Source organism: Hyperoodon ampullatus (assembly GCF_949752795.1).
Source record: "Hyperoodon ampullatus genome assembly, chromosome: 3".
Classification (NCBI taxonomy): Eukaryota; Metazoa; Chordata; class Mammalia; order Artiodactyla; family Ziphiidae; genus Hyperoodon; species Hyperoodon ampullatus.
The window spans coordinates 4,691,803-4,823,190 of NC_136916.1; the positions used below are offsets into that span (position 1 = coordinate 4,691,803).

The window sequence follows — 131,388 nt, forward strand, 5'->3', positions numbered from 1 at the left end:
CGTAAGTGGGAAACTTTAAGTAGCTGTATATATTCTGATCCCAGAGCCTGTGGCAGAGGTCATTGCATAAGGCCCTCGGGTCCTGTGAAAAGAGCTCTCACTCAGTTATTGGGGAATAAAGGACTGAAAGAACAAATGAAGTGGTGAATTTTATAGGAGGTAAGAGACGTCAAGACCCAAGATTTCGAAGTGGACAGTGTACGTGGAAACAGCACACAGGCTATAGTGAATCTGAAGAGTGTAGGAAATGGGGAGAGGCTTGAGTCTGCTGCTAAGGTGCTAGCTGGGTGAGGAGGGAAAGGAAATACAGAGAGAAGGAAGGCGACATCATGAGTCTCCTCAGCTGCTCATTGGATATGAAAATTGGGAACAACAGGGTGAGATAATCCTAGGACCACGCTGATAACCCTGTCAGAAATACGGAAGGCTGACACTCCCAGAAAATGCCCGGCTGCTCTGAATTACACAGCATGGAGCACTCGGGTTTAGCTCAACTGTCCAGGGAAGGGCCTCGGCCTGTTTCTCACGAGCTCTGTGGGGAGATTACCTGGAGTTAGAGTCCAGAACCAGCGGTCCAGCAGAAGAGCGAGGAGGCGGTCAAGCCCTTCCAGCCGTGGATCTGGGGGACGCAGAGAAGCAAACGGACTGAGGACCAGAGTTGGGGCACTGCGAAGCTCGCTGCAGGCTCCCGCCCCTGGCCTGTTGCCACGCCCCCAGCGGGGACCACCTGAGCATCATTCCTACGCTCCACCCTAGCTCAGTATCGGGCACTTGGTTAGGAGGCAGCTAAGGGAAAGCAGCCCAAAACCCACTGAGCAAATTATCCAGTCCTGCCATCACCTGCTACTATGAAGAGCCTCCGCTTTGCCTTACTTCTGGAACGAAGCCCTTGCTTCCTGGCCTACCTCCAATTAGCAGGTCCCCAAACGGGCCCTCCCTGCCTAAGTCCCACTACATAACCTTCTCGGTTTCCGCAGAACTGGATCTTGATTGGCTGTGACCAGTGGTCCCAGGACAGTGTCCTGTGCTGGGACTTTGGTACCCTTTTCCTGATTCCCTGATGGATGTCCAGGCTGGAAGTCCCGTATTTCCTAGTCTGAGACGCCCTGTGCCTAGAGAGCCCCTCCTCATGGGACCCCAGCAAGTTATCTCCTGCATTAATTCTTAAACACCCACCACTAGTCTCAGCTGATCCCGGCACCTCCACCAGCCCAGCCACAAGCCAGGAGGCTCCCAACCACGCGAACTTCTCCCCCAGGTCACAGCCTGTATCATTTGCCCCCCAAGGCTTGCTCCCTCTCACAGTCATACCTACGTCAGCTAACAACCAGGTTCCTCATCCTATCCCAGGGTGAGACAGCCACTGAGGTGGGTTGGGCGGGGGTGGTGGTGGTAAGGAGACGCCTGGAAGGCAGGCTGGAAGGCAGGCAGATCCCGGGGAAGGAGGAAGCACTTGGCTGAACACGGGGGTGTGGCTTCCTTAGCCTGGTGTGGGTGGTAGCCGAAACTCTGCATCCCCAGCCTGCCTGCTTCCCCAGCAAGCCTGAAATCAACCTTCCTTAAACACCCTTAAGCAAGCCTGAAATCAATCTTCCTTAAACACCGTTCTACTTGCAATCCAAACCGACCTCTAGGGGTAATGAGTTTCAGGTGTGAACTAACCCACTGTACAAAGAAGGAGCTCATTGACTCCTGATTGACATTTACAAGGATTTAACCCGCATTTGGGACCAGTCTCATCTGATGCAGTATCTCCTGATATACAGATCCTTTTTCTGTGCTAACGCAGGAAGATGTAGTGGATGGGAGGTGGGAGGGAAGCAGGAAGATGGATTAATCCATCCTTCCTTCAGCTCCAATTCTTTGCCTTTTGGGTGGCCTGAGTTTCAAACTTCTACCTCATGTCAATATAATGTATTTACATGTGTACTCTGCCTTGACCTGGAAAGAATTTAAAGGGGCCCACCAGGTAAACAGAAATACAAGATGGCAACTGCTTAAGAAGAGACTGAAACAAGAGTAGAATCATCTTGTATCGTTCAGGGCCGCCATGTACAGTTTTGCAGGTCACGTACTGTACGACCCTAGGGCTCACCATTCACTTCTGTAATCACCACAGATTTATAGATTTATTACAACACTTTTCCAGCACATGTTCTGAGGAAAGGAGGCTCTGAGCTTGTGGTAGGACTGCATGTGTTCCTCTTCCTCCGCATCCAGCCTACCCTTGGTGGGGCCATCTTTGGCTGTAAGACGAGGTCCTACAATCCGAGCTACCTCTGGGCCTCACTTCTCCCCAAGTCCTCCCTTTATGCTGACTTCTTCCCTCTTTTCCAAGACTCTAACCTCTCTAAATCATAATGATAATAATGTGTATTAACATTTTTGGAGTGTCTTTAATGCCTAGGCACTGGGCTAAGTAACCTTACATGTATTTTCTCATGTAATTTCAACTGAGCCTAATGAATTTCTCACTGTACATTTCAGAAATCCCCGGGGTCACACAGCTAGTAGATGCCACCAGAAATCCAGGCCTGTCCACATCAAACTTGGTGCTTATACCACCAGGCAACTGTCTGTTGCGATGTGATCCCATGTTTTTATTTGTAAGTCCAAGCTTCTTTTTACAATGAAACCTGGGAAACACAAAAGAAGCAGGCAAGAGTTCATCATAAAGAAAAGAATCCTTTTCCATATACGTCATTACATAGTATCGAGTAGAGTTTAAAAAATTTTTTTAATTAAAAAAAATTTTAATAAAACATTCATGTGATAGAGATTGATTAGAAAAAAAATAATAATCTGCTACATTGTGATTTTTGCATGCTCCCCAAACCACCTTCAGCCCAAAAGTTCTCAGGAAAAAACTTTTTCAGAAAAAAAGTATAACTTTAAAATAAATAGATCCTCAGGCTCTCCTTTTCTGTAATACTTAACAGCACTACCCACTAGGCATTTGAAACAATGCTACTCCTTCTTAAACTGTTTCCTCAGAAGAAAAACAGAATATTCAATTAACAAGGCAGCATCTACAGAGTAAACACTAGTTTTATTCATCTCCTGATTCTACGACATCACTGTATTTCCAACAATTAGAAAATGTCAACTGTTTTAAATGTAGACATTTAGGTTATCTTTGACTTGGAAACTGAGAGTAAACATGATTTTTTACAAAACACACATTTCATGTGCAACTTTCAAACAACATTTTTTTCTCCTTATGAAAACCATGTATGATTTCTAATAGAAAAAAAAACTGTAGAAAATACCTAAGAGCATAAAAAAAAAGAAGGTGGCCTCTCCACCAGAGATAACAGATGGATTCTGTTATATGAATGATTTTAAAGCTCACTGTTTGTACTCATTATACAGTGTCGGTCCTGCTAGAAATGGATTTATTTTATTAGTCATTTCAAAAATTCACCTTTCAGTTTGGTTTTGATGATCCTCATTATAGCTGGCTTTCCACATCATTAATTTCCACTCTTTTTATTTCCTCTCTTTTTTCCTGTTCTTTCTGGGGGAAAGGAGCTTTGAGTGCAGACGTTGCTAGAGGTCTACCCGATATCCATTCCTCCTGCTTTCATTTGTTGGGCAGCAAAGTGCCCAACTAAAAACTCTTGCTTCTGCAGACTCTTTAGAAGAAGACACATGACACAGCTTGGAGATGATGAGTGGCAGGCTGCTGGGGCATCAGAGAGGGCCTCCTGCCTGAGATGCAGAAGTGACATCACATGTGGCCCCGGGTGAGGTAAAGAGCGAGAGAACAAGAGCCTCCCCCTTCAAGTTGAAGCAGGAAGACAGAAGAAGGGGAGCCTGGGCCCCAGAAGTATCATCCAGGTCACCCCAGGAGCCCTGGTTGCCTATCCTTGGAGCGTTGGTTGAGTGAAATCCATAAACCCCTATCTATGAAATCCTTTTTGTCAAATTCTCTGTTGATTTGCACCAAATGCAAACACTGGTACCCCTTGAGACAACAATGATATGTCTTGCCATCTTTTTCTGCCTCTTGAAATGACATTTGCAGACATGGAGAAAGCTCATGGAAATGGAGAGTTGTAGTGAGGAGGTCTGGTGGCCAATTAATTTCCCAGCTACTTCCTGAGCCACTCTGGGTGGATCACTGTGTAAACAGGTATATGAGTCATCGATTTCTGTACCGCAGGTTGCCACTATGCTTGGGCTATGAACAGGATACGTTTATTACCCCACAGTTTCTGTGGGTCAGGAGTCCAGGCGTGGTTCACGTGGGTCATCCACTCCCAGCCTGGTTTCATCAGGCTGCAATCCAGGTGACAACCAGGGCTGGGGTTTCTTTTGAAGGCTGGACTGCAGAGGATCCCCTTTCAAGCTCACGTGGTCCTTGGCAATCTAATGAATTCTCATCACAGGGTGACACCCCCCACTGAACTGGTCAGAAGTAAATTACAGGTTCAGCCCACACTGGAGGGGAGGGGATACCCTAAGGGTGTGAATACCAAGAGGTGGGGATGACTGGGAGCTATAAGGGAGCACAGTAGAATCACTGTGCTGCACACCTGAAACAAACACAACATTGTCAATCAACTCGACTTCCATTTACAAAGCGGGAAGCGTGGGAAGTGATGTGGGTGATAATGAACATTCCAGAGGCTGTGGTTTGCATCCGTATTCTTTTCTGAGGAGGTAGGGAAGAGGGAACTTCTGACATCTTTCTTCATCTCCTAATCACTCTCCAACTGGTTTCAAAGTCCTCCTGGAGTTAGCTACAGATATTACCAATCAAAGGCTGTATTTAACATTTCATATTTACTCAGAATCTGGAGTACCAGTCTAAATCACTGGGAATTGTGTTGGTTTTTTAAAAAATTTTTCACATTTGTTTGATCCTAAAATTGAGAACTTATCCTTTGTCATTTGAGAAAGGATATTCGATAAAGTATATAACCATCAAACATATTTTTTTACTCCACACACTAAAAACATTGCAGTTTCTAGAATATTTTTAGGAAAAACAGCAGAATCTTTATTGAACACTTTATTCTGCTTTTAAGATTGAGACTTTGGCATTCGTTGTTAAATATGTCAAATTATGTGACTTGGGCTGAAATTTCTATCTTTTGGATATCCTTTAACATGATGACTTCTTAAAAAAATTTCAACTCAAATATTGCCAAGAAAAAATGATTCAACATTTATGTTGATTAAACTAATGCCATTCAAGAGCATTTTGTAAACTAAATTGTTCAGTGCTTATTACTCAATGGATTTTAGTCTCAGCATGAAAAATATCTCATATTTCTAATATTTGTGCAATTTTAGGCACATGATATAATTTTAAGTTATTATTTAAGCATTTATGTACAATGTTATATAGATCATAACTATGTCAAATATATTCATGGCAAAAATATTGACTATAAAGTATTAATAGTAGTTCCCCACTGGTGGTAGGAATATAGGTGATTTTTCTTTCCATTTTCAATATTTTCCAAAGTTTCTATAATAAACATGTATAATTTTGCACAACAGGGAAAAAAAGCATCATTTTTAAAAGAGAGGATTTGACTAAATCCATGGTTTTCCTTTTTATTTGTTTTAGCAGCAAAACTCTTCTTTTAAAAGAAATTCTTAGAAGTAACCACATATGTAAATCTGAGAAGAGTGATGATTGTGTTTTGGAGGTGTTCTTTCTTGTTTCTGGAACTCCACAACATCCAAGGGTTCTTCAGAACACATTTTTAAAACCACTAGACCAGACAGTTTCTAGAATTCCTTAGAGCGGGCTGCAGTGGTAAGAGGAGCCTGACAGACCTGGGGGAAAGGAGACTGGCCCCAAGTAGGACTTCTTATGGGATCTCTGAGCCGTTTTCTCTTCACTTTTAAGATGGATATATCATCTGCCCTCAGGGCATTGGGTACAGGGCACATGTATGAGCTCAGTAAATGGACTATCGTCACACTGCAACCATTATCTAAGCCCTATGGTGTAATTCCATGAAAAGTCACTCTCCGGTCCCTCTCTCTTCAGCTCCTTCTCCAGGCCACTGAATTTCCCCAGGTTCTAGTATTCATGATATTCTCTCAGGCTGAAATGGTCCTTTCTCCCCTCAACTGATTAGCCTATAGTTAGTTTTAAGACCCAACTCAAATACCACTGCTTTTGAAAAGCCTTCCATGAGTCTCATGTGTGGTAGAATCCACATCATATGTGCCTTGTGATACTCTTTTATCCTACTTGTCCCATGGTGTGTTAATTCACATGTTTATATCTTGTTTATGCCTTAGCTCACCCATTAATGGGGCACGGGTCTTAATCATTTTTATATTGCTAGCATTACACACTGCATTTGATAAGTAGTGAGGACCCATCAATAGAAAATAGTGGCCACAAGCAGTGAACAGTAATACAGCCATTTTACTCCACTAGATATAAGATTATTAGCAGTTGAAAACAAAGAGAGGAATCTACTGATCAATGTAGTATCAGAGTATGCCTATGATTGAATGGACTTCCTACTGTTATGGACACAGGGCAGGAACTGGCAGTGGAAGATGCCAGCATAGGCAAGATACAAAAGTACAGAAGTGCACTTGAGTCCTGAAGGTGGGCAAAAGTCCCACCCTTTGGAAATACACCTGAAATCAATCCAGCGAGCAATTTTCCCCACAAGGTGTTAAAATGTAAGTCATCGGGGAATGAGAACAGACTGTCCAGTTAATTTGTTAAGCTTACTTATCCAATATTGAGGAAAACCATTACTTTTCCAAATGGTTTAAATTGTTCAGTCGCTAATTACTCACAAAGCTACTGAAAGTCCGAGTAGCATACATGTGTGTGAGAAATATGGCTTTTCTTTATCTTCTTATGTCAACTTCAGTCTGACTCTGAGCCTCCACGTCGACTGGCTGCAGAGAAATTCTATCCTAAGCTGGATAAGTCCCAGGTCAGACACCCGGGAAACCCTCTAATCAGTGGTACACTCTGGTGATTGTTAAGAATCTTCTCATCCCAATCCCTGTGGTCTGCTTTTGTTTACTGCCTTTCCTGTTTCCATTCTGCATCTGGGGCTCAGAATTTTTGCTGAGACTGAAGCCTCTCTGTCTCTGTTCGAGGCACTCCTCTGATGTCTTGTCACCCCAAGAGAGCAAATTCTCCCTTCCTTTGCCTTTTTGTCAACAGATTGACATTAAGGAGGGCAACCTGCTTAACTCAGCCTACTGATTCAAATGCTGATCTCATCCAGAAACAGCTTCACAGACACACCCAGAATAACGTTGAACTGATTATCTGGGTACCCCGCGGCCCTGTCAAGTTGAGGCCTAATATAATAGTAACTACCATATCGACATCTGATAGTTTATTATTGAAACCCAGCTTCCTATTACGTTAGAACTTCTGGAAACTCAGCTTCTCTTGGGGGCTATGTAGCATTTCCCATGTGAACTTCTTTATACTTTAGAGTTTAAGAGAGTGTAAATCTCAATCTGTTGAGGGCCTGAATAAAACAAAAAGGCAAAGGAAGGGAGAATTTGCTCTCTGTGTGTGACAATCTCTGAGCTGGGCCATTGGTTCTTTGATATCCTGAGGCTTGGCACTGTGGAATACGCTTGGTTGAAGACAGTCCAAAAGAACACAGTGGCTTGGATTCTCTGAAGATCAGCTTCAGGAAAGGCTACCTGATACTCTCTGGCCTCCCCAGACTTGTATTCCTTGCTTCTCTCTGCCTGCATGGAAACCCCAGGGGATCGAGATTTTGCTGCTTGTCAAGGAAGAGACGTGGCTTTGAAACATGAGCCAGGAGGAAGAGAAACAAGCCCAGTGACTCTACACATCTTGAAGATGAGCTCCGAGGAAAACAGCAGCTTCACAGGTTCCAGTTGGCCAAGGCTTCTCGGAGGCTGTCCCAGATTCTCTGTCGCTTGGCAGTGGAGTCCGCATCAGCTGCTCAGGCTGAGGTCCCAAACTGGGTCTGCTTCCTTCATGCTCTGCAAGTTTGGCTTGGGTGTCCTCATCGGGTGCGGAGTGGCCCTGTGGATAGTCAAAGCAGGAGTCCCAGTTCCTGCTTTGTGATACACCCACCGTAGGTGCTTGAGACCAGCACAGGTGTATCTGGCCGGGCTGCAGTCCATATGGGGAGGTGGCTCACAGCACAGGTAGGGGGCTGGCGGGGTACGCAGGATATGGAAAAAGACTCCCAACAAAAGCAATTCTTATGTAATCCATCTCTAGTTACAGCCTACCGACACATGGCAGCAAAGGCCCAGACAGAAGCCTGGACATGCCCAGAGAAAACTGCAACTTTTTATTATAAGACCCAAGATCAATAACACAAACACAGAGAGGCTGTAGAGGTTTAGCCCATCTGGCAAGCTGGTGTTTCCTGGATGGAGTCAAACCTTGCCAGGTAAAGGGAACGTCATAGGCAGAGAAGTAGGTCCCTGGAGACTATCAATCCCACACCCTCCTTTCTTCTTCATTGGATACTTCAAATTCCCCTCCTGTGTCCCCACCAGTTCAAGAGCCAGGGCCTTTGAGCTTTGGAATTAAGCCCCAGGGTGGCACATGGCAGTCAGCAGAACACATTCCAGGACAAGCTGGAATTCATTTGATAACCTGTCTCTGTGCCTGGCATTTGATAGGTACTTAATCAGTTTCCCTATTAGAGCCTTATTATTATTATTATTATTTCCTTTAGAGCCAAGTGTTACTCTGATTTCCAGAAACCTTGGGCAAAATTAGAGACAAAATCCTCTTTGAAAGATTTATGGCAATTTTTCTCAAAGAAGCAGATGAAGTTTCTTTCGCTCTTTCACTTCTCAAGAGAACAAAGCTGGATTACAGAGTTAAGATGGTCATGAGCATGAGAAGGTTTCCATTTACTTCCTTTTATAAGATGAGCAAACTCTGACCCAAGGAAACTGACATTTCCATGAGGTGAGAGTCTCTATGGTGATAAACAATTTTCTGTTATCGCCAACAGTGTAGAGAAATGGTTCTTTCCACAAAGATTTAGGGTTCTGCCCAGGACAACATAATGTCTGGCTTTTCCCCTTGAGTTTATGTTCTAAGACTGGATAAGAGGGACAACTTGTCAACTCACACATAGTCATTCATGGTGATTGTGAAGGGAATGTATAAACACTACAGCATTGGGAGAATGTCTTAATCCATTGGGGCTTCTATACAAGATATATGGTGGTTTATAAACAACAGAAATTTATTTCTCACCATTCTGGAGGCTGCGAAGTCCAAGATCAAGGCACCAGCAGATTCAGTGTCTGCTGACAACCTGCTTCCTGGTTCATAGATGGCCATCTTCTCTCTGTGTCCTCACGTGATGGAAGGGGCAGGAAGCTCTGTGGGGTCTCCTTTATTTTATTTTTTAATATTTATTTATTTATTTATTTTGGCTGCTTTGGGTCTTTGTTGCTGCACGCAGGCTTTCTCTAGTTGAGGCAAGCAGGGGCTACTCTTCCTTGCCGTGCGCAGGCTTCTCCTTCTGGTGGCCTCTCTTGTTGCGGAGCACGGGCTCTAGGTGCACAGGCTTCAGTAGTTGCAGCACACAGGCTCAGTAGTTGTGGCACACAGGCCCTAGAGCACACGGGCTTCAGTAGTTGTGGCTCGCAGGCTTAGTTGCTCCATGGCATGTGGGATCTTCCTGCACCAGGGATCAAACCTGTGCCCCCTGCACTGGCAGGCGGATTCTTAACCACTGCACTACCAGGGAAGTCCCTGTGGGGTCTCTTTTACAAGGGCACTAATCCCATTCATGGGGGTTCCACTCTCATGACCTAATCACCTCCCAAAGACCTCACCAATACCATCACCTTGGGGGTTAGGTCTCACGTATGGATTTTGGGGGACACAAACATTCAGACAATAGCAGAGGATATAAGGGAGTTCAGAAAAGAAGTGAAGAAGTGGATTTTAGCACCTACAGTTCCTGATTAAGTAACAGAAAGAATAGAAAAACTGCAGCTTTCGTTAACTCCCATGGTGTTTGGCTATAAGGCTTTGACCTCACGGATTAGGTGAGATTTCTAATAGCTTTGGGGAAAATGAAACCTCAATGTAAAGTGATTCCAGAATAGAATGCTCATCAAAATCACAGCCTGAGGGCATCAGAATCCCTTGGGATGCTTGTTGAAATGCAGATTCCAGGATTGGACCCAGGTCTACTAAATCAGAATTGCAAGCATGAGCCCAGAGGAATTGGTATTTTGAATAAGCTCTCCATGTGACTCTTATCCCCATCAAAGTTTGAGAACCCCTGCCAAAACCCCAAATCAGGACCAAGCCCAGGCAGTCTTGAACTTTCTTGCCCTTAAAGAAAACAAATTAAGTCAACAGAAAAGAGAACATGGTAGCTTCGTAGGTTTCTTGAAAATGAGGGAACTGTATGTACATGAGCTGTAACCAGACCCATAAGGAGAAAGGTTTTCTCAACCCGCAGAGCGAGTTGAATGAGATCAGTAGTTTTTGCCAAAACCTAATCCTGCAGCCCTGCCATGAATAACTTTAATATTTTAAAGCCCTCACAGCATAGCCAGGATTCCCCACCAATTCAGAAAACCTTTCCAATGTTAGTGTCACCTTTTGCTGAAAGAAGTTGCCTGTCAGGGGTCCCTTCTAAATGAAAAACATCATTTACAGAATGCTAAAGAAATCCTAATACCAAAATATGTGCTCCTGGTATGTTGTTGAGAGGTTTGGGCAAAGTTTCCAGTAGAAGAAGTCTTAAAGAAGGAGGGAAGAGACTCATAGGTTTTATGGCAACTTAGTTAATGAAGGGAATGAAGAAAAGTGAATCATATGAACATATTAGAAAAAGATTTCAATTTTTACTGATTTGACACAAAATACCAACCTCACCAAAACAATCAAAATATGCCATTAGAAAAACAATATCAACAAACTTATTATTGAGTATCATCAAATTCAAAGGTATTTGAGATTACTCATCGCACAAAAAAGAAAAAAAAAAACTCAAAATGAGTGCCCTGAAATTTAGCGTATGAATATTTAGAAATATTAGAATATGAATATGTATATGAATGAAATTTAATAGAAATGTTCCCATATTTGACCATAATCCTAAAATTTTATATCATGTTATTAATAGCAAGTTGTATGGTTAAAAGAACCTTTTCTAAACTATCAAAGATTTTTAAAAATTCTGATCAATTGTACTAAAGACTGCATCATCTTTCTTTTCCCTTTATAAAAATAAATTACAGGGCTTCCCTGGTGGCGCAGTGGTTGCGAGTCCGCCTGCCGATGCAGGGGACGCGGGTTCGTGCCCCGGTCTGGGAAGATCCCACGTGCCGCGGAGCGGCTGGGCCCGTGAGCCATGGCCGCTGAGCCTGCACGTCCGGAGCCTGTGCTCCGCAACGGGAGAGGCCACAGCAGTGAGAAGCCCGCGTACCGCAAAAAAAAAAAAAATAAAAAAATAAAATAAAAATAAATTACAAAACCATTGCCATATAAAGTGGTGTGATGGTTAATTTTATGTGTCACCTTGGCTGGGCCCTGGTGCCCAGATATTTGGTCGAGCATTATTCTGGATGTTTCTGTGAGGGTGTGTGTTTGGATGAGGTTAACATTTAAATAGGTGGACTTTTAGTAAAGCAGATTACCCTCCATAGTGTGGATGAGCCTCATCTAATCAGCTGAAGGCCTGAAGAGAACAGAGAGCCAGAAGAATTCTGCTACCAGACTGCCTTTGGACTCAAACTGTAACTCTTCCCTGGGTCTTCAGCCTGCTGGCCTCTCCTGTATATTTGGGACTTACCAAGCTCCACAGTTGCATGAGCCAATTCTTTAAATAAATCTATAGAGTATATAGGTAAGTAGATAAAAAGATGATAGATGATAGATAGATAGATAGATAGATGATAGATAGATGACAGATAGACACAGATAATTGATGGATAGATGTATAGATAGACCCTTTGGTTCCACTTTTCTGGAGAACCCTACAAACACAAGGGACAATCAAAAAAAGCATTATAGAAGTATGATATGGCCTGAATTGTGTCCCCCCCAAAATTCATATGTTGAAGCCCTAACACATAGAACCTCAGAATGTGACTGTATTCAGAGATAGTGTCTTTAAAGACTACGTTACGTTAAAAATGAGGTTTTGGAAGCTCATATAACTCAACATCAAAAAAACAAACGACCTGATTAAAAAAATGGGCAACAGGCCTGAATAGACATTTTTCCAAAGAGGAAATACAGATGGCCAACAGGCATATGAAAAGATGTTCAATGTTGCTAATCATCAGGGAAATGCAAATCAAAACCACAATGAGCTACCACCTCACACCTGTCAGAATGGCCATGATCAAAAAGAACACAAATAGCAAACGTTGGTGAGGATGTGGAGAAAAGGGAATCCTTATACACTGTTGTTGGGAATGTAAACTGGTGAAGCCAGTGTGGAAAACAGTATGGAGGTTTCTCAAAAAACTGAAATAGAACTACCATATGACCCAGCAATTCCACTCCTGGGTATATATCCCAAAAAAGAGAGAAAACACTAATTCTAAAAGATACCTGCACCCCAATGTTCAAACCAGCATTATTTACAATTGCCAAGATACAGAAGCAACCTAAGTGCCTGTCAACAGATGAATTCATAAAGAAGATGTGGTATATATACACAATGGAATATTATTCAGCCATAAAAAAGAATGAAATTTTGCCAACTGCAACAACACAGATCGACTTGGAGGGCATTATTCTAAATAATAAGTCAGATAGAGAAAGAAAAATACTGTATGTTATTACCAGTGGAATCTAAAATATACAAAAAACTAGTGAACATAACAAAAAAGAAGCAGACTCACAGATATCAAGAACAAACTAGTGGTTACAGGCTGGGGGGTAATATAACGGTAGGGGATTAAGAAGTACAAACAATTAGGTATAAAATAAGCTACAGGGATATACTGTACAACATTGGGAATATATCCAACATTTTTTTTTTTTTTGCAGTACGAGGGCCTCTCACTGTTGTGGCCTCTCCCGTTGCGGAGCACAGGCTCCGGACACGCAGGCGCAGCGGCCATGGCTCACGGGCCCAGCCGCTCCGCGGCATGTGGGATCCTCCCGGACCAGGGCACGAACCCGTGTCCCCTGCATCGGCAGGCGGACTCTCAACCACTGCGCCACCAGGGAAGCCCTATCCAACATTTTATAATAACTATAAATGGAGTATAATTTTTAAAAATTGTGAATCACTATATTGAACACCTGTAATTTATATAATAGTGTACATCAAGTATACATCAATAAAAAATCCCCCCAAAATGATCTTTTGTGTCTGGACCTCCACTAGACTGTGCAGTTCTTGTGGACAAGCACTGCTTCTCACCCATATTTGAATCTCCAGGACCTAGCTCAATGCCTGGCATATGTATTAGTTGCTCATGGAATACTTGATGAACTAATGGGTAAATGTACAAACAGATGACTGAGTGAACACTGAAAATGGATGAAGCAAGATATTACCAGTCTCTCAAGATATCATCTTTAATTTTAGAGTTCAAGTTACAGACTATTCACATTGTTTTGAGTTCACCTGGGAAAAAAATATCCTTAAGAATCTTCTGGCTGTGGAATTCTGATGAAAACAAGTGCAAAACCACTGAGGAGAGCACTTAAACATTTAATCCCCAGAAAGAATTTCCAGTTAAAAAACAAAAACAGGGGCTTCCCTGGTGGCACAGTGGTTAAGAATCCACCTGCCAATGCAGGGGACAAGGGTTCAAGCCCTGGTCTGGGAAGATCCCACATGCTGCGAAGCAACTAAGCTCGTGCACCACAACTACTGAGCCTGCGCGCTAGAGCCCGTGAGCCACAACTACTGAGCCCATGTGCCACAACTACTGAAGCCTGCGCACCTAGAGCCTGTGCTCCACAACAAGAGAAGCCACTGCAAGGAGAAGTCCACGCACCATAATGAAAGAGTTGCCCCTGCTCGCCACAACTAGAGAAAGCCTGTGTGCAGCAATGAAGACCCAACGCAGCCAAAAATAAATAAATAAAATAAATAAATTTATTTAAACAGAAACAAAAACAAATCAACTACAACAACCAAAACCAAAAAGAAATGCAAAAAAGCAAACAAAACAAAAACTGCTCTTCTCTGCTTTATAAAACTTCCCCCCCTCCAAAAAAACATGCTTATTAATATGTTACTACTTAATTTGGGTACATATATAGATACAGATGACTTATCTATTTGATTGTATGTTTGAGTGGATAATGTGAGGGTGTGAAGCATAGAACTCAGCACCCTGCCGAATACTGTTTCTTTAAAGGATAAGACATTTTATCTGAGATACATGTTGTTTGAAGTCCAAAATATTTTCTGCAAAAACGCAGCTGAGTTATGACGAAAATGACTTGTGTAAAGAATTTGTAAATCATGCCCACTCATACACTCCTCTTTCACAGTTCTAATTCTCTTCTGTATCTTTCTATTGTATCTTAAAAGAAAAAAATATGTATATATGAAGATTTTTTTCAGTATAATTAACCACATGCTCCTTTGACACCATAGCCATTGTTTCCACTGGAACTTCCTCTAATGGAATATGTTGTGTTCTTACCAGGAAAATAAAAGCAATTGGTTTTCTATTGTCTGAGGCATGAGAGTTGTTTGTTCTCAGCAAACTTTCCCACAATTGCCCACCTCTCTCATCCTGTTTCTTTCTACCTGTCACCTATCTAAGGTGGGGCGTTGCAAACCTCACCTTACCTCCTACACAGTACACTACTTCTTAGTCCTTTTTAAATTACAGACTCTCTTGAAAATCTAACTATTTTCTTCCCAGAAAAAAAAAAGGCATAAACACAAATAGAGACATTTGGCATACAATTTGGGGGGCCTTCATAGACCCCTTAATGCCATCTAAGGAGTCCTGTTTAGGGACCTCAGGTAAGGAATTTCTGCCCGTGAGCAACCCCTTGGGAAAGGCAAGAATGAGTTGGGAGCACGGTACCTGTGCAAGATGTGACACCTCCAACGTATTTCACAATGTACATAAAGCTTTATCTAAGGCAAAACTTTTTAAGCAAAAAGGAATTGTTGGGCTTCCCTGGTGGCGCAGTGGTTGAGAGTCCGACTGCCGATGCAGGGGACGCGGGTTCGTGTCCTGGTCCTGGAAGATCCCACATGCCACGGAGCAGCTGGGTCCGTGAGCCATGGCCACTGAGCCTGCGCTTCCGGAGCCTGCGCGTCCGGAGCCTGCGCTCCGCAACGGGAGAGGCCACAACAGTGAGAGGCCCGCGTACCGCAAAAAAAAAAAAAAAAAAAAAAGGAATTGTTAAAGTGAGAAAATGATATTAGAGACCTAATTCCCAATAACAGTGCCTTTGATTGTTGAATTCTGAAATAAGTTAGTGTTACAGGGAAAAGATCCAGGGAAATTGGCCAAGTCATTATGGTAAAAAATTCATTTTATGCACAGTATTTTAACAATCTTTTTTTTTTCCAAACAGATGAAGAGTTTAAAGAATTCCTCTACTAATAATATCATTTATTTTCAGAGTACAGTGAAGTGTAAAGTAAATGGATAAATAAATCTCAGTTAAAAGAAAATTTACACTTACCAAGATCACCAAAATACAAATCCATTAAAAATAGACCTTGTTTTTGATGTCTATTTCACATTATCTAAATACATCCAGTTATGCAAATTTACATTTTTATTTCACATCTTTGCATTCTTGATATACATAAAACAGGACAAAGAACACATTTGCAATATTCAGCCTGGAAAATCCTGCTTGGGGCAAACAAGATTCTCAGCTGCTTTATTCTTTCCGCACATGTAAAAATATAATTCTAAATCATTGGGGTAAAAATCAAGATGGGTATAAGAAAAAAAGTGACTAAATTTTTGTGTCACCTGAGGTTATTTGTACTTCGCTTTTCAAATGGGCATCTAATTACTGAATAACTATTCAATGGGTAACAATTCTTTGGGAGCTCCTTAAATGATTTCAAGAAGCTTAGCTGGTTGTTTCTGGGGTTCTTGTAATCTGTATGCAGTTGACACTAGCTACACACCAATGCTGTATATTCATCTAAGAACTTTTTAAACATAGTAGTCAATGTTACTATCCCTCTTCTGTGAAAATATCTTGCCAGGCTAGAAAATAAACAATTATTTTTTCCATGAGGCAAAGGAAAAGGACAGACCAGTGTAATACAGTACTAATTTGAAAGGAAATAATCACATTGAATGAAAGGCTTTACCATTTTAGTTATAATCTTATGCAATTCAAATATACCTAAATCACACCATGATTCTAGATGACTGCATGTTCATTCTGTTCAATGTTGCCCATGAGATCTTTTGTATCACTAGTTCCTGGACTTGATCCACTATTAAAATAGAGAGTGTTCTCAAAAGTGTCCTCTCGAGGGAAATGCACATGTCTTTTCTTATAAAAGAAATACGCAGCGAAGCCAGCACCCGTTATAATCAGGAGGACCACGATGACTACCACTCCTGCCACATTGGAAGATGGTTTGGAAAGGCCCATCTTCCTTGGGTCAGCTATAAATAAATAAACATATTAGGAAACGAGTTAAGGGGAGGCAGAGAGTAGAATGCTATGGAAACAATACAACTTTCTTCTTAGGAAAACTAAAATTCATAAATTTTCTTTCCAGTGACATTTGCCAAACAGAATGCAGGACATGAAAACAGAAGTCCATGTGACACAGAAGATTATTTTACATGTTAAGATGATTATGCAGTTGTAAGAATATTTCATGTATCTATGTAGCCCTGAACTAGTATAATATTTTATTTATTTTGTGTGTGTGTGTTCATGTGACACTTATTTTATTTAATAATGGCCTCAAAGCCCAAGTGTAGTGATGCTGGCAACTCCAATATGCCTAAGAGAAGCCATAAAGTGCTTCCTTTAAGTGAAAAGGTAAAAGTCCTCAACTTAATAAGGAAAGAAAAAAAGTTTGCTGAGGTTGCTGAGATCTACAGTGGGAATCAATGTTCCATCTACGGAATTCTGAACCAGTAAGAAAGTTGTGTTAGTTTTACAGTTGCGCCTCAAACTGCAAAAGTTACGACTACGGTGCAATATTTTAAAATTTTAAAATATTTACACCTGTTTCAAAATAATTCGGGGAAAAAAGAAAGTGAGTGGTGGAAATTTGAACACATGAGTATTAGTTCACAAACAGCACTTATGAAGTTAATAAGGGAGCTTTAGGCAAGCCATAAATCTCACTTTGAGTCTTTTTAGCAGCAAACAACATGAGTGAAAGAGGATCAGTTCCTTATTCAAGCTGTCCATAAAATTAAAATTTAAAACATTGCTTAAAAAGAAAAGAGAAAAATCACAGGGATTCCTAAGAGAAATTTCCTCGGTGGGTTCTCATAGGGCAACCCTTTGTAACAGAGCAATCAATGTCCTCAGTAAGATCTATGATAAAAACACCCACCTGACTCCAAGGCCTGCTTTTCTAGGGCATCATTTAAGGAAAGTCGATGTCATAATGACAAAGGCTAGTATAGCTCAAGAAATTCGACTGAGAGTGCAGGGCAGATAGGAAGAGATTATTGTGGTTTTTAAAACAAACAAATTTGATTGATATATTACTAATATGGAAATTAAAATTTCAAAATGGTCTTACCTTTTGTTGTAATTAATGTATGAGTAGGTTCAGCATCAACAACTGTTTGTAAAATAAGAAAATAATTAAATAATACTTATTAAAAACCCATAATAATTGCACGTAGATAGTGAGCATTATTTGGTTTACAAATACATCAATCATCCATGTTGGATTTATGGTGATATATGATATAGATAGACAATAAATAGATGATAGATAGAGAGATAGATAGATAGATAGATGATGGATGATTGATTGATAGATAAAATCTGCATATTTATACAGATTGATCTATCTATCTATCCTATAACAGCATCCTATAGCTGCATGATGAGTTTGAATACATTGGAAGATTTGAAAGTATGATCTCCCCAGTTGCATTTGAGCCACTGATACTCACCCTCAAAATCTACCCAATCTACCCATAAATAATGTATCCTAGGCTAGCAGTTTTGAAAATGGCTCACTGAAGCATAAGGTATTACAAGGCATTTGAATGAAAAATAAAATAAGATTCCAACATTGCACCAAAGGGTGTGGTATCTTAGAACAGAGCTTTCAAAGAATGAAGAACTATGCAATTCTAAAATAAAATAAAATCTACTGGGGATGGAGTGTTAATTTATCCAACTCATTTATTTAAATCTCTTATCTAATTTATAATTTTGTCTCTTGGGAAACATATTACATGAAGTAGAATGGCATAAAACATTATGGAAGTCCAGAGAGTATCACAGCATGGGCATTTAATATTATTCATTCCCCCAACCCCTGTCCTGACATGGTCTGTCATTCAATCTCAGAAGGAAACTTCATTGGTGTTACATGATCTATTCCTTAATAAATTCTCATTCCTCCCCACCGTCCACTTTGGTTTGGCCAGGGTAAGTATTTCACCCCTTTTTCTCTCACGCCATAGGCCTGGCTCTCCAAACTGCTCACAGCTTCGCAAATCCATATGCATGGATATCCCATTATAAATGTATTGATATACCAAAATCATTATGTCAGTTAAGCAGAAAGAGAGTGTTTTGTGCTCACTCAAAACTGCAGACAGCAACTGATCACCACGGCAGATTGGAGTTCTCATTTATAAAGAGGGAGAGGTTGCAAGGAACCCGTAATCGCATTATATTGATAATTACACACCTGATATCTTAATATTTGAAAGAGGTGGGAGCCTGGAAACACACATACCACAGGACAAATTCTAACTTACATTTTGGTCTTTTACAAATGTATCCTTTGTAGGAAGAACAGTGAATATTACTCCAAAATCCAGAAGATGCATATAAAGCGACACAATCATTTCTTTCACCAGAGGGGTCTCCTGTTTTCCAGTTGACAAAGGAGACTGGGTTGTTGTTTATCCATAGCCACATTCCTGATTATCAGAGAAAGCCAATAAAAATAGAAGTTAAAAATAACTTGCCTTAAAATAAATTCGACTTATTCATGTAAAATTTCTAAGCATGTTATTTTATACTGTAATCAACAGTTGTTTACAACCAAACTTTTCACAGGCAAGATAACAGTAACTAGTTGTTACAGGGAAACTGAGAATGTGTTTCTCATGTAGTTTTAGTTGAAAATTTATTCCTAATTAGTATAAATATGTAAACGTATCCTCCCCTAATTGTTTTTTTTCCTGGCAAAAGACAGAAAATATTTTTTTAAACTTCTTTAACTCAGCTACAGTAGATATTCTTTAATTAGCAACTTTCAAGATAGCCTAATATGTGAGTCATTTAAATTTTCACTTCTTACCTCAAATGAAAATATGAGTTTGAATTTTCAAACTCTTCACAAATTAATCATTAGTTAAGGCAAGACTTTCTAGGACTGAAAACTTGTTTTATCTACAACATTTTGAAATGTTTGTGATTCAATAAACATGCTGCAAAAATTACCTTCAACATTTCTATACAATCCTATCCAAAAGTTGGCTTTGCTTTGAAGTGGTTCAACTCGATATGACAGGAAACTCGATTCAGCAGCACTTTCAATGGTAACCAGAGAGGAACCTGCAGAGTACAAAAGAATAAATATGACGGGAGTATATTTAAGTAGTTGAAAATATTTTTATAATGATAGTATTGATATTAAGAGCAATAAAAATCATCCCACTATCTCCACTTAAGGAGAAGAATTTCAAAGAGTGGCCATTTGGCTTCTAAGAATTTGTTTCCATTCTGAAAATATTATTTTTTTAAGCATCATTTGTGTACAAGCACTTAACGACTCATTGCAGGATATACAAAGATGAGTAGGACAAAGAATGTTTAAGAAGGTTATGGTTCAGTGGGTAGTAATGAGTTGAGAGTATAAAGAAATGTATTAGGAGAATATTTGTTTTAGGGGAAGCAACTAAAAGGGAGCATGGAGGAGACAGAATTTAAGATACTAGGGAGCATAATATTTCAAGTAGAAAGGATAGAAAATAATTCGAGGAAGAGGAAGAATAAGAGAAAAGATGAAGAGAAAGGGAAGCATAGAGCTTCTTCATGAACAGAGGTAGCTCACAGATGCATGGAATTCTCCATATTTGGTTTTTAGTAACAGGATCTGAAATAGGTAGGTAGGTAGGTAGGTAGATAGATAGATAGATAGATAGATACATAGATAGATAGATAGATAGATAAGGCAATTATTGGGGTAAATGAATAGTGTTAATAGATAGTTCAGCTTGGCTGGATGAATCTGGTCAATGGGTGAAAAAAGACTTGGGTTAGGTCTCACTGCAGATGGTAGGAGACTGGTATTTAGGGTAATGTGGTGATTAAAAAACACAGTTTTTTTCAGGCAGCAGAATGATGCAATGCACTCTAGGAGTATTAATCCAGCTGTTATGTATAGGACTGCACAAAAAGGAGAGAGGAAACAGAAAGACTGCTTAGATGACTATGGCATTGACAACCCAGTCAAAGATTGATTCAGTGCCAGTACTGTATTTTATAGTTAAATTACAGAATTTTAAATAATAACAACTTAAAATATAATTTAAGCAGTTTATGCCAGACATTTTGCTTTGGGCTTTATAAGCATGATGTCACTAAAATTTTTCAACAATCTTATTAAATTAGTACTACTGTTGCTCCATTTTACAGATAAGGAATCTAAAGTCCAGAAGGCAAGTAATTTACCAAGATCCTAATGATAGAGGAGGGCAAAGTCATGGCATGATCCAGGCATCTGGATCTTGAGGACCTATACTTAACCATATGCTTGCACCCCATGTTACTGGGTCCTGGATTATTCTCTTGATGACCGTTTTCATTGCATAATTTCATAATCCATTATTAAACATATTTCATAGACAATAGCTATTTCAATATATTTGTGACATATTTTGATGAATGCGAATCATTCATTAACAGGAAAATATAGTTATCTAAAGTTGAAAACAAAGTTTCTACACATTCACTGCAAGATTTTTTTTAAAAAATACTCAGCAACATGAAAGAAAAACATTTTTTAATTAAGAAAAAGCAGGTTTCAAGTGACATCATAAGGAATGGCAGAGTAAGTACCCCTGAAATTCCTCTCCTCTACAAAAGCAATAAGAACACTAACAAAATTTTCAAAATCAACTTTTTCAGAACCCTGAAAGTTAACCAACAGCTTGTAACAATCCAGGAAGCATTTATTCAAGAAAATGCTTGACTCTCAGTAAGAAAAGTAAGCTACATGGTGCTTTAACTTGTCCTAATCCCATAGCTTTATCCCTAGCTCTGTGACTGCCTTAAAAAACCAACGGCCTCAAAAATCACAGTGAAAACCAGAAGCCAGGAAGACACTGGGAAAGTCAGAATGGGATTGGGCTTCTTTCTAAGTCACATTCTCAAAGAATTTCCATTATTTGATCTCTCTGACATTTCCCTGGAAAACCTCACTTGGCAAAGCTTGCCTTGATTTGACCTGACTCAGAGCTCATCCAATGTAAACAGCCTTTTCCTTGGGGGTATTTGTCAAAAACTAACAGTGGCAAGTACCTAATATCACAGCTGCCTGAAGCAGTGATAACATTTTAGGGAAACAACAAGGTAACCAAAAAACTAAAAGGAAAAACTATGGAGTAAAATGTCCATAGGGAGCTTTAAGAAGCATTGACCTATTCCTGGGAGTCTAGAAGGCCACAGACACACATTGGGGTGTGTACATGCCCAGGACTATGTGCATGCCCATGAAAGATCTGAAAAGTCCCTACACTCTCACCTCTGGCTGACCCTGAAGGTCTGCACAAGCAGGAAGTGAAGGGTAAGGCAGAGTTTTTAACTGCCTATATGAGTGTTGAAGGCACGTCTTCAGACCGAGCCCTTCAGTAAAACCTGGGGAACTTTCTGGTTCTAGGCACTAAGGAAATACGTTCCCAATCATCAGCTGACCACTAAACTAAGCAGGCAAGAGACTTCAGTAACCGCACTGGAAAAAGAATACAAACTTTACAGAATTCATGAGGGAAAGTTACTAAACAAACAGCAACAAAAACAAACCTTGTGGAGTGGAAATAAACTTATTTCCAGAGTTAAATATTCATTTTTCAACAAAAAATTATAAGAAATGCAAAGAAACACGGAAGTATGACCCATACCAGCAAAAGCAGCAGTCAATACAAACTGTTCCTGAAACAGCCACACCTCTGACTTACTGGACAAAGACTTTTTAAATCAGCTATGTTAAAGATGTTTAAAGAACTAGAGGAAAAAATGTCTAAAGAACTAAAAGAAAGTATGAGACAATTGCTCACCAAATAGAGACTATTAATAAAAAGGTAGAAATTGTTTTTTAAGAAATAAAATTCTGGAGTTAAAAAGTATAATAATTGAAAGGAAAACTTCACTGGAGAGGCCTAACAGTGAGTTTGACTAAGCAAAAGAAATAATCAACAAATTTGAGATTATCCAGTCTGAATAACGAGGGAAAAAAAGAAGAAAAATTTACAGAGTCTCAAAGATATTTGGAACATCACCAATCAAATCAAGATACACATAATGGGAGTCCTAGGAGAGGAATGAGATAAAGAGGCAGAAAGAATACTTGAAGAAATAAAGGCCAATAGCTTCCCAATGTTGATGAAAAACATTAATGTAAACATGCGGGAAGCTCAACAACATCCAAGTAAGATAATCTCAAGAAGCTCCACATCATAATCAAACTATCCAAAGATAGAGAATCTTAAAAGTAATAAGAGAGAAGTGATTCATCATGTCCAAGATTTTCTCAATATAATTAACACTGCTTTCTCATCAGAAACCCCAGAGACCAGAAGGCAGTAGGATGACATACTCAAAAGGCTGAAAGAAGATGACTGTTGACCAACAATTTTCTATCCAGCAAAACTGTCCTTCAAAAATAAAGGAAGAGTTAAGACACTCTTTTTTATTTTTAACATCTTTATTGGAGTATAAACGCTTTACAATGTTGTATTAGTTTCTGCTGTACAACAAAGTGAATCAGCCATATGTATACATATGTCCCCATATCCCCTCCCTCTTGAGCCTCCCTCCCACCTTCCCTATCCCACTCCTCTAGGTTGTCACAAAGCACCGAGCTGATCATCCTGTGCTATGCAGCAGCTTCCCACTAGCCTTCCATTTTACATTTGGTGTGTATATATGTCAATGCTACTCTCTCACTTCATTCCTGCTTCCCCTCCCCTCATCCCCTCAAGTCTGTTCTCTACATCTGCATCTTTATTCCTGCCCTGCCACTAGGTTCATCAGCACTGCTTTTTAAAATTCCATATATATGCGTTAGCATACGGTATTTGTTTTTCTCTTTCTGACTTACTTCACTCTGTAGGACAGATTCTAGGTCCATCCAACTCACTACAAATAACTCAATTTCATTCCTTTTTATGGCTGAGTAATATTTCATTGTATATATGTGTCACATCTTCTTTAAAGACATTCTTAGATAAACAAAAATGGAGAGAATTTGTCACTAGCATATCTACTCTACAAGAAATACTAAAGAAAATCCTTCAGGCCAAAATAAAAAGATACTTGAAAACAACTTAAATCCACATGAAGAAATAAAGGAAACTACATAGGTAAAAACAAAAGACAGTACGAATTTATTTTTTGTTTATACTTTTGTTTAATCTTATATTATTTAAGGACAACTGCATAAAACAATAATTATAAATCTGTGCTGATGGGCGTACAATGTATAAAGATGTATTTATATGATAATAATAACACAAAGGACTGTAGAGGGAAAGGGGCTATATAAGAGCAAAATTTTGTACTCTACTGAAATTAAATTTATATTGATTTGAACTAGATTGTTGCATATTAAGATGTTATTTATGGGCTTCCCTGGTGGCACAGTGGTTGAGAGTCCGCCTGCCGATGCAGGGAACACGGGCTTGTGCCCCGCTCCGGGAGGATCCCACATGCCGCGTAGCGGCTGGGCCCGTGAGCCATGGCCGCGGAGCCTGTGCTCCACAAAGGGAGACGCTGCAGCGGTGAGAGGCCCACGTACCGAAAAAAAAATTTTAAAATAAATAAATAAATAAATAAAAAGATGTTATTTATCATCCCCAGGGCAACCACTAAGAAAATAACTAAACAACACATAGTAAAAAATATAACAAGGAAATTAAAGTGGTACACTAGAGATTATCTATTTAATGTTAAAGAGGGTAGAAATGGATAAATAGAGGAACCAAAATACATAAGACAAATATAAAATAAATTAAATGGCAGATATAAATCCTACCTTATCAGTAATTACATTAAATGTAAATGGATTAAGTACTCCAATCAAAAGACAGAGATTGGCAAAATGAATACAAAATAAAAATAAATTTTTAAATAATACAACTATATTTTATCTACAAAACACATATTTGAGATTCAAAAATATAAACATGTTAAAAGTAAAAGCATGGAAAAAGATATTCCATGCAAATAGTAAATAAAGAAGAGCTGGAGTGGCTATACTGATACTAGACAGAAGACTTTTAGACAAAAATTGTTACTAGAGACAAATAAGGATGTTTTATAATGATTAAAGTTTTTATTCATCAAGAAGATACGACAAATATAGACATATATGCACTGAACAATAAAGCCTCGAAATACATGAAGCAAAAACTGACAAAGTAGACTTCTCCTGACTCAGAGTTTAAAGTAAAAACTCATAGGGAGTTTTTAAACTCCCTGTGGCAACACAGAGGGCTCCTGAAGTTCCCTTCTCCCACATACACACCAGTGAACACCTACACATGGAGCAATTCTATCAGTAAAATCCAGAAACTCAGTGACTCCTACATATAGAGCAACTGAGAAAACACAAACATCTAAATGAGTAGGAAAGGCTGAGACACACTCTCTTCATAAACCCCACCCATGGCACAGTGCCGTATAATCAGGAGGGAGCCCCTAATTGCCAGCTTCTCCCTGAATAGAGAAGGGTTTCAACCATACATCTAGCACCCCAAATTTTTAGGCTCCTGTTCCTCTATTTGAAGGAATAGGCCCCCCAAATGCCTAACTCTGGAAGCTAATGGGGTTTGCAGCCACGAGACCCATAGGACCACAGAAAATAAAGCAGCAGTTGTTAATGGGCACCAAACACTTGCCATGGCTATTCTCCCAGGGCTCAGCTAAGAGGGAACAGATAAAAATGCCCATCTCTCAGTCTTTCCCTAGAAGGGGACTGACTGCATACTTTACAACCTGCTGCCTGGGGGGGTCCAGCTGCTAATTTGCATGCAGCGAGGGGCTAGCTGTGATCCTCCTGGGGGAGCTGGTGGGCCCTTCTGCCACCTTCTTTCTCCGACTTGCTGCAATGATAAAATCAGGTCACCAACAGGTCTCTGGAAGGAGCTTAGACACACACACCTGGCTTATATACTTTCCCAGGTGCTGCCTGAGGGTCCAGCTTCTAATCAGTCTGCTTTTATGTGCTAACTGTGATCCTCTCGTTTGGGATATCATCAGGTATTGGCACACCCTCAACCACTGGGAGCCACTAAAAACAAAGACAACAGCTTGTATAACCACAAAGTTTTGAGTGACAAACAGGAACTTGGGCTGGATTGACTGATGAGGTTCATCTCCCACACAAGACCACTCTCAAGACTGGGAGAGGTGTCTCTTTTATCTAATGTGCAGAAACCAACACAGAGAGTCAAGGAAAATAAAGAAAAAGCAAAATATTTTCCAAGCAAAAGAACAAGATACATCTCTGTACTGATATTAATAAAACAGAGACAAGTAATTTACCCAATAGAGAGTTCAGAATAACAGCTATAAAGATACTCAGTGAGGTCAGGAAAGTAATGCATGAACAAAGTAAGAATTTCAACAAAGAGAGAGAAAATATTAAAAAGTACCAAAGAGAAATCACAAAGCTGAAGAACACAATAACTTAAATGAAAAGTTCAGTAGAGGTGTTCAACAGCAGACTAGAAAACTGGAAGAAAGAAACAGTAAACTCAAACAAAGGGCAGTCAAATATATCCTGAAGCAAAAAGAAAAAAAGAATCAAAAAGAGTCAAGCTAGCTTAAAGGACTTATGAGACAACAGCAAGAGGATCAATCTACACATTACAGGAATTCAAGGAGAAGAGAGAGATGGGGGCAGAAAGCTTATTCAAAGAACTAATGGCTGATAATTTCCCTAACCTTGGGAAAAGAAACAGACATCTAGATCCAGGAAGCATACATAAGGAGTACCAAATATAATGAATATAAAGAGACAAACACTGAGACATTATATTAAATTGTCAAAAATTAAAGACAAAGAGAGATTCTTAAAAACAGCAAAAGAAAAGCAACGTGTTACATAAAAGGGAACCCTTGTAAGACAAAACAAATTTTTCAGGAGAAACTTTGCAGGCTGGAAGGGAGTGAGAAGATATATTTAAAGTGCTTAGAGATAAAAGCTTCCAGCCAAGAATACTCTACCTAGCAGAGCTGTCATTCAGAATTAAATGAGAGATAAAGAGTTTTCAAGACAAACAAAAGCTGGAAGAGTTCATCACCAATAGACCAGCCTTATAAGAAATGTCAAGGGGAAAAAATTCTTCAAGCTAAAATGAAAGGACACTAATTAGTAATATGAAAATATTTGAAAATATAAAACTCAACAGTAAAGGTAAGTGTATAGGAAAATCCAGCATATTCTGATATTATAATGGCGGTAAGTAAATCACCTGTAACTAATTGTATAAAGGTTAAAAGACAAAAGTATGAAAAATAACTATAAATACAATAATTTGTTAATGTATACACAATATAAAAAGATGTAAATTGTGACATCAAAAATATAAAAGGTCAGGGGAATGTAAAAATACAGACTGTTTGCATACATTCAAAGTTAAGTTGTTATCAGCTTTTAAATACACTGTTATAACTATAAGATGTTTCATGTAATCTTCACAATAACCACACAACAAAACCTATAGTAGATACACAAAATAAAAGGAAAACAATCTAAGTAATACTACTGAGAAATCACAAAGGAAGTGAGCAGAGAGGAAGAAAGGAACAAAGGAAGGTCAAGACAGACAGAAAACAATTAACAAAATGGCAATATTAAGTGCATACCTACCAATAATTACTATAAATGTAAATGAACTAAATTCTCCAATCAAAAAGCATAGAGTGGCTTAATAGATTAAAAAAGAAAAAAAAAACAAAAAACAAGACAACTATATGCTACAAGAGACTCATTCCAACTTTAGGACATACATAGGCTTAAAGTGAAGGGGTTAAAAAAAATTATTCCATGCAAATGGTGTTGAGAAAACTAGACAGCCACATGCAATAGAATACAACTGGTCCACTATCTAACACTATACAGAAAAACCAACTCAACATGATTATAGACTTGAATGTAAAACCTGAAATCATAAAAATCGTAAAAGAAAACACGGGCAATAAACTCCTTGACATTAATCTTTTTGTATTTGACACTAACAGCAAAGGGAAAAAAAGCAAAAATAAACAAATGGGAATACATCAACCTAAAAAGGTTCTGCATAGCAAAGGAAACCATCAGCAAAATGAAAATGCAACCTCCTGAATGGGAGAAAATTTCTGCAAACAACATGTTTTAATAGAGGTTTAATATCTAAAATACACAAGGAACTTATACAACTCAATAGCAAAAAAATAACCCAATTCAAAAAATGAGCAAAGGACCTGAACAGATTTTTTTTTCCAACGAAGACTTACAAATGGCTAAGAAGTACATGAAAAGGTGCTCAACATCACTAATCATCAGGGAAATGCAAATCAAAACCGCAATGAGATATCACCTCACACTTGTTTAGGCTAGCTATTATTAAAAAGATAAGAGATAACAAATGATGCAGAGGATGAAGAGAAAAGGGAACCCTGCTAGTGTGAATGTAAATTGGTACAGTCCTTTTGGAAAACAGTGTGGAGGTTCCTCAAAAAATTAAAAATAGGACTACCATATGATCCAGCAATCCCACTTCTTGGTATATATCCAAAGGAAATGAAATCACTATCTCGAAAAGATAGCTGCACTTCATGTTCATTGCAGCATTATTTATTATAGCCAAGACATGGAAACAACCTAAGTGTCCATCAACAGATGAATGATTAAGAAAATGTAGTATGTATATACAATGGAATATTATTCAGCCTTTAAAAAGAGGGAAATTCTGCCATTTGCAACAGTATTGATTAACCTGGAGGGCATTATTCTAAGGAAATAAGCCAGACAGAGACAGACAAGTACTACATGATATTACTTATAGGTGGAATTTAAAAGTCAAACTCACAGAAACAGAGGGTAGAATGGTGGTTGTCAGGGGGTTGGGGGGTGGGAGGAATAGAGAGATGCTGGTAAAAGGGTACAAACTTTCAGTTATATGATAAATAAGGTCTTAGGATCTAATGTATAATATAGTGACTACAGTTGATAATACTATATGGTATCACTGAAATTTGCTAAGAGATTAGAACTTAAGTGTTCCCACCATAAAAAAAAAAAAAGGTAAATATGTGACGTGATGGTCATGTTAACTTGACGGTTAGGAATCCTTTCCCAACAAATATGTGTATCAAATCATCATCTCTTACACTTTAAATGTATTACAATTTTATGTCAGCTATACCTCAATAAAACTGAAGAAAAAAACTAAACATAAAAGTAAAAAGAAGTGAAAACTCCAGACTGACTTTTGAATGAACCTGAAGGAAATGAGCATGTAGCCCTTGCTCGCCAAGGTTGAATGAAGAGCCCTGACTTAGGGCATAATCAAAATTTAGCCACAAAGTAATTCAGTGAAGTATTCAGTGGGATTTAATTAAGTAGATTTTTTAATGCACCCTGAAAAGTTCACTTTATTTGACATTTTTATTTCAGGAGGGAAATTGTTCATCTATGTCATGTCACTTGAGTTTTGTTTTGTATTTATTCACAAAGATAATCAGATCTAAATGCTTTTCTATTCATGGGAAAGCAAAATGGTTCCTGGGCACTTGTGAAGCCTGAGCCGACCAGTGATAAAAGACGAACACAACACTCTGAATAATAATCCTAACAATTTAGAATATTAGGGCAGAAAGACTTGTTCAGCGAGTCACTGCTTTCTGCCAGAATTCTTTCACCTTTTGAGGCTACAATGTTAGAAATTATATTTGGGGGGCATGATGTTGACCTTTCTGTTACAATATAAATTATTAAGACAAAGAAACAGGTATTTTTACTTTCCTTAGGTTTTTAATATACAGTGTTACTAGTATCCTGGTAATCTAAATAGACGATTGTGGGATTTTCTGACGGTAAATGGCACTTACCCATTCGAAGACATTCCAGAGAAGCTTGGCCCCAGTTCCTTGTATATGAAGACTCAATATAGTAGCAGTGACCATGGAAAGGAATCCACGCTGTGTGTTCTGACTCGGGGCATCTACCAGGCAGCTGTGGGGGTTCAGTGGCAGGGATTTCTGTTAATAAAAAGACATTTCAAATAAAGTAAGACCTGAAGTTTCTTTAGTACATAGAATAATATATCAGCCATTAAGGAAATTTTCATTGCCTATCATTATTTTTTTTAAACTCTAATGGTAATCATTTGGATATGCCATTTCTATTATTGAGTATTCTTTTTACTTTATCATTTTTTTTCATTTAAAATGTATTTCCATAGAAGGTACTATGGTATAACGGCAGTCAATCACATTCATAATTAAGCATGTAGATCTATAGATACCTACAAAGACGTTAATAAGTTCCCCTAAAAGGTCAACCAGAAATAATTTGCAAAGGCAGTCTTCCTTCTAGACATTTTTCCTTTTCTAGGATCCTAGCCCTTATAAAACCTTCTTAGCTATGACTGACATTGATGTTATAACTAAATGGTATAGGTAGAATTCTAGGACTTTACCACTGTCTGACTCTATAACTGTATTCTAGGACTGTATCACTGTAATATCACTGACTCTGATGAACCTACACATATTCTGATAAAATTATTTTGATATAGCTGTGCTGTCAACATCAAAAGTAATCATCATTTCCTGAGGACTCTGACATCATAGATTCAGAGGCCTATCCCAATAATAAAAATTCAGAAATCTATAAAGAGGAAATAAACTCTAGCAATGAAGAAAAATTTCTCTCTCTGTTATTTTGATCTATGTATATTGTTTATTGCCAGGTCAGTCTTTGGTTAGGTGAAGGAATATGTTTTATCTTATCCTTAAGCTACCCCAAAACATGTGACTGTTTAAGAATATCAACGGTGGTTTGTATTAGCTTATTGAGAAAATTTCAAATTCCTTGATTGTTTTTGTGGATTCAATTACCGTCTGATCTTTTGCAGAGAAAATAAAAACTTTCATTGCAATGTGCTGTCTTCCAATAGCCGTCAAGATCCATATAAACACACGCTGACTTCAGTCTGGGCTCATCAGTGGCCCAATTAGTGTATCTCACCCTCCATTTATCGGTCCAAATATATTCATTATTGGTCTGCAAGAACAAAAACAACCATTAACATGGAGCCTGGCTTCGTTTAGAAAATACCAAAAGAACCCAGCAAGGAGTAAAAAGTATATTTAAGACTGTGATTTGACAAAGAATCTTCAACATTTGGGAATAAAAAGAACATTATAAATTATTTCTACTAACTCAAATTCAGGAAATGCAGCCTTTTTTAAGAAAACACTACTTCTTAAAGCTCCCCATGAAGACATCATTGGAAGCTATTCTGAAAAACACAGACTTAAAAACCTATGTCTTATTCTAGAAAACTCTCTTTATTTGCAGGCCCTCAGTGCAAAAGAGGGGTTTTACCTTTGGAACAAATAAAACATGTATTATATTATCATTGAAATGATAATAAAAACTAAGTCACTTTCATTGAACTCATGGACCCCTGAGAGAAACACTTATCTCTTCTAATCTTCTTACTGTTTGTCTGTTGAAACAGGGCCAACGACAAATGACTTATGCAAGGTGACATGGGTGGATAAGAGAGGAGCCTAGGTCTCTTACCTTCCAGTTAGGTGGTCTTTCAACCAAAATGAATCTGATGGCATCTTTTAAAGATAATTATTTTATTCAATTTGCATACATCTTATTAAATTTATTTGGGCAGATTTATGGTCACATACAAATTAATTGACAACATCAAAAAGATTACTTATCAATAATGTTCTTGTGACAGTCTAAAAGAAATTTTACAGGTAAAGCCTCACAACAGATGCTGTATAACTTTAATCAGAGATAAGTGAATTTTTAAACCATTCAAACAGCTGTCCCCTTTTTAACTGCATTATTTAATTTACCAAAGCAATTACCCAAGATTTAATGACAAAATCAAAAGCATGCATTATCTCAAGTTAGAATTTTGTAGTATTCTACCATATTTAATCAAATAATGCTGGCATAATCATTAACTCCATAGATGTAATCAATATAACAGTATCGTTTTAGTTATAAATGTTGTGATAATGGAAAGCTATTTAATCTTTCTAACAATAAATAAAAGCCTATTTTAAACTCGTAAGAGAATTGGGACCATCTTTGTGAGAAGAAAATATATGAATTATCAAGAGAATTAGTTACTACAAATAGATTCAACATAGAAGTAAAAATGCCGTGCTTAAGTTTAAACACAGAAATCATTGTGTAACTACTTACTTTTAAATGTTTACTAACCTACTTAGGAAATACTCGTTGCAAGAAGTGTAAATGTTGATCTCTGCATCATGGTAGAAGAAGTTCTACAAAGTCTGGCGCCAGTCTACTTCCCAGTTATACCCCCTTATCTCCTTTTATTTCTTCTTGGTACTCCTTCCTTATGAGCCACCATCCTAGACCACATCTGTAAAGTTTGACTTTCTCCGAGAAGCCCTGTAGGTCCTCTCCCCTTGCACAAATGATCGCTTTTCTCTCCTCTCCCAGCATTTTGTATATACCTCTCTTTGACACTGTATTATCTCTTAATTACTTGTTGACATCTCTATTTATTGTACTAGGAAGTTTGCTGATTGACTAGTTAGACGGATGTATGGATGGATGGAGGAGAGATGGATCCCCTGGCATCAGAGAAGACTCATTTTAGGAAAATTCTGGCAACTCCCACACCGCTCTTACTTCTGTGCCTCAACCTTCACTCTACACCATCTTTTGCCAACCTTCCTTCTCTGTTATGGAATACAGGGAATTGACCGCAATGAAATCTGTCATACACGGATGGAAGCTGCACAGCTTCAGAACAGATAGCAACTCTAGAATGACTTTTCACCAAAAAATAAGGAATATCCTCATCGCCCAGGAACTATGCCCCTGACGCTTTCTTAATTCCTATGGCATAGTTGTAATCATGACACTAGAAAGAAATAATAAATAAAACTGTTTAGATGCAGAACTTAATTTTCATACTCAAAATATACAGTAACGCTGTATATTAAAAACCTAAGGAAAGTAAAAATAATAATATCAGTTAGGTAAGTCTTAGTTTGATTTCTGACATAACATCACTAACTTGCTAGATCCTTGCACTGGGTCCTAGAGAGACTGGGCCTTGTACATGTCACTATCATTTCCAAAGCCCAGCAGGTTTTTACACACAACAAGTATTCAACAGAATGAACAGAAGAGAATCATATTCAATTTATCAATCATGTCAAGTCGCACATGTTTCCAGCATCTTACCAAGTTACTGTTCAGGGCGATCCACACAGGTTCATTCAGTGTTTGCATCTGCATCCATGCAAATGCATTACTATAGGGATCTAGAATGCTAGCAATCAGGGAAGTGTGAAGCTTGCAATAATCATCTGCTTCGTGCCACTGCAGCTTTAATTTCATGAGTGAATAGCTACTTTCACCATATTTAATAAAGCCATCTGTTGGAATTGCTGTTGGAGAACTAGGCAAGGAAGGGTCTGGAATAAAAAATTATTTCCATTAATATTAAACATTACCTGAGTGCCATCAGTACATGACTTCTATACCTCACACATCCTAAAAAGAATCTGAATAGCACAATTCAAACCGTCAGGTGTTAAACATATTTTCATGAGCCATTTCACACCAGAACACAAAGTTCTGTTTTTCAATCAGTACGCCTGATTGAATTAAGTCATTTCCAAACTCTATTTAGAATATTAAGGTAAATACACGATCAAGTTTCTAAACTATAAAACCAAAAAGACTTGCAAATACTATGAGATCTAGTATCTGGATGAAAGACACACCACAGTTTAATCTCATAAATTAAAGAACATCTATCATCCTGTCAACACGAATCTTTTTATTTTTTTCCATCTTGGTCGAATTTTAAGGTCAAGAACAGTCTTCCTCTCCTTCCCTTCCCCCACCCGACTCTGTTCCATTCCACCCATGAATTTGCATCTATTTGTATCTATTTGACTTCACCTGTGAATCATGTACCTTCAAGAAATTGGTTTATGCTCTGGAATGAAGCCATATAACAGTTTCCACTTCATTTAACCTTGATCCCAGAATCAAGCTTTAATCTTATGATGATTTCCCACGTGAACCCCATATCTTATCCAAACTGAAGCCGTTGCAAGCTGGCGTCACTCTGGCTTTCTGATCTTTCCTCCTCAATCTCTCAGCGTGCATTTCTAATAACTACTCTAGACCCACCCATACTTTGGGCCACTTACTGTCAAGACCCAAAAAAATCTTGTTTCTGGGCGCCTTAGCTGATACCTTAGGGCAGAACAGAGGCCAGCGGATGACAGCCAGAGGGTGAAATCTGGCCTGTTGTCTGTTTTCGTAGCCCATGAGTTTTTAAATGGTTGGGGGAAAAAAAACAATGAAAAATATTTTGTGACATGTAAACAATACATGAAATTCAAATTTGTGTTCATAAATAAAGTTTCATTGGAACTCGGCCACGCTCATTTGTTTACGTACTGTCTATGATTGTCTGCGATCACAGCAGAGTTGAGTCATTGCAACAAAAACGTTATGGTCTATAAAGCCTGCAATATTTATAATCTGTCTCTTACAGAAAAAGGTTGCCAACCCCTGGTCTAGGGTTCCAGATGTCCCTGCCTACTGATGTTGTCTTGGCCAATTCTCCAACCTGTTCCACTGCATATACCAACGCAACCCACCATGTGCCTTGTTCTGTCACTCCAAGAACGCCAAACTTTCTTTTGAAGACTCTGGTGAGGCAACAATTTTAATTCAGCAAGGAGGGCAGCCTCCCCTTTCTTCTGCTGTTGCTGCCACCGTGTGTTGATAGAATAGCATTAAACCAAGAGACCCAGCCCCGGATCCTTACATGTTACAGCCAGTAGGAAGTAAACAGTCTCATCATTTCCCAGCTTGGAGAGAGCTGGGTTTGTCTTAACAACATGGGAAAAGTTTTGGACTGCTAAAAGTGCCCAATGAAGCTTGAGATAAAGCTTCACCAAAGGCTATATGCAGCCAGGAAATTAGCTCATTTATCCAATTAGCTTGTTTATTAAAACACTCATAGAAAAAATTATACAGAAAAAACTAAATTACTGAGAGGTTATTTTCAGGTGGTTAGATTATGGGTAATTTTTTCTCTTTATGCTTTTCTGTATTTTCTAAAATTTCATCAAGGGACATGTGTTTCATCAAGGGATTGTTTTTAAGTGTTTTATATTCATATGTATTCATTCATGTTTTTATTTATGTATCTTTATATATTTACATGAATTCATATATATTCATTCACACATACTCATATATATGAATAAAAACAACAGTGTTTTACTTTTTATTTATTTAATTTTATTCTTTTGGCCACGCCGCACAGATTGCGGGATCTTAGTTCCCCAACCAGGGATCAAACCCAGGCCCCAGCAGTGAAAGCCCTGAGTCCTAACCACTGGACCACCAGGGACTTTCTGAAAACAACACTTTTAAAAAATACTGAACACACATTCTTTGCTGAAATTTTAGAAAATATAGAAAAGCATAAAAATGAGAAAAAAATTACTTAGAATCTAACCACCTCAATATTTTAGTGTTTCCTCATAATTGTTATATATAGAGATATATATATAGATGTACAGACATATTATATATAATATAAATGCAAATATATATACATAGAGAGAGAGCATTAGAAAGAGACAGTTTTTGATAAATGAAGAAAAATACAATAGTACAATGAAGGAACTAAAGGTCTTAATCCCACGATGCAAACATATCCACTATTCCTATTTTGAGGCATTTCCATCACCTTCTTGTTCTTTTTTTTTAAGGGGGTTCAAAGTGTTTTTTGCATCATCAGTAGTCTATAAAATTTCATATTCTGCCTTTTTCACGTTAACACTGTCGACCTTTCCCGAAACCTAAGTCATTAAAAATTGTCAAAATATCTTTTGTCGGCAGCAAATATTCTATCCCTTGTGTTTACAGGAAGAAGAGAAAGATTTTAAACAAGTTTAGGAATCATCATTCCCTCCTGGAAGGGGACTCCCTTCTTTCCCCAAAGATTGGAAGCACAGATGCATTACCAGTGGCCTAAGATTCTGGTGCTCGAAGGGTGTAGCAGAGAGAGAAAAGCGGCCTGGCCTGGGCCTTCTTTTGGATCAATAGGAGGTTAGAATTCCTGCAGGACTTTGCAATCATCTGAAAATATCTTCAGTGATTTTCAGTCATTGTCATGATTGATATCAGTTCCCTGATTCCCCAGAAAGTATAGAAAAATTTGTTAGATCCGGGAGATCAAGTAGCTTCTAATTCAAGCTCCTCTGAGGGCTCAGCTCAGGGTGACAGCAACCCACCTCATCTTCAACCCTCATCTCTAATCTATCTTTTATTTTCTGAACCTCTTCTTATGTAGCCAAACGTTTCTATTCTAACTTCACTTGAAACTAAAATGCACACAACCATAATCTTGATTCTTGGTCGATATCCACACATCTGTTTTATTTTCCTTGCACCATAGTTAGGCTTCCTAAGATGAAAAAAGGACCACAAATAAGACATCTACATTTTTAGAGACACAGAATATATAACAAATGGTGAGGCATATAGGGTGTTTGGGGGCAATGGTTCTCAAATTATACAAATTGAAGTGAGGTATCCCTACTCTGACATTTTTTTCTTTTAAGGTAGAGGTAAGCAAACATTCCAAATTTCTAACAAAATTAGAAAAAGTTTCAACCTCTAGTTTAATCTGTGCAGACTTTCTGGTAATGGATGAGGGGGCACATTCATGAATAAATTACGGAAAATATCCTTTTTGTCTGTCACAGCCATCCATGGATGAAAGGGAGAATCAAATAAACATGTTGATGGGGACTTCCCTGGCGGTCCAGTGATTAAGACTCCGTGCTTCCACTGCAGGGGGCGCAGGTTCGATCCTTCGTCGGGGAACTAATATTCCACATGCCACATGGCACGGCCAAAAAATAAATTTAATTATTTAGTTTAAAAAAAATTTTAAAACCAACGTGTTGATGTGCAAGGGAAGGGTCACTTTTTTAAAACAAAACTTCATTTTTTTAGAGCAGTTTAAGGCTCACAGCAAAATTGAGAAGAATGTCACTTTTTAAAAAGTATGGAAAAACCCCACCTCTTACAGCCCAGCGAGGTCTGGTAGGACTTACCGGGAAGTGTCTGGCATACATAACCTCGCTTACTGTCACAGGTGTCATCCATCCATTTTCCTGCATCCCTTGACTTCCCTCCGATAATAAGAACACAGTCAGCCTGTATATTCATGGAGAAGAAAAAAAAAGCCAAATGTGGATGGATAATTATTTAAACCAATTCATTAATAAGCAACAACAACAAAAAATCCTTTATCCCTAACCTCCAACTTTTAGGATAGTCCTAATTCATTTACAGCACGTTCAATTCATCCTTACTTTCCACGCAACTGGCCAACTTCCATGCAGATCCCTCACTGAACCCTTGCTATTTTAATTGAAAATTAAGCAGAGTTGGATAAATTTTGGAGCTGGTTCTGAGAAATGCTGCTGTCAGAAATCTCATTAATTCCCTGAAAGCTACCACAGCTTTCACCAGGGCCAGAGCCGCCTTCTCAGCCTCCAGCCTCATTATCCCATGAGCCTCAACTATCAGGAACCCCTAACTGTACATTTCAAAGATTCTCTGCGCATCCCCATCTCCCTTCTTAGCTATTCTTATCTTTCATTATCCTGGCCCAGCATCTCTGCTCTAAACCAGGAAACCTACACAGAACAAGCATGTTTCCACTACACAATGCATGTGAACGTTTCTCTCCCACTCTCTTTATCAAACTACATTTAATCCTCTTCATTTTACAAGTCCTGAAATTGTAACAACACAATATATGTGTTTTGATTCCAGTTTTGTGGAATACAAACTTTATATTTTTACACACGCTAAGAAAAAAACCTAGGAAGAAAACCAACAAAACAGTGGGGTTTTTTTCCTGGAAGGTGAGTTTACAGATTTTGTTTGTTTCTCCTTTTCATTATGTTCTAAAAACAAAAAACTTGTGCAACAATGGATTTTTTTGTTTTAACTGAAATTTACCACTCATCCACGAAATCTTTCTAAGCAAACCCTATCTCACTCCAGTCTACTTTTCAGCCCTCATTTATGTAATAAGGATTGAAAGAATTTCTCCCCAGAAAGTCACTTACCCACAACCAGAATATATCTAAACTACACATAGCTACCAAATTAATTATCATAAAGGTACCATCTTGATGAGATTGTTTTTCTGCTCAGACCTTTTTTTTTTTTTTTTTTTTTTTTCTGCCTATCTGACAAAGTCCAAACTCTTTCTTAGGGCATCTAAATTTCTCTGAATTCTGCTTTCCATGTTCTAAAGTTCACGCCTACTTCTTTTCTGCATGAAACTTCTACTATATCTAGTTATTTATTTCCGCCCAAACCCATCTTGTGCCTTTTTCTTAAAGACTTTATTCACCTTTCCCACTTAACACGACCTTCCCCATCCTCTTGCCATGATCCCCTAATCATGATTTAAACTTCTTGGGAAGAAGACCCACATTCTTCTTCACATGCCTCCTTTCCATCAAATGAAGAGCTCCACAGATATGTGCTGCCTGATTAGATCACTACATCCCACAGGAAGTTTCTTTCCTCCTAACTACTATCATGCTTTATAGCTGATCTTCTCATTACACACTTTCATTTTGTTCCTGTCGTCTTTCTTGTAGAAGACTTGGGGTCTAACTTAGGTGTAAGCTTCTTCAAGGTAGAATAAAATCTTATGTGCCTTCATGATTTCCACAATGCCTAGTATGGTGTTTAACACTGATTAGTCGGCTTTAATGATATAAGATTAAAAATAGTGAAATAAAGAAGCAATTTTCATGTATCACAATGTTCATTGAAGCTCTATTTACAATAGCCAGGACACGGAAGCAACCTAAGTGTCCACCGACAGATGAATGGATAAAGAAGATGTGGCACATATACACAATGGAATATTACTCAGCCATAAAAAGAAACGAAATTGAGCTATTTGTAGTGAGGTGGATGGACCTAGAGTCTGTCATACAGAGTGAAGTAAAAGTCAGAAAGAGAAAAACAAATACTGTATGCTAACACATATATATGGAATCTAAAAAAAAAAAAAAAGGTCATGAAGAACCTAGGGGCAGGACGGGAATAAAGACACAGACCTACTAGAGAATGGACTTGAGGATATGGGGAGGGGGAAGGGTAAGCTGTGACAAAGCGAGAGAGACGCATGGACATATATACACTACCAAACATAAGGTAGATAGCTAGTGGGAAGAAGCCGCATAGCACAGGGAGATCAGCTCGGCGCTTTGTGACCACCTAGAGGGGTGGGATAGGGAGGGTGGGAGGGAGACGCAAGGGGGAGGAGATATGGGGATATATGTGTACGTATAGCTGATTCACTTTGTTATAAAGCAGAAACTAACACAACAATGTAAAGCAATTATACTCCAATAAAGATGTTAAAAATAAATAATTAAAAAATGTTTTTAAATTTTTTTAAAAAGAAGCAATTGTCTGTCTTTTAGGTTAATGCACTTAGCACTTAGCAGTGTTTGACACATAGTAAGCACTCTGCAAACAGTAGCTCATGATGATGATGATGATAACTTTAGAAGCAGTAGGAGCTTGCAGAACTACACCCCAAAGACTACAACAGTTTCAAGAGTTTAGGGGTAGCTGATGCAAAGAACATCGCTAACTCTGGGTTCAAGTGCACATGCTGACTACAACCTGGGCCCATACTGGAGCTGGCTTTCCCTGTTCCTCACTACCATCACCATCTATGTCCTCCCACCCCCAACCCAAAGATGAAGAGTTCTTAACTGAATGTATACCCCTTCCTTCAAGGGCTGGCTCAGTCTGAAACAGTTAAAATGCGCAAGAATGAATCGGATCAAGGAGTACTCTGGCAGAATTTTTCACAGAAGATTAACCACTAATATGGCGACCTGAAGCAAATGGACAGAGTACGGAGAGGTGACCAGAAAGCGATATTTACATCTTCATAAGAAAGACTGCTCCTTCTCCCACCAGGGTAACCTTTCCCCCAGTTTGTGTAATGAACTCCTCGGCCATCCGTCCAAAGGAAGGTGTGCTCTGAATTGACATCATTCAGCCCAGTCCAGGTGTGAAAAGTGGAGTTCTTCATATGATATGTAAGGAATGCTGAAAGAAAGTTTCACAAGATAATTGTGAACTTTGAGGGGAAAGACTCCGATATCAAAAACACTCAGAAGACATTAATTTACAAATACCGAGCATGTGATCAATGCCTTTATTATCATTTAAAAGCACTTACCGTGAAAACAAACACAGTCTAACCTGAGCAGCATGTTAGCACTTCAGGTTTGGACTTTGAAAATTTTCTCATAATAAAAGTCTAGGTTTTACCTGGGTCACTGCAGATAGTTGTATAGGTTGTGCCCTACCCAAGGACACTGGGGCGCTGGGGCCGGCAGGGCTGAAGTCCACCCTATGCCCCACCCTCCATTTTGTACACCCAGATCTGGGTTGTGGCTGCCTACCATTCTGCAGGAAGAGGAACATTTTTCTAATTCACGCACGGTCATCCTGTACTAGTTAGCAGGTGTCCTGTTTCTATAAATAAGATAAACTGATTATACTGGGTTGGCCAAAAAGTTCGTTCGGGTTCTTCCAAAATGGATAAAGGCCTAAATGTAAGGCCAGGCACTATCAAACTCTTAGAGGAAAACATAGGCAGAACACTCTATGACATCAATCACAGCAAGATCCTTTTTGACCCACCTCCTAGAGAAATGGAAATAAAACCAAAAATAAACAAATGGGACCTAATGAAACTTAAAAGCTTTTGCACAGCAAAGGCAACCATAAACAAGACCAAAAGACAACCCTTAGAATGGGAGAAAATATTTGCAAATGAAACAACTGACAAAGGATTAATCTCCAAGATTTACAAGCAGCTCATGCAGCTCAATAACAACAAAAAAAACAACCCAATCCAAAAATGGGCAGAAGACCTAAATAGACATTTCTCCAAAGAAGATATACAGATAGCCAACAAACACATGAAAGAATGCTCAATATCATTAATCATTAGAGAAATGCAAATCAAAATTACAATGAGATATAATCTCACACCGGTCAGAATGGCCATCATCAAAAAATCTAGAAACAATAAATGCTGGAGAGGGTGTGGAGAAAAGGGAACCCTCTTGCACTGTTGGTGGGAATGTAAATTGGTGCAGCCACTATGGAGAACAGTATGGAGGTTCCTTAAAAAACTAAAAATAGAACTACCATATGACCCAGCAATCCCACTACTGGGCATATACCCTGAGAAAACCATAATTCAAAAAGAGTCATGTACCAAAATGTTCATTGCAGCACTATTTACAATAGCCAGGTCATGGAAGCAACCTAAGTGTCCATCATCGGATGAATGGATAAAGAAGATGTGGCACATATATACAATGGAATATTACTCAGCCGTAAAAAGAAACAAAATTGAGATATTTGTAATGAGGTGGATGGACCTAGAGTCTGTCATACAGAGTGAAGTAAGTCAGAAAGAGAAAAACAAATACCATATGCTAACACATATATATGGAATCTAAGGGGAAAAAAAAGGTCATGAAGAACCTAGGGTAAGACAGGAATAAAGACACAGACCTACTAGAGCATGGACTTGAGGATATGGGGAGGGGGAAGGGTAAGCTGTGACAAAGTGAGAGAGTGGCATGGACATATATACACTACCAAACGTAAAATAGATAGCTAGTGGGAAGCAGCCGCATAGCACAGGGAGATCAGCTCGGTGCTTTGTGACCACCTAGAGGGGTGGGATAGGGAGGGTGGGAAGGAGGGAGATGCAAGAGGGAAGAGATATGGGAACGTATGTGTATGTATAACTGATTCACTTTGTTATAAAGCAGAAACTAACACACCATTGTAAAGCAATTATACTGCAATAAAGATGTTAATAAAAAAAGGCATGGAGAGTAAAAAAAAAAGATGTTATGGAAAAACCTGAACGAACTTTTTGGCCAACATAATAATAACTAGGGGCCAAAGAGAGCTCTTAATCTAAAAAAGTTCTGAAAATAAAAACTATTTGTCAAAATGAAAAAACATTAGGCTGTCAAATGATCACCACCTTGGACTTCCAAACCAAAAGAGCTACCCAAATGGAACTCCTCCAGGGCAGTCAGTTCCTAGGGGTCAGCAGCCAACCACGTCCACTGCGCATGCTTGGAACCAGGGGGCATCTTGGTGCTAAGTGCTCACATCATTGGGAGAGAAAATCAGAGAAAGCAGGACAAATATGGCCTCTTGCTTCTTTATCAATTCTGTGGCAGACAGGATGTTGGCAAATATCCAGAAACTGTAAAAGGCTTAAACGTACTTGTTCCCCATCCCTTCTCCAGCAGCCCATCCCCATGCCTGCCACACCATGGCAGCTGCCTTCTGAGGCCAGCAACCTCACCTGCCAGGAGTTGTGGACACCAAGGACACTAGATAGACACCGAGTGAATGAGCACGGACTCTACAGGACAATTTCCAAACTCTGCTTAAACACGACTCCTGAATGCAAATAGGAAACCAAATGACTAAGCACTTGGGTTACTAACAAAAAATGTAAAATAGAAAGAAGGCCACAGAGATTATCTGTTTATTCATGAACAAACAGTTCCACAGAAGGGTCATTTTTACGTGCTTACTCTTCGGCAGAGTAATAGACGCCACTACACTGCTCAGAGATTTGCTTATTTCTCAATTAACTCAAAGGAAAAAAAAAAAAGAAATTTCTTATAATATTTTTCAGAAAGAAAAGAGCATGGGTACATATTTACTTTGTTTTCTTTTTTATTTCCTAAATAAGATCATAACTCTTGCCTTATCCCCAACTTGAAATGAAATGTGGAAAAGCTCTACCTGCCAATATTTCAACACTGACTTGTTTTCTGCCAAGAACCACAAAAAGAATTCAACAGCGTGTGCCTGTGTTGCCAGGAATAATGTTAGTTTATCTGAAAATTGTTCCCTTCTGCACATCTCTATGACCCAGGTTCTAATTTTGTTATGGCAAGAATTAGCTCTTTGTGGTTAAGAGAGGGAATCAATTACTGTGTTTCTCTGCTGGGTAGCTAAGCCCAGAATGTGGTAGACCAGTTAGAGAAATGTGAGTATTATATTCCTGAATTTTTTTTGTGTGCTATGGTTTGACACTTTTCTTCCAGAGTCTGGCAAGCTGCTGAACTTGTCAAAGGTTCTCAGTGCAAGCCTGGTTGATTTACTGTAGAATGTGTTCCAAGAAAGCACATGGTAGCATTTATGGAGTGAAATTAACATTTAGGAGAGTGCCACACAGCGTTCCAAGGTCTCTCTTCTTTCTTATCTTTTTTGAGGTATATCATTTTTTTCCAATAAATGATTTTGGAAGTCAAAGAACCTCAGAACCAAAAGGGAACTTAGAAATCATCCAGTCTACATCTTTCCCCAACGACATCGCATAAATTCCTACACACAACAAATATGCATTGAGCATCTTCCACGCTACATACCAGTCAACATATGTGACTCTGCAGCACCCATTTCAGTACCTTCCAACAAAAGCATTTTCACAGCCCTTTAAAAAAACTCACGAAGCATCCCATCCAATTAGTTCTAATTGTTAGAATAACCTCCTAATTTTGAGCCTACATTTGTTTCCCTGTAACTGCCACTCATGGGTTCTAAGTCTTCCTTCTTTAGTGGGACGATCCTTCAAAGTTCACATCCTCTTTTCCAGGCTGTGAAACCTAGGGTCTTTCAAACCATGCTCACTCGCTGCTGGCTGTGGTTTCCAAACCTTCATCAGTTTAGCTGCTGTCATCTGAAAGGCCCGCAGTTGGTCAACATCATTTTTAAAGTAACTAACTTAACCTAATATCTACTTCAGGTAAGGTGGCCCCAAAAAGACCATGCAAAAGGGATCAAGTACCTTTCTCTTGACCACAATATAATGAATTTTACAATCTGCTATATGTAAGTGGTGTGTTTCTTCATCCCGTTCTTCAAAGCTCTGGCTTATCCTTATGTTTTATCCAATTTTTTTTTCTCAATTTGTTCAAAGTTCATATTGAAAAAAGTTTTATTGCGTTATAAATTCTATATCAAGTGACTAGAAGGGCGGTAAATGGAAAATGAGCAATTTTTAATTTTATTCCTGGAACTACTCTTCTTCTTTGACTCTTTGGTGAAAAAACCGGTTTGGCAGAAACAGATGGAATTGAAGCTGGAAGACCCAGTTTGATTCCCAGTCCTACACCTTACCCTCTAAGCTCCCTGATCTAACTCTCCCTGAGCACATTTCCTCATTCACAAGGGACTAATGATTCCTGCTTCATAGACTTGTTATGAAAATGGAAAGGCAATTTACATGTAAAATGCTCAGCATAAGGCCTACAACTAATAAAATAGCTCCCAGTATGTGCTTGTTTTCCCCTCCTAGTCTTTACTCTGGAACACCAAAAAATCATTTACTATAAGCAACATTCTACCATTTTAGGGAAAAAAGTTACGTATTTATGTGCATCACTGACTGTAAAACGGCCCACACACCTTGCTCTTTTTCATTGTGTATGGACGCCAGATTTCCTCCAAATCCTATGCAAGCTTTTCGTGCCTCTTGCCAATTTTTTCTTTCTTCTTCAACAAATCCAAAGATTTTGAAACACTCGGATGGAAGGAGAAAAAAATCATAGGGATTACATAAAGATAACAGTATTTGCTCTAAAGAAATCAAAATGATCCATGAAGATTAGAGCTAAATATACATTTGCTCACAACCAAATAGAAATGCAAAAAATTGTTAGTTTTATTACCCATCAGCTTTCTTTGCAAAGTTTTTTCTCCCTTGGGACAAAGGGCACAACTATTTGGGTAATACCGTCAACTCTACTATCAATTCCCACAGAGAATTTAACATGGAATTTCCACATATTCTTGCCTAAAATTTTTTAAAGTGATGAGGCAAGCAAACATTAACTTGAAGCTGAAAGATTTGCATTGCCACTCTCCACACTAGTCAGTGATGTGACTACAACTAAGTTTTCTTAGTACCTTGTAATTATAAAAATTCCAACCTTCCTTACAACCTCCTGGGACCGAGGGTGTGGTAGGGAGAGCCGTGGCATTGATACTACTGTTATGGCGTTGACAAATGAAGGCATTTGGAGAACCACAGTTAATGTCATTCCAGAACCCTGATAAAGAACAGAATAGTTCAATTAGATTTACATGCTTAAAAACAGTTTTTTTAAAAAACATTTTTAAAAACACTTTTTTAAAAAAAAACACCTTTGTATTGAAGTACAGTTGATTTACAATGTTGTGTTAGCTTTGGGTGTAAAGCACAGTGACTCAGTTATATATATCGAATTCTTTTCCATTATACATTATTACAAGATATTGAATACAGTTTTCTGTGCCATACAGTAGGTCCTTGTGGTTTATCTATTTTATATATAGGAGTTAAAAACACTTTTTAAAATGTGTTTAGTTTATAATAGCCAAGACAGGGAAGCAACCTAAATGTCCATCAACAGAGGAATGGATAAAGGAGTTGTGGTACATATACACAATGGAATATTGCTCAGCCACGAAAAAGAATAAAATAATGCCATTTGCAGCAACCTGGATGGACCTAGAGACCGTCATACTGAGTACAATAAGTCGGGCAGAGAAAGAGAAATATCATATGATACTGCTTATATGCAGAATTAAAAAAAAAATGATACAAACGAACTTATTTACAAAGCAGAAACAGGCTCACAGACTTAGAAAATGAACTTATGGTCACCAGGGTGGGGAAGAGGGAGGGGGATAGTTAGGGAGTTTGGTATTGACATGTATACACTGCTATATGTAAAATAAATGACCAACAAGGAAAAAAGATAATAAAAAGCTTACCCTCCCAAAAATAAATAAAGTTTTTTTTTTTTTTTTTTTTTTTTTTTTTTTTTTTTTGTGGTACGCGGGCCTCTCACTGTTGTGGCCTCTCCCGTTGCGGAGCACAGGCTCCGGATGCACAGGCTCAGCAGCCATGGCTCACGGGCCCAGCCGCTCCGCGGTATATGGGATCCTCCCAGACCGGGGCACGAACCCGTATCCCCTGCATCGGCAGGCGGACTCTCAACCACTGCGCCACCAGGGAGGCCCAATAAAGTTTTAAAATGTGTTTATGGTTCATAAGGATTCTCAAAAATGGTTTATACTACAAACATCATTTGTACACAAGAGACAAGAAAGATCTGTGTGATAGATACCCTTTTGCGCTTTCACTTAAACCAATAATAGTTCAACTTTACAGAGAGTTTACTATGAGCAAAGCACATACTAATGTTGCAGGTTATTATCTAAATAGCCAGTAATTGCTAATAATAATAATCTAATAAACTTTATATATGAAGCATTTGCTTAGTGTTTTAGATGAATTATCTCAATCTGCTCGACAATTGATACATTCCGTTATTATTCCCAGTTTACAGATAAAGACATAAAGGAGATAGATAAACATTCTGGATATTTTCAGAACATGAAAAAATGTTTCAGAAAATGAGAAGAAGTGAGAAGACTGTGTCATTTAATTGGAGTAAATGTTAAGCATCCATTCTCCTTACAAATTGAACAGTTATGTTGCTAAAATTAGAATTCTCCTTCATTCTCTCTCCTTTTCTTGTCTGATTTAAGCACACAACTTGCTACTTTTAGCCTAAGGATGTAGCAAATGACACATCACACCACAAGGCAGATTCAAGAAGATTGTGATCTTGTCTACCTGAATTTGAATACATGGTTACACAGTTTTCATCATCATTTGCAAAATTGGGTTCACCTGTGGCCCAAGCCACATAATCCACTTTGCTTCCGTCCATCCAACTGGAAAAGAAAATTCAGCCGGTTAGCAAAAATCCAATCAGAAGAGTTGGCTACAGCCTAGTGGTGGGAACAGGCAAGTCAATCAAGATGAAGACAGCACAGCATCCGAAGCAAAGAGAAGAGAGGTTTCTAGAGAGAGCAGCAGGAAACCCCCAAAGGTCATCGGTGCTCCCCCGGGGAACTGAGATCTCCTGTAGTAACTGGATGCCTGGCTCGTCTGTCTTCTTTTCCCTCCCTGGAAGAAGCACTTCTAGTCTTGATGTGAGAGAATAAATGGAGATCCCAGTTACCCTGGAAGTGGACCAGAAGTAAACATCCTCCGATAGGACTTCTTAGGCATGAGTCCCACAAAACAAAACCACCCACAGAGAGATGGAGAATACAGAGTTTCTCACTGGGCCTCTTCTCTGATTTTCATGTTTACTCTGGTTTCCCCTAAGGTAGGTGAGCCGATACTCATTTTCATAAATTACGGAAATTCGGGGGCCGTTCGTTAGCTGCAAGGAGACCAGGAGATCACCGAATTCGACCCTCTCATTTGGAGGATGGTTAAAATGGATGCTTGTCCAAAGGAGCATCAGACATTTCTGATCTTTAAAAATAATGAGTGACTTTGGGTCTTTCTTGCCAAAAATGGCAATGGCGGTCACATGGAACGTATGTGGTTAATACATCTACGCAGGAGCCAGGAAGACATACTTGCTCTTCAAACTTAGAAGAACGTGGGTACTAATGAACAAGGAAAGAAACCCCCCAAAATGTACTAATTTCCTCCCTCCTGCAGCTTTTGCTGGCCCCTGAACCTAATGAAAAACAGTATAGTCATTCCTTTGAAGGGAAAGCATTTCAGGCAGTTGAAAGAATACTTCAAAGCAGGGCTCCGAAAGCAGCAAGAGGGGCAACACGAAAGGCCCCTTTGGTTCTAGGCACCAAGGACAGTCCAAATGGGAATAATTTTTCAAATAAGTTCAATATTCATATCTGTATAATACATCTTCCCAGCAGATGATTTACTAACAGTTGATGACCTCCTGAAACAAAGAGAGGTGACATTTTGCAAGATTCAATCAGAGTCTGAGTTGTTTGAGATTTATAATGTTGAAATATTTAACAGGATTTTTAAAAATTGGTTTTTGTTTTTAAGACGCTTTGTAGATTGAGAGCCCAGCAGGATTTTTTTTACATTCATTCAGCAGAACCAAAGTCTGAAAATCACTTTTTGGTGCTCATCAGAGCACTGTCCTAAGCAAAGTTGTTTTATTTTGATTTACTTACGTAAACTTTTTATCCAAGCTGATCAATAAACCAATAAAATATGCTGGCTGTGCATCATTCCTGTTTACCTAGAACATGGAAGTTTACATATAGTTCAATCTGTACTTATATGATAAGCAAATTCTTAAATAAAACCTACAGATTAATGAAGCAGGCTATTTGGGGACTTTTCTAAGGAGGCATTCAGACAGAAACTTTGTTGCATATTCAATGGTTTTCATAGAAATAAAAGGAAAAATATGTACATTATATAACAACCTGCATTTATATAGCAAATACCTTAAGACATTCTCTGTAACATCAGATGCCATTAGTAATTAGACACTATTAAAGACGTTCTTTAAAACAAAGTAGCCATTTGGGATTATGTGTCTAAGGAAAGACTTCTCCGCCCACATATATACTGGTGCAATATTAGGAAATATACTGAGAATTTCAAACCATGGTATATCTACGAAGATGGAGATAAGTCATGCTACACTCCAATACCTTTGTGGTCAAATGAATTTTTATTCTTTCATTACTGTTGAACTTATTTTTTTCCTTCTCTCTCTCTTACCTCCTTTCTGGAAAACAATAAAGATGCCATGAAGATTTTCAAGGAGAAAGATCAAGCTAAGGACGCTTGGAAAAAAATCAATTATACCTTCACTGTTAGCTGACAATTTGGGCACAACCAAAAAAGAGTTTTATATGAATAATCAAGCTATACTATCTATTAACCAAGAATCTGGCTAAGATTAAGACATAAATTATAATCAACTTGCACTAAACACAAAGGGCCCAGGATTGATATATAACAACTAGTTAAGAATGATAATCTTTGAAAATCAAATGAGTGAACTCAAAGCCATCAAGTCTGGATTCTCCCAAAGCCCAGGCTAAACACTGTTTCTGGGTTCTCTGATTCTCCACTGAATCCTCCAGCAATCAGGTCATTCACTTCTGCGATGGCCAATACCCAGCACCCCTGCCCTGACACTCACATCTTGACCCCTGACCTTAGGAGGTTCAAATTCAGCACATAATTGGAAATTGCACCATGGGGTAGCAATCGTAGACATTGTCTTTGCTTAGCACATGTCACTGTTCCATTCTTAAATTAATCATATTCTTACATATTTCCATAGAAACTTCTTTTCACTTTCACTTCGGATAGAAACAAGATCACCAAAATTCCTCTTGCAAAATTCTCGTGCCTTGTCCATGGTTTCCTTCTCTTTGCTAAAATAATACTGGTAGTCTTTGTAAATAGCCCACCCATCGTCAGTGACTGGTGGATCTGAAAAATTAGTGAAAAAAAGGTGATGAATTTTATTTAGACAAATTCAAGAATCTGGTATGTATGCTACACCAAAGTGAAAAGAGCAGAGTGACCCTATCAGAGGTATCTGCAACGCTGAGAGCTCAGAAGGAGAAGGAAGTTGATGCCAGTACAGTCTGAATCACCTAAATCCAAATATCTACTTTCCACTAACTCTGTAAAAACTAGTTACTTTTCTTCTCAGCTAAGTTCCATAGATCATTATTGGGTCAAAGAACTCCCAATGTTACATTCATCAATAGGACATACACGCACCCATGATGTTTTAGGTTCAAAGAGTGGAAACTGTGAGAAAGCAGCTTTCATCTTAATCTAACAAAGAACTTGTAAAAGATGGACTTGGGTGCTTCAGTGTGTAATTGAAGAACCAAGGAATTCAGGTACCAGGTGGACTCCGAAGGCTTTTTCCCAACTATGGAATTCTATGGTTCTGTGCTATAGTAGGCTGAGTAAAAGCCCCAAAGATGCCCAGGTCTTAATCTCTGGAATCTGTGACTGTTATACAGAAAAACGTACTTTGTAGACATGATTAAGTTAAGAACCTTCAGATGGAGAGATTACCCTAAATTATCTGGGTGGGCCCTAAATGTAAATCATAAGTATCCTTACAGAGGGAGATGTGAGTACAGAAGAAGGTGGTGATGTGACAAACGAAGGAAGATGCTACACTGCTGGTTTTGAAGACAAAGGGAGGGGCCGTGAACCAACAAATGCAAGGAATGCAGCTCTAGAAGCTTGTGACAAGGAAGTAGATTCACCCTTAGAGGCTCTGGAGGGAGCATGGTCCTGCCTATCCCTTGATTTCAGCCCAGGGAAACTGAGTTCACACCTCTGACCTCCAGAATTGTAAGGGAATAAATGTGTATAGCTTTAAGTCACCAAGTTTGTGGTAATTTGTTACAGCAGCCATAGGAAACTAATACATGAGGGCCTTGGATTTGATTCATGAAAGCTGAGAAGTGATATTAACATGCCTTATGTCTGTGCATGGAAGTATCTGTCTGGAGGAGTAAATCCAAACTTTCATGACATTCTCAAAGATACTAAGAACCTCTTCTCTCCACCTTCCTAGGGTAAGGTTTTTTGTTTGTTTGTTTTTCCATTGAGAAAGGAAAGAGGAAAAAAAGGAATCTATTTCTATCAATATAGAAATCAGGAAAAAAAGGAAACACCTACTGTCTTGAGGAGCTGGGGTTGGCTCAGGCTTTGGTGTTTGTCCTGGAAAACAAAAGAAAATTAGGTATAAACAGTGCTTGAACTTGTGCTATTACATATCCTTCTTGTTTCACTATTTTCACGGGTCAATATAGCTAAAAACTTAACTGTTCTCTCTTTCTCTTCCTCCCTCCCAATCTTCAATTCTCCTATCAGTTGTAGGGAAGAAGAATAAACAGAAACAGAATTAGGAGTTAAGAGTTAATCAGATCAGGTCCAGCAATACCACCAGAAATTGGAAGACAGTTTTTTAGGCCCAAAAAGTAATGTCATAAAAAAGAAAGGAAAGAACATGAGTTTTGGAATCAGAAAGTCTAAGTTCAAATCCCAGTTTGGGGTTTAAATGTCTTACCCTTAACTTTCTCAACTGCAAAAAGGAGTTAGTCACATACGTAAAGAGATGGGGTAAAATATGAGAGTTACTTGTATTTAGAAAGTGCTCAATAGATGTTAGTTTTACAGTGGTGCATCTTATAATGAGCTGTGAAAGTACCTAAATTTTCATTATTTGAAACCATTAAATACGAACTATTTATTTACAAAATATAGTTTCTTCAAAAAACTTATTCTTGGGGCTTCCCTGGTGGCACAGTGGTTAAGAATCCACCTGCCAATGCAGGTGACATGGGTTCGAGCCCTGGTCCGGAAAGATCCCACATGCCACGGAGCAACTAAGCCCGTGCGCCACAACTACTGAGTCTGCGCTCTAGAGCCCGCGAGCCACAACTACTGAGCCTGCGAGCCAGAACTACTGAGGCCACACACCACAACTACTGAAGCCTGTGCACCTAGAGCCCGTGCTCCGCAACAAGAGAAGCCACCGCAATGAGAAGCCCACACACCGCAACGAAGAGTAGCCCCCACTCGCTGCAGCTAGAGAAAGCCCACCTGCAGCAACGAAGACCCAACGCAGCCAAAAATAAATTAAAAAGAAAAAAAAACTTATTCTTACTAAATGTTTGTTTTATGAAACATTACATAAAATATTTTTCTTTCCAAGTAGTTACTAATACTTGGACTTTGCTGGAATCAGATAAAAGGACTCAAGTTACTTAGCTTTTGGTTTAATGAATTTACCATCTGTAAGAACAGAGCTACTAATAATACAAAAGGAAATTAGTCTTTGGTAGCTAAGAGACTTTTAAAGAAAAACTGGCCACTATTTATTCCTCCATTCTGAAAACATTGTAAACACTCCTCTAAGCAAGAGTAAGGAAAATAAGCAGACAGACAGTAGGAGAGTGACACAGTATCTTTAGCGATGGACCTGGAACAGTAGCCAAGGATCCCCGACAGCAGGGGGCGACGTGGTTCCATTTATCTGTCCACAGAGGAGGAAGTGATACATATTTTGGTTCAAGGGTGGACCTGTTTATCTGTAAAGAATCTGACTTGGACATGTGGAACTTTCTGAGTCACAAATCATGACGGATAAGTATGCATTGATCATCTGAGGCCATCAACAACAGGGTGGGTCTTACAGCATCAGGGGCCTCAAAATGGTGCCAGTTCTTTGATTGAACATTTCCTTGAGAAATCCATAAACAGCATATTCAGACTGAGGGAAACTTTCACCTATTGGATGACTAACGTGGGTAAAGAGGGTGGAAATGCCCAAACAGAAACTGCACCCTCATTACTCTGCTTACAGGGTAGAACACCTACCCACTCCCGTGCCTATAGGACCTGAGCAAGACCCGCAGCTCGTGGGAATTATTTTGGAGGACGTGACTCCGGTCCAGGATTCCCGGGTGGCCTTTTGATCTTCCGTGCCTTTGGAACATTTATCTGTGCTCAGCGACTTCATTCTTATCCTGTGAAATGATGGCCCCTGCCAATTCCCTTATTTTGTTATTTTGTTTGTTTGGTTCCACAGATAAAGGGAAGATATGGGGATCACTGGAGGTTAGTTCTCCAATCTGAGATAAAGGAGAGGACAGATCATCATACCTTTTCGTATGTGGCAAATCCAGTTGTTAAGATGTTCACAGTTAATATCGTTCCAGGACATACCAGGGTCACCTTTCAACTCACCACAGTACTCAACATTTTGATAATTATTAGGTTCTCCATAAGCCCAATTTTCATATGAAACCTATGTTAGAAACATTACATTACAACCATTAGCCATTTTTATCAGGCCAATGCCAATCAACCATCCAAACACAAAAGGAAAGATGTTTACATTTTTTAATCGCTTCAGTTTTTTTCCACAATAGGTTTGCTTTGCAAACAAGTTTTATGAGCACAGCTGGGAAAGAAATAGCTGTCATTACATGGAAACTTCTGAAGTCAAATAGAGTATGCTATTAAGTATTATAAAATTTTCTTTCCCCCTTATTAAATAGAATGGATCCAGGGCCATGAAAGTGGGATTTGTATACAGGAAAAACCTGGCAAAAAGTTCCACTTCTCAGTATTGGGAGTTCCTCAATTTATAACTCATTCTTAAGGGATAATATTTCATTGTGATACTGGAAACTTTCTTTTTACTAGAGGGATAGGAGAGAGAAATATAATTAGTTCTCCTTACAGAAGAAAAGACTTATGAAATATTACTAAGGAAGCTACCAAACGTTGCCAAAGTGCCAAAGAAATAAATGGAAGGCTGGGATTAGGTCCTCTACGGAGTTCTCAGAGTGGAATCATAGCCCACACACAAGGTTTTAGAATAAGCATCATGATCTACTTTCCAGAGATCTAAATATAAAATCCATGTTAACAATGGAGCCATCAAAGAATCCACCCTACGGAGCACCTTGAAAAGCTGCTGATGGGTTGGGACAGGAGGTAGAACTGATAGTACACAAGATCACTTCCTGTGATGACGGCCAGCACGTGCCACAGCCTCTCACTTCCCCGTTCCTGAGAATGGAGAAGTCTGACAAAGCCTAATGGTTTCTAATGGAGTATCCAAAGTTGTTTCCATACCTCCTAGTCTATAAGAGGTCATAAAACACTCAATTTTTAAGAAGTTTAGCCACTTGCATACCAATGTGGCATGAGAGAATGAAGACATTATTTTATATCAATTAGAGGAATGAGTTTCCTAATTTTTTTTCATCCAGTCCACCATGTTCCACCTTGGGTGAACAGGAGAAATGTACTAGGACAAGGGGCAAAATAATGGTTCTAAAATAGCATTCGTTTTGCGTAGAAAAAGGTCTCTAGCTCTCATCATAACCCATCTTACCAAACATCTGGAGTAAGCCAGAAGGTTAATATCAAAATAAATGCATGATAAAGTAAGAAAATGATCTGTTAAGTCAAATTACTCACAGGAGATCCATCACTCCAAGTAAAGCCCTCAGAAGGACTTCCATATGTCAGTCCCAACCAAAACAGTTCGTGGTAGCTTCCACTAGCTCTGCAACATACAAGACATAAAGGTAGCTTATGAACCAAGTTTGGTTACCTCTGCGTCCTAATCAAATTTGAAAATGACCCCCAAAGCATAAATTAGTTAGTACACAGGTAAAGGGATTCAATGACTAAATGTAAGCTTTATGCAACAGTTGTGCATTTTGGTACAACCTGTAAATATCCTGAAAACAAGCTGCTGTTTGAAAGAACTGTAAAGCACTGGAAGGTACTCATTCATTTATTCATTTAATAATATGTACTGAGTGTCTTATACGTTTATAGAGCAATTCATCACAGGATTTATATCTATAAAATTAAAGCATTTAGAAGTGAAACGAAATCAAAAAGTGCCCACGGATTCAGGATATGATATATGTATCCAAAGCAGCATAAGGAGCCAACAATTTTGGAAATATGAGAATTTTCTCAACATCATTAACACCCAACGGGTCAAAGGAAGGAGTATTGTATAGAAAAGCTACTTACGTTATTAATCGCCATATTGTTTGCTGTTCTTCCTTATTATTGATACTAGCTAGATCTCCACCCAGAGCTCTACAAAAATCTCGAGATTCAAACCATGTTTTCTTCTCATGTTTTCCTTTTGTAAACAGCTAAAGGTGATACAGATTCAGAATTTATTTTACACTTCATAGCTTATCAAACCAAGAGAAATAATCTACTTTTGATGAGATTTCATTTATAGAAAAGCAAGACATTACAATGGCCCCAAACAATGTAATTCTCTTGGCTGAAAATCAATTTGTGAGTGAATATTTGGGTAACAAAATTTGGGGGATGATTTTGTTGAGAAAACCTTAGAAAATGAACTTCTTTTATAGCACCTGGAGAAGTCAGATTAAAAGCTTTAGGCGTATGGGTTTGGCATACAGCTTCTTGTAGAAGGTAGGATTAATTTGGTTAAGTGTAAAAAGTGGCATTGAGATGGAAGAGAATGAAAAGAAACTTGATATAGAGAAAGTAAACATGAATTTAAAAAATTTAAGGGTAATAACCTCTCTAAGATTGAACCACAGTTTGTTATCCTGTTTAGCTTAAACAGTGAATAACCCGGCAGCCTTCCAACACTTTGTTGTTATGTTCTTAAAACTGCCTTTTCCTTTTTCCTTATGGATGTATATTTTAACAACGATTGGAGAACGTGTCATGACTGACACTTATCGGGGAGAGCATCTAAAAAGATGGGATATAAGTGAACCTAAAGCTAAGATTTATAGAATTTAGAGAATATGTCATATTATCCACAGTGATAGTATGGGAAATATCCATCAGGATGCAAACAGTAAAGGAGTTCATTGTATCCACCAACTTTTATAATTTTCATTCATTATTTCTCATGAGACGTGGCCCCCACCATTGCAGGCTTGTAGAAAAAGGGATTTGCTTCCAGTGGACTATGGTTGCCCAGTTGTCATAGAGCAACACAAGGCAATCTTCACCTTGACCTTACTTGAGTTATCTGGATACAGGTAACTTGAGCAACTTTCCACTGCAGTAATTCTCAAGACTCCTGTGAATATCTCAACTTGTTAGATGGTGATATAAGATTTTATTTTCTTCAATCCATTTACTAACAGCTGAATTTTATTACTAATTCTCACATCTTAATATGTACAAAGATGGTCTATATGTTTTCAAACAAACCCTACCCCAAGCACCTCTAAAACCATAATTTCTAGGGAAGCACATATTTGAATTCGTTGAACATCCACCTGGATAACATCTTCTGGAACCCCTGGTTCACTTCCCAGCTCTGGAGAATTCTGCTCCTTCTCTCAAAAATTCTGCAGCTAATCTCCATAGCCTGCCACCCTCAGGTGGATGGCTGTGCATAGGCCGAACCTGGCCTTTGTGCAATAACTCAAAAGTTTCCAGAGGCAGCAATCAAATACCTGATTGGCTTTGTATTAGTCCTCAATCCATTTGTAAAATCCTCTCCTGTCTTGGCTCAATATGTTCCCTTCTATGTAAATTATGCTTTCAGCTTTGACTGGCTAATCTGGATCGAACAGCTAATGAGTCTCTGTTGCTGCTAAGTAGAAGTTACCAGCTCAACTAGCCCTTGAGTGAGAGGAGACTAAACAACCTCATTCTGACACATGTTAGTAACTCAGGTTCTTCATCAGCTTTGCCTAACTGTCTTACAAAACATGCCAGGGCCATATGCCTCAAAGGACTGAACAAAAGAAGTCCAGAGAACTGGCCTCTAGAGAATATGTCATTAAGTGGTAGATAAGTACATTGCTATATTTGGCTAAACCCAACCTTCTCTAGAAAGAATATGATTTACAAGAGAGAAAAAAAACCCAAATGCTTAATTCACTGGGGTATGGGGTATGTTTTTTGTTTGGGTGAGCTTGATTGCATAAGGAGAAAATGGGTGGTCCAGTCTAGGAATGTACTGGTTGACAGCAGGATATCTAATTGTCATTTATAGGTCACTGAACGGCCATGTGCCCCTACGGGAAGTCTTTCATCTCCCATCAGGCACAATAACCAGGGGTTAAATCAGAACAAGGGAGTATTCTCTCTAGAATCCCAGTGTGACATGATCGCAGATTCGTTTATCAGTTCACTTAGCCTAAAGCTGGGGCTCCAAGGACACAGCCAAAATGGGAGGCAACAGGCTAGCATGCGGGGGAGAAGAAATTTTCATTAAGATAAAAAGAAGTGCGAGCTCATACTAGAGCAAGCAAGCATGGGAGAGAGGAAAGACGCCAAAAGTGGGAGGTGAGGAAGGCAAAGCAGGCGAAGAAAGGCTGCTGCGAGTTGTGTTTGTGGTATGGGTTGTGTTTGCTGGTCTCAAAGCAACTGGTCCTTAGCAATCCACCCAAGGAGAGCTCTTTAAAAACAGTGGATGCCCAAGCCCCCTGCCAGATCAATAAAATCAGAATTTCTACAGGTGGAGCCTGGGCATTGGTTTTGTTTCCATTACTTAGGTGATTCTTTAGGCTGAAGCATATCCCAAATTCTTTAAGAGCTTAGCAATTGAGACTTACCTTGAAACACAAGCTTGTTTTACTGGAGGTGCCCCAATCCTCTGGACATTTGGGTTCCGGGGTGGTTGTAGGCTCTGGTGGGCGAGTTACTCCTTCTGCCCAGTGTTTGCACACAAATTTTGCCTTTTCTTCACATCTCAAGACATCCCACAAGCCCCCTGCAACCCCAGTTCTCATGGCAACACACCCGGCTTTCCGTCCTGCAGGTAACAAAGCAGAATTCACTCAACAAGGGATTGTGAAGGCCAGCTGTGTTCACAGAAGACAGTTCAAACCTGAGCCTCAAGCTGTGGGATCGAATCTACATGTGACGAGAAAATGTAGAGGAGAGATCCTGCAGCATTTGGCAATTGATTTGTGCTATTTTTGAACCATTATTTACCTTTTATTTGTGTGGCCTGTATCCCCAACTGAATTATAATCTCAAATGTCAGAGTTTTGGTAACATTTTATATTTCTAATATCTGGCAGGGTGCCCCCCTCAACACAGACATTTAACAGTACGATAGTTTTAGTATGCTAAAATTTACCATAATGACAAAAATAATATTTTGTGTTTTTTTCCCAAGGAAGTTGATTTTTTTGAATTTATTTTTTATTTTATATCGCTGTCTAGTTGATTTACAATGTTGTGTTAGTTTCAGGTGTACAGCAAAGTGATTCAGTTATACACATACATATACCCAAAAATAATGGGGTTTTGATGTTTCTTTCTTTTTAAAAAAAATTATTTAAGATCTGTTATTTTTCCCCCTGGGGTCCATGTAGATATCTGAGTACAGAAGTTCTTTGGACTTCAAAATGAGACACGCCTGAGCTAGAGATTTTAGATCAATTACTCAACTACTATGAACCCATTTCCTCGTCTTAAAATGCAAATACTGCTACCTACCTTACAGAGTTGTGATGCATGCCAGCTTTAATGGATAGAAAAGTACATAAAAGACAGTGTGGACTATACTAAGCTTCATGGTTTGAAGCTTTCTGTTTTACCGTCATCATTATTTCAAAATAGTAATTAAGATAGAGCTTTGGAAACATTAGGATTCCTTGCTGCTAAGATGAGATGGTCTTTGATTGCTGTCCTTTTAAAGGCAGTAAATGTTTAGAAGTAACTCTCAAAGTTCTGGGGAGGTATATTTTTCCCAAAATATTTTCTGTAAGATTGCTAATTCCCTATGACTGTGGTTTGATCCATTTTTATTCCCTAAGGATGTTACAGGATTAATCTCTCAGAATCCTACTGCTAAATGATCAACACCAGTGAAATTAAGGAGTTTTGCCTGGAGAGTAAGAATTACCACCCTTCAAAAAAACAAAAATGGGCACAGAGCTCTTAATATACTGCCCTGTTCTTTCAAAATAAACTGAAGTCTTACTATTTTTCAGAATGTTCAATAATTAAACAAAAATCACACTATCCAAATTACTGATCTCTTTTCCTTATTGACAGCTGAGGATACAAATTTTTAAAACTTCTGAAGATTAGGACTTATTAGGCCAAGTAGTTAATTTGTGCCCTTAAGCTATATTATTCCTTCTTTAGCTTTTTATCTAGGCACAATGAAACACTTGCTATAAGGATGTTGAATTTCCTAAATGCAGTCATACTGAATTACGTCATAGGCTAGACACCAGTGCATAAAGAAAGCAAAGAATCTTTCAGAGTCTACTTCAGAAACTTCTCATTAAAAAAGGCAAATCAAAATTTATAGGGAGGGAGGGTGATCTTAGTGCAAACAGCCTGGATTTGGAAATTACAAAGATTAGTCTAAATCCATGCTTATAAATTTTTCAAGTTCCAGTTTCCACCTCTTTACAATGAGGATACTTAAACTTACCTTGCAGGTTTCCTATAAGGATAAAATTAAATCCAAGGCATATAAAGGGCTAAACGGGGTAGCCCATTCAAGATATTAAAATAATGAGTTCCACATAAGCACTAAATCTTGTTCCAGATTTAGCGCAGTCATAATTCTATTCATAGTTACATTGAAAAGCTTTATATCCCTTGAGGACAATTTTAAGTTCTCAGAAGTAAGTTAACCATTTGGAATCTTTATGACCATTCAGGATTTCATCACTGTTTCATAAATACTTCAAACAGAGCGGTACTGGATAACCTAGCAGTTTTCTCTCCCCCCCCCCTTTTTTTTTTCTTTTTAGACCACTGCAAACTAATGGGAACATTTTTAAAAGAAAAAGCAAAAAGAGAATGAAATATAAGATAATAAAATCTAAAGAGCACAATTAATTTACATAAGTCTGTTTGGAAAGGTGCCGTGAAGGAATTACAGGCTTGGCCCGATAGACGACGTGTAGGGTAAATGGAAACCCAAGACCAAAGTGCTGGGACTTCCCTGGTGGCCCAGCGGTTAAGAATCCACGCTTCCACTGCAGAGGGCAGGGGTTCCATCCCTGCTCGGGGAACTAAGATCCCTCATGCCACATGGTGCGGCCAAAAAAGAAGAAAAAAGAACACAGATTCTTGGTCCCCTCGCCAGACCACCTGAAACAAGACCGAAGCTCTGAACATACCTGGCATATCTGAATTCCAGTGGGTGAACTGAACCCCTTCTGCGATGGTCCACTGAAAAGTTCCTTTGTTTTGTACATCTGAAAGTCCTATCCAAAAATATCTTTCAGGCCTCAATCCAACCAAACTAGTCAGAAAGGCTTGTTCATATCTTTAAAAAAAAAAAAAATTAACTAAATTTTAGAAAAATGTGAATTTTTCTAATTATCCACATGAAAAGTACCTCAATTGTATGCCTGAGCTATGCTTTAGTTGGCAAATCAAACCTATTGTGTTCTATTTACATGTCATTTAAATAATGCAAATTTTCACTAAGGAAATGTGATCTTCTGAAGGAAACATATCATACAGCTGATTGAATAAAATCATTCAAATGCACCCAAACTATTTTCTCTATTGCTCACCAGCCCTTCTGCTCCTCCTAAAAGTGAAAGAGAACTCTGAAAATGCCAAGGAGAAAACTATCGCCTTTTAAAATACATTGTTTGAAAATCAGTCCACTGTTCAAATATTTCAAATGCTCTACACAATTCTTGGTGAAGTAAGTGGAGAGGTGGTAACATGATCGAGGACAATACAATTAGAAAATCTGTGTGGATTTTCCCCTCAATTTCATTCTCATTTTTCAGCTCTGAAACAAAAGAGAAAATTATCAAGAAATACAGAGAACTAGAGATTCAATCTCTAGAAAGAACTGGGAGCAGAATCACAAATTCCAGCGTTTGCTCTCCTCTGGATCCCATCCTTATATTTGGCGTAATCTGGTAATAATACAATGCAGTTGGTAAGGCAAACCAAATTTGTCTTAATTGATAAACAGACAATGACGCAGCAACATATGCAAAAAAATATCTCTTTGGAGCAAAAGAAAAGTGATGTCCAAAGTTTCCAGGAACAAAGGGAGCTGTAGATGGCTCCAGAGAGAATAGAGAGCGCAATGGAGAGAAAGCCACAATAACAGAACATTTGTTTGACCCTAGTCTGAATAATTTCATTCCCTAAACTGAACAAACCAAAAAAATTAAAAAGTAACAGCTCAATTTTTCTTAAAGCCCCCAAACCAAATTGAACCACAGAGTTAGTGAGTTCCTGAACACAAGTATCACAGAAAACACATAAAGAAAAGCAAACTTAAAATAGAAAATCTAGGGAAATCTCTATTCCAGTAGACCCAAAGACCAACAGTACAGATCAGAACATGCTCCCACAGTACTTAAAAACGTATAGCTCACTTCCAGGTCATAAAATAAAAATTATCTATGTTCTTATTTTCAGAGGTTAGCATTGTATAAGGGTGTTACAATGTATCAGACATTTAATTATACATGAAAAAAGAATGTTGAAAAACAAGTTCTTTTATAAAAACTATATGAATTCTATGACATCTTTCATTTTATCAAAGAATTTTTAATATCAATAGCATCCTCTACATTTTATTGGGTCTGCGTTGAAAGGTCAATAAATATAACTTACTGTATTAAAACTCAATAATTTTTACCTATTTAGTTCCAATCAGATGGACATTTTTAAAATTTTCTTTTAAGTTTCTTCTGTGCCTGATCCAGTACTTTGCAAAAAGCAGGAGAAAAATAAATACTAAAACCTAAAGAAGGATGGGACTCTGGATGTTAAACGTTACATAAAATTATCTGTGTTCACATCATTTTCTGGACCTAATAATCTAGTAAACCTAGCAAAGCAAAGCAAAACAAAGAATGGAAGACTGGAAAGAATGAATAAAATATTCAGTAAATCTCTCTGCCTTTTTTGTTGGAGGTGGTAGTAAAGATAGAAAGTTTGATTTTTGACGTGACAAATTTTACTTACTATTTTTGCTTTAAAAAATTTGAGATCTGCTACATTTAAAAAAAGTTTAAAAAGATCTCTCATGGAGCTCAATATCAAAAAAGCAAACAACCCAATTAAAAAATGGGAAGAAGACCTGAATAGACATTTCACCAAAGAAGACATACAGATGGCCAAGAAGCACATGAAAAGATGCTCAACATCACCTATTATTAGAGAAATGCATATGAAAACTACAATGAAGTATCACCTCACACCAGTTAGAATGGCCATCATCAAAAAGTCTACAAACAGTAAATGCTGGAGAGGGTGTGGAGAAAAGGAAACCCTCTTGCACTGTTGGTGGGAATGTAAATTGATACAGCCACTATGGAGAACAGTATGGAGGTTCCTTAAAAAACTAAACATAGAACTATCAAATGACCCAGCAATCCCACTACTGGGCATATACCCTGAGAAAACTGTAATTCAAAAGGACACATGCACCCCAATGTTCATTGCAGCTCTATTTACAATAGCCAGGACATGGAAACAACCTAAATGGCCATCGACAGACCAATTGATAAAGAAGATTTGGTACACATGTACAATGGAATATTACTCAGCCATAAAAAGGAACGAAATTGGGTCATTTGTAGAGACGTGGATGGTCCTAGAGTCTGTCATACAGAGTGAAGTAAGCCAGAAAGAGAAAAACAAATATCGTATATTAACGCACATATGTGGAATATAGAAAAATGGTACAGATGAACCTATTCGTAGGGAAGGAATAGAGATGTAGAGGTAGAGAACGGACATGTGGACACGGTGGGGAAGGGGAGGGTGGGATGAACTGGGAGATTAGGTTTGACATAAACACACTATCATGTGTACAACAGCTAGTGGGAACCTGCTGTATAGCACGGGGAGCTCAGCTCGGTGCTCCGTGATGACCTAGATGGGTGGGATGGGGGTGGGTGGGAGGGAGGTCCAAGAGGGAGGGGATATAGGTATACATATAGCTGACTCAGCTGCTTGTACAGCAGAAACTAACACAACATTGTAAAGCCATTCTACTCCAATAAATAAATAAATAAATAAAGTTAGATCTATAAACAACATTCACCAGAGCATTAGCAAACTGTTCTGAACACTGTTTTATGGTACTAAAAGTAGCAAAATATTTTATTGTGTTTTCAATGAAGAATCCAAATAAAAACATGATTTTTAATGCTCCTATATTTACAAACCATACTTCAAGATTCAATGTAATTTACTCAGAAATTTAGAGCACATTGATATGCTTTTTTGGAAATGGTTCATTATTTGATACATTTTTTTAAAAACATGAAAATAGTTGCATACCGGTCTTCGATAGTTGTTAGGTAAGCCTTCTCATTCACACAGGTTTGGTTTGCTTCTGCAAATGTTGAAAGTGTGTGTCCAATCAAATAGCAGTAGAAGCCATGTCTTTTCCATCCCTATTGATGTTATGAAGCAGATTATCATGCATATTTATTATATAATATTATTTGAATAATTCCTCTATGATGAAACACAAATTGATACATAATAGAAGTGTGTAAAGAACACAAATATGAATAATTCGACATGCAATGAAAACAATTTATGTGACTAAGGAAAACAGGAGTACATTGTTCCTCAAATGGCAATTATGATACAAAATGGGGTGATGCAACTTCCAACAAAAATGATTTGTGATGTGTTTACCCAAGAAACTGAACAAAATGGCTAAGATCTCAGTTTTAGGATAGGTAACTTGTTATTGCAGAATAACAAGCCTAGTCACCTATTGAAGCCAGTAGTAGATGGTGAGTATAAAGCTGTACCATCTGGTCACAGGATAGTACTTATCAAACTTTTGGCAACATGATTTGATGTGCTTCCTCTCCCACACTTCAAACACACAGAAATAAAAGCATGCTAAATAAAAACATAACAATAAACAGAAAATCCACACTAGAGTTTGGGAGAAAGAGGGGGAAATCTCCAAGTATCAAAAATAAATACTAGAAAAGCTGGAATGGAAAATGCACAAGCTGAGACTGTAGTTGCCTGGTTATGTATCAGACCAAGATTAAGGTCCTAGAATCTAGGGGCTGGGGTATTAATGTCCATACAGATTAGGATATTTAGCCATCAGCCCACCTGAGGCAGGGAGATAGAACTGAAGTCCTTGTGTAAAGATGATACCCACTAAGGGTAGCCCCTCTTTGAAAGGAGAGCGAGAAAACGCCACCCACAGAAGGAGGAAATGACAGAGATTCTTGTCACCTGCCTGGGGTTCTGGGTGAAGGAAGAAAAAAATTCTTCTGTTTGAAAATAAATACCAAGTCCGTGCCATAGATGGGTGCCAGTCCCAACTTTACACTACCCACATTGTATGAGAATCTACAGCCCAAAAAATACAGTATAAAATGTACTCTACAGAAGGAGAATCTTGCAGGCACTTTGAGAAGTAAAATGTAAAACCACACGACAGAAATATTTCCACAATCCAGGTCATCTAAGACTATGACATTTGAGGGTCAGGGTGGGGATGGGATGGGGACGAATTCGCAATCAAAAATTATAAACCATGTGAGAAAAATGTCTCATTTTAAGGGAGAGTCAACAGTTTAACATAATAAAACAATCTGGAAAAAATGCAAAATGAAGCATGTTGAGATGATTTAAGTGACAAAAGAAGAAACAGAATCAATGATGAAAGATCAAAATACTATGAACAAAGAACGAGAGGATTCAAACACACACAAAAACGAATTTCTAGAAAAGAAAAATATGAAGTTAAAAACTCAATGGCCAGATTAAATATAGAAAATATGGTTTCAGAAAGATTAGTAAATTGACTGAATGTAGAAGAGAGATGAGAATAAGAAAAGATGTTTTAAAAATCATATTGATAGAAAATATAAATGATAGAATGAGAAGGTTGAAAATCAACCTGAGAGAAGTTTCAGAAGCACTGAATAAAATTAATGACTGGTAATTTTCAAGAATGGAAAGATACAAATCCTCAAAACGAAGAGGCACACTCAATACCAAATGGAACCAATAAAATAAATCCAAAACTGAGCATATTGTAATTATAGGAATTCCAATGGCAAAAATAAAGGCCAGGAGAAAATGAAATAATATGTAAAGTGCTGTCAGAAAACAGCTATCAATCTAGAATTCTAAAATAACCTGCCTAAATTACTATGCAGGGTGAAGGTGAATTCAAGAGATTTTCAAACAAAGACAGAGTTTTCCACTCCCAAATCCCAGGGAAAGCACTTCTAAAAGATTTACTTTGGCAAGAAAGGAAAGCCAAGAGGAGCAAGTGGACTAAAAGTCTACGCTGAGCAAAGAAGTCAATAAATGTCGGTAAATCCAGGTCTAACTGCCTGGACAAATAGCAAAGATACCTAATTGGTGGTGGGAAGTTGAAGAATGGAATAGTAATAAGATCTGTAGTTTAGTCAATAATATTGTATCCATGCCAACTACCTGTAGTGATCATGTACTCTGGTTAGAGAAAATGTTGTCATTGGCTGAAGTGGAGTGGATGATACAGGGGAATTCTCGGTACTCTTTTTTTCAACTTCTTGTGAGTCTAACATTACTTCAAAATTTGAAAAATTTTGAATGTTTGAGTGGAATAATTAACATTCATTTTGTTCATGAGGCAGAGAGAGATATTGGTTAACTTCAAGTCAGGAATGCATGTTAAAAATATAAGGGGGGGCTTCCCTGGTGGCGCAGTGGTTGAGAGTCCGCCTGCTGATGTAGGGGACACGGGTTCGTGCCCCAGTCCAGGAGGATCCCACATGCCGTGGAGTGGCTGGGCCTGTGAGCCATGGCCGCTGAGCCTGTGCGTCCAGAGCCTATGCTCCGCAATGGGAGAGGCCACAGCAATGAGAGGCCCACGTACAAAAAAAAATAATAATAATAAGGGTAACAATTTTTTTTTAAAAAAGTAAGAATGTGTAACTTCCAAACCCATACAGGAGGAAAATGGAATAAATATATTCAATAGAACCAATGTCATGCCCATGGTCCATGGTTTAAATTCCACAAAACTGGTGTTTACCAGTTAAAAGCCAGAGTTCCTCAAATTAGATTAAAAATGAAAATGCAGATATTTATTTATAATAGCCATTCCTAAAATATAATGACACATAATGATTAAAAGCAAGCAGCTGGAGAAAGAGGTTCCAGGGAAATACCACGCAAGAGATAGTTTCTGTGGCAATATTAATATTATTTAAAATTGACTTTATGATGAAAAAGCATTATTATGAATGAAGAAATAATTACATAGTTGAAGGACTGATTCACCAAGAAGATATAATACAGATCAAAGTACATAAATCAAAGCTTGATACAATTACAAGGAGAATATTTTGTCAAGCAGACAAAATATTAGAAATATAAAATATCTGGATAATATAATTGCTAAGTTTTATCTAGTCACCATATATAGACCCCTGAACCCCCAGATCAAAGATCATTCTGTTCAAGCACAGATGGAATATTTATAAAAACTGACTATGAACTAGATAACGAAGAAAATCTCAACAAATAACAACAAAAACTTTATATGAGCACAACGCAGTGAAATTTAAATCAACAGTAGCTCCCAATTATTTAGGAACTAAAACACAAACAAAACCCCATCACTACCAGCAAATTCTACCACTATGAAAGCACACACATACACATTTCTAAATAATTCATGGGTCAAAAAAATCTTAATGGAAATAAAAAATATTTATAATTTAATCATATGAAAACACCACATAACAAAACTTGGTGGCTGGTCCATGGTTTCAATTCCACCTTTTATTTCTGTAAACATTTTAATATACAGTCACTTTAATGTCATATCCATTAATTCCACCATCTAAGCTCCTGGTGGTATGTTTTATAATTTTGGATTTCACACTCATCTGTGGGATTCCCAATCAGCCTGGGAAGTAGGACTTCTGTATAAAGAGGATTTACATTTGCGTCTGTCAGACATCCAGGAATATTAGCAACTTGGGACCATTTCATGTTAATTTCTTAGATCAAGGTTTCCCATACAGGTAGCAATGAATTGAAAACTGAATCCCAGATCTTTATGACAGAAGGCCTGGAGTTTTGAATTCTCAGAAATACCCCTACACCACCAAGTACCCAGGCCCAGACAAAAAAACTATTATCTTCCTTTGCTGACAAGTGGATTTTTTTCTAGACTTTCCAGCAATTTGAGGTAATCAGTGCCAGGAGCATGTGTTTTTAAACAGGCTAAATTAATATCTCTGAGTTCTTGTATCTTCTCCTGTTTAGTTAGAAACATAATGTTTATCTTTTAAGATCACTGAAAGCATAATAACCACACTCAACAAACAGTTGGCTGATATTTTCTTCTTTTTCTTATTTAACCTAATGATTAAATTGGATTTTATCATTATAGACATGACAGTTCACAGAAAAAATATACACAAAATTTTGATTGTGTAGAAATAATAAAATTTGAGGATTGGTTTATTACTTATAGAAAATTACAATAATAGACAATCTCCTGTACCTGCATATGATTAGGCAAAGAATATGTAAGTGTACTGGCAGTGAAACCAGCAGTGAAAGTGTACTTGGCAGGAAACTCGGGTTCTAGCCTTACCTCTGTGTGACTCATACAAAGTTATCACTTCTCTGGGCTGAAATTTCCAGAACACAAAAATTAAAAGGGGGTTTTCAAGCATCACTAAGATCCTTTCTATCTCTCACATTGTATGATTTTCTGTGTTTGCTCTATTTTTCTTTATGGTTTACTTGTTCAGTACTCAATTATGTTTCATGAATTCTGGTGTTTGCTATGATTTGATCACAACTTGACACTCTTGGACAGAAAATCAGTTTCTACTTTATTTTTATCCAAGAGAAGTGAGAAAGGAAAAAAGAGGAAGATGGACAACTCAGCGATCAAACAGGAAAATGATAACCATACATCCCGTATTTTGCAGCTTCTTTATGCTTTTAGAAACAGTTCCACAGAAATCACTTACTTTAACCTCAAAGAAAGATAAGACCTGCGGGGAGGTATTACTAACTGTGGTGCAGGTGAGAATAAAGCACGATAGGACTGCATGGTTTGACTTGGTTTAACTGAGTTACTACCTGGTACTACCAACTAGAGCCTAGACCTCCTGCCTCCCAGACCCTCAGTAATCTACTGAGAAGACTCCCCACCAGAAACAGGCTCACCAGAAATATTATAAATGGAAAAAATGACTAAGGATTGTTTGCTATCTGCAAATTAAGGTTATCCACTGGAAATGTCCTTGATGACCCATAGCGTCATAGACTACCACTACCTGTAAGGTGAAGCAGTTGGCCCCTATTATTAAGTACCTTCACAGACAAAAATAAAGCTATCACATCATATTTGCTGATTTGAAACCACTGCGTGCGTTCTGTACTCACTCTCCGGCAGCCTGTTTCCACTTCCACTATTCCTGGAGTTTGGGCTTGTGATTTCATCTTACAGATGTAGCCAAGAGACTGTTCACAGGCCCGATCCGCCCAGTACCCATCCTGCAAAAAGCAAAGGAAAAAAAAAAAAACAAAACTCAATGATCATCAGTTGTTTGGTGCTATTTCCTCATAACTGCACCTCTGAAAAGGGAAATAAGATTCGAAGTTATTAAGAGAAAAAGGTATCTATGAAAAGGAAAGGTAAATGGACATTTTACCAGAAAACTGCAAATTTGACTTTGGCTACAAAGATATAAAGAGATTGTAGCCCCAGTATGTTTTTTATGTCTTTGCTGTCAAGCCACTCTGGAGGGGGATCTAGAGAGAAACGAAAATTGCTCATAAGCCCTTAAGAAATGGTCCCAACAGAAGGTTTACCTCCTCATCCATCCTATGGGCAGCTGTTTTCAAGTTAACTGAGTACATGTAAAGCCACCCAGAAAGAAGGCCCCAAGCAACATGCCCAACCTGAAAACACACCTGAAACCAGTTTTCTTCCCTCCATTCTTCCCATTTCTATTGATGAGGGTCCCCTCCGAGCTAAGGTACCATATTTCACTCTACTTCAAATTCCACCCTTTCTGCCTTCCTTAGAGATTTCACATTAAAAGATTTCTCTTCTCCTTCCCTTAACTGCTAAACACCTTGAAAAATGTTTTCCATACCCACTACAACCTGGTACTCAACTCTTCAGCCAGTGTAATATTTGCAAATTGCAGATTAGGTTTGGCTACTCCCAGGCTAATGCATGTTTTCTCATGGCCAGTATTTTCCCTACACACCCCTCTACCTCTCCCTCCATGCTTTCAGCCATACTGTCTTTTGAGTTCCCTACAAGTAGGGTGCTCTCTGGTCTCCCCTTCCCAGGACACACTTCTGCCTATTCTTTCAATAATTAACACATACTCTTTTCTTCTTTTTTTTTTTTTTTTTGCTGTATGCGGGCCTCTCGCTGCCGCGGCCTCTCCCACTGCAGAGCACAGGCTCCGGACGCTCAGGCCCAGAGGCCATGGCCCACGGGCCCAGCCGCTCTGCGGCACGTGGGATCCTCCCGGACAGGGGCACAAACCCACGTCCCCTGCACCGGCAGGCGGACTCTCAACCACTGCGCCACCAGGGAAGCCCCATACTCTTTTCTTAAGCTTTCAATTTATCACCATAATAACAACCACAATGATAAAAACAGTAGCTAATACTTATTGAGCAGGAAGTTCGGGCCAGGCACTGTGCACGTTATACACCTTAACCCATTTAATCCTTATACCCACCATATGAGCTGGGTATGATTATGATTATTATTATTTTACAAATGAGGAAATAAGCCATGCATCAAAACCAAGCCTCTTAACCACCATCTTCATTCTCTATTAACAAAAGATTACTTGATGATATACTTCAGTCGCTAAGTGATAGTTAAGACCTGGAAGCCATTTTTTCATATTTGGCACCTCTTTGTAACCTAAAAAAAAATCTGTAGCTCTCCAAGCACAGACTCTAGGCTGTTGGACCCAGAGTAGATCTAGCTAGGTCTCCATCCACTCAGAGCAACCAGCTATAAGTAGGACCAAAGCTCTGAATTGATTCATCAAGCCATGTAAAAACATGTGCCACCACCTGTGGAGAACAGGGAACCCTCCTACACCATTGGTGGGAATGTAAATTGGTGCAGCCACTATGGAGAACAGTATGGAGGTTCCTCCAAAAAACAAAAATAAAACTACCATATGACCCAGCAATCCCACTCCTAGGCATATACCCAGAGAAAACTATAATTTGATATATGCACCCCAATGTTCATTGCAGCATTATTTACAATGGCCAGGACATGGAAGCAACCTAAATGTCCATCGACAGAGGAATGGATAAAAAAGATGTGGTACATACATACAACAGAATATTAGCCATAAAAAAGAACAAAATAATGCCAATTGCAGCAACATGGATGGACCTAGAGATTGTCATACTGAGTGAAGTAAGTCAGACACAGAAAGACAAATATATATCACTTATATGTGGAATCTAAAACAAGTGTACAAATAAACTTATTTACAAAACAGAAGCAGAGTCACAGATGTAGAAACGTATGGTTATCGGGGGGAAAGGGGGAAGAGATAAATTGGGGGATTGGGATTGACATGTACACATGACTCTATATAAAATAGATGACTAATACGGACCTGCTGTAGAGCACAGGGAGCTCTACTCAATACTCTGCAATGACCTATATGGGAATAGACTCTAAAAAAGAGCGGATATATGTGTATGCATAACTGATTCACTTTGCTGTACAGTAGACACTAACACAACATGGAAAATCAACTATACTCCAATAAAAATTAAAAAAAAAACAAACTTAGAACCAAGCATAGAAATGATATGAGCGTTCGTTATTGGTTAATTTCATCTTTGAAATGAAAGTTTCTGTCTGTTGCTTTTCTAGTCCTCTTGAGAATTTGGGTGTGCCAGACAATTGAGAGAGACTCAAAAAACTGAATCTGAATTCTCGTTCAACCTTGATCTATGTCAATTCAGTAGAATGGAAACAATCGTACGTAATAAGTGGGACGGAAGGAAAATTTCCCTGTGGCTTTTGCTAGGTATCAGTAACTAAAGTTGCCTTACTTTGCCTTTCATCACCACACAGTCTTCCTGCCTATTGTTTTCATGACTTGGTTCTCCACGAAGCCATTTGGTAAATGTTACAGGGGCTCCATCACTCCATTCAAAGTACATTTGAATCTTGATGTCATTTAAGCCAATCCATAACTCATCACTTGGCTCTAAACAGGAAGAAAAACACAGAAGTCATTTACCCAAAGTTTTCTTTCTAACCATCAGAAGGTTATCAGGAAAGGAAGACCCATTCTTTATCAACTCCCTTGATATTATCACTAGCATGAAAGACCATCCTCTTGAGCTTTAAAAGGATCTACCTCTGTAGACTGAGATGTCAACTACATTTTATGTTGTCAGTTTTAGTTTAAAATGTGTAATGTATTCTTCACATTGTGGATATGACTGTATTCTTTTGTTGTGCTACTGCAAATTCTATCTCCTGGGAGTTGTTAAATGGAAACTGAAGTAGGTCTATCATTATCCTCTATCTTGTGAAGCTGCTTTTTTGTTATAAATAATTTATCATACCAACCACACTCATGGTGTGCTGGAAATATGGTAGCTTATTTATACATAAATCTATTTGACTACGATTAAATCTTATGAATGTTTTAAAATAATAAAAATTAAAAACCACTCCTATTTTACTGACGATGTTATCAAGAACATTCTAGGTGTTTCTGTTAAAGTTTAACCACTGTAATAGGAGTGAAAATGATCCATACAGTGAGAAAATATATAAACTGAAGGGTTGGGCTGTCTTCTGGCATTTAGCACTTATTTATTAGTCTATGTATATGAATGAATCTGCCACCATTTTCACTATGAAACACCAGAAAAACCTAAATAACAAACAAAAGTTAAAATAAAAACAACCAGGTATAGATATAAAAGATGATCATTCTGTTTTGAAAATTCTATGAAGAGCATTATTGATTTTATCAGTAGTTTTAATTCTAAGAATTCTAAATATCATAAGTAAAAATGGGACAAAATAGAAGGCCTGAGGTCTCATGACTAAAATCATACACATTTCCATATTTTAAAAATTGAAGGAATACACAATTCAATATCTATTTAAGTTTCATATGTTCTTTAAACAGTTAAATAAAATTACTTGCCAAAAGTTTGTAAAGATGACGTTGTAGTAGAAAATGAGAAATATGCCGCATTGTATAGGAATTTCCCTAAATGGTTTAGTCTCTTCCTCCTAAAACTGTCACTCATCTTTGCTTTTGGAGAAGTCCCTGACTGGCCTGGTGCCAGTCCCAGCAGATGTTTCCAGCACCATGAAACATGAATGGCATTGTCAGGATGACCCCTTTTCCTTTCACTTAATCTGGCAGATCATGTTCTTTGGGCAGTAAATATAGGCTCCAAAATGACCTCATGTACCCCTCAAGGTTTTTAGGTTCAAGACCAATGAAAACCTAAACTCCCAAGTCCCACAATTATAATAAAGTATTAAGAGTTTCTGATAAACATTTTTCTCACTAAACTGTTCTCCCCCCTGTAGCTTTCGTATGCACAAGCTTGATCCGACAAAAGTATATAAGATGTGAGCATAAAGTTGTTAGACGGACTTATCAATCTGTTAGGGAAGCTGTCTTTGTTGATGGAGTCGTAACTTATATGTGTAGGTCCCAATTTATCCACTGTATTTCCATGATTAACATGAAAGATATCAACTCAACTAGCTAAAAAAAGGTTTTCTAGGCTTCTGACTTAGAAACAATAATTTTAATTTTATAACTTTCCTTTACCTTTATCAATATTGTTTGTATTGTTTTAAATAAATAAATCTTTATCAGTAATAAAAAAGAGAAGGTTTCCATAGTGAAAGTTTACTAATTCTCCAGCTGAGTTTAAAAGCAACCTTCGTCATCCAAACTCCTAAAATAACTATAGCAATAAATATATAAGGTTCTCCTATTACTAGACCATATTATATAAAGTAGAGCAAAATTTGCACGTTAGCCCTACAGCCTCTTAACTAATGTGTTTTCCACTGATTCACTTGCAAACTTTATTCCCTATTATAAGTATCATGCCATCTATGTCATGATATTATTCAGATACATTGGTTTTGATTACATTATTACCGTGTAGTCCAGATGCTCCAGGATAGGTAAATGTAGGATAATCAAGAAATTATTTATGGGCTGTAGCAGAATATCATCATCACCCTACCAAACTCAGTGAGGTGAGCAAAGGAGAAAGGATTCCATTCAGCACTGGCACGAACAGCAGCAGTGTTGGGGATATTTTACATCTTTCTCTGAGACTACTTTATTTTTCTCATCTATTTGTTCATTGTTTTTTTCTTCTCCCCTACCCCCGCTCCTATCAATTTTCAGGCAGTAAGTGTCAGGAAGCAGTCCCCACCATCACCACCATCCATTTCCTCTTGTTTTGCTCTCTGGAAACGAAAAGGTCCAGCTATTCTGCAGTATCATAAGTGGAAGCAGAAAATGATCATCATTTAATCAGCAAGTATGACTGAGCACCCGTCATCACTACTTCCTTCCTCGCCCTCCTCCTCTTCAGGATAAGTATCCCCAACTCATTTTACTCACTTTTTAAATGTTTTTGATAGGGCCAATCTTTTAAAACTTTACAATATTTAGTTACTACATTTTCTCTTCATCTCTTAGAGTCCTAAAATCGAGATGCAAATTTCTTTAAAAGGTGTAGGCCACCATCTAACCGCTCCAATCAAATAAATTCTTTCTTTCTCTGCTCATCATTCTAGCAGCCTTAGCTAGATTAATAAAGAAAGTAAAATTCAAAGGATGAGATGGTTCATTTAGAGACCTTTCCTGTGAGACAAAATATGGGCCTTAAAAGAGAAAATACATCCATACACACAACTAATTCCAACTAGTGAAATATTGTTCACAAATGTAAGGTAGACTGCTCTGAATCCAGATTATATATAGAAGAAACACAGTATTCTTAAAACTATGCATAAGTTGATTCCATATTAAAAAAAACTCAAGTGTTCTCTTAGTGGTAAAAATTCTTTAAATTACTATATAATTTTAATATTTTAGGCATGATTAATATTTGTTACTAAATTGTTCATTGAATTGTTAACTTGAATTTATTAGATTATTAGATTTAACATTTATGATTAAATTTTCCAAAGATGGCTGGTAAGTCAGGAAGATGAGAATCAAGTGTATTACAGATGAAGTTCTTACCATAGCCCAGCTGGGAGATAATGAAGTCAAATTCCTCGATGCTGTGTATACTTGCTAGGTCACCACCTTCCTTCCTACACGCAATCAAGGCATCTCTTTGGATTTTCTTGTCTTCTCTGTAAATCTTGTAACAGTGACCTGCATACGGCCACCACTGACTTAGACAGTTGGTAGGCACATCACTTTCTAGAAAAAAAAGAAAAAGAGTTTGGAAAACATTTAAAAGGAGGTTTTTTGTTTGTTTGTTTTGCGGTACGCGGGCCTCTCACTGTTGTGGCCTCTCCCGTTGCAAAGCACAGGCTCCGGACGCGCAGGCTCAGCGGCCATGGCTCACGGGCCCAGCTGCTCCGCGGCATGTGGGATCTTCCCGGACCGGGGCACGAACCCGTGTCCCCTGCATCGGCAGGCGGACTCTCAACCACTGCGCCACCAGGGAAGCCCTAAAAGGAGGGTTTTTTTAATTGTTTTTTAAAAATTTTAATTTAACAATATTTTCTATCATTCTCTATAGGAAACAATTCATAGTCATAGGCAAATATAGCTAATATTTATTTTTCCATTTTTTGGTACAGGTATTCACAAAAGATAGACGAGATTGTGTTTGCTTTCAGACTATAGATGATATGGAAGTCATCTTTCATTTTAAAATAAAGCCAAATGAGAAATCTGTTATTTTCAACTGTACCTACAACAAGGCCACAGCAAAATACAATAGATTGTCTCATTTCGTCTGCATTTTATCATCAGCATACCTGTCCTAAGCATGTTCTATAAATACTGGAAGCACAAGAGCTTTGCCATATAATGTATTCATTCCTCAGAAGATTTCAAGTTACCTCTATTCTACGGACATCAGGAAGCCATCCATCCCTCAGAGGATGGGCAAGACTCACAAGGCAGGCAGGAGAAAGACGTGCTGACACAGGGCCTAGAATGGGTGGGGGGCAGGAGGGGGGTCACCAAGGAGCTTCTGAAACCGTGGCCGTGTGAGCCGGCCACCTGTGCCTTTGAACTAACCCATTGCCATGGATTTGCTCCCAGAAGATGACACATAACAGTGCAGAAATCACAGGGACTTCGGTTCCGAAGTCTTTCAGGCAAAATCTGACTCTGCCACAAGCTGTGTGATGTTGGGTCAGTCACATCACATGAACCAAACTATCCATGTATGTAAAAAATTGTAAATAATATTAATACTAGTACTAATATTAAACTACCCATCCTCACTGTGTTCTTCTGCACTTGAGATAATACGACTATAAATTACAAATATGACAACAATGTTTAATCAAACCAGTAACAGTGACCAATGTCCTAATTATTGCTACTAGTAGTCAGGGTCAAATGTCATGACCTTGGGCTTCCCTGGTGGCGCAGTGGTTGAGAGTCCGCCTGCCAATGCAGGGGATACGGGTTCGTGCCCCGGTCTGGGAAGATCCCACATGCCGCGGAGCGGCTGGGCCCGTGAGCCATGGCCGCTGAGCCTGCGCGTCCGGAGCCTGTGCTCCGCAACGGGACAGGCCACAACAGTGAGAGGCCCGCATAACACAAAAAAAAAAAAAGAAAGAAAAAATGTCATGACCCTGATTATACATGACAAACATGCACTGTGACAGTAATGAGCTAGGGAAAGTGTCAGTAACAATGTTCAAAGGCAAGAGACTCGCTTCATTCATCCTCATATAGGCCCTGAAATGGCACAGGGCCTGGCACAGAGTGAGTGTCATGAATTGTTGGTCAAGAAAAATAATCGAAGTTATATTCACTATACAACAGCTTATTATGACCATTTTATGGATACTATTTCAAACAGCAATTGAGCAATATATCTTGCTTAAAGAGGGACTATATTGCCAAATGAATGTCAATTTCTATATTTAAGTTTGATACTAAATGTTCTCAAATGTGCTGCCTTAGTAAAGGTTCAGTACAGGGCACCTTTGTTATCCGTTTCATGTGTCAGTTCCATAGTCTCTCAAAGTCTGGGAATGTCTGCATCACCTTTGTATAAGCTCAAGATTCTGAGTACAGTCATTCAAGTAAATAGGCAGTCCTGAGATCCAAACACTGTATTATTATAACAGAGAAATGCATACTTTTAGAAAATCTACTCCTTCTATACAGTTCCAGTAGTTACCAAAAAAAAAAAAAAAAAAAAAAAGGTTAGTATCACTCTGGAGCCCTCTTGTGGGATATTTTAATTTTGCTGCTCAAGAAAGCTGAAAATGATGCCAGCACATGCTGAGGGCTTCAAAAACTAAACAGATGCACTTTTAAAATATTTCAAAACAGGAAAACAACCAATGTAGAGGCGTCCCCTGGGGCAGCCACAAAAAATGGCTTATTCCTGTACAGCAACACTGTCTGACTGAAATATAACATAATCCACAAATGGGAGCCACGTATGGAATTATACATTTGCCAGTTGCCATGTTAAATACAAGTCTCAAGAGAGACAGGTAACTTTCATTATAATAATACATCATATTTAACCCAATATATCCAAAATATTATCATATCAATATGTAATCAATTAAAAAATAATGAGATCGTTTACTTTTGTTTTTCATGCTACGTCTTGTGAGTCCACCGTGTATTTTACACTCACGGCAAATCTCTGTTGGAACTAGCCGCATTTCATGTGCTCAGTGGTCACGTGGTTAGTGGCTAATGAACTGGACAGTGTAGCTCTAGCAACCTAGGGATCATGGATGAACAGGGTGGCATTGCAAAGACAAACAGGGGACGAGGTGGAACCCTTGCCCAAGAAAGTCACCCATAATGTATGCCTCATAATCCTAACTCTGATATGCTTTTCCAAGCTCTGGTTTATTTGAGTTTATAGATAAGATAGAATGATTAATCCAGGAAGTATAGAGAAATTCAAAACCAATGGGAAGTGAAAGTTAGCAAGTGAAGCAAGTAAGGCATGTAACCGAGCAAGACCTTAGGGAGCCTTCCTGGGACAGAGCCCCTCCCCCATGTCCTCTGCTGTAGCTCCTCTCTGAAGTACCCAGATAATAGTATCTGATGGACATTTCCTGAGTTGTTTTACAGATGCTAAAACCACCACCAAATGGAAGAAATTAACTACTTCATGATCAGGAGCGTGTTGGCACCTAAGGATTGATAACATTAACCCCTGGGACACTGCCCTGTTCCCTTACCATCAACCAATCACAGAATTGTGCACAAGCTGATCACATACCCTGCAACCCACCTCCCTCACCTGGACTTTACAAATGCTTTCCTGAAACCCATAAGGGAGTTCAGTGTTTTGAGCACTAGCTGCCCTGGACTCCTTGCTTGGCACCTGCAATAAACCCTGCAATTTCCTTCACCACAACCCGGTGTCAGTAGATTGGCTTTACTGCACGCAGACCAGCAGACCCAAGTTTGGTTCCAGTAACAGCCATAGCAGAGAAATAAGAATAATGGACTGAGTGCTTGACAATATGAACAAACATTCACAGGAAGAACAAATGTTAGTATTTCCACTTAATAGATAGGAAACTAAAACTGGGGGGTTAAGGAACAAGGCCAAGTTACAGAATTCCACCTCCTTACCTCAGACATGATAAAACCACCATTCTCCTCATCCCCTAAGTGGTAATTCCAAATCTTCTGAAGGAGAATTATACGAGCTCTTCCAAGAGGGAAGGATTATATCAGTACCATTTCTCGTATGGGAGGAATAGAGGAGATGAAATACAAAAATGACTGAGGTCTCCCTGAGGCGTGCCCACAGCCATAAGGGTGACCCTGTAAAGTATAATCAAACCCAATAATGGGACCCTCATCTATATCCATTGGAGAGCTCCGCCATATTTGTATCCATTAAAATGGCAAACCCACCCACTCTTTGATCTGGCAATTCCACTTCTAGAAATAATCACACACATCAAATGACATATGTATAAAGTTACTCACTGCGGGATTGTTTGTAATAATAAAAAATTGGAAGTAAACTAAAGTTCCATTAATAGGGGACTGGTTAAAAAAAACATGGTCTCTCCCTGCAATGGCTAACGTACAGCCATAAAAATGAACACAGAAGCTACCTATGTACCGTATGGAAGGATGCCCAAAATTGTTATTAAGTGAAAAAAGTAGAGCAAAGTGTATCATATGCTGTCATTTGTATAAAACAGACAAAAAGAATTACAAACATATTTATTCATATAGTCATAGAATAACTAGGTAAGGATATACACCCAGACACAGTTATTCAGAGAGGAACTGCAAATTTGAAGTAAGAACTGGAAGAAATTATTATTATTTATCATGTTGTACAATGGACTTTCTAGCCATGTCGATCATATTTTAAAATAAATGAAATTGCTTTTAAAAGTCAAGGAGCAAAAAAAGTAAAGAATGCCACGCTGTCAGATTTCCCAAGCAGAATATATATATATATACATACATAAATGACCTTGAAGTATTAAGCGTCTCTCCAAAAACAGCTGATAGTGAAAAAAATGTATCAATAGTTAGTTTGCTTTTTGTCAATTTGAAGGAAAAAATGCATTCTGGGCTTAGTAGCTTAATTCTTCTATAAAATTATAATAGAGAGCATAATTGCATTTTTTCCCACTGGTCTAGCCTATATATAAAATTCAGTGACTACTTCTGGGATGTTTTATTCCATTTTGGTGAAGACTTCAGTGTATATGTTAAACTAAATAACACTGGTGCCCAGATACGCCATTAAATAGTGAGGACATAATAAAAACATTCCTTTCAGATACTGATTTCCTAGCTTGGATTCCAGTTTTGTCACATGTGCGAGTTTTTTATATCCTCTGATTATCTTTTTCCTCATCTAAAATGTGTGAATAATAATACCTACCTCACAGGGCAGCTGTGAAGATAAAATTTTTATTAATGCTGTGTCAAAGGCTTTGCTCATGCCCAAACACTCCAGAACACTCAGCAAAGGTTAGCAACCAACAAAAAGACATTCTGTAGGAATATCATTAAGTTGATACCATAAATGATCAACAAAACCTGTCATTGCCTACAGTTAGGACTAGACTGTAATTTGATCTTTAAATTATAATATTTTATACACTTCAGATCAAATAGATCACTTACCTGAGGGGATCACAAAAGAATTCAAAGCTGTGTTGCCCTTTTTACAAATATAGCCTAGTTTCTGAACACATTGCAGATTTTCCCATTTAGCCCTTTTCCCGGGATTTAGTGACACACAGCTTTTTCCTGGTTCTGCTGATGGACTTCCTTTGGGGAAAAGAAAAAATAAAAGTGAGACTATTATAGGAATTACAAGTAGATAGACCCCCAGAGCCTCGTGTGTTTATCCTTGGCATTTATTGGATCCCCACTCTTTCTGCTACACGTTCACAAATAAATATTTACTGCCTGCAGAGCAAAAGACATGTTGGGTGTCTATTTGTTTTCTCATTGTTGGATCATTCCAATACCTGAAATGTTGATTATATAAGTTTACTTCTTTGAAATAAATTTTTTCCCAAAATATCAAACAATAAAGCTAAACCTTAAACCCTGAACAATCTTTACACTGGGTTATTTTATGTATGATAGGGGGGTAAATAACAAAAGAATACACAATGTTCCAAATCAGCCATATTCAACATTGTCGATACCTCCCCAAAAACCTAAGTCAAGCTAACTGTGGATCAGCCAGAGAATTTCTGGACATGGAAAAACTTTCTCCAATTAGAAAGAAGAGGCAGGAAAGAAGGCAATGCGAGAAAGAGAAGGAAAGAGATGCTAGAAGCAGCAATGTGCCATAGTAAACGCTGGTAAAGGACTCCCAGAGCTCAGACTCCCTCTCAAGATTTTCAACTCAGCCTATTGAAGGATACTTTTAGCAGCTAACCTCTCATCTCATTGCTTACTGGAAGCGGATTAAAGAACCAGGTCAAGTCAACTTTCTTAATGCAATCGAATCATGCATAGATACCCACATTTCTCATGCTTTTCCACCACTTCAATAAATGATTTTGAAACAAGTGCTCTAAAAACTTGCTCCATCTCACAAGAGAAGACAGGTTGATGATTCACATTTTGTCAATGATTCTGCTTTGTGACCTCTCACGTGTTTACGATCTACACCTGGACCACACTTTCCCTTCCCAAAAAATGGGAATCACATCACCTGCTCCATAAAGCCTTTGTCAAAAATTTTTGGAAGTTGCTTGAACAGCATGCAAAGAAAAAATTGTTAGTGGTAAGGATAAAGATGTTTTTTACATGTGTTGATAGTATGACCAAACTTCCAGTATAACTGAACTAACAGAGAAGGTACCAGTACTAGAAAGAAACTTCCGGAAACGATAATGTATTTTACAGCTAATGGTTATTATTTAATATATGAGCTGGTAAATCATAGTAATACAGTTATTTATCAATAGAACACCAATACCTACTTTAATATATCAACTCTTTGTCTTTAAATGGTTACTATAGTTATATATTTGAATTCACACTTCTATACCATTTGTGTAAAATATCCTCACTTCAAATGTAGATGTATTTTAATAGATGCTTTACTTGTTAATTACTCAATTGAAGGGTGATTGAACAATTTATACAATAACAACTTCTAATGTTCCACAAGGTTTCTAATTTTCATTTGAAGAAACTCTCATATTATTTCAGAAGGTGGTTTAATTTTGTGCCTACTTCCCAGGAATTGGTTTAATAAGGAAGGACATTTCTTTTCCTTTCTCATTAGTATTCCAATTTTATTCCTCACTTTCACAGAATCTAGACCCCTCAATTTTCTCACTGAACTCTCAGAATGGAAGTGGTTAAATATTACAATAATCATCACTTAAAATTGAGTAATAAATAAAATGATCTGCCTACAATAATTAAGCAGCAAAGAATAAACTAATCCCCCAACAAATGATTATTATTGTCTAATGATCTGACTAAGCCAACTGGCATTCTCCAATTTAGTGTGACTGAGTCAGTAAGCAGACAAATCAAATTCTCATTCATAAATAGCACATCTTATATTCCCTTGCAGCAGTGTTTACTTACCATATTCCAGAGGAAAGCAGAGCTGACTCTTAGTGACAGCCCTGTAAACATCATGCATTGAAGGAGTACATTGAAAGTCAAATTTCATAGTAAAATCTAATCAGTTTAAACCAATGTATGTCCTCTAAAAATTCCCTCTCATGTTTTAGCATATTCTGAATATTATCTATTTATTTCAAAGTTTTCTTTTTCTTTTTAATACCATAAGTCGGTAACATGGAAAATGGAGAGTTTAATTTTCTAAGCCAAATGCAAAAACCATTCGATGGCTTTAAAAAAAGAAGTCTGACCATATGAAGAAACACCACACCAGTATTTTCCATAGCAGAACTGGTAAATGAAAATGTGACCCGTCCTTTCCCACACCTACGGCAGACATCACTAATCCTTACCTGCACACGTTCCTAATAAATCAAGATTAGTACAGGATGGGGCCTGGGTTGGGAGTGGAGAATCATACTCAGTAGAGTGCCTTAAGCAGCCACTAACAATGGTTGGTATTGGTGAATAAGATGAAGACTTTTTGTCATCATTGGTCCTTTTGTTTTCTCAGAATAATTTCTGTATATGTAAAAAATCTTTATCATCTAGTCTCCTTTTATGTTCTGTTACCTCTATGTTACAACAATATAGAAATATTAGCTCAGAGCATTTTCTGTCCTCCAAAAAATGGGAAAGCTGTTGAAGGCTTGATCATCCCGTGTTTTTCTACAACTAAACTACAAACTGTCAACAAAACTGCTCATGAATGATTACGCTAGTATGGAATATTACAATCTGTGGCTGGTATTATTTTTAATCCAACTCTAGTCGATTAAAAGTAGGAGAAAATGGCGTCAACGTAGAGCTTCAGATCATTATAATGATGACAGAAATATTGCAAATACCTCATGGCTCAAGATAATGAGAAATTCTCCAGCCTAAAACAATTTAAATTTTTTAAATTCATAGTGTGTGCAGATATAAATAAATATGTGTAAAATCTTTGAATATACTATGTAGCATTATATTATATATATATATGTCATAAATATAAAATCAAATTTTTGAATATAATACCTAGCAAATCAACGATGCTCTGCAAATATATACTTTAACAGAGTCCTCTATTGACTTGTGTGATTATTCTTCCAGACAAGTCCTTATCCCAGAAAGCTGGAATAACCTTATGGTGTTAGAGTATTCAAATCTAGTTGGCAGGTTTCAAAGCAAGGTGAGAAATAAACCGTACTTGATGAAATCTCCCAGTTCTTCTCTTTGAGATCTACATGTGAGCTGATGAAGGTCTCCATGGTACTTAGCTAAATTAAATGCAGATGAATTCAACCAGCTTAACGCCACCAAGTTAATCAGATGAGCTTAACCCTACCTGGTAACCAGTTTAAATATCGGAACGGACTGCCCCCGCTCCACTGCCATCCACTGTTGAAACTCAGACTGTTCAGTCCAATCCAGAGTCCTGAAGTCAAGGAACTGGTTAACCCTTTATGACAAAAGCAAAACAAAAACAAAACTGACATTCAGAAAAGATGGTGAAATCAAATTCAGAATTAAGTACTTGAATCAAAATGTACTAGAGATAAGTAATGAAAAACATGCCGAGCATGTCTCCTTTGATCCTCTCATCAGCGGGAAGCAAGTACAACCATTACCTCCATGGGCATGTAAAGAAACTGAGGTGAGAACACAGATAAGCCAGGAACGGTCTTGCTAAGGGTCTAACCCAGATGTGACTAGGCTTCAGCCCCCAGCATCTTGATGACTTCTATAGGATCGTGCGAATGTGCTTCTAATTTGGAGAAGACTCTCTTTGACTATCATCAAACAGAAACATGTTTACTTCACTTTAGAGTAAAACTAAGATTTATTTTGTATCAAAGTCACCATTTTCTATCATGAAAAAGTTTAATACACATTTCAATCTATATCACTCTCATAAGTTATTACCCGACCTCATATTTTAGAACTTACTCTCAGAATTTTATTTGATGACATTTTAAAAAATCCGTTTTTTTCCTCATTAAGATGATGATTAAAATCTAAACACTAAGTGCTTGTGCTACTATGAATAACACTTTACTTAGGCAGCTAATAAATCATAATGACAATGTTTCAAAGTCTGTGCTAGGCCTGAGATGCAATAAAAAACAAAACAGAAGCAACAGGGACCTCAGTCCACTCAGGTTAAACAACTCTAATGTGTTATTACCTATAACTTTTTAAAAACCATGGATTTGCTGTTCTCTCTGTATTCTTTTTAGTTGATTTAAAAGAATTAATGAAAAGGAAAACTATCTTTTGTCTTAAATAAAACACCAACCTGAAGTGTCTATAAACATAAAGGGTAATCATAAATGGACCACTTTATATTTACTGTTCTCTAGAGGATATATTCCCCAGTCAAATCTTTGCAATGGTGAGAATAACCACTCACTATATTCAGGGCACTGTTTTCACTCGTTTTCAATCCTCACAAACTCTAATTAGGTACTGCCATCTCCATTGTACAGATTAGGAATTTGACACCCAAAGAGTTTAGATGTCATGTGCAGAGTTGAAATTTAAACCTAGGTTCTTTTTGGGATTTAATTCCCCGACCAGGGACCAAATCCACGCCCCTGCATTGGAAGCACGGAGTCTTAACCACTGGAGCGCCAGGGAAGTCCCTAAACCTGGGTTCTTATGACATCAAATCCCACACCCTTTAGTTCTGATGCAACCAACTAAGCTATCCAAATTCACCGAAATTTTCCCCAATTTTTCATTAGCTGATATATATACACATTCATGTCACAAATTCAAATGAAAGGGGATTACAGTGACTCGAGGCCCCAGAATCATATCTCAAATTTTTTGCTCCCCAACCCCTTAAAAGCACAGATCACGTTCTTGGAGAAATGTGACCTGAATGCTGTTAGTTTATTCAGCATCTGGCAGAAAGGCACTGACAAAGGGAGAACCCACTTGAGGATATTGACTCGGTTGACATTGATTAGGTAGGTTGATGCTTAATGGACTGAACTGAATCCAATACTGGAGTTATTTATTGAAAAGTAAACCCTATTGTGTAATTTCTTTAAATAAAGTAATAAAAATGGGATGAAATTAACTACTAGCATGTAAAAAGTCAGTGAAAATTAATTCAGATTCACTTATCTTTATCAAGTGTTCTAGAAAAAAAAGTCTGAGTTAGTACAGCTCTTGCCCTTAGGTACTTTACACACCTTGAGAGGTATCTCGTCCAGTGCCTTCATTTTACAGATGAAGAAACTGAGGACAGAGATGTTAAGAAACTTGTGGAGAGTGAAACAGAGGATTAGTAAATTAGGACTTGCACCCAGGGTTCACTTTGGTGTTTCCAGTGAACTCAACCCTTGTTTAAATTAAATTTGCCTGTGAGTTACTATTATTGATACAACACACTTTCCAGATAAGTTTAGATGTTAGCGCACCTTTAAGTAAAGAACCATGAACTAAAAAGATATTTCTGATAAATGTCATCCCTCCCCAAACAATAGTCCATGGCAGAACTCACTCTGGTTACCTGTGAAGACTCAGCATTTGGTTCTCCAAAGTTGGAATTTTACCAAAAAATAAAATACTTATTACAAGCTATGTCAAGGAAATGACATTATCAAAGGGAAAATCTTAATATTTCTTTAGTCTTAAATCTCTGCAATGAGCATCATCGACTACGACTGCATTCATTAAAAAGAAAATACTGATAATGAAGTGATAGAAATTCATTTATAGTAAATCAATTTTATAGTTATTCATCTCACTGATGGTTTCCCTTTAGTTTATTAATTATTTTACATAGTTATTAAAACTCTTTTGAGTACTAAACTATTACTTATGTCTCGTTAGGGCAAATTAAAGAAACCAACAAAAACTGCCATCTCACCTCATTCATGTAAATAGATAACTTATAAGGTGTCAGGAGGAGATGCCTGTCTACTAGTCTGTACCTTAGAAATGTCATTCTAGGATCAGTGTCATGTTGATACTATATTTTATGCTAATAATTATTCTATTAAATACCACTGAAAATTGATTTTTTCATAAATTATTTTTCTTATGGAAATACAGTTGACATACAATATTACATTAGTTTCAGGTATACTACATAGCGATCTGACATTGCATACATTATGAAATGGTCACCACGATAAGTCTAGTAACATCTGTGCCCATACAAAGTTATTACAATATAATTGACCATATTCTTTATGCTGTGTATTATATCCCCATGACTTTGTTATATAACTGGAAGGTTGTACCTCTTAATCCTCTAACAATTTCACCTACTCCCCACCTGCCCTCCCTTATGGCAGCCACCCATTTGTTCTCTGTATCTATGCATCTGTTTTCATTTTGTTTTGTTTTCTAGATTCCATACATAAGTGAGATCAAGAGGTATTCATCTGTCTCTGACTTATTTCACTTAGCATAATACCTTCTAGATTCACCCATGTTGTCACAAATGGCAAAATTTCATTTTTTATGGTTGGGTAATATTCCATTGTATGTAGTATATATACCACATCTTCCTTATCCATTTGTCTATCAATGGACACTTAACGTTGTATCCATATCTTGGCTATTGTAAATAATGCTGAAATGAACACTGGAATGCATATGTCTTTTTGAATTAGTGTTTTTGGTTTTTTTCCAGGTAAATAATCAGAAGTAAAATTGCTGGATCCCATGGTAGTTCTATTTTTAGTTTTTTGAGGACCCTCCATAAGGTTCCCCATAGTGGCTGCACCAGTTCACATCCCCACTGACAGCACATGAGGGTTCTCTTTTCTCCACATCTTTGCCAACATTTGCTATTTGTTGTCTTTTTGATAATAGCCACTCTAACCGGTGTGAAGTGGTATCTCACAGTGGTTGTGATTTGCACTTCCCTGATGATTAATGATATTGAGCATCTTTTCATGTGTATGTTTTCTTTGAGAAAATGTCTCTTCAAGTTGTTTCGGTTTTTCTCAGGCTTTGGGGGTCTATTTTTGATGTTGGGTTGTATGAGTTCCTTGTATATGTTGGATATAGCTATTCCCCAAAATCAAATATTCTGGTATATTTTAAAACTTATAATAAAATATGCATATCTAAGTTTTCAAAACTATGAAGTTTTGAACAGAACTGTAGGAATAAATAAATTAGATTTTGCCTGAGATTGCTTACTTAAATTACTACGTTTGGCATGATGAGAAAAGATGATCACTCTTTAAGGAAATTATCCTTTGAGACTCTCCTTATCTACCCTAGGTACTCCTACGCTTGTTTTGAAGAATTAAATTAAGTAATACCTCTTAAAACAGGGCCTAATACACAGTATATGCCCAATAAATGTAAGCTACTGCTATTCTTAATATTATTATTATTGTTATTATTCTATGTTGAATTCGGGTTGGCAAAAAGTGTGATTTACAAACAAATTTCAAGCTTTGTGTTAAATATATCACTTAAAGATGATGAGCGTCATCCACAATTTTTTTCTAATGTGTTTGTAATTTTTTAAAGAAGATGACCAAATTTTTTTAGTATTATTACACAAAGCATCAATTCCACATGCTAAACTTTTTAATGTTAAATTTTCCTGCATGTATCGTCTGAAACAGTTTATACCTACTTTTGAACTTAGTTGTAATAGAAGATGTATTACTGTCCAATAGTACACTGTATTGCTCTTTTCTATACTGTGGTCCAATTTGTTCTCCACCCAGCACCATACGGAAACTGGCAAAAAGAATCAAAGTATCTAGCCAATTTCACTTCCTATATCTTATTTCAGTTCTATAAATCCTAATCCTGCGCATACATGGTTATAAATCTGATTCAGGAACTGAGGATTCAATAGGGTGTCCCAACATCTTTGAGGGTAGAAGAAGAAGAGATGATGAAATGACTCTGGGTGATATAACTGGCCGCTGGGCAGAAGCCGTTAACCCAGCAGATAATGTGAAATCAGATTGCCAGTTTAGAATAAATTTACTGGAGCAAGGAGCTGCTGACATCTAAATTAAATGTTCTCTTTAAAGCTTTGGGGGCCACCAAATCCTTGCTTATTTTTAAGTGAGACGCAGGCAGAGCATAATGGAAAGACAGTGCTGAATCCCAATTCAGTTATTTTCTGAACGTGCGACATTAGGCAAAATGCCTACCTTCTCCCTCCTGTTATCTATAAAGTGGGGACAATATTTACTCATTTACAAGGTTGGTGTCAGCTTTAGAAATAAAGCTCAGTGTCTGACACACAACAGCTGTTTAATAAATAACAGCTAATTTGATCTCAGACTCATAAGAGGCTTATACCTTTTTGAAAAATGAAGTTTACTACTCAAAATTCTCACATAAAAGAAATCATATTTTAAAAGGGTAACTATGTGTGGTTTTTAAAAAATGTTAGCGCCCTATTTTCCAGAATGGAGGAGATGACAATCCCTCACTCACACCAGGACTTTCTAGTCTTCCCCAATATACGCCGATAAATGCCATGCATATCTTCCCTCTAGAAAACAAAAGTCTGGTTTATTTTTTAAATTCCCCGTCAGACTTTTTTTGTCCCCTAATGCACGGCATTGTTGACTTAAAGAAAAAGCAGGAAATATTACAAATCTCATTCGAGAAGTCATTCCTACCCGGATTTCAGTTAAAATTTGCTGACTGAAATTCCGGAGGCTTGGATAAGATTCATAAGTATCTGAGGTGAACTCAGCCTCCCAATCTCTTAGGGCTTGTTTGCGCTCCTGGGGACACAGTACTAGCCCTTGCTGATTAGAGAAGCATTTCCTGCAGCCAGAAGCCTGAGAGCGGAGGCAGGAATGAGGACATGAGTGGAGGGCCCAGAGATGCTGTCCTGCTCACATAGCCTCCTTCCCCTAGCAGCTGGGGAAGAGTTCAAAGGTAACCTGTGCTCTGCACCTTGGCTTCCAGAAAGCCAGAAAACAAGCAAAACTCAGAAGAGTCAAGAGAACACAACCCGCAAACAGATGCCTTAAAAAAAAAAAAAAAGCCAAGTGAAACCATTTCAACTCTGAGGTTTCTCTAACCCGTGCAAGCCAGCACAAATCACACCAGGATTGTCTCAACTCATTCTCTCTCTTCCTTAATCACCTACATAAATTTTGTCTTATCTCTGTCTCTGTTTTCCCCTTTTTCTCCTTATTTTTACACATGGTTGCAAACATTGGTCCCTCTGTACTTTGCCCCAATACTGCATACAAAGACCCCATGGACCAACACAAAACAGAATCACTGAGCAGACGGAGGCAGAACCCCATCTCTGAGCTCACGAATGCCCATAGTGAGGTCCTATTGCTTTTCTATTGTCAATCTCTTTAATGATGGCAGAAAGAAAATGGTGGCTTGCAGCCTATACTGAAAGCAGAAAAATTTTTTATGTTATACTTGGTACAAGAAAGATTTCATTACAGTGGAGCTAGTATTCCTGATTTAGTCCTCAGAAATGGACTAGAAGTAGAAAAATCTTTCTTACCTAATAATGCTTTGTGTATTTCACAAGGTGGCGCTAAAAAAAAATTCATGTTACATTTTTTTCTGCCCCAAATAGAATGCAATCAACATCTTCAAATTCAATTAAAAAATAATAACTTACAGGAGAAGTGTGTTCCAGTCGATGGAGAGGACCATCCGAAAAGAGCTGGAGAAAGGGAATCCTAGGTGATGAGACAAGGCTGGGGACAGCTCTGTCCCTGGCAACAGTTCACACACACTCTCCCACTGCAGCATAGCAGCCTCAGGTAATCGCCCCCAAGGTCCCCCCGCTTCACAGAGCCAGGGCCCAGGCGGTCAGCCTCCTGAGTCTATGCTCCTTACTCCTGAGCTCTGCTGCCTGCTGTCCAGGCAGATGCAATCTGTAGGCATTGCTGATACAGCAGGTACTGTACACAGTGCTTTGCCAAGTGTGGTCCCCATCCACTTGCCCTAGAATCACCTGGAAATTTGATAACATGCAGATTCCAGGACCCCACATCATACCTCCTGATCTACAGTCTCTGGGGTTTGCACCCAGGCAGCTTCACTTTAACAAAGTTCCCTGGTGATTGATAAGCAACTTCACACTTAAGAACCACTCTCTTCTCGCCATAAACTGACCACTGGTCCAAACGTGGGGCTGAATTTCTAAATAATGGTTTTTCTTGTGCTGCATCCTCATTTGTCAGTCAGCAAACATTCCTTGAGACTGTCTTCCCGGAAGGTTCTGTGTGAATCTCTTTAGGGGTGGGGAGGACATACATATTCACAAGACATTCCTCACTTTCAGCCATCTGCCCCTCAAATCCATTCTCTATACAGCCTTCAATTTGCTTTTTTCATGGCACTTAACTATACTTTGTATTTATTTGCTTGTTTTCTTGTCTGTGTGTTTTCCCCATTGGACTTTAAGCTCCAGGTGGACAGGACATGGCAGGCTTTGGTCACTGCTGTGTCCCCAGGAGCTAGCACAATGCCTCACACAGAGAAACCACCCATCTTGTTGAATGAATGAATGAATAAAAAATGAATGTATTTATAGTCTTGCAGGGTAAGTGGGACATATGTAAGTAACCACTGTAAAAGTGGTAAACAAATAAAAGAAAGGCAGATGGAAATAGAGAAGACTGCATTTCAACTGTATAAAATATGGGGAATTCCAGGTACAAGAAATGCCATGGGGACAGACGTGGAGGTGAGAAAGTATGAGACATAGGTGAGGAACCCAAAAGTTTTCTTTTGTCAAGACTGCGAAATGCACAAAGGGGAACAGCAGTCAGTGGACAGGGGACAGCCCTTGAATGTCAGGCAAAGGTGTGTTGTTAATTATTTGATAGGAAATCAGAAGCCACTAAGAGTTCTTGAACGTGGCGGTCACTGGATCCGAGAGACTTTTAGCTAGTAAGCAGGGTCAGGGTGCATGGGAGGGAGGGGATTAGAGCAGGGAATTGAGGATGCTCTTTCTCCCACACTCGTTTCTGGTCCTGATCTCTCCGTTCCTCAAGTGTGGATTGCAGAAGCTAAAACAGACCCTCTCATCTCAAGCAAACATTAGCTCTTTTCATCTTCACAACCTCACAAGAACAAATGCTAAAAAAACAAACATTGTAGAAAGAGTATCAATAAGACCTGAAAATCATTAGAGTCTGGGAGTTTGAAAGACAGGAGGCAAAAGGACAGCTCTTCACTTGTCCCTGTTTGTGGTGGCAGCTCTTCAGTTTATCATGTTAAATTCTCCCATGCTAATGGAAAACCACTGACTTCAAGCTAGACCTAGAATATTTGACCGGTATGGCACCCGTGTCTTGTATCCAAGAACAGCATCGCTAATTGATTGTAGCATCTTCTACTCTGAGCCCAAATTAATCCTCCAAATCATTCTCAGCACAAGTTCTAGACACTGACACAACTGAGAGAAGAAAGTTGGCTCATGAGATGAAACCTATTCGCCATCCCAGGTGTCTTTTTCCGGGTGCACATTTGTCAAACTCTCTGCACCATCTGTTTAGGACTGACTGTATCATGATGTCTAGAATTATTCGTGTTGTATGCTTTTAAGTTAAACTATACGGAAATAAAATAATCATGATTTCACAACTTTGTTTTCTTTTCACATCTTTACCTGTCAGGTATGTCTGCTCATGTATCTCTGTGATGCTCAAGAGTTCAGCATTCTGTTGCAGGCAGCTCTTCCTCGCCTGGTGCCAAGTTAAAGCAGATTTGGAATTTATCTGGTAGGAAATGCTGGTCAACGGATCTTTATTCCATAAGCTTTCACTGCCCTCAACTGTAAAAGAAGTCAAAAGGAATTGACTACATTATGCATGGAAAGAATTTTCAGTGAACAATATTTTTTAAACAATCTTCATAGCATTATTGCCTAAAGCATTATCTTTTCCTTTTTTTCTTTCTTTTAATCAGTTTTAAAGTGACTATGAGATTTTCTTTACTCCTGAAATGAAGAGGGGGAGTTTTCAAAGATCGACCGCATTCCATCTCCTTCATGTGCCTCCAGAAAGACAGGGACTCACCATCTCTATTTTTCCATTAGGACATTTGAGATCAGATGAGTTGGGAAGTGAGGCAAATACATAGACTAAGAATAGAGATGCCAGCCCAACTTCCTTAATCTAGAAAAACAATAATAAAGGGAGAAGAGAAAATAAATATGTCTTCTCTCAGCAATGGATATTTCACCTGCACATTCTAGTTTGGTCTTTTTAGACCAAAGACACAGGCATTAGAGGGGAAGGTTATAGATTCCACAGACAGACTGACCAGGACCTGCCTCCAGACTCTGTCACTCACTGGTGAGTCAACCTTAGTTAAATTGTTAACCACCTCTAGAGTCTCATGTTCTTATCTCTAGCACGTATTAAACATAGGTAGCTCCTGGCAATAGCTGATTGTTAGCTTTTCTTCCCTCAGAGTAAAACACTTTTTAATTTAAAATTTTTTTTAATTTTTAAAATTTTACCTTATTTTTTCCTTTGCTATTTTATGATTCCCAATATACTCTATAAACGTGGCTATAGTCTATGAAAGGCCAATAATATAGATGGATAAATATTATTGATTGCATTTTACACATAAGATGTTTGAGAAATGAGTCAACAGATGAAATATTTTTGTGTGCTTCATGATATAAAAACTTCTTTTTTGTCTTTTTAATAATGTAAAATTCTACTTACAAGTCATGTGAAGTCATAATCCTTTCATTTATTTATAAGGAAAAGATTACGTAAACTCTCAAATTTTCTGAGGAGTATTCAACTTGCTAACAAATTGGACAGTTGTCCGTGTGTATAGAGTCTACACCATATATATGCATACAGCCAACATTATATATACACATATAGCCCACACTTTATATATGCATGTAATTGTGATTCTTTGTATCTGACAAGGAAGTGATCTTTTTCATATACTTACCACACACTATGATATGAAATTTGTGGTTCATGAAACACCAAAGAGGAAGAAAAATATCTCAACATTTCATTTGGGCAACACCATAGACATTTCTAAGATGTTTTAACTATAAAATTATTATATATTCACATAAAAAATACATTTGAATTAGTAATGTTAAATTTAAATTACCACAGTCTGAGGTCTTACTAGTTTAATGTGCAAATGGATTCTTTGCCCTGTAAGTGAGATCACTCAAATGAGACTGGTTTGAGGTTTATTTGAAGACGGAACTATTTTAAATAAATATTTTTAGAAGTTTGGAGGTTTTGCTTGTAGTGTGGTAGAAAGTGTGAGATAAAAAAGAAGGCACGGATGATTTTCTCATCCAGAAATGAAGGGAAGGGCTACAAATGACCAAAGAAAGAAATGCAAGTTTACACTTCTCTTCATTTAAAGAAAGTATAGTTTGCATTTTAAATCAAGGAATTAAGACCTATTTCTCAATGCATGCAGAGGTTTGCTGACTCTACATCTCCCCAAACTGTTCAAATTCCCACAGTAAACCAGCACAACTGATGCTGAAAGCTAAAATTGCAAGCTATGGGGAACTGAGAGAAAGGAGTCTTTTCCTTTTCCTGTTCTCCTGATACTTGAAAATAAATGTCTAAATAGAAGGAAAACATTACAATAAACACTACAGAGGACAATGAAGAGCATATACTAAGTGTCACTAGGTCAATAGCTGGGACCTCATCTTCCTGTATTGAATCTGCTAGCTTAAGGCTAACATAAAATAAAATGTTCTTTTGAAAAAAAAAACACAAAGCAAAGACAAGGAAAGAGTTTGGGAACCTGCAAAGCCCTTCAAGAAAGGCATGGAATGTATAAAATGTGCTTTAAAATTGTAATGCATATTGAAATCAAAGGTGTTTTAAATGTTCAGTTATTTTACTTTTACAATTAACTAGGCCAAATATATAATTTGCTTTGGAAGACATAAATTGGAACCAATGAGCCTAAAAGCTTATTCTAGAGCCTACCCAGTTGATCCCTAAAACACATGTCTAGCCAAGGTGTTGTTTTTTTTTATGATTAGTGGCTGGCCATTTGTCCTCCATTTAATGATTCATCAAATCATACATGCAGCCAACAATGTCCCTGTCAACACCATCTAAGTGCAGGATGTTATAGCTGGACCCATGAGATCTGTAGCCCCAAGACACTCCATGATAATGGATTTAGAAAATACCATTCCTACAAAGTCCAGAGGAAGATGCTCCTCAATCACTGAAAAACAAGTCTTGCTTTATCTTATGAGGAAAAAGTTCAGTTTTGTTTTCAGACAAAAAGCCTTCTAATATAGAGATCAACCTTTCATGGGAATCAAACCTTTAAAAGTTGTTATAAAACAGAAATGCATTTACCTCACCCAAGAATGGGAGAGCAGTTCCACCATGAACACAGGAAGACTGAGTTTTTGTGGGTATTCACCCAGAACCGAGGGACTGAACCCAGAGGGGAAGTACAATAATCTATGGGGCTGAGAAATCAAATTAATTTTTAGCAAGACGTTTAGGGATTAAAGATCAAAAGAGATAAATAAGCACAATTCTTGGAATTCTGTCTTTAACTTGACAAACTGAGATATGTTTGTAAATTGGACTGTATTTTACAATAACACTTGGAACACCGTGATGGTATGTGGATGTGTGATCCTGAAAGTTTAGTGGGGTACGCAGCACTATTGCAATGCAGGTGGTCTCACAATCAGCCCAGACTGTATCTGAGGCTCTGACCCAGTGCCCGCCCCTTGGCAGGACAGCAGAAAACAGGAGCTCTGATCCACAGAGTCTGAAGTAGCAAGAGGTTGGGGGTAAGAAGTTCAGGGGGAAGAAAAGGAAGGCAGATGCTGGCAGCAGGAGGAGGGTGTGGGGTGATGGGGAGAGGGAAGCCAAGAACGCTTCCTCCTCTGTTTTCTTCAGCCCAATCCCTGCCTTCCAACACGAATGCCCTCCTCCACCCCACCCAAACCCTGCTGTCCTGCTTCTTTATAAATTCTTGAGCATGGAAAGGACACCAAGAATTTTTATGGCCCCCTCACTTCAATACAACGCAATGCCACTTATTTTGCATCATTGCAATAAGACTTACATTTTCATTTTAAAACCCCTTCAGGGGCTTCCCTGGTGGCGCAGTGGTTGAGGGCCCACCTGCCGATGCAGGGGACACGGGTTCGTGCCCCGGTCCGGGAAGATCCCACATGCCGCGGAGCGGCTGGGCCCGTGAGCCATGGCCGTTGAGCCTGCGCGTCCAGAGCCTGTGCTCCGCAACGGGAGAGGCCACAACAGCGCGAGGCCCACACACCGCAAAAAAAAAAAAAAAAAAAAAAAAAAAAAAAAAAAAAACCCTTCAAGCACAGACATAACTCACTTCCATTGAAGCTATGTTAAATTAAATAATACTCTTCTTAAACTTAAGAAAAGTAGCATTGCTATCATTTTCACAGTGAGGAACCCTTTTCATTACATTGACACAAAATTCAGGAGCCACTCCCATCTCTCTCTCTCTCTCTCTCTCTCTCTCCATCAAAACCAATGCTGTGGCATTGCTTAAATTCTGTTTTTGATCTATAGGTTAATAAAGGTAAATCATTGGGGGGATTGGAAAATGGGATGCCCACCTGTGGCATTAAGTATATATTGCATCATATACAGTATAATTTGCCCTGAAGTCTTAGAAAATAACTGACAGTAACAGTGGAATTTGAGGAGAAGTAGCAGTTAGTGAAAATAAAGGGGTCATTTGAGGCAGCCTAGGGCTGAGGGTCAGAAGATCTGTGTTCTTGTCTTTAGCCAATATGGATCACTCCCTCCATTATAAAATGGGGACAATGACACCTGTAGAGGGCTGTGGTAGGGTATGATGAGATAGGAAATGAGAAATCACTTGGAGGAAGAAATGTTCTCGATAAACACAAAGTCTTATCACTAGGTTGCCATACTAAACGTGCCAAAATTGTCTTGATTATAAAGTTACTTACATTTCAATGGACAATATCCAAATAGCTTATCCATGTCGTAGTCTGTAGTGGTTCCACACCAGAGCCATCCGTCGGACCGCCCAGCAGTTGTGCAATCCGCATACCACTTGTTTTCAAACTTGAATGGAAATGCACAGGTTGCCCCATTGGCATTGCCCAGGAGTGTGTACATGGCTAGAAGAGACACATTGACTTGTACTTAGAATGGATGTGAATCTCCTGAACGATGACTTTCCAATCAGAAGGTTACTGCAAGGATCGGTCTTATGTTTCTGATCACAGCTCTTACACTAACACAGGGAATTCCTTTGTATTTCCCTTCTCTTGCAACTCCTGTCTTTTGCTGGATACATGTGTCCTCAGGAAAAACTCTAGCACCACTTCTATTCTGCTGTCTTTTGCAATAAGATTTTCCTCTTTGCTCTCATGAGCCAAAAGCAGTCAGCTCTATTGACAACAACTTTGACTTCTGCATTTCCTCCAAATAGAGAAAAGGCCATCCTTCCCCTTGGCTGGAATCAGAGAATTACTAAATCTGTAGACTGAAAAATAACCTTATAGCTGTGTAACCCAAACACACAGTCAAAACTTCAATCCCCTCCAACCACTCCTGTCCAGCCAGACTCCACTTGAGTCCCTCAACAATGGCTACGAGAAAGGGTAGGAACTTTAGCATAAATCTCTAATTCACATCATGGAAAGAAATCACTTAAAACCCTTAGATACTATCTATAATCAGTATTTGTCTTTTTTAAAAAAATGAGTCCAAACAGATCAAAATGTGAAGCTCTAGGTTCACCTAGAAACGAAAGTTGAAACAAATATAGAATTGTGGACTTCTCTGGTGGTGCAATGGTTAAGAATCCGCGTGCCAATTTAGGAGACATGGGTTCGAGCACTGGTCTGGGAAGATCCCACATGCCATGGAGCAACTAAGCCCATGTGCCACAACTACTGAGCCTGCAAGCCACAACTACTGAAGCCCTCGAGCCTAGAGCCTGTGCTCCGCAACAAGGGAAGCCACCACAATGAGAAGCCTGTGCACCGCAACAGGCGAGAGCAACCCCTGCTCGACGCAACTAGAGAAAGCCCGCACGCAGCAGTGAAGACCCAACGGAGCCCAAATAAATACATTAATTAAAAAAAAAAATAGAGAGAATCGTTATGGATCACGGTTTGGCTTAAGTCAAAAGGAAGCTCATATCTCCATTGACAACCAAACTACTCAAGTAGCTAAATGCTCCAGTATGTTCAGTCCACCTTTGTAGGGATGCCTCTTTGGGAGATAATAATCCTCTATATTGAAATATTCAGTCTCTTGTGACAAGTTTATATTCAGAATTTTTTCTAGGTAGGAATACTCTTTTCCTACTTAAGTTTCATAGATTCTATGACTTTAAAAAGTTCTTTAAAGACATCTTGAAAGTCATTAAGATAATATAATATTTGTAAAACACATAGCACAGCATCTAACATATGTAAAGAGCACAACAAAAATAAGCCACTTACTTCCTTTCCTTTTCCTTTGCTCGTACTTATTTTGTCCACCTTAAAAGCTAGGTTTATTTTCAGTTCCCTCAAAATGACTCTTTTGCCAATTGCCTAGCTGTTAGTAACTTTAAAATGTGACTCTAGCTTTTGTTGCACTAAGTTACAGGACTAGTTTTCCGAATCATAGATTGTATAAAGAACATGCTGGATTTGTAATAATTATACCATTGTTCCTTCATATGAGGAAAACGTGATAAGACCACCTAGGGCTAGTGGTACTGTTCATTCAGCTAGCCAAGGAATTCTCAGTACTCAGTTTACAGATGTCAATCAGAAATGGCTTTTTAAGGACTAACTTGATTTATTAAACAAAGCACTGAGGAGGCCAACTTGACTAACAAATCATGTCACTGCACTCAATTGACTCTTCCTCTTGTGGGCCACACTTCCAGACAATCCTCAGATCCGTCCAAGTCTACAAAATCTGAGTCGATCACTCAAAATTAAATCCTTGGCCTCAGGTAGTTTTCTTCCCCAAGTTTTCTTTAGAGAGACAAAGACTCTGCATACATCCTCTCTGCATTGTCTTTACTTCTAATGCATATTCCAATGAATCGATTGCAAGATCACTCTGAAGGGCTAGACCTTCTAGCAGGAATATCTTAAGTATTAGGGAGTATGCAATGGACCATCTGCATCCAACCACACAGTATTGATAAAAATAATTCAGTAGATCCCTAGGCCCTTCCCCCAATATGCTAATTTAGAATCTAGGTGAGGGGGACCTTGGGATCTGTATTTTTAACGAGGTCTCCAGATGATTATTCAGCACATTAAAGTTTGAGAACCACTATCCTAAATCCTATGCATATTTTTCTCAAAGCAAACAGAAGACCAGAAAGCAGGGGCAGGGGGTGGAGAGAGGACTACAGAACTTCAGCGATATCTTTTAAAATAAAATGAGAATTCTGATCCCTTAGCACCAAACTTCCTTGTGTTGGATTCCTCAATCAGAACTATTGTCCCACCTGTGGAATTTGACTCAGTCAAGTTTGATTCACCCTTGTCCTGCCCTATAATTTTCCGACAAGTTTCGCCTGAAATGCTGTGCTGCTTAGGTTGCCTCAGGTAATTTCTAAACCTACATTATGTTCAATAAAAGCCTTGGGATAACTTCTTTCTGAGCCCCCCTTCTCACTCTTCTTCAGTTCCTATTCTCTTCTTCTCTTTATAGAACACAGAAGGAAAATGGAAAGCTGTCAAATCATCACCTTGAAAAGAGCTGAACTCCGATGATCTGTGTACCTGCCGTAAGCTACGTTCAACCAACCTTTGCAGCCTCAGTAACATAGTAATTTTGCAAACAGCTTAATCTCTTGCCCCAAGAGGCAGGCTCTTTCTCTGACCTTGAGGTCGTTCTAGGTAACACGTCACAGAAATCAAGTGTCCAAACCTGGAAAGTGGTTACAACATCATCTGACTCAAAAAGCCTTTGTAAAGGGCTTCGAGTTCTTTTTTGTTGTTTATCTTTTTTCTGTGCAGTCACTAGAGAATGAAACTTGGCCAAGATGAGCGAAGACTAGATACTCTGATTTTATTTAACCTTCACGAGCTGAAGGAACCAACTACATATACAATTATTTCCTGCCCGACAGGTGCTACCACTTTCTAAAACAGCAGACAAAGACGCTGAAGGTTAGTTTATAAGCTACTTCCTTAGCTTTTCTAATTTGCTGATTATTACATAATGTCTCCAAATACCCATAAGGTAACAAATAAATTAGAAACATTTAGAAACCAGAATTGTCAAGATTTCATTTTACACAGCCTGAATTGGTAAAGAATGTTGTTCCACGGATCATTTGTTCAGAGGTAATGTAAACAAAGGAAAAGAAACATTTCGTTAAACTCTTTTATCACGACAATCATACAATGTAAAATGGAAGACACTGGGTCAAAGACTACAGTGAAAAGTAATTTCTAAAAACGGTAACCCACTGTTAAAAAAAAAATCTTAGCAAAAGTTACAAGAAACGTCTTCCCATTAATTACAAATAGTTAAAGTATCATTTAGGACTTTGTACCACATTTCCTCATTCACAGAACACAGAACAGTTCCAAACACAAAAGTAATCAATTAATACTTCTAGTACAGACTAAACAGGAATATGCTTATTTCCTTGAATTAGTTTCCAACTAAGAGGATGAGAAAGACTTGACAGAAAGGAAAAAAAAAAATTCCAAGCTTCTTACCTTCATAACCTCTAGAGCATAAATCATCTGTGGTTCCATAAACTTTCCATCTGCTCCATAAACCTGATCCCTTGTAAAGCATGATGTTCTTTTCTTGTCTATTGCCATAGTTAAAAAATAAATCTTCTCCCTTGATTCCCCAAAGCGTGTCGTTTTTGCACTCCCATTTCTGAAATTCACTCCTGGAGTCACAGGCATACAGAGTGACAGGAACCCAGTCAGTTTTTGATGGCACCCCTAAGCATAACTTAAAGGCAACACTCATGATCTGCGATTCAGACACCCATCGGAATTTCTGAGCTTCGCTGTCTTGGTTGCAAACTGCAGTTTGAACTGCACTGGGAGTTAATGCTTCCACGCAGCGCTTGTGATCTTCATTGTATATTAAAAATTGCCTAGTGTCTGTTAAAAAAAGAAAGAAAGGATGCTTAAGTGGATACATAGGACAAAGACAATATTTTAGGTCACAAGTTCTCAATGTTTCCATTTCCCGAAAGACCTGTGATCACAGGAAAAGGGTTGAAATTGGCTCAGCCTGGGCCACCTCTGCTCCCTCCGTGGGTCCCTGAAGCTGGAGAGAGACCGGGTTGAGGGGCCTCTTGGGAGCATGCGGCTGGAAATCTTCAAGCTGTCCTAGTTCAGACAAGGAACCTTATGAAAAGACTTAAATGCCTTAAATGCACACAAACTGTAGTGGAGTAAACATAAAAGGTAGGTAACAGAGGAAGAAATAATACTCATCTGAGAAAAGCAAATTTGGGGATGAATACAATAAGCTATAAAATTAAACACTTGTGTATCCTGGAATAGAATTCCGAAGTCCGACTATCCCTACCCTTTTTGAGATAGATGAAACCTATACCCAGTGATTCTAACTATAACATTAGTAAGGTTTTTCATATTAAAAAAAATGATTTTGGGCTTCCCTGGTGGCACAGTGGTTGAGAGTCCGCCTGCCGATGCAGGGGACACGGGTTCGTGCCCCGGTCCGGGAAGATCCCACATGCCGCGGAGCGGCTGGGCCCGTGAGCCATGGCCGCTGAGCCTGCGCGTCCGGAGCCTGTGCTCCGCAACGGGAGAGGCCACAACAGTGAGAGGGCCGTGTACCGCAAAAAAACAAACAAACAAACAAAAAAAACAATTTTATTTTAGGAAATTTTACATTCATTTAATGTCCAGCAAATTTTTGAGCTAAGTGTCTTCTGGGAAGCCCAGAGGTCTGGGCAACCAGAGAAGTTTTTTTGTTTTCTTTCCCATCCAACAATAGGTAACTTGGACATCTAGTGTCTTTCGTTTCACTGGCATATTCAACCTAAACTTTGCATAACAAAAAGATACAAAAATGCATTTGATAGTGTTATAATTTGTGAAGTTTGCAGTAAAGGTTGAATAAATGTAGGTTTTATATCATTTAAGGTAGTATTTATGAGAGTAACTTTATAAAAAGTTTTTTTTATACTTGTAATTTGGGGCTGGTACTTTAAATAAGTATGTATAGATAGTTTATGCTTATAGTACATAGCTGCTAGCTAGCAAAACTCAACTTCCTCTTGACAAAAAGAGAAAAAGAATAAAAAGGTCTGGTAAGCATATTTTTGTCCTTTAAATCAAAATTGATTTCATGTTTCATCATGTAAAGTTTTTTTCTTTTTTGTCTATTGTTTAATAGACAAATGAAAGGAACTGACTATTTTTGTGGCACAAATATAAATTAAACACTTTTTGTGAAGTTTAACTAAATTCTTTCTACTTAAGAGGTTCTTTCAAAATGAGCTGGTATGGTATTACAGATGTTTGAGTGTCTGGCTGAATGAGCCTGGTATTTTTTTTACACTTGATTTCAATTTCAATTTATTTTTTTAAATTGATTTTATGGAAGTATAAATTGATTCACAATGTTGTGCTACCTTTTGCTGTACAGCAAAGTGACTCAGTTATACATATATATACATTCTTTTTCATATTCTTTTCCATTATGGTTTATCCCAGGATATTGAATATAGTTCCCTGTGCTATCCAGTAGGACCTTGCTGTTTATCCATCCTATATACAATAGTTTGCATCTGCTAATCCCGATTTCAATCAGGTCATCCCAGTGAAATTATTAAAGTAATCATAGTGCCACTAAGAGAGGCCTTTGCTTCCACAAGCCAAATTCTATCTACTGTCCTCAGCACCCCGTGGGGTTGGCTCCACTTACACTCGGAGATCAGTCTTGGACTATCAACTTCAAGGTCATAATGGATCTTTGTCTCAAAAGATTATGTTCTCCGGCTCTATCTGCTCTTGTCTACACTTGTTAGAGACCTCTTGCCTCTGTCTTGCCTGGGTTCCTAATTCAGTGCTACTTTGTACCTCTGCCTAGATTCCTTGGCTGGGTTCCTCATGTCTGCTGGTTTGATTTCTTGGAATCGGGACTCACTAGAGCCTGAATTCAGAACATCTGCTTCTGCTGGCATCTTTGGAATTAATGCCTGTCAACAGAACATGCAGTGTCGATCCAGTCTCCTCCCATCTAACTGAAGGCCTTCCCAAGCTTGATCTTTGTGAGGCAAAATGCGTAACTCTGTGCGTTGGCAATAAAATTAAAATGTTAATAATATTTTGTTTTGTTCATAGTAAAACCCAGGAAATAAGAAGATAAAATGTTCTTTAGAAACAGTTATAGGATAATTTACCATACACAAATGTAAATCTGCTAATCTAAAAAGGTACTGAACTCTGAAAATGTTACCATAGATATCTGTAGACTCAGCTATATCGCCCTTTACATTTCATTTGTGTTGGCTATTCCACCTGTTCTTTTCCTATCTAGACTTACCTTCCACATTTCACAGTTTTTCTCAGTACCATCCCAACAATAAATCTCTCTTCCACCTCCTACTTCAGCCATTTGATTTTACTGTTGAGTGGTCAACACTCAGTAACTGTCTAAATTCAGTCAACCAACCAGCTGGTAACCAACCATTTAAGGTAAGGTGCTTGGAAGTCATATTGCATGAATAGTGTTCCTCTTTCAGAATTTTTATACTTACCTGACTTTTATTTCATGTACTTAATTTTTGTCTGTAGTTCCATCTTAATTTCACTCGAAATATGATGGTATTTAATGAGCAAACATACAATATTCTCTTTTTCATTAAGGGCACCATCATCCACCTAGATCCATAAGCCAAAAACCTAGGAGTCTTCTAGATTTCCAGCTTTCCTGCACTTTCTAGGACAAAAGTAGAATCTGTTGGCTTTACCCAACACATACCATGATGGTTCCTTTTATGTGTCTAATTGGCTAGGACATGGAATGCAAATATTTGGTCAAATACCAGTCTGGATATTGCTGTGAAGGTTGTTTTGGGAGGTTTTTTGTTTTGTGTTCGTGTTCTAGATAAAGTTAACATTTAAAGCAGTAGACTTTTAGTAAAGCAGATTACAGTCCATACTGTAGGTGGGCCTCATCCAATCAGTTGAAGGCCATCAGAGAAAACAGACTGAGGTCCCCTCAAGAAGAGGAAATTCTATCTCTAGATTGTCTTTGGACCTGAACTGCAGTATCAACTCTTTCTTGAGTTACCAGCCTGCCAGCCTCCACCACGGCACGAGGCAATTCCTTAAAATAAATCTCTCCGAAAAGATATTGATAGATAGATGACAGATAGATGATAGCTAGACAGACAGATGATAGATAGATAGATAGATAGATAGATAATAGGTAGATAGATACATGATAGGTAGAGAGAGAGACACACACAGAGATACACACACACACACACACACACACACACACTCATACACACACCCTACTGGTTCTGTTTCTCCAGAGAAACTTGACTAATACAAATACCCTAATCCATTCTCTTCTCTTCATCTCCACTGCCACACCCCAGACTAAGTCACCATGTTCTTCCTCTGCTCTTCCTCGCTTTGAAACTGGAATCATCAGAGATAATGCCTGATCTCCCAGTTTCCTGGTTGAGATGGGCTTAACATGTCACCTGTCTCCAAATTGTAAACCCTACCTAATGTCATGGAATGTTTCTACTTAGCCATATAAAGGAGTCAGATTTCTCTCTGTTTTGCAATCTCTTTAGCAGATAGATGGTGCATATCACAGTCGGCTTGAATAGTTATTCAATAATAAAATTATTTTCTTTTTCTTCTACTTTCAGGGAGAGGTTTTCTAGGTTGGAAGAGATTTTGCTTTTTACCGTATCTCTTCCCAAATTAAAACCCTTCAAGAGGACCACTCCACATGTGGGAAAAAACCCCTCCAGTCTCCATGTCACAGCTTACTAGATGGGGCTCGATCCAGCCCTGCTGACCCTCTGCTCTCACCTTCTCCCACCCTTGTTCTCACTCACCACCTTCCAGCCACAAAGCCTTTCTGCTCCTCAAGAACTTTAAGCTCATTTTCACCGTAGAGACTTTGTATTTCAAGTTCCCTCTTCTTGAAATACTCATTAAGGTTCCAACTCAAGTGCCAAATCCTTAGTGAGCTAACAATCCAAATTTTACTCGTTTATTTTCTATATACTATTCATAACCATCTTAAAAAATATATTTTTAAAAATTTGTTTACTTGTGTTTTGTCTGTGCCCCTACTGGAATGTAAATTCGCTGAGTAGAAAGACTTATCTTTCCAATCCAGTACTGTATTCTCTCTTTTTGGAGCATAATGGTTCCTCAACAAATATTAGTTGAATGAATAAAAGAATAGTTATTAAATCTGAAGCATCTCCTGACTGTAAACCCAGTTACATTCTTTTATTTAATAGCTGATTAATGACAATGGGTCTATTTCATAAGACTTTTTTCCCTTGAAATTTTATTTTTACCAAAGAGTGATTTATAAATGTTTATACTTATAAAAGGAGTACTTGGGGACTTCCCTGGTGCCGCAACTAAGGAGCCCGAAGCAACCAAATAAATAAATAAATAAATAAATAAATAAATAAATTTTTTTAAAAAGGGTACTTGGAAATGAAAAGCTTCTATTTCAATACAAACTTATCTCTTCTTGCTTCCTTTATTTATCTTTGACATTGGGAAGCAGTGCAAGTTTGATATTGCCTTTGCTAGACAATAGAAGGAAATGTAAAATCATCGCTTTATGATCCTGCATTCATACATTATTCTTCTCCTCAACTAGTCAACATGTAAGTTTTGCTTTTATCACTGTCTCTGTGCAATGTCTCTGAGTTAAAATATCATACTTCTTCCTCTGAAAAGTGATTCAAGACCTTGACCAAAAGACAGCTTGTGGCATTTTTGTCACTATTAACCAGACCAATGTTTCATTTGGATAAACATTCAATTTTTGTTTTCTATACTAATTATGTTTTTGTAACAGAAATATTGCAAAGCTGAACAAATGATAACAGATGATACTTACACATCAGAAATGTATTTACAGAATTGAAGAGACCCGTCATCCATCTTAACTCAATCTTACTAACCTCACATTTATTTTTCAACAGATAGGTGCCAGGCACCATGCTAGTGACAATGCAAAGACAAACCAGACACAAATTCCCTGCCACAAGGAGCCCACACTTCAAGGGGAGAAATATCAAAGGTCAAAATACATTCAGGAAAGAAGCAAGAAGTTTCCACACAATGCCTCAGGTTTAAAATGGCTGAAACCTAGATATCCAATATCACAGGTACAAATTTTCTTTTATGGTTTTTTTTTTTGGTTTTTTTGCAGTACACAGGCCTCTCACTGTTGTGGCCTCTCCCGCTGCGGAGCACAGGCTCCGACGCACAGGCTCAGCGGCCGTGGCTCACGGGCCCAGCCGCTCCGCGGCATGTGGGATCTTCCCGGACCAGGGCACGAACCCGTGTCCCCTGCATCGGAAGGCGGACTCTCAACCACTGCGCCACCAGGGAAGCCCCAAATTTTCTTTTAAGCACATTTTAACCATTTTAAAATAATAACATTGAGCAAGTCATTAAATTTCCAAACTTACTGGCAAAGAAAGTTACGTTACTAAAGGTGACAAGTTAGAGGTATAACTATTATATGCTGTACTTCCTTATATATTTTTAGGCTTTCCCCACCATCAATACATAAAATGCTGACATGAAAGCATAAAAGCTAATAACTTCTGGAAGATAGAGAAGCTGGATAAGAGGAAAATAAGTGGGTATTCTGTAGCAGATGCTACCAGAACCATTTCTTCCTGCCTTTTGCCATTTTAGTGAGCACCAGCCCTGGGCCCCAGTGGCATCACCACATCTCTGGGCTGGGGCGCATCTTCTGGCCATCAGAGAACACTTTACACACTGCAAAGACCAGTAGGGTCAGAGAACGAACACCTCCTAGGAGTAGCCCTTTGCCAGTGACCAATGGCTATAGACGAATAAACAGCCCCAATCTTTGCACCGTGGGCAGGATGATTCTGAGGCGCACATCCTACATTGTCACCCAGGGCACCTAGCAAGGCTGAGCTACAGCTGTCCACAGGGGTCACTGGCTCCTGGACCCACCATGGACCAGCGGCCTTTATTCTGGTCTCACGTCTGCACCCTTCAGCTAGTCTTTCCCAGGACTGGCTCCCAAATAAACTACTTCACTCAAATCATTGTCAGAGGTCACCACCTTGAGCCATCCAAACTAAGAATCTATCCATTAGCCCCTATAAGTGAATGTACACCCACAGATGTGTCTCCAAAGAACTGAAATTAAGTTAATAAATAAATATTTATTTTTATAAATGTATAATGTTTATAAGTTAAAAATAAATATTTATTACGCACCTAGTATATGCAAAAAAAAAACTACAACAAGTGCTGGGGGCAGGGGAAAAAACTAAGGATCACGCTATTAGGTTTAGCGATGTTGAACGAAAGGATAAAGGAAAAACTGAGAATGATTTTATTTACCACTTCAATCCTTCATTCATTCATCAAATCTCCAGAGAACCTACTAATTTAAGTCCCTGCATTTGGCTATCTGGGGGAGGTCCAAGTATGAATCCAATATGGGTTGTGACCTCAAGGAAAGAATAGAGGCTGGGATAAGGAACTCTGCCAACGTCCTGCCTCCCCTCCTAAAGACAGGAATATCTACACCCTCCCTGGGCTCGTTCACTCCCATCTCAGTAGCTCTCCCTCAGCCTACTGATCCCTTTACCTGTGTCCTGGATTCCATCCCCTCCTGAGGCTCTACTCACTATCCTTCCCTTTCTCCCCTCTATCCTCAACCTCAGAATGCCAGCCTCTCCCCCAATTTCAAGACAAACAAACAAAACCTGTAGGTAAGACGTTGACACTACACAGCTTTTTCTTCTTCCACTCAACCACACTAATTAATCTTTATGTATCATGTTCACCTGATTTGACATAATCAGAGCTGTACTGCTCACTGGCTGTGTGACCTTGGTCAAGTTTCTAAACTACTCTGTGCTGCCTTGCCCCCACCCCAAAGAATGAGGAGGAAAGCACAGGACCTGCTAGTTGTTGTGAGAATTAAATGAGATCATCTAAAAAAAGCGCTGAGAACAGTTCCTGACACAGAAATTGCTTGATACATGTAAGTGTATTCTTATCACTAACTTGGGAAAATCAGTCTTAAAGGCAATGTGAAACGGTCCAGAAGAGGATGAAACCGGAGAAACAGAGAACCTTTGCAGCATCCCAAAGAGAAGGACAGAGACAATGGAGACCCCCAGAGTTTCCAGGTGATGTGGTGGAGAGAGGTATATTCTTCCAGGTCAGCAAACTTGCAGGCAAATGCTGGTTCCACCGTTCACTAGCTGTGTTGCCTTAGATAATCATTCTAGTCTCAACTCCTGATCTGTAAAATGAGTATAATGATGCTCTCTGATAGAGGTGCTCTGAATTTTCTAAATGAGATAATGTAAGCAAAGCACCCAGCATATCATTTTGCAGAGAGTAAACCTTCAAATGTTAGTGTCCTCCTTCCCATCTCCAAGTGAAAAGTCTAAACAATTGATACAAAGAGAGGGACTAAGTCCTTCTTTGACATACTGTTGTTTTGAAGCACGTTTATGTCTTTCCTGATGGACACACCCCAGCTGGTAAATTACATCTACTTCTTAGCCTCAGAGCCAGAAGACCATGGTCAAGAATTAGCTCTGGTCCTTAATGGCTAGCTGACTTCCAAGCCTCAGTTTCCTCGTGTAGTAAAATGTGGATTGTAACACCCACCCAACCCATCTCACTGGGTTGTTTTAAGGATCTGATTAAAGATCTGAAAGCAATTACTTAAAGTGATTAAAGATCTGAAAGGGCTCTGTGTCCTTAACTTGGTCTGTAATTAGAAGAATCTGTCCAACAGTGCTTACTTCTCTGTCAGTTTTCATTCTTTTTGAAAGGGCACTTGCCTTCCTATCTCCTTCTACTTTCACTTTTATTCTACCTGATTTTCACTAGTTCCCTCTATGGGCCAATGTAACCATATGGTATTTCCATTCAACAGTGCTTGATGGTCGCCAAGAGGCGAGAGGACACTGCCATTCTCACATCGACATCAGTTTCCCTCTCTCTGCCATGCAGATAACAAACCACTTCAGAAGCTACTTTCCTGTGCAACTCCCCTTGTGATGTGTGATCTCCTGGTTCTCCCTTAGCTGCTCAAGATTCAGTCTCAGACCAGGTTTCGGGATCAGTGTCATCACTGTAATCTCCAGGTCCCTTTGAAGACAAGGGTCTTTGTCTTAACTGAGGTTGAGTGTATTTGATTCTTCTTTTTTTTGACAGGTTACCTGTCAAAATAGACAACTATAAGAGCAATTGAAGAAAGAAAGATGATGAAAACTTGGTTTTGGTCAACAGTGTCAGAAAGTATGTCTTAAATCTGGTATCCAAAACAAGTCATACGTATGAAGGAAGAAATGAGAGACTAGGAATAAAGAAAAGGAAGGAAAGAAAGAAAGAAAGAAAGAAAGAAAGGGAGAAAGAGAGAAAGAAAGAGAGAAAGAAGGAAAGATAGAAAGAGAGAAAGAAACAAAGAAAGAAAAAAGAAAGAAAGAAAGAAAAAGAAAGGAAGGAAGAAAGACAAGAAGAAAAGTAGAAATATTATAAGGAAAATTTTATGAAAAATGAAAACTAGTAAGGGAATAGGCAGTGGGCAACTGTTCCTTGAAGACGTCCAAGATTGGTATTAAACCAACCATTTGTTGAGCAAAAACACATTGCTTCTGTTTAATAGAAAGAACACTGCCCTGGGAGCCAGCAGTCCTGAGCATTCAGCAGGTTGTGCCACTAACCAGTGAGACCCTGGAAAGATCACTTAACCTGTCAGGACCTCAGTTTTCTTACCCATAAACGAGGAGGTTGCATGCAGCACAGCAGTGTGCTAGAGGTCACATTCACTCTGTTTGTTTTTGTTTTTTTTCACCCTCATGGGCCAGTGAGAGCCTCTTACTGACACCTCTTCCCAACTCTGCTTCCAGTGGCATCACGCTGGTAGTTTAAAATCAACCATGGTGGGAGTCTCACACCGTGGAAATCACTCCAGGCCACAAATCAGTGCTTCTTCTCTTCTGAGAACCAACTGTTAAGTTTACCGCCACTGCACTGCCTGTGAGCCAAACCGTCCCAATTTCGAGCTAAACCTCTGTGCCTGAGCAACTCTCATTGTATCTCTACCACAATTATATCCCCATTGAGGTCTAGACGTTGGCACTGAATGCAGTTCTTCCTGCTAAAGAGATAGCAGGGCAAGATCAAGAAGTCACTCTCCCTCTGCTATGCTTGGCCACCCGGTCCCGTCCAGGTACAACAAGGGGTCTCGTGGTGTTGATGATGCGGGATGTTCTCAGGGAAGTGGGAGAAAGGGTTCTGGGTTGGAAAGAAACCACAGGAAGCAGGGAGATCCTTTTTGTGGGTTATATAAATGGGAAGGGAGTCCAGGGGAGGGGGTACGGATAGTTTCTATATTCTTTATTCTACTGCTAACTAACTAGGCGCTCTGCTTTTATCCAGACGCCTCTGTTCATGTGCCACTTGGGCCAAGAAAAGGTCAAATAAGAATTAAAGGCTCTCAAGTTAATAAAAAATTTTCTGGAAAAAGCTCCCTTATACATGTTTTTGTTTTTGTTTTGCTTTTATTCTTTAAGTAAAGATCCTTCAGCACCCTCCTGCTTCTCCCATAGTTGTGTCTATGAAGAGGAAGACATTCATCAGAGCAAGGCATCCTGCGTCTCCAGGAGGGAAAACTGCCTAAGCAAAGTGAGAAAGACTTTTTGCCCCCAAAACATTAAGAGCAAGTTTAAAGAAACTTAGGGAATTCCCTGGCGGTCCAGTGGTTAGGACTCTGTACTCTCACTGCCGAGGGCCCTGGTTCAATCCCTGGTCTGGGAACTAAGATCCCACAAGCCACACAGTGTGGCTAAAAAAAAAGAAGAAGAAGAAGAATAAAAAGAAATTTAGGGGCTGTATCTGTGGTATCTGTGCTGCCCAGTATGGTAGCTATTAGCCCCAAGGGTGTATTGTACACTTGAAATGAAGCCAGTCTGAATTGAGATGTCCTGTAAGTATAAGATGCACATTGGATGTTGAAATTTTAATTTAAAAAAATGAATGTAAAAATATCCCAGTAAGTTTTATACTGATGAATGTCGACTAATAATATTTTAGATACATTGGGTTAAATAAAACGTATTCATAAAATCAATGTTTCTTTTTTTTTTTTTTTTTTTTGTGGTACGCGGGCCTCTCACTGCTGTGGCCTCTCCCGTTGCGGAGCACAGGCTCCGGATGCGCAAGGCTCAGCAGCCATGGCTCACGGACCCAGCCACTCCGCGGCATGTGGGATCTTCCCAGACTGGGACACGAACCCGTGTCCCCTGCATCGGCAGGCGGACTCTCAACCACTGCGCCACCAGGGAAGCCCCAATGTTTCTTTTTACTTTTTTTTTTTTTTTTTTTTTTTTGCGGTACACGGGCCTCTCACTGTTGTGGCCTCTCCCATTGCGGAGCACAGGCTCCGGACGTGCAGGCTCAGTGGCCATGGCTCATGGGCCCAGCTGCTCCGCGGCATGTGGGTTCTTCCCGGACCAGGGCACGAACTCGTGTCCCCTGCATCAACAGGCGGACTCTCAACCACTGTGCCACCAGGGAAGCCCTCTTTTTACTTTTTTAAAGGTGGCTGCATAATGTGGCTGATGATGTACCTATTGGACAGTGCTGGGTTAGGGTCCAGGTCTCATCCAGTGTCTGTCTGAAGACCTTTAGTGACAGAGAACTTACCCCTAAGCAGAACATTCTATTTGAGACAGCGCAACTGTTAGAATATTTTCACTGCTCTTAGTCTTAACCTTTGGAGTCACAAAGAATATATTAATCCTCTTGCACAAGACAGTTTTTCAAGATGAAGACTGGGGTGATGTGGAGCTCGCCTGCCTTCCTGTCACACTCCTCCTCACTCTCTGAGGGATGCACTCGGTAGCCAGGACTCAGGTAAAATGTGTCCTCAGGCTCCAGGACTCTTTTCTCGGCATTGTATTTTGGGAAACTTCTCCTTTAAATGCTAACTCTACTGCTTGTATTGAACAACTGATTGCTATCATGGGAAAAAAAAGAAGTCACTACTATTGACAGCTGACACTTAGGACGCAACTACTCTGGGTCATATTATGTTCTAAATATTTTACACAGTTCAACTCATTGAATCATTGCAACAACCGATGAGGCAAGTAATACAATGCTCCTTACTTTACACACAGAAAAATTAAAGCACAAAGAAATTAAGCAGCTTCCTGGCAGGGGCCAGGTGCAAACCATACTGCCTTTGCTTGTGTTTTTATAATCCCCACTACTTCGGGCTCATGGTGCATTAACGCTTTCTGTGATGGAACACTCTCCCTGGGAGGCTTCCTGGTGGTGGGGAGTTTCCGTCTCCTCCGTGGCCCCTACTCACACCCGTCTCCAACTCAACAGGGCATGGAGCGCCCTTTCGCACAGGCTGGGCGCAGATGGCGGCGTTTGCTGATTTGAGAGGAATGAAGGGAGATCGGGGAGCCAGCATTTCAAAGTTGAAACCCCGTCCATCTCACGTCAAAAGAGACCTGGAAATAAAAATGCCTACAGGCACTCTCATTCCAAGGGTAAAGCAGGTTGAGACTGAAGAAATAGAAGAGAGAGACTCCGTAATGTCTTTGGGCTTCTGAAAAGCTCTGAATCTATGCCTCACGAGTAATCAACAGTCTCCAGGAGAAAAAAAGAAAAAAAAGGGTGAGGGTGGACAGGAATAAATCAGTCTGAACAACTTAGAACAGAGATAAGGATCAACGTGGAACACAGATAAGCATGAACCCTCTGGCAGTAAAAGCTAGATCAGACTGTTCGTTCACTACTGAGAGAAGTAAGTCAGAGAAAGACACATATCAAATGACATCGCTTATATATGGAATCTAAAAACAGGGTACAAATGAACTTACCTACAAAGCAGAAATAGAGTCACAGATGTAGAAAACAGAAGTATGGTTACCAGGGGATAAAGGGGGGCATGGATAAATTGGGAGACTGGGACTGACATAAGCACACTGCTGTATATAGGACAGAGAACTAACAAGGACCTACTGGATAGCACAGGGGACTCTACTCAGTACTCTGTAATGGCCTGTGTGGGAAAAGAATCTAAAAACGCTTGGATAGACGTATACGTATAACTGATTCACTTTGCTGTACACCTGAAACTAACCCAACAGTGTAAATCAGCTATAATCCAATTAAGAAAAAAGTTAATGGCTCATTCACAGAAAAAAAGATGAGTTCTAAAACTCCCATGGAACCTTTGGGCGGGGGGACGATCTGCGATCCATCCTTAGACCTACCATGAAGAGAGACACCAGTGCCGCCTCCCTTTTGGCCAAAAACACTCAGAAGTTGTTGGTTGGGGGTTAGATAGAAACTGAAAACTAGAATCGGCCAACCACTGAGGAAATCGCTCTAAGAATAAAGCGGGGAAGAGGCGATGGCAGATGAGAGAAGAGGTAAGAGGAAGACGGGGCTCCGTGGCGCTCAGGTCAGGCGGCCCCTCTGACCTGCCAAGCGGCCGCCTTCTCCGGGTGCCCCACTTCCAGGCCTGGGGACCAGGTGGAGGTTTGCCGCAGAGCTGGTGGTACGGAAGCCCTGTTTTCTCTTCCCCGCAGGTATGGAAGAAATCCCTCAAGCCTGACCCAGAGGGGAGGGGGCACCCCAGGCCCCAAGTCAGAAAGCTTCCAGGTCAGAGCCCACTTACCCAGGAGCTGCACGGCAACCGGAAGGAGAGAGAGGAAAGCCAGGAGCGCGGACAGCTTCATGGCCCAGGCTTGAGCCTCTTCTTGCAGGGATGGAGAGGAGAGAGCCGGGGGAACCAAGACAGTGAGGGCGCCGGCTCGCCCTGCCCCTCCCCCCGTCTCTGAACAACCGGCTGAAAAGACGCTTGGAGGGAGGGCCCGCTTTTAAAGGGCTTCTGAAGTTAGGGAAAACCTCCAATACGGAGATATCCTGTCACATGAGGGCGGTTGGAAAAACAGGAATTCAAAGTTACAACTTTGCTTCGTAAGCTAACTTCTCAGAAGAGCAGACACAGGGGACGGGGAGAGAGGGACACGTGGGGGGACAGCGGTGAGGAAGAGGGGGGAGGCGAGAGCGGGCCGGTGAGCAAGGAGCAGCCGGGCCAGCCTGCAGGGCAGTGGGAAGTGAAACAGCTCTGGACCTCCTGGCCCTCCAAGGAGGATGGGGCCGTGGGGAGGGCAAGCCGGAGGCCACTACCTGGCCTGGAAAAGTCCGGTTTCCTCTGGGAAGCCGCTGAATCGGGGGACCCTCGGCAGACAAATCCCAGCGGAACATGGTAGAGCGGGCAGGCCCTAAGCAAAAGGACAGTTTTCTGGGGGAAACATCCTCGTAAGAGCTGAAACGGACCCACCTCGTTCTCCATATGCAGTGCTTAGAGCCTCCTTTTTCCTTAGAAATCTTCAAAAGAAACTTCACGTGGAGCTTTGTTCCTTTTGGCTAGAAGAAAAGTGAAATAGAGACTAAGCCTAGGAAAGAATCTCAGTCATAACAGGAGGGAGAAAGTTCTAGAAGTCTTTTTCTAGAAACTTCTCTAGAGAGCCAGAGAAAACAGTGACAGGATTTGCAGTAAAGCCTCGGGGCCCATCCTCGACCATAGTGATCTTCTTCAGGTTCACTAGGGTCCTCTTGCTGGGAGAAAACCTGCTCATTTGGTCAAAAAGATGTATATTCATTACAAGATAGGCAGAATACTTTCTTCTAAAAAAATGGAAACAGGTATTTCATTAAGCACCATATTAACCCTAAACATCTATTTTGTTATTTTTTTCAGAAGTGAAATATGAATGAAGAACATTTTGAAGCAGATATTAGTAATTACATAGCCAACCCACAACTGGCGTGTGGGAAATGTTAGCCAGTCAAAAAGAAGCTACTGGAAACATTGTATTCTTTGAAATTTTAAATGAATAGTTTGTCTTCGAGTGGAAAGCTCACACAAAGATTCACACCTCTGTGATAATGTTATAAACTTTGCTTCCTAATAAAAAATGTGACATCGTTCTCTTACTGATTTTTTTTTTTTAGCATTCTAAATTTAAGATTATTCTGACAGGATGAAAAAGATGGTAAAAATGTAAGGCACAAGAAAAATGTTTCTTTTTTTGTTAAGCTAAGGCTTCACTGACATAAAAAAGTTGGTTACAAAACAGAGCAGATGAAACAAAATGTTGTTTTCTAAAACAGTGCTTCACTGATTTATCATGAGAAAAAAAATATTTTAAATGAGGCATTCATGGTTTTTAAATGTAAATCAATTCTATAAATTAAAAAAGTTTGGCCTAATGTGGATTTCTATTAGTTTCAGAAGCAAATAAAACTTAACTGAATTCTCCCTACACTCACATTCAGGGTTTTTTAAATTACACAAGTGTGTCATATGGCCAACCAGGATCAGTGGTAGAATCTGTGACTTTGAAACAAAAGGAGGCCAACTGTCCCACAAAGAATTTACCCCATGACATTGACCTTACTGAAACAAAGATTTAACAGGCTAAAAGAAAAAGAAATCCAACTCTTGGGGGAGTGAAGGTGGAATTGGAAGCTCTAGAAATCCATCATTCTACCTCGACAGCTACTGAATTGGCAGAAAGTGTCTGGAGGAACTATTTTGGAACTCTAGACTCTAGTGGAAACCTGGGAGCATCCAGTGGAGAGCTTGGTGGAGAGGCTGCTAAACATCAGTGAGTTTCAACCTCTCCCCTGTGGTAGTGGCTACCATCCTCCACTCCCCCATCTTTGTGGCAGGTGACAGTGAGGGTGGCAGACTGTTTGGCGCAGCTTGCCGGAACCAGGACAGACCGTCAGGAACTTGTCCTCCAAATATCAGACTTGTGTGTTCTGAAGGCTGACTGCGCTCTTATTGCTTTCACCACTTCTGTTCAACATAGTACTGAAAGTACCAGCCAGAGCAATTAAGCAAGAAAAAATAAATAAATCAAAGCATCCAAGAAGATGTGGCACATATATACAATGGAATATTACTCAGCCATAAAAAGGAACGGAATTGAGTTATTTGTAGTGAGGTGGATGGACCTAGAGTCTGTCATACAGAGTGAGGTAAGTCAGAAAGAGAAAAACAAATACTGTATGCTAACACATATATATGATGTCTAAAAAAGAAAATGGTTCTAAAGAACCTAGGGGCAGGACAGGAATAAAGATGCAGATGTAGGGAATGGACTTAAGGATGCAGGGAGGGGGAAGGGTAAGCTGGGACGAAGTGAGAGAGTGGCATGGACATATATACACTACCAAATGTAAAATAGATAGCTCGTGGGAAGCAGCCACATAGCACAGGGAGATCAGCTCAGTGCTTTGTGACCACCTAGAGGGGTGGGATAGGGAAGGTGGGAGGGAAAGCAAGAGAGAGGGGATATGGGGATATGCATATGCATATAACTGATTCACCTCGTTATACAGCAGAAACTAACACACCACTGTAGAGCAATTATACTCCAATAAAGATGTTAAAAATAAAAAAATAAAAGCATCCAAATTGGAAAGAAAGGAGAAAAATTATCTCTCTTCACAGATGGCATTATTTTATATGTGGAAAACCCTAAAGCTTCTACAAAAAACAAAACCAAAAAAAACTGCCAAAGTTAATAATCAAATACAACAAAGTTGAAGAATATAAAATCAAAACACAAAAATCAGTTATGTTTCTATACACTATTAATGAAAAATCTGAAAAGGAAATTAAGAAAACAATTCTATTTACAATAGCATCAAAAAGAATAAAGTACTCAGGAATAAATTTCACCAAGGAGACAAAAGACTTATACAATGAAAACTACAAAAATTGCTGAAAGAAATTAAAGAAGACCTAAATAAATGGAAAACTATCCCATGTTCATAGAATGGTAAACAAAGCACTGTTAAGATGACAATACTACCATATCTCTTAGAATACTATTTCTTACAATACTATCTCTTAGAATGCTACCCTAAGAGATCTACAGGTTCAATGCAATCCCTATCAAAATCCCAATGATTTTTTTGCAGAAATAGAAAAACCCATCTTAAAATTCATAAGAAATCCCATTTAGCCAAAACAGTTTTGAGAAATTGGAGATTTCACATTTCCTGATTTCAAAACTTACTACAAAGCTACAGTAATCAAATAGTGTGGTACTGGCATAAATGAGTCATAACGACTAATAGAACAGAACAGAGAGGCCAGAAATAAACCCTCATATTTGCATTCAATTGATTTTTTAAAAAAGGTACCAAGACCATTCAATGCAGAAAGGATTCAAAATGGATCAAAACCTAAAGTTAAGAGCTAAACTATAAAATTTTTATAAGAAAATATCAGGAAAAAAACTTCATGACATTAGATTTGACAAATGATTTTTTCTTTTTGGACATGACACCAAAAGCAGAGCAACAAAAGAAAAAAGTAGATAAATTAGGCTTCATCAAAATTAAAAACTTGTGTATCAAAGGATACTATCAAAAGAGTGAAAAGCTGACTCATAGAATGAGAGAAAATATTTGCAAATCATACACCTAATAAGGGATTAAGATCCAGAATATATAAAGAAATACAACTCAACAGCAACAGCAAAGCAACTTATTCTTAAAATGGGCAATGGACTTGAATAGACATTCCTCCAAAGAAAATATACAAGTAGCCAATAAGTGTGTGAACAGATCTGCTCAATATCATTAGTCATCAGAAAAGTGTAAACAAAACCACAATGGTATAACGCTTCACATCCATTAGGATAGCTATTATCAAAAAACAAAAACAGAAAACAACAAGCATTGATGAAGATGTGGAGAAATTGGAACCCTTGTGTATTGCTGGTGGGAATGTAAGATGGTATAGCCACTGTGGAAAACAGTTTGGCAGGTCCTTAAAAAGTTAAATGTGGAATTGCCCTATGATCCAGCAAGTCCACTTCTAGGTATATACACAAAAGAATTAAAACCACAGACTCAAACAAATATGTGTACACCAATGTTTATTGCAGCATTATTCATAGTAGCCAAAAGGTAAAAGCAATACAAGTGTCTATCAGTAGACGAATGAATAAACAAATGTGGTATATATATATATATATATATATATATATATATATATATATATGTATAATGGAATATTATTCAGCCATAAAAAGGAATTCTGATACGCGCTACCGCATGTACAATCTTGAAGTAATACAGACACAAAAAAGACAAATATTGCATGATTCCACTTCTACGATGAACGTAGAATAGGCAGATTCATAGAGACAGGAAAAATAGAGGTTACTGGGGATGGGTGTGGGAGGCGAGAATGAGTGCTGTTGTTTAATGGGTTCAGAGGTTCTCTTGGGGATGATGAAAAGTTCTGAAAATACTGGTGATAGTGGCACAACATTGTGAATATACTTGCAACCACTGAATTGTACATGAAAAATGATAAATTTTATGTTATGTATATTTTACCACATTAAAATGAAATCCAACTCTTACCATCCTCTTTATACCCTTCTACTAAGTTTTGGTTCTGGTTTTTGGTTTGCTATCGATGACAGTGGTTGTTTTCAACTAGTACTTCCTTCAAGCTAAAGAAGGATTTCTATAAAAATAAAGGAAATCCTCATTTTTTCTAATTGGTAAGACAATTGCTGAACTATTTCATTTCCTCTTAGACTTTCTCTTCACACCCACTCAATTCCATATAAGATGAACTTAGTGACTCCTTTCTTCCAAAACAATTTCAAGAAAATTAGCTCCACAAATTATTTGGTAACCTGTTCTACCATTTCTCCTAGTTAAAACTGGTGACTGATGCAGAAGTTTGTTTTGTTTAACCATCTCTATCTTTTAATGGGCAAGTTTGCTCAAATGATAACAAGATAATTTCAACTCAGAAGGAAAAAAGAAGATACAATGATGCAGTTAAGTAAAAACTTTAAAAATGTAAAGACAGAAAACTGGTTTTTTATGTTCTTATTCCTTGATTTTCCAATCCTATCAAAATACATCAAAACACCAATAATGCATTTGCAATTTAATAGAAAATAATTACCTTATAGCAATAAAAAAATCTTTGTATTGGATTATTTATCTAAAATTTGACTTTAATTTGTAATTCTCTTCAGATGGTATATTTAGATTCCCTGTAATCTACAGTACATGCAGACTATTTGAAGAGCCTGTGAGTTTTATAGTTTTGCAATCAATGTGTTGTTTTGTTTTGTTTGGCATGGCATACATCTTTATAATATATTGGGTGGGCCAAAAAGCCTTCAGTTTTTTAAGTAAAAATAAAAGACACATTTTTCATTTTCACCATGAACTTTATTGAGAAACGTATTCACCCTTTTGTTCCACTACTTTCTGCCATTTTTCAGGCAACTTCATAATTCCATCTTCCCAAAACTTTTTATCTTTTTGAGCAAAGAACTGTTCCAGGTGCCTTTTACAGTCTTCCAGGGAATTGAAATTTTTTCCACTAAGAGAATTTTGTAAAGACTGAAATAAATGGAAATCTGAAGGCACAATGTCTGGTGAATACAGCAGATGAATCATAACTTCCCAGCCAAAGTGTAACAGTTTTTGCCTGGTCATCAAAGAAACATGCAGTCTTGTGTTATCCTGATGGAAGATTATGCGTTTTCTCTTGACTAATTCTGGATGCTTTTCTTTGAGTGCCACTTTCAGTTGGTCTAATTGGGAGCCATACTTGTTGGAATTAATGTTTGGTTTTCTGGAAGGAGCTCATAATAGAAGACTCCCAATCCCACCATATACACAACATCACCTACTTTGGATCAAGACCGGCCTTTGGTGGTGCTGGTGGTGATTCACTTCGCTTGCCCCACGATCTCTTCCGTTCCACATTGCTGTACAGTATCCACTTTTCATTGCCCATCACAATTTGTTTTAAAAACAGAACATTTTCATTACATTTAAGTAGAGAATCACATGTGGAAATATGGTCAAGAAGGTTTTTTCACTTAACTTCTGTGGAATCCAAACATCAAAGCAATTCACATAACCAAGCTGGTGCAAATGACCTTCAACGCTTGATTTGGATATTTTGAGTATGTCGGCTATCTCCCGCGTGGTATAACGTTGATTGTCCTCAATTATTGTTTCGATTGATCGCTATCAACTTCAACTGGTCAACCCGACAGTGGAGCATCATCCAGCGAGAAATCTCCAGCACAAAACTTCGCAAACCACTTTTGATATGTTCTATCAGTCACAGCACCTTCTCCAGACACTGCACAAATCTTTTTGTGCGTTTCAGTTGCGTTTTTACCTTTCTTGAAATAATAAAGCATAATATGCCGAAAACGTTGCTTTTTTTCCTTCCATCTTCAATATTAAAATGGCTACACAAAAATTCACCAATTTTGATGTCTTTTTTTAAATGCACGCTAACAAAATTGTTTCCAATGAAGTTAAAGACAACTAAGTGCTACCAGAGCCATCTTACAGAAAACACCGAACAAACATTTTGGTCCACCCAATACTTATTTAACATTACAAAAAAATTTAAGTATAAGATTATGTGACCCATTTAATATTTGAAAAACATTTAAGAATAAGACAAAAAATGTATTTTTATGATCTAAAAATGAGCCAAATTTTATAGATGGAAATCAAGACCAATAATAGTAGGCATCTTCTTCAGAATTACACCAAATATGCAACACTACATATAATTTTTAGCTATTTAGAAGGTAATATTTTTTATTTATTCATTAAAATATTCTGGAAAATCTATTCCCTCAGGTATCTACATCTTTAAAAAGAAAAATAAAGAAATGCATTTTAGAGAAAGAAGGCTTTTCTGAAAAATCCATTAATATTCCAATTTCAATGCAAGGAAAATTATGAGAGTTTTAATAGGCTCATTCTGGAAAATTGAGATTTGTGAATGTGTAAGTGCAAATTTTCACAGCAAATAGTACTTTAGTAATTATACCTAAAACATATAAAATCATTTTTTATATATTTACGACTACACTACTTTTTTTAAACATCTTTATTGAAGTATAATTGCTTTCATTGTTGTGTTAGTTTCTGCTGTATAACAAAGTGAATCAGCTATCCATATACATATATCCCCATATCCCCTCCCTCTTGCGTCTCCCTCCCTCCCACCCTCCCTATCCCACCCCTCTAGGTGGTCACAAAGCACTGAGCTGATCTCCCTGTGCTATGCGGCTGCTTCCCACTAGCTACCTATTTTACATTTGACTACTTTTTAAAAAAAGACTATTTTTTAGAGCAGTTTTAGGTTTACAATAAAATTGAGAGGAAGTTACAAGACTTCCCATCTCCTTCCCTGCTCCCACACATGATAGCCTCCCTCATTTTCAACATCCTCTGTACTCTTCCTGTTCATCTCTTTTCCCTCCCCACCCCACCCCAACTACTGATTTTTTTTATTGTCTCTACAGTTTCACCTTTTCCAGAATGCCACGTAGTTTTGAACCATATAGTAGGTAGCCTTCTTCAATTGGTTTCTTTCACTTCCTAGTATACAGTTAAACTTCCTCCATGTTTTTTCAAGGCCTTATAGCTGATTCTTTTCTAGAACTGAATGATATTCCATTGTCTGGATGTACCAAAGTTAATTTATCTATTCCCCTACCAAAGGACATCTTGGTTGTTTCTAAGTTTGGGGAATTAAGAATAAAGCAGCTAAAAACATCCACGTTCAGGTTTTTGCGTGGACATAAGTTCCCAACTCCTTGGGTTTAAGGAGCATGACTGCCGGATCAGATGGTAACTGTATGTTTAGTTTTGTAAGAAACCATCAAATTGTCTTCCAAAGTAGCTGCACCATTTTGCATTCCCACCAACAATGAATGAAAGTTCCTGTTGCTCCACATCCTTACTGGCATTTGGTGTTGTCAGTACTTTGATTTTGGCCATTCTAATTGGTATGTAGTGGCATCTCATTGTTGGTTTAATTTGCATTTCCCTGATGACATATGATTTGGAGCATCTTTTCATATGCTAATTTCCCATCTGTATATCTTCTTTGATGAGGTGTCTGTTCAGGTCTTTTTTCCATTTTTAAGTTGGATTGCTTGTTTTCTTATTGTTGAAATTCAAGTGTTATTTGTATATTTTGGATAACAGTCTTTATCGATTTGTCTTCTGTAAATATTTTCTCCCAGTCTGTGATTTGTTTTCTACTTCTTTTGATATTGTTTTTCACTGAGCAGATGGTTTTTAATATTAATGAAGTCCAGCTTATCCATTATGCCTTTCATGGATCATATCTTTGGTGTTATATTTTAAAAGGCATCACTATACCCAAGGTTACTAGGTTTTCTCCTATGTTTTCTTCTAGAAGTTCCATAGTTTTGTGTTTTCCATTTAGATCTATGATCCATCTTGACTTAATTTTGTGAAGAGTATATCGTCTGTGTATAGATTCATGTTTCTGCATGTGGATGTCCAGTAATTCCAACACCATTTGTTGAAAACACTATCTTTTCTCCATTTTATTAATTTTGCTCCTTTCTCAAACTGGTTGACAAGATTTATGTGGGTCTATGTCTGGCTTCTCTGTTCTGTTCCATTAATCTGTTTGTCTATTCTTTTGCCAATAAAATTCTGTCTCGACAACTGCAGCTTTATAATAAGTCTTGAAGTCAGGTAGTGTCAGTTCTCCAACTTTGTTCTTCTCCTCAATATTGTGTTGACTATTCTGGATCTTTTGTCTCTCCATATAAACTTTAGAATTAGTTTGTCAATATCCACAAAGTAACTTGCTGGGATTTTTATTGGGGTTGCATTGAATCTATAGATCAAGTTGATAGATATAGACCAGTTGATACAATTGCTATAGAGATATAGTTGATCAACTCTGGATCAGCCCAAGTGAAGAACTGACATCTAGACAATATTGAGCCTTCCTATCCATGTACATGGAATATCTCTCTATTTATTTAGTTCTCCTTTGAAATCTTTCATTTTATAGTTTTATAGTTTTGCTCATATAGATCTTATACATATTTTGTTAAATTTTCACCTAAGTACTGCATTTGGGGAGGCGCTAATGTAAATATTAATGTGCTTCTAATTTTAAATTTCACTTGTTAATCCCCTGATATACAGAAAAGCAGCTGACTTTTGTATATAAACCTTGTATCCTGCAATCTTGGTATAATCACTTTTTAGTTCCAGGAGATTTTTGGCCAATTTTTATGAATTTTCTACATAGATGATCATGTTATCTGTGAACAAAGGAAGTGTTATGTCTTCCTTCCTAGTCTGTATACTTTTTATTTTATTTTTTTTCTTTATAACAAATTTAATCAGTTATACATATACATATGTTCCCATATCCACTCCCTTTTGCGTCTCCCTCCCACCCTCCCTATCCCACCCCTCCAGGCGGTCACAAAGCACCGAGCTGATCTCCCTGTGCTATGAGGCTGCTTCCCACTAGCTATCTACCTTACGTTTGGTAGTGTATATATGTCCATGCCACTCTTTCACTTTGTCACAGCTTACCCTTCCCCCTCCCCATATCCTCAAGTCCATTCTCTAGTAGGTCTGTGTCTTTATTCCTGTCTTACCCCTATGTTCTTCATGACTTTTTTTTTCTTAAATTACATATATATGTGTCAGCATACAGTATTTGTCTTTCTCTTTCTGACTTACTTCACTCTGTATGACAAACTCTACGTCTATCCACCTCATTACAAATAGCTCAATTTCATTTCTTTTTATGGCTGAGTAATATTCCATTGTATATATGTGCCACATCTTCTTTACCCATTCATCCGATGATGGACACTTAGGTTGTTTCCATCTCCGGGCTATTGTAATTAGTGCTGCAATGAACATTTTGGTACATGTCTCTTTTTGAATTATGGTTTTCTCAGGGTATATGCCCAGTAGTGGGATTGCTGGGTCATATGGTAGTTCTATTTGTAGTTTTTTAAGGAACCTCCATACCGTTCTCCATAGTGGCTGTACCAATTCACATTCCCACCAGCAGTGCAAGAGTGTTCCCTTTTTTCCACACCCTCTCCAGCATTTATTGTTTCTAGATTTTTTGATGATGGCCATTCTGACTGGTGTGAGATGATATCTCATTGTAGTTTTGATTTGCATTTCTCTAATGAGTAAAGATGTTGAGCATCCTTTCATGTGTTTGTTGGCAGTCTGTATATCTTCTGTGGAGAAATATCTATTTAGGTCTTCTCCCCATTTTTGGATTGGGTTGTTTGTTTTTTTGTTATTGAGCTGCATGAGCTGCTTATAAATTTTGGAGATTAATCCTTTGTCAGTTGCTTCATTTGCAAATATTTTCTCCCATGCTGAGGGTTGTCTTTTGGTCTTGTTTATGGTTTCCTTTGCTGTGCAAAAGCTTTTAACTTTCATTAGGTCCCATGTGTTTATTTTTGTCTTTATTTCCATTTCTCTAGGAGGTGGGTCAAAAAGGATCTTGCTATATTTATGTCACAGAGTGTTCTGCCTATGTTTTCCTCTAAGAGTTTGATAGTGTCTGGCCTTACATTTAGGTCTTTAATCCATTTTGAGCTTATTTTTGTGTATGGTGTTAGAGAGTGATCTAATCTCATACTTTTACATGTCCCTATCCAGTTTTCCCAGCACCACTTATTGAAGAGACTGTCCTTTCTCCACTGTACATTCCTGCCTCCTTTATCAAAGATAAGGTGAGCATATGTCCGTGGGTTTATCTCTGGGCTTTCTATCCTGTTCCATTGATCTATCTTTCTGTTTTTGTGCCAGTACCATACTGTCTTGATTACTGTAGCTTTGTAGTATAGTCTGAAGTCAGGGAGCCTGATTCCTCCAGCTCCATTTTTCGTTCTCAAGATTGCTTTGGCTATTCGGGGTCTTTTGTGTTTCCATACAAATTGTGAAATTTTTTGTTCTAGTTCTGTGAAAAATGCCAGTGGTAGTTTGATAGGGATTGCGTTGCATCTGTAGATTGCTTTGGGTAGTAGAGTCATTTTCACAATGTTGATTCTTCCAATCCAAGAACATGGTACATCTCTCCATCTATTTGTATCATCTTTAATTTCTTTCATCAGTGTCTTATAATTTTCTGCATACAGGTCTTTTGTCTCCTTAGGTAGGTTTATTCCTAGATATTTTATTCTTTTTGTTGCAATGGTAAATGGGAGTGTTTCCTTTATTTCACTTTCAGATTTTTCATCATTAGTATATAGGAATGCGAGAGATTTCTGTGCATTAATTTTGTATCCTGCAACTTTACCAAATTCATTGATTAGCTCTAGTAGTTTTCTGGTAGCATCTTTAGGGTTCTCTATGTATAGTATCATGTCATCTGCAAACAGTGACAGCTTTACTTCTTCTTTTCCGATTTTGATTCCTTTTATTTCCTTTTCTTCTCTGATTGCTGTGGCTAGAACTTCCTAAACTATGTTGAATAAGAGTGGTGAGAGTGGGCAACCTTGTCTTGTTCCTGATCTTAGTGGAAATGCTTTCAGTTTTTCACCATTGAGGACGATGTTGGCTGTGGGTTTGTCATATATGGCCTTTATTATGTTGAGGAAAGTTCCCTCTATGCCTACTTTCTGCAGGGTTTTTATCATAAATGGGTGTTGAATTTTGTCGAAAGCTTTCTCTGCATCTATTGAGATGATCATATGGTTTTTCTCCTTCAATTTGTTAATATGGTGTATCACGTTGATTGATTTGCGTATATTGAAGAATCCTTGCATTCCTGGAATAAACCCCACTTGATCATGGTGTATGATCCTTTTAATGTGCTGTTGGATTCTGTTTGCTAGTATTTTGTTGAGGATTTTTGCATCTATGTTCATCAGTGATATTGGCCTGTAGTTTTCTTTCTTTGGGACATCCTTGTCTGGTTTTGGTATCAAGGTGATGGTGGCCTCGGACAATGAGTTTGGGAGTGCTCCTCCCTCTGCTATATTTTGGAAGAGTTTGAGAAGGATAGGTGTTAGCTCTTCTCTAAATGCTTGATAGAATTCGCCTGTGAAGCCCTCTGGTCCTTGACTTTTGTTTGTTGGAAGAGTTTTTATCACAGTTTCAATTTCAGTGCTTGTGATTGGTCTGTTCATATTTTCTATTTCTTCCTGATTCAGTCTTGGCAGGTTGTGCATTTCTAAGAATTTGTCCATTTCTTCCAGGTTGTCCATTTTATTGGCATAGAGTTGCTTGTAGTAATCTCTCATGATCCTTTGTATTTCTGCAGTGTCAGTTTTTACTTCTCCTTTTTCATTTCTAATTCTATTGATTTGAGTCTTCTCCCTCTTTTTCTTGATGAGTCTGGCTAATGGTTTATCAATTTTGTTTATCTTCTCAAAGAACCAGCTTTTAGTTTTATTGATCTTTGCTATCATTTCCTTCATTTCTTTTTCATTTATTTCTGATCTGATTTTTATGATTTCTTTCCTTCTGCTAACTTTGGGATGTTTTTGTTCTTCTTTCTCTAATTGCTTTAGGTGCAAGGTTAGGTTGTTTATTCGAGATGTTTCCTGTTTCTTAAGGTGGGATTGTATTGCTATAAACTTCCCTCTTAGAACTGCTTTTGCTGCATCCCATAGGTTTTGGGTCATCGTGTCTCCATTGTCATTTGTTTCTAGGTATTTTTTAATTTCCTCTTTGATTTCTTCAGTGATCACTTCGTTATTAAGTAGTGTATTGTTTAGCCTCCATGTGTTTGTATTTTTTACAGCTCTTTTCCTGTAATTGATATCTAGTCTCATAGCATTGTGGTCGGAAAAGATACTTGATACAATTTCAATTTTCTTAAATTTATCAAGGCTTGATTTGTGACCCAAGATATGATCTATCCTGGAGAATGTTCCATGAGCACTTGAGAAAAATGTGTATTCTGTTGTTTTTGGACGGAATGTCCTATAAATATCAATTAAGTCCATCTTGTTTAATGTATCATTTAAAGCTTGTGTTTCCTTATTTATTTTCATTTTGGATGATCTGTCCATTGGTGAAAGTGGGGTGTTAAAGTCCCCTACTATGATTGTGTTACTGTCAATTTCTCCTTTTATGGCTGTTAGTATTTGTCTTATGTATTGAGGTGCTCCTATGTTTGGTGCATAAATATTTACAATTGTTATATATTCTTCTTGGATCGATCCCTTGATCATTATGTAGTGTCCTTCTTTGTCTCTTCTAGTAGTCTTTATTTTAAAGTCTATTTTGTCTGATATGAGAATTGCTACTCCAGCTTTCTTTTGGTTTCCATTTGCATGGAATATCTTTTTCCATCCCCTTACTTTCAGTCTGTATGTGTCTCTAGGCTTGAAGTGGGTCTCTTGTAGACAGCATATATATGGGTCTTGTTTTTGTATCCATTCAGCCAATCTGTGTCTTTTGGTGGGAGCACTTAGTCCATTTACATTTAAGGTAATTATCGATATGTATGTTCCTATTCCCATTTTCTTAGTTGTTTTGGGTTCGTTATTGTAGGTCTTTTCCTTCTGTTGTGTTTCTTGCCTAGAGAAGTTCCTTTAGCATTTGTTGTAAAGCTGGTTTGGTGGTGCTGAACTCTCTCAGCTTTTGCTTGTCTGTAAACGTTTTAATTTCTCCATCAAATCTGAATGAGATCCTTGCTGGGTAGAGTAACCTTGGTTGCAGGTTTCTCTCCTTCATCACTTTAATTATGTCCTGCCACTCCCTTCTGGCTTGTAGAGTTTCTGCTGAGAGATCAGCTGTTAACCTGATGGGGATTCCCTTGTGTGTTATTTGTTGTTTTTCCCTTGCTGCTTTTAATATGATTTCTTTGTGTTTAATTTTTGACAGTTTGATTAATATGTGTCTTGGTGTATTTCTCCTTGGATTTATTCTGTATGGGACTCTCTGTGCCTCCTGGACTTGATTAACTATTTCCTTTCCCATATTAGGGAAGTTTTCAACTATAATCTCTTCAAATATTTTCTCAGTCCCTTTCTTTTTCTCTTCTTCTTCTGGAACCCCTATAATTCGAATGTTGGTGCATTTAATGTTGTCCCAGAGGTCTCTGAGACTGTCCTCTGTTCTTTTCGTTCTGTTTTCTTTATTTTGCTCTGCAGCAGTTATTTCCACTATTTTATCTTCCACCTCACTTATCCGTTCTTCTGCCTCAGTTATTCTGCTATTGATCCCATCTAGAATATTTTTTATTTCATTTATTGTGTTTTTAATCGATGCTTGATTCATCTTTAGTTCTTCTAGGTCCTTGTTAACTGTTTCTTGCATATTGTCTATTCTATTTCCAAGATTTTGAATCTTGGAAATAGAATCTTGGATCATCTTTACCATCATTATTCTGAATTCTTTTTCAGGTAGACTGCCTATTACCTCTTCATTTGTTAGGTCTGGTGGGTTTTTATCTTGCTCCTTCTCCTGCTGTGTGTTTTTCTGTCTTCTCATTTTGCTTATCTTACTGTGTTTGGGGTCTCCTTTTTGCAGGCTGCAGGTTCGTAGTTCCCGTTGTTTTTGGTGTCTGTCCCCAGTGGCTAAGGTTGGTTTAGTGGGTTGTGTAGGCTTCCTGGTGGAGGGGACTAGTGCCTGTGTTCTGGTGGATGAAGCTGGATCTCGTCTTTCTGGTGGGCAGGTCCACGTCTGGTGGTGTGTTTTGGGGTGTCTGCGGACTTTTTATGATTTTAGGCCACTTCTCTGCTAATGGATGGCGTTGTGTTCCTGTCTTGCTAGTTGTTTGGCGTAGGGTGTCCAGTACTGTAGCTTGCTGGTCGTTGAGTGAAGCTGGGTGCTGGTGTTGAGATGGAGATCTCTGGAAGATTTTCGCCATTTGATATTATGTGGAGCTGGGAGGTCTCTTGTGGACCAGTGTCCTGAAGTTGGCTCTCCCACCTCAGAGGCACAGGACTGACTCCTGGCTCCTCAATTTGGGATGATTTGTTGTCTATTCATGTATTCCACAGATGCAGGGTACATCAAGTTGATTGTGGAGCTTTAATCCGCTGCTTCTGAGCCTGTTGGGAGAGGTTTCCCTTTCTCTTCTTTGTTCTCACAGCTCCTGGGTCTCAGCTTTGGATTTGGCCCCGCCTCTGCGTGTAGGTCGCCGGAGGGTGTCTGTTCTTCGCTCAGACAGGACAGGGTTAAAGGAGCAGCCTCTTCGGGGACTCTGGCTCACTCAGGCCGGGCAGGAGGGAGGGGCACGGAGTGCGGGGCGAGCCTGCAGCGGCAGAGGTCGGCGTGACGTTGCACCAGCCCGAGGCGCGCCGTGCGTTCTCTCAGGGATGCCGCCCCTGGATCCCGGGACCCCGGCAGTGGCGGGCTGCACAGGCTCCCGTAAGGGTGGTGTGGACAGTGACCTGCGCTCGCACACAGGCTTCTTGGCGGCGGCAGCAGCAGCCCCAGCGTCCCACGCCCGTCTCTGGGCTCCGCGCTTTCAGCCGCCTGTATACTTTTTATTTCCTTTACTTGCCTTATTAAATTAGTAAGGACTGCCAATATGATGTTGAAAAGTAGAGGTGAGAGGGGACATCCTTGCCTTATACCTCACCTTAATGGGAAAGCTTTAAATTTATTACCATTAAGTATGATGTTAGCTGTAGGTTTTTTGTAGATAGTCATTATGCAGTTGAGAAAGTTCCACTCTATTCCTAGTTTATTGAGATTTTTAAAAAATAATAGATATTGGATTTTTTCAAACACTTTTTCTGCATTAATTGATAAGATCATGTGATTTTTCCTTTTTAGTCTGCTGATATGATGGACTGCATTACTTGATTTTCAAATGGTGAACCAGCCTTGCACACCTGGGATAATTTTCACTAAATTATGGTGTGTAATTCTTTTTATAGCTTTTTTTTAATTGGAGTAGAATTGCTTTAAAATGTTGTGTTAGTTTCTGCTATACAGTGAAGTGAATCAGCTATATGTATAACTATATCCCCTCCCTCTTGGACCTCCCTCCCACCCACCCCCATCCCACCAATCTAGGTCATCACCGAGCACTGAGCTGAGCTCCCCATGCTATACAGCATGTTCCCACTAGCTATCTATTTCACACATGGTAGTGAATTTATGTCAAACTTAATCTCCCAGTTGGTCTCACCCTCCCCTTCCCCCCCATGTCCACATGTCCATTCTCTACATCCACGTTTCTATTCCTGTCCTGCAAATAGGAGCCCAGCAGGCTTCCCAGGGCTGATTGGGCAGGGGACATGTTAGGCACACTCCCCCCTTATCCTCCGAGCCCCCCCAGGGTCCCTCCAGACATGGGAACCCCTCCTCTCTCCCAGCCACCCTTCAGGGCACCAGTCCTGTACAGCCTCCACTTCTCCTCCCCCCTCACTTCCCCCCATGTCCTACCCAGTCTCTTGGGGGTTCCTCCCATCTCCTTGGGTGCTGAGGTCTCCCACCAGCAACTGGCAGGTGCCCTACTTGTGGGGAGACAGGAACTCTGCGTCCTTCCATGCAGCCATCTTGAGTCCGCCTCCCTCTTTTTATATCTTTTTGTATTTGATTTGCTAATATTTCGTTGAGGATTTTTGCCTCAACGTTCATGAGAGATATTGTTCTGTAGTTTTCTTGTAATATTTTTGTCTGGTTTTAGTATTAGGATAATGCTGGCTGCGTGGAATGCATTAGGAAATATTCCTTCCTCTCTGTCCTCTTAAAAGAGATTGCAGAGAATTGGTATAATTTCTTCCTTAAAAGTTAAGTAGAATTCACCAGTGAACCCATCTGTACCTGGTGCTTTCTGTTTTGGAAGGATATTAATTATTGATTCAATTTCTTTACTCAGTATAGGCCTATTCAGATAATCTATTTCTTCCTGTGTGAGTTTTGACAGATTGCTTCTTTCAAGGAGTTGATCCATTTTGTCTAGGTCATCTAATTTGTGGACATAGAATTGTTCACAGCATTCCTTTGTTATCCTTTTAATTTCAGTGAGATCTGCAGTGATATCCCCTCTTTAATTTCTGATGTTGCTAATTTGTGTCTTCTCTTTTTTTCTTAGTTTGCATGGCTAGAGGCATAACAACTTTATCAATCTTTTCTAAGAGCCAGGTTGTAGTTTTATTGATTTCTCTATTGATTTTGTTTTCAATTTCACTGATTTCTGCTCTAATTCTTATTATTTCTTTTCCTCCCCTTACATGGCATTTCATTTGCTCTCCTTTTACTAGTTTCCCAAGGTGGAAACTTAATTTATTGACTGTAGATCTTTCTTTTCTAATATGTGTATTCAATATTATAAGTTTCCATCTAAGCACTGCTTATGCTACATTCTACACATTTCAATGTTTTGTTTTCATTTTTATTTACTCCAAAATATATTTTAATTTCTCGAGATTTCTTCTTTGACCCATGTGTTATTTAGAAACGTTTAATATCCACATAATTGGAGATTTTTCTATTACCTTTTACTGATTTTTAATTTAATTCCATTATGAGAACAGACATTATATTATTTCTATTCTTTTAAATTTGTTAGTTTCTGTTATGCTCCAGAATGTGGTTTATTTTGGCAAATGTTCCTTGTGAGCTTGAGAAGAATGTGTATTCTGCTTTTGTCAGATGAAGTAGGCTGTAGATATCCATTATATCCAGTTGATTGATAGTGTCATTGAGTTCAACTATGTCTTTACTGATTTTCTGACTGCTGGAACTGTCCATTTCTGAGAGAGGGGTGTTGAAGTTTCCAACTATAATAGTGGTTTCATCTATTTCTCTGCATTTCTATCAGTTTTTGCCTTATGTGGTTTGATGCTCTGTTAGTAGGTGTATACACATTAAGGATATGTCTCCTTGGAGAACTGACTCCTTTATTATTATGTAATGATGCCTTTCTTAACCCTCGAAAAATTTCCTTACTTTGAAGTCTGGTCTGTCTGAAATTAATATAAGTACTTCTACTTTCTTTTGATTAATGTTAGCATGGTATATTTTTCTCCATCCATTTAATTTTAATCTATATGTAAAGTTAACTTCATAACTTTTTATAAGGACACAAAAGCTACATGGGTCTTAATACCAAAAACCATTAGAAGCAATGAGAATTACAATATAATTTTAATAGCATAACGTTTAATCACACAGTGTAGAACTACTAATGTTTCATTAGCATAATTTGCTGCAATGTCTATTAAATACCATAGACTTGAACTTTATAAATATGTGTACACCCTTAGTAAACTATTAAATTAAATTACATACTCAATAATTTTCCTCCTACATGGAGCCTTTTGTACTCACCTTCATTATTTATACAACGTGTTGCCACTTACCAAAATATCAGGCATATTCATATTCAAATATTAGATACAAAATGCATTCTAAACTCAAATAAGTAATACTTTTCAGCTTATCTGAGCATTGTTCACTCTATAAATTCCAATACAAAGATAAATATAAATGTATGTAAAATATTTTCATATTTAAGAATATTAGAGTCAACTACTTGGTTATAAATTCTTCTTCATAAAGAAGATTATCATGGTATGACTTGAAAGAAATTATTTATATGATAATTTTTTTAGAATTATAAGTATTGTAAGTTTCTGTGGGATTGAGAGAAGAAGAAAAAGATACATTGTTAAACAAGATATCCTCAGGCCTTTCTTTAAGGAATTTAAAGATTAATGGGGAACTCAGAAAAGTAAACACATAATGAAAGTCTTAAAAAAGTGCTATAGTTAGGGTTCTATGAGAACTCATAAGAGGGACACTCCAATGCCTGATGAATGAATACTTATATACTTCAACTTTAATCTGTATATTCAGTAGATTACTCACTTCTGGACATAAGACTACTTGATGAAAAATTATGGTCTGAGGTAATCTGAAGATTTTATATTTTACTTTTCACAAATGCATGATTTAAATTATTACTCCCAGAGGGGAAGTAGAACACAGAAAAGAGTAAAACAGGAAAATTTAAACAATGCTTTAAGCTACCTGTTTCTCTATAGGGTACAATTAAAATACTTAGTATTCATTGGGTTATTATAGTTCACCAGACAGTGTAATGAGAACATTCCCTATCTTGGTTAATCCTCTCAATCCTATAAAGTACTATTTGACCCTATTAAAGTATTAGTAATATGCTCATCTTTTAGATGTGGAAACTGGGGTTTACAGTAGTCAAAGATTTCGCCCCAAGTCATAAAGCCAGAAGCTAAGCTTCCAACAACTGTGAATAGATCTCCTCTTATGGTGTAAGGAAAAACCATAAAGCATAAGGGGAGAGTGAGATTGGGGGATTTGGTGGAGTGGCAGGCAAGTTCAGTTACCCATTCTTTAGGCTATTTGTTATCACAGATCACTGCAGAGAATGCCTATGTTAAACATTACTCTGCACACATAAGCCTCTCAGAAATCTTTCTAGCATCTGAAAATGTATGCAGAATGGAGAGCCCCTGCTATGAGTATCTGAGAGCATCCCAACGTGAAAGCAAATCACATAATTCTGTATCTAATTATTTAACATCAGGATAACCATTATTTATTATCACATAAGACACTAATGCATTTGCTGTCATACCTGTAAGTTGAACTTCTAATTTTAAACAGGGCTTGTACCTGACTGTTTTCATGATGGTATCCAATTCCACAAAAAGATATTCTTTTACTTTGAAATCTCCCTCTTCAATTAATGGCTTCCTATTATAAAACTTTATCTAGGTCTTACTGGTGTACCTTGACTTCATTATATTAAACTGAGTCAAATGTCTGAAACTAAATTTACTGCTTTCTATGCTGAAATCAATTGATTACATAAAAGTCGCTTGCCACAGTGGAATAAAGAGCATAATTCCATATTTGAAGGAGACCCTAAAACTATAATTCAAATGTTTTTAAAGAATCTAAACATTA

At 38.5% G+C, this 131,388-nt stretch overlaps 1 protein-coding gene across 1 annotated transcript; it reads right to left on the minus strand.

Moving 5' to 3' along the window:
• Positions 1-16,306: 16,306 nt before the first annotated feature.
• Positions 16,307-111,350, minus strand: MRC1 (mannose receptor C-type 1; the record flags this gene model as incomplete). The annotated part of the gene is made up of 30 exons (XM_079700964.1): positions 16,307-16,557; positions 17,661-17,702; positions 18,862-19,026; positions 19,553-19,666; positions 29,429-29,578; positions 30,440-30,605; positions 32,796-33,028; positions 36,710-36,812; positions 39,589-39,755; positions 44,172-44,286; positions 44,673-44,815; positions 46,390-46,490; positions 47,766-47,833; positions 48,884-49,047; positions 50,266-50,307; positions 52,255-52,399; positions 53,584-53,671; positions 54,154-54,281; positions 56,688-56,887; positions 59,226-59,374; positions 62,374-62,489; positions 67,480-67,590; positions 70,153-70,310; positions 73,350-73,535; positions 78,444-78,590; positions 81,751-81,864; positions 90,007-90,171; positions 94,339-94,512; positions 98,083-98,484; positions 111,290-111,350. The coding sequence occupies 30 exons, from the start codon at positions 111,348-111,350 to the stop codon at positions 16,307-16,309; spliced, it is 4,368 nt and encodes a 1,455-aa protein (XP_079557090.1).
• Positions 111,351-131,388: the final 20,038 nt, after the last annotated feature.